The sequence below is a fragment of the Paralichthys olivaceus genome, chromosome 4, assembly GCF_024713975.1.
Source record: "Paralichthys olivaceus isolate ysfri-2021 chromosome 4, ASM2471397v2, whole genome shotgun sequence".
In the NCBI taxonomy this organism is placed as follows: domain Eukaryota; kingdom Metazoa; phylum Chordata; class Actinopteri; order Pleuronectiformes; family Paralichthyidae; genus Paralichthys; species Paralichthys olivaceus.
The window spans coordinates 18,974,280-19,093,946 of NC_091096.1; the positions used below are offsets into that span (position 1 = coordinate 18,974,280).

The following is a 119,667-nucleotide window of genomic DNA, read 5'->3' on the forward strand; positions in this document are numbered from 1 at the left end:
GTGTCACACAAACCTCATCCAGCTGTGTCTATGACCACACTTCTAAAACCTTTCTCTAACTATAATTCTTGACATCATGACACATCTATATATCCAGATTTAACTTGTGTTCAACAATGTGCCAACAGTGAAGCTGACGAAACACCTGGAGGTGAGGCTGGCTCCTGTTGGATTATTGTAAGTATCACACACATTAATGCAAACAAACCTCTGATCCTGTGTTTGTATCTGTCTTCTAATATGTCTGATTGTGTTTATGTAGCCAAGGAAAGGTGATTTACGGGGCTCCAGGAGACAGAGTTCCTTCTCCCTGTCCAGACACAGGAGGCTCTGGAAAAGATTGCAGCTGACACTGTCGCTGCAGTCGAGACACAGGGGGCTCAGGAGAAGATGGCAATGGAATTGAATGCTCCAAGAAACAGCTCTCTGTCAGCTCTCCTGCTTTCTTCTACGGATTATCCAATGCATCTAGTTGAGGACAATTTTCTTCTCCAAAATTCAGTTAAAATAAAAAATTATATATAAAAATGGTAATTCAAGCTCCTAAAGTTTGTTACATTCTCCTATTTGTTTTAACCATAATTTGATTCCATCTCCATCTGATCAGGCCGGAAGGACTATTTACTGGAAGGACAGGGGACTGTCTACTATTGCAGACTCATTTTGCATCCTATATAGAGCTAAAAGACACCTTCTCCCTACTTCATGCTCACTTTTTCCGTTACTTCGTTCTAAGTAAGACATTCTGTTATTAATAACATATATAATATATGGTCTGGCTATGTCAGACCATAGCCCAATTCCCCTGTCTCTAACTCTGGAAATGAAAGTAAGGAAAAGGCTATGGAAATTAAATTCAAACATACCTAATGACCCTAAAATAAGTGAGACACTGAATGGGGACATCAACAATTATCTAGTCTTAAATGATACAGGGGTCTTGCTGGTCATTCTTTGGGACACATTGAAAGCAGTAATGAGAGGGAAATTATGGCCCTGACAGAGGTATGTGCTTTACTGAGGTTAGTATTTTATTTGTAAAATCTTTTATTTTTTCTTAAAATATTCAAATTAAAACATAAAACAGAGCTTTATAGAATCTATCAGTTATTTGTGCATGATCCAGCACAACTTCTAAGAGAATCCCACCCCCTGTGCATACATTATCAATTACTTGAAACATTGAACGTTGACCTACGAAATTGAACACTAAATAAAAAGGATGAGGGTGAGGTATCCAGAGTGTCATTGAGCCACCCAAGACCATTATGTTGCTCTTGCAGCCTCTCATATGTCGACTGCAGCAGCCTCGCATCTTCTTGATCCGGACCCTTCTTCCAAACACTACGAACGATTCTCCTCTCCTCACCCCATGAGCGCCCCCTGTGAGGACGACTGTGGTAGGAGTGTGGACCAGTGGGTCTTTTAAGTGATCGCTGCCGATGACGGGCTCTCCATCTCCTCTTTAGTCGCATCCATTTTTTTCGCCTAAATATGGATTTATCCTCCTCAGATGTTCGCTGAATGAGCGGCTGTAGATGAGGACATCTTCCAAATACACTAGGCAGGTTTTCCATGGGAGGCCACGAAGTACCATTTCCATCAAGCGTTGGCTTGTGGCTGGAGCGTTGGTAAGACCCATTGGCATAACATTGAAGTGATAAAGTCCACTGCCTGTTGTGAATGCTGTTTTTTCACGATCTTTCTCATCCAGCTCAACTTGCCAATAACCATGTTGCAGGTCCATTGTGGAGAACCAGGCAGAGCCTGACAAAGCATCCAGTGCGTCGTCGACTCTTGGAAGAGGGTGGAAATCTTTGTCACCACATTGAGTTTTCTGTAGTCCAGACAGAAACGCCATATGCCATTTTTCTTGCGCACCAAAACAACTGGTGCAGCCCAGGGACTATAGCTTTCTTCAATGACATCTGCCTTTAACAGTTTTTCAACTTCAGTCTGTATTTCAGCTCTCTGTTCTGGTGTCACTCTGTAGGCTCTCTGTTTAATTGGAGTGGCATCACCAGTGTGGATTCGATGCTTGATGATGCTTGTGCGACCTCTGTCCTCTGAGTGTTTGGTGAATACTGCTGAGTATTTCTGAAGCAGTGATTTCAGAGACTGAACTTAGGAAGGTGACAGGTTACTTTAATTTATCTGTACAGGTGGAGCTATATCATGTACAGGTGAGGCTGCACAACATGTCTCTTCAGCTGATATGATGTCAACAGATGAAGCAGAATGAAACTCACCAAGGTGTTGTCCAGAATGCAGCTCAATGTCATCTCTGGAGGGATTTAAGACTCTAATAATAGTTGTGCCATTTTGAACCTCACTGAGAGAATATGCCACAACAATGTCACAGGATGGGTTGGGCATGAGAACACCACAGTAGTCAGTTGGCATGGGGGAAGCAGGTGTAGCTGCTGACACACAGGCTGTGATGAGGGTTTCACTCATAGCTGGAATCTTAGTGGGCGCTAGTACAGACACATTACAGCAGGCGGCCACTTCATGTCCTTTGGGCAAGAGAGGAATTTTTTGTGTCCCAAAGTTGCAACACTTTGTTTTTGATGTCAAGGAGGGCATGGTGTTTCTGCAGAAAATCAAAACCAAGAATGACTGGCTGGTAAGCACCTCTGAGAACTTCAACGTCCTGTTGCCATACCTGCTTTCCAAGTCTGATTCCAATCATTAACTTGCCTAAGATGTCCAGGCCCACCATTGATTGAGCGAGCTGGCAGAGAGGAGGGTGTCATGGGGCGCTTCTTTAACGCTGGGTGAGAATTTCGAAAATCTTCGCTTACAATGGAGACAAAAGAACCAGAGTCAATTCAAGTGCACACTTCAATGCCTTCAACAATAGCTAAGATGGTAGAAGAAACAGAGTCATCAAGTTGTGAGTCATTATCAGGCATTAACTTTGGGGAATCATTCGGGGGTTGTGAAACAGTAGGTGATGTTTGCCCCTCAACAGGAGCTAATGGAAGTTTCCCTGTTGGTTGGAACCAGAGTGTGGATGTCTTTCAGGAGACTGGAAGCAAACACTGCCTCTAGTGTGTGGACTTCCATCGTTGTTTTTCTGTAGAGCAGGACTAGGACTGCGTCGGTATCTGTTTCTGTCATCATCCTCATGGCGACCATAACTGAAGTACTGATTGGATTGGCGTGATGGAGAGTAGTGCCGGTCACGTTTGTCATTGTCGTGCCACTCACAGTTTCTCTGATGAACAGGGGAAGGAGGACGACGTTCATAGCAGGAATCTGGATCACGACCATAATACTGCTCAGGTGAGTAATAGTCTCTGCACTGTCTGTTATGGTAGGGTTGTGGAGAGACACTGCATGCACTGTATCGAGCCTCGTTGGAGGAAAATATGTCAGGCCTGGAGTTCACACGCTGAGCTGGGTAACCGCATTTCTCTCGTAATTGCTGTACTTCACTCTTTAAGCTGTCGACGGTAAGAGTCAGCTGCTCAACTGCATGTAGAAGCTTGTCATCAGGAGGTCTAGGACGAACCATAGCTACGTGTTCTGAAGGTTGAGTGTGTGGCGACATGCTCTCTCACAGCGGCTGGCGATATGCACGACATCTACCAGATCCTCAGCACCCATCTCATGGATTTTTGACTGTAAGTTCAGGTCTAAGCCAGCAACAAGCAGCGACATTTGTCAGCCTCTAGTGCATTGTGGTCGTAGTTGGGAAAAGCTTCAAGTACAAGACGTATGATGTCTGCACTGTACACATCCAAACTCTCACCTGGTTTACGAGGTCGAGCATTCACATGAGTCTGGAAGAATGATAGGGAGTACTTTGGTCCAAAACCATCTCTGAGTTTCTCCTTCCCTGAATCATAGTCCCTCTGGGTTGAAGCAGGAAGACTGTCTCAATACAGAAACGCAGCATCTGCTAGGCGAGTAGGGAGGACGGAGGCCATCACTGGAGACAAATCTGCATCAGTTGAACTCATAGCCTGCACTGCCACTTAAAAGCATTGAGACCAACTTGTGAAAGATTCAGTCCCATCACCTTTAAAAGCAGGTGGAAGATCAATTTTCAGGGAACTGGAGACAGAATGTGTGGCTAGAGAGGCAGCACCTGGCCTTATAGCATCCAGTCGGCGTTGAGAGGGAGAAGACTGCAGCCCAGCTTTACTTTCATCATCCGACATGGTGACAAAATGTCCAGTTCAAAAATCACGGAAAGTAGATAATTTTTTTTACTGCAAAAGTCCTCAGTATCTCCAAACTAGTTTTCAGTTAATCCGCTGCCCACCATGAGTGTAAAAAAATCCAGATGGCACAAAAGTGACTACATCCACAGTTTAGGGGAATAAAACTTACCAAATGCGCGAAAACCACCAAAATAACACCACGCTGCCATCAAATGTAATGTGAGGGTTCGGTGTGTGGTGGTTGGATCACTCTGTATAAGAAGAAGCGGCAGGATGGAGACGGATAACTTTCTCAAGCAGCACTTTACTCTATTCCAGACTTCACGACATTCTTCACTTCCTGGTTCGCACTACTCACGTGACTGACCTAACCAATCAGAATCTAGGACTTCAATTAAGGTAAACTTGAGGGAATCAGAAATGCAGATTCAACAGACTATCTTAACTGTCTGCAGATGCACTTGTAAATATTTAAACATGTAAATATATAATATAATAAATGTGTAACATAAATATGTAAATAGTTAACTGATGTAAATTATAACATTATAAATGCATTTTTAGTAAATTAATATAATATAAATTATATCAACTTCTGAGCCTTACAGCTGTCAAATATAAATACACTTAACCTTACAAAGACACCAGTTCAGCATTGATATATGCATTAGGATATATACCAAATAGATAATAGAAATATATAAAAACAAATAATTTACCAAAATAAAATTTAAATCGCATTTATAAAAATACTAAATATATATATACATACAGATAAACATGCATTTATACTTCTGACCAAATATATTTATTCAAATATTTTAATGTCCTACTTTACTTATTGGCGAGTAGGTTTTAATAATGTGACTTTACTTTTACTTTGGTTAATATAAAGTACTCTGTTACATTTCATTACTGGGTGAATAAGGAGTATTTCAATGGGCAGAGAAGAGACGGGGACTTTGATACTGATTATAAAGGCTCAGCATAGTGTCTGACTTGCTTATGGATGAGGCAGTGATACGATCCTGGATGAAAACTATTATAACTAACAGGTTGTGGTTCTAACTCTCTGACACCAAGGGGACAGATGACACAGAGGATGCAGTTTGTCTTATCTCTAATTTTGTGTCTGTTCTTGTCTCCAGTTCAACAATGTGCCAGCAGTGACGAAACACCTGGAGGTGAGGCTGGCTCCTATTGGATTATTGTAAGTATCACACACATTAATGTAAACACACACAAACACACCTCTGAGCCTCTGTTTGCATCTGTCTTCTAATGTGTCTGATTGTGTTTATGTAGCCATGGAAAGGTGATTTACGGCGCTCCAGGAGACAGAGTTCCTTCTCCTATGAACCATTGCCACTCACAGTAAGTCTGTCTGACTAGTTCACAGTCACCTTGTCTGTCATGAATTTATATTTATTTGATTGAGATGCTTTCATGTTCTTTTCTTTCCTCACAGTTTTACACATTGGTAATTCATGCTTTCTGTGTCTTTCATGTTTTTCCACAGAAAGAGAAAACGTGAGAGCCAGCAGGAGGATGAGATGCCTTATTCCAAGCTCTCAAAGAAGGAACAGGCACTCAACGCTGTTTCTGAGCTTGAAACTCCTGACTGTGGAGGGGCATTTTTTGGGCCTAAATATGGATTTATCCTCACCCAAAAGGCAGAGCATATTCTCCAGTCCCTGCAAAGGCTTTGTTTTCACACGTGAACCGGTCCATGCACCCCTCCCGCCAGCCACGTCAGATGAAGATTCAGAGAGACTGCATGGAGAGGACACTGTAATGGGGCTGGGGCTGTGACGTGGCCACCATTTGTGTTTTCCTCCTGTGGACGACTGCTATTCATGGTAGGACAGTGTCTCTTCCTGGAGTCTTTGGAGCTTTTATATATTGATTGTTGGACAGAGCTGGAATTAGTGAGACTGTGGCTTAATTGTTAATTCCTTCTTTGTTCCACAGGTACAGCAGCAGTGCAGCATGGCTGATCTCCAATTGGGACATAATGTTGCAACCTTACTCATACTATTTCCAATAATGTGACGGACCATCCAGAGATGAATAAGCAGTTGGTCACACATAGCACATTATATTTTAATTTTGGCTGATGTGTTACTTTTTTAATCCATTTAAAACAACCTGTTTATAACCAATTTTCATTGTCAATGTTCAAATGCTAACCTTATGAGTGAATAACCAACGTGGACAACTCATGATGCCAGATACTACAGAGAAAGCCTCACTTATATGATACATCAGAAAAAGAGGTTTAGAATGGTTGGTTTATTTCTCCATCCAATATCTATATTGCTAATCCTTGAGGGTTGCCATTCCCAGTTGACATTAGAGGCAGGGTACATCTTGAACAGTTTGCCAGCAGGGTAACAAACAATAAGTGTCTCCAATTAACCTCTACTCTCCATGTCTCCCACACAGACATCAGGAGGACATGTTGCCTCCACACAGAATGGCCAAGGCCAAACTGGGATTAGAACTAGGAACATTTCTGCTGTCACAGTGCTAACCGCTGCTTGACCGTGCTGCCCGCTGAGTTACATATGTAAAGACAAATATATTGCTGTTCTACTGAATGTGATAAGGGATTGTAAAAATGCTCTGGTGCTCAGTCAAATGGAGAAGAGTCAAAATACACAACCGTCTCCAAATGTATTGTATTTGTTAAATAAAAAATAAAAATAACTGTGGATAAACTCATGTCCTGGTATTGTCTTGCTTCAAAAACAATTATTGAAAAAAACAGTTTTTGTTTGCTTTCCAAAAGTCATAAAAGTGAAGAAAGACACAGATTGAAGTTTTTATGTGTTTTATACGTGATGCAGCAGCTGTGCTTGAGCGACACAAAATGTTCCCATCATCATTTGTTTGGGTTGATAATCTCTCCAACAAAGAGGGTGTCTATGTGCTACCTGTGGTCAGGTGATTGCAGTTATTACAATTAGCCTCTATAATAAAACCATATGGATAAAATAACAATTATCCAACCAAACTCTGTGCAGTTTATAAAAGTTATCTGGAGCAATCCAACATTTACACTGTAATAATATATAATAAGTAGTATTTAAAACTATCTTAAAGGACTTAACCAGAAAAAAACAAATATTAGATTTTCGAGTCTCCTGAAGTCAAATTCAAAGCTTAGAGAGAGGATGTAAAGGAGAATATATTTAATATATTGAATGCGGCAAGAAAGCTTAAACATGAACAGTAAATACTGTTGTTTATGTTCAACAAGTTTAATTGCAGAATATTACTAATATTATATCTAATAATATTACTCCATATTATATCATAATTCATAGATGTAGATGAGAAAAATGTTATGCCAAAACATATTTACTATTCATATTTATATTTATATCAAAGTCCAAGGCTTTTTTTGTAATTCTTTCAATAAAGTTGCTGTATGTTTGCATTTTCTCAGTAGATTTTGTGCAGTGTTTTTTTCCCAGTAAAATGAACAAAATGAGTAGGAGCAGAGAGCAGAATTCACTACGCCTAATTATTGCAACTAAACATAGGTTTACTTTGTAGTTTAGAGGATAGGTTGGTTTGTGTTTGAGAACAATCTTTTTCAATTTTGTGTTAAGATTATTGTTGCTTTTGAAGTTTTATTTATTATAATACCAACACAATAATTCACAGGATTATTGTCATGTGCAAAAATCATAGACACATTATTAGCAGTTTTGAAAGTTTTTACTTCCTGTGTGTGAGGGAATACATAAATTGATACATACGTAAGTCAGAGATGTGCTACTATATTTACTTATTTGTTTAAAAGTGTTTTGTAAATAAATAATTATAATAAGTGCCCTTTTGCTCACTTGAGTCCCTTCCTCCCAAAATGTCTGCGCACGTCCCTGCTCTCCATCCAAACAAGCAGTCTTGTGTCCTGCCTCTCACCTTTCACAAGAATGAGCTGTGAGTGAACTGTAAACTCCACCAGAGAGCGCTGTTGTGACCAGGAATTTATGACTCGAAACCTTGCCTTGTATTTTTTCAAATGGTTTGAACAAAGATATAAAACCACATTTAAACTAACTAGATCAGTTTTTTTTATCGTGCACCAAATTCCACACACTCATAAATATTGGTCTTAATATGTCGGGTTTTTCTCATGTACATCTATGTATTATTCTCTGAGGAATCAACGAAGCTCACAATGTTGAAGAAAAAAAACTCTGGATATGCCCCCTGATCTGCACCAAAATTCAGGTTCTTTTCTTGGTAATATGTTTTTGCTTACAAACAAACAAACCAACCAATAAACATACATATGTGAAATATTCAATATTTTTCATTTTTAGTTTTAGCTTTCCTTTCCTTCTTTTTGGGAATTGTATGTTACACCACCTCAAGACTAATGTGATTATGATATTCTCTGATGCTATTTAGAAATAATGTTTATAATAATAGGGATACTTTTTAAAACTTGAGATGCGATTCTTTGAAAAGACACGCCAAACAGATATCTCCACAATTCAGATTTTTGTAAATGCTGCTTCAAAACATTTATTTTTAATTGATGACACGGTCGTTGCATTTTATACCGACGTACACAATAACAGAAAAAGATCTGAGACCTCAATGTGCAAGTACAGAATACAATACTATTCCGAATAAGAAAAGAACTGGATTATTTGTAATTGTGCTACCTGGCACAAAAAAAGACAAAAGAAAGAGGTGAGAGAACGTTCAGCTAAAAAAAGCACCACAGTATTCATGTTTTCCACCAGCTCCAACATCAAAAGCATAACTGTGACACAAATTTACCAGGAAATGGTGTGCAAAATTTTACAAAATTCCTTTTGTAACTATGCCAAAATGTCTCCTACTGTACATCTGTGTCCATGTTTGTGTTTTGTTTTAATAATTAGAAAGTGTGAAGTCCTGTATAAGAGTTTGTATGCAACAGACAAATAAATATCACAGACTACTTTAGCTTTGGAAGCCTTTCTGCATTGATTACAACATGTTTAAGGCCATTGGTTTCTTATGTAACACATGCAAATACAAACTGAAATGAAAACAAAACAGGAGAAACAGAAAAAAGATTCATGATTTTGATTTAAAAAATAATGCCCTGTGTTCATTTATTGACAGTGTGTAGGCTGTGGGAATGTTATTGGTGTAAAATGAAAGTGTTCTCACATGTGTGTCTTTCTCTGATCTGGGTCAAGTTGCAGACTGGCGACAGGGACTGCTGCAAATCTGCTGGGATTACAGGGGCCCATCTCAGATCTAATATAACCAGTGTCTGCCAATAATTGTACCCTGTGTGTGTGAAGAGTCCCAATCAGTAGGCATGTGCTTGACTCACATATCCAATAATCTAACTATCTCAGGAAATCAATCACATAGCATATAATAAAATATAACACTATAATAAACTCTGTAATCGATGTGCTTTGATATATCATAATCTCATGCCAACAGGGAGAGAGGGAGAAGGATTGCTGTCTAAAGGTGTGTGAGAAAAACCTTCACAAAATCAGTGACACAAGAAGGAACAGGGTCATGGGATGAGATTTAGATTAAGTGAAGCACTAAAATGTTGCTCAGCCAATTAAAGGGTGAACACATTACTTATAGAGACTAAACATGGTATGCAAAAAATATGTAGGGCTTATCCATGTAGCACAGACACAAAACTAATGAGATCTGTATGAGAGCAAAACAACTGATAGTAATTATAGAAAAGTAAAAACGTAGAATATATTCAGATATTGGATTAAATAATATGTCAGAAACCACTAAAGGTAGGGCAGTCGATAAACAGAGCCTCAAGTTTCTCTTGGGGCTTCGAGGAGAAGTAAGAGTTTGAGAAAAAGGCATAAATCCACAAAAGTCTGCATTCCTCTGCTTGACTTAAAAAAACATGCAACAAATGGATCCTTAGGATACTCGAGAGGGTTTCCTCAAAACTGCAAAGGTGTGTCTTCTTAACGAGTTATATTTTGAGCGAATGTTGATTTTCCAGCTCCAGATTCATTTTAGAATAAAAAAATATTCACTGGGTACCTAAAAGAACAGTTTGTCACAAGGAAAGCTTAATATATAACCTGGAGCAAGCACATGGAGGCCGACAAACTGGCAAAGTTGAGAGTAAAGAGCTGGACTAAGAGGACGTAACATAAATTTGATGCAAGAAGTTCACGGGACCGTAATAAAGCTCTCTACTGTACATTCAAATGTTACAAGGTATATAAATTACGCTTAGCAACCAGAACCAGACAGAGAACGTGCGTCCTATCCCGTGGTGTGCTTACATTTGCAGAGCAACGGGTACAGACTGTGGCGGGCCAGTCATAGACTAAAGGAAATGAGATACAGAAATTACACTAGTAATAGTACAGCGTTTGAGTGGGAGACATCATATAATACCAGGCAGTTGTCACGACGACTATATTTGGTCACACATCATCTCTTGTCTGCGTACTCCTCTGCGGTCGAGGCGGCGTTGATGTGGTGCGCCGGGGTGTCCACCTGACCTTCAGGCTGGACAGGTTGCACGGTTTCCACCAGGCTGCCGCTGGGGAGCACCACGTAGCGGGCGGCCATGTCTTTGGGCTGCAGCTCCCGCCTGCCCTCCTTACTGTGCCAGATCCCATAGCCGAAATACACTAAGAGACCTGGGAACAGAGACACATGTAACTGTGATGACTCAAACACAAGAGCACCTCAGAGGGAGTTTGATCTTGTGTTATTCCAGTTGAGGGAATCACTGTTTACATATTTTATTTTTTTAATTGGCAAACTATATGTATTGTTTTCATCTATACAACTTTTTTTCCTTTCCCAATAGATCCTGAACTTTGCTCACTGGGCAATCTCTCAAATGGGACATTTTCAACTAGTTCCCAAGTTAAATTCACAGACACCGCTTTATATGCTTAACTAATTTGATTCCCCTCTCCTCATTGATGGATGATGTTTTTTTTAAATTAGCATTTGTCTTGCCTTGCAGTGCAGTGCAGTGCCTTGACAAGATTATGTATAGTCTCAGGAAACAATATCACAAGCCTTGCCTTGAGTTTAAAAACGTCTCAGGTTAGCAACTCAGCCTATTTAAATTATATAAAACTGTGTTAGCGCAGTCTAATGCTGTGTGTTTTAATATATCCACCCAATTTTATCATCGAATTCAATTCAATTTGACTTTTGTTGCTGTTTTTATTGATAAGGATTTTGTTTCACCCCAAATTGAGTTTATAAGGAAAGGGTAGGGGTTTGAGAATAATGCTCAGTGTTCTGTATAGTTGTTGAATAAAATAGAATAGATAATTTTTTTAAAACATCAAGTGAACTTCTGACATATCTGAGATAACTAAACATCTAAACCAGTTTACAGCCATGCACTGGTGTAATATTTATTATGCTTTCGATTGAGGGACTCCCATGCTTTTTTTCTGCAATGGCCACTATGGAAAGGTTAGTGTGAAAGATTGTAATATAGTTCAAATGTAATATTCCCCATGAGGTTGCATCTTGTTAACCTGCTGCAGTCTGACAGTTGGTTTTAAATGGTTTACTGGTTCAGCGAAGCCTTAAGCTAATGTAGCTAATCAGGCGTCCCCAGTGATTTCCTCTCTCTGACAGGGCTTTAAAGCTGTTCAACCACCATCTGCATTCTCAGAGGTTTGCTGACAAATGGGTTTATGTACTTAGGAACATGTTGACTTGCATGATGTCACACATGTGCATTGCATTCACAAGCAACAGGAGGCAGGTGCTTTCTAACAATATATTCACACTACTTACGGACATAACAAGCCACACATCACATGTGCATGATTGATTTGTCTTTACATAACCACAATTACCCTCACAACATGCTGTTTAGTGGTTGCATATACATTTTTAATACCTGATGTCTGCAGTTAACCATTTATTTGGTTTTTTAAATCAAACTATTAATGTTTGTGGTAAAGCTGGGTTAGGTTTTTGGTCCATTGTGTTTTCTGCATAAATCCAGTTCCTGCTTACCTATGGCAATCCACACAGTGAAGCGAACCCATGTTAGGGGGCTGAGCTTCATCATGAGGAACACATTGATGAGGATACTGGCACCTGGGGTCAATGGAACCAGAGGTACCTACACAACAATAAAACGGCAGTCATTCTCCAATCATACAAATGACTTAAAATAAATGACATTAACTGTTGTTTCATTTAACTGTTGCTGCCATGGGTAGTGTAATGGGCAGTGACAGACTCAACCATCATATTACACTTTATCTAAAACACTAAAATCCATAAAGAGGCTCACCTGGAATGTTTTGCTGTTGGTCTGTGGTTCATGAATCCATATAAGCGCCAGGCTGAGGACGTAAGCAATGCTAAAAATCACCAGCAGCGTTGCGAAGCTCCAGACAGGAAGGTGCAGCTGCTTGGTACCAAACTCAAGCACAGAGCAGAGGGATACTGAGCTCACTATCAGAGTCAGCACACAAAAGGCCACCACCTCGCCCGGCTCAGAGTCCCCTAGCAGCCTGCCTAGGTATGGCTCCCAGCAGGCCTTCAGCTGTCCCACCCCTCGCCGCTCTCTTGTCTTCTGCCTTTCCACCAGCTGGAGTTTATCAGAGAAGGACTCGTACTGCTTCAGCTCCCCGCTGTCCTCCGTTATGGTCTGGGACTCTGAAGGGGCAGGGGAAGGCTCGGCATTGGGGTTGGGAGATGTGGAAGCGGTCCCCTTGGAGCTGCTTTTCTCAGGCTGGAAACGTAGCACAATGACGCTCGCTGCCACAAAGGTGTACGCCAGCAGTGTGCCGATGGAAAGGAACTGAACCAGGGCCTCCAGGTCAAAGATGAGAGCCATGATGGCCATGAGGATTCCAAACACCAATATAGCATTGACAGGGACTTTGGTGATGGGATTGACACGCGCAAAAATGGAAAAGAACAATCCATCCTCTGCCATGGCATACACGATCCGAGGGAGGGAGAAGAGATTACAGAGCAGCACAGTGTTCATGGCTAGAAATGGAAACAGAGACTCCTGATTAGAACATAACACAAAATATAACACAGTGCAGATAAACAACATTTACAAACAGCCATTCAAAGCAACACTATGTGTTCTTTTTAACCTAAAAATAGAAGCTTGAAACTGAGTTTGATGATACACTATCTTGAAATAGGGAGAATGGTGCTGCTTTCATTCCCATTCCTCAGAGCCTGTTCTTGCTCCATGTTACTTTGGTGAGCAGGAAGTGTGGAACTGACTGATTGTTGTAGCAGTGCCACAATCAGAGTCAGGGCACGGTCACAAATGCGTGAATAGAGCAGTAGTTAACCTTTGCCGAGGGGGAATAAAACTTTTGCTTCCAGTTGCAAGACTGCATTGCAGCTGAGTTTCACGTAGAGTTCAACTGCATTAAACTTTGACCCGTGATACTCGCTTTACATATGTTTATGTGTGACTGTGTCGTAATACCAGACTGTAGATCAGGTAAAAAGACTTTAGGATCCATCTCTAATATCCAGTGAGGTAACATAGTTCAAAGCGTTCAAAACAGAGTTTGGCAAATTTGTTACAGCAGCAGCTTTTGTGGTTCAGGAAGCTGGGGATCATGGGTAATATTTACCCCTCAGTTTAAGTCTACATGAAAATCACTCAATCACTTGTACATGGAGCCCAACAGAATAAATCACCACATGTGGCTGCAGGGGCTGCTGTTGTTGCTCATTAAAAGTTGCATAGTGTTGCTTTAAATTGCACTTCTCAGTTAATGGTCTACACTCACCACAGATAGAACCTATTGCCACAATTACTCCAGCCCAACTGTAACCACGGCGGAAGAAAGCATCGGCCAGAGCAGAGTTGGGGTCCAGCGTATGCCAGGGTACCATTAGTGTGAGCACTGTGGAAACCAGGATGTAGGCCGTCGCTGCCAGTGCAAGGGAGATGGCAGTGGCAATGGGAACAGCTTTCTGTGGATTCTTTGCCTCTTCACTTGAGGATGCAATTACATCAAATCCCACAAATGCATAGAAGCACGTGGCTGAGCCTGCAAGTATTCCAGACAACCCGAAAGGTGCGAAGCCTCCTTCTTTCTGGCTCCAGTTGGCTGGTTCAGCCAGAACAAAACCGAACACCAGTATGAAAATGATGACAGCCATACTAATGGTGGAGAAGATGTGATTGAGGTAAGAGGACACTTGAACTCCAAAGGAAATGAAGAATGAGGCAACGACTAGGATCCCTGCTGCGAGTAGGTCAGGGTAATGGGCAAGGATGGGCACGTTCCACTGCATAATGTGTGTCTCTGTGAAGTTCTGGATGGCATGATTAAAAATGGAGTCCAGATAGCCACTCCAGGCACGTGCCACAGCAGCACCACCAATCATGTTCTCCAGAATCACATTCCAACCAATGAGAAAGGCCCAGATCTCTCCCACGGAAACGTAGGTAAACATGTAGGCGGATCCTGTTTTGGGAATGCGTGCTCCAAACTCTGCATAACAAAAGGCAGCCAATAAAGAAGCAAAACCTGCAAAAATGAAGGATATGATGACAGCAGGTCCGACCATGTCTTTAGCCACTGTCCCTGTCAGGACATAAAGGCCAGAGCCCACCATGCCACCAACACCCAGCAGAGTCAGGTCCAGGGTGGAGAGGCAGCGTTTCAGCGACGTGGCCATCATGTCATCATCCAGTGTCTTGAGTCGGTTCAGTCTCTGACAGAGGCGCACCGCTGGTGCACAGCCTGTTGGACAAGTTGCCATAGCTACAGAGTGAGACAGGCCAGCAGGGCAGTATGGTGTTATACCAGTGAAACTGGATCCATTACCCGTCTATAAGGATGACCTGGAAGACACAGCACAAGCATATTTGTAATCAGAACAGGACAAGCCACTGCAGAATTATGTGGTCTGACTTTTTTGGATGATGGTTCAGCTTAAGGCTTTAGCTGTATAGCTTGACATGTTGTTGTAAGTCTGCAGGACTCAAAACATTATATTCAGATCTGCTAATGGACACGTACTGTAGGCCTAAGTGAAGAGCTGTCCCACGCCACTTTGCCGACAGAACTCTTTTCCAAGCTCAGCAACTATATTTATGGAAAGTACTGATCAATAAATGTACAATGACAACAATATACAACAGTCTTATTAATAATAACAGCAGCAATGAGGGCAGCTCGGATTAATAATGGTAATAACAATCATAATCATAACAGTTTACTTTACAATTACAATACTTTCTTTTGTGTCTGAGTTTAGAATAGGAATATATAGGTGGTTAATTATTAATAACAATATTAATAATTCAATAATAATTTCATATTAATCAGGCTACAAGACTACTGTGCTGGACAATATATCTATGCTAGCCGTGGATGAGGTGATGACTTTTTTCTATTATGGTTCTAATATTATTTGTAAGGAAGTTCATGAAGTCATTACTTCAGAGTTGAGGGAATAGAAAGCTCAATACGCTCTATAAATAAATGATTTGTTTCATTTGAAACAGAAATATTACATTTCCGGTTGTAATAGGGTTATAACAGTAACACCTGCTTTCCAATGAGTTATAGAAACAGGGTCTTTACAAGCAGAATGTCCGATTAAATAAAAGTAAAGTAAAGTAAATATCAAACCAACGTGTCAGTCTTTTTCTGATGTGGTATATTTGACAGTTTTCGAATTTGCGTTTCTGTTTTATCTAACGAGGCCTGAGTGTGTGCCGCATGGAAGCTTAACATCACAGTGAAGGGACAGACCACGTCATCTAAAAGGCATCGCTGGTGTGTAACGTGAGATCTTGTAATGTAGCAACGATAGATCATGGAGATACATGCCCTTATTTATTAGATTTGTTTAACTTCACACAACATGTTTAGTCTTTTCATCAGAAATATCCTCCTGGTTCGGGTGGAGCTACATCAGATCCCAGCCCTCGGTAGATAGACAGACGGGCATATGGCGACAGCAGGATGCCTCCGTTTTAATTACGTAAGGCTTTATTTCCCTTTAGAAATAAACCCGGTGCCTCAAAACACACGACTCGTAGACACTGAAACATCGACGTCCACTACACATGTCCACACATGTAACCGCGGGGAGACCAACACTGCAGCAAGCGTCGTTTAATGGAAAATGAATATTTTATAAGAAGTGAGGATCATTAGACTTCCTCTCTCCTGCGTGTAGCCTGCCAGGGAGCGACGTCGCACTTTACGATCGTGAGGGGAGTGGGATTATTTGACGGGATCCGCGATATATTCACACACAAAGAGAGAGAGAGGGATGAGAGATCAGCAGTAACATGGGAGATATGAAGAGGGTTTTACCTCAGTGGTTCAGGATCATCTGCTGCAGGTCCGCTGCTGCCGCTGCTGCTGCTGCTGCTGGAAGTTGCTGGGGCGCATCGTCTGGTGATGATGGAGCAGAAGGTGCGCGAGAATAAAGCCAGCACGCTTCTTAAAGGCGCAGTCACCTCTGTGCCACTGACGGGGCTTCCCCACTGCAGCCCACCCATAGACTGAGTAATAGATCCCACCCTTTTTACACAGGGAGGGATTATCCACAGCAGATGGGCCCACTGGAGGTCCTCGGGCCTCACTGTGCATAAAATATATTTAATGTAAAAGTGAAAACGTTTGAGAATCAGAATTATATAAGAGAATTAAGCACCTTAAAGGGATAGTTCACCCATAGTTAAAAAATGAAAATCCACTCATTATCTAGTCACCACTATGCAGATGAAGTGGTGGGTGAAGTGTTTGAGTCCATAAAACATTTCAGGAGTTTCAGGGGAAAAGAGTGTTGCAGCCAAATCCAATACAATTCAAGTAAATGGTGACCACAAAAAAAGCCTCCTGTGATGTCACCCAAGTGTCCAGGAGCCCGACATTCAAATTCAACTCGAATCAAGGTCATTTGCACCATGTTTTTGGCCTAAATGTCAGTGATCCACACATAAATGCAGCTCCAGAGGATGATAACAGCGGACGTTTAGGCCAAGAACATTACAGACACTAGGATGACACCACAGGAGCAGTATGGGGGCATTTAATGTTCTTTGTTTCTGGGGTCTTTTTTACGTTTGAAGATTAGGTCACTATTTACTTCAATTGTATTGGTTTTGGTTTCAATGCGGTTTACCCCTGAAACTCCTAAATTGTTTTGTGAACTCAAACACTTGACCCACCCCTCCATTGTCACAGTGGTGAGTATATAGATCAGTGGATTTTCATTTTTGGGTGAACTATCCCTTAAATATGAAAGCAACATGTTTGAGAATCATAATTTTATAACATATGCAAGAAGCTTAAGTGAGAAACATTACTGTATATTTAAACAGTTCACATGACCAGTTGCTGTCATAAGAACAAAATCAAACAGTGCTAACTCAACACAGAGCAGGTTCAAGTGCCAACAGGAAAACAAATGTCATTATGTGTGCATGAGAAAAAGAGCAATCATCCTCCATCACCTGCAGTTTATGCACCAGGGGGCAGATATTAAAACCCTGTCAGCTGAGGCAGAGTAAATCACACTGTGGTCAGGTGTCTGGTCATGGGGCTTTATATGTGATCAAAAATTAACTTACAGTTTGCAAAGAAGATGGATGTGATCGCAGAAGTGCTGTTGGACCTGGTCAGAGGACTACCGGTAGCAGTTTGGACCACTAACAGTACTTCCCAAATAAGTCATGAAAAAGATCAGTGTCAACAGAACTCAATTCAATGAAAATGATTCAAATATTCTGATGTTTCAAGAAACTACAAAAACATTTGTTTATTAAAGCTGACATTTGTGTAATAGAAAATCAGTAGACATATTCTAAATATCAATGCAGTTATATAGAGGATAGCTCAACACCTGACGTGAACCCATATCTGTCTGTTCGGAGCAGAGACAGAACACTGGAACAGAAACATGTCCCCCTATTTCTATTTTAGATATTTGAGTTGAACATTGAGGTGAGGTGAGTCACAGCTGGTCCACTTTTCAAATGTACAGCAGCTGATTTAAATAAACATCAGGTTTTCACACAACCTGCCAAAACGACTTTAGGAATCGCAAAAACGCAATAAAAAATTTGAGCAGGTACAAATTTCGGCTTCATATTTAATGTTCGTACACACTTGCTGCTCAAAATTAGATCTCTGTTCACACCAAAAGGAATTAAACTTTCCTTTTCACCTCAAACATCACTGACTGCTCCAAAGGCACCAAGAGGCACTTAAAAAATAATCTTATTTCAGGAAGGTCACAGCCTTATTTCCACTTACAGCCATGTCTGGTCCTCTCTTCATGTCCTTTAATGTGTCTTTAAAGGATTTGAAGCAAAACAAATCCATTAAACATCTTACTTGAACACTTTAGAATCAGCCTTCTCCAACCGGCTTATGATGGTGATGACAATAACACTCGGGAAAACATGTGTTCAACATTCTCTGAACTTGCTGCTTCTTAAAAACAGCAATGTAAGTAACATGTTGACTGAGACACGGTGAATCTCACAGTAAATGGATTGTGAGTATATGCCGTTGGTTTTTATGCTACAATGAGGATTCTTTGTAATCTTCCTCATATTAATCCAGATTGTGACTCCTTCTGTTGAAGCTTGAGGATCAGTTCAAGTAGGTTCATCTGCATTGTCAGCTCCTGAAACACACAAGAGCAGGAGGTGAGGACATACATCGCCATGTGCTGGACATTTATCTGTATGAAAAAGTGCATGTTTGTATCCCACCCCACTATTCATGGCATAACTATGGATTTCAACTTCAGTAAGTGGACAGTCAAAGATGGTAACCTGAGGATTAGTGGTGATGTAAAACCCAGGGACTCCCGCCTTCTCCAGGGTGTTCTGCTGGTCTATCACTTTCTGATCCATTTCAGCTACAATCTTCTTATCCATCATTTTTTGTTCCTCTCGCACACGTATGTCCAGAGCCTGATGATAAATGATGTTAGTAGACTAATCAACATGTAGACATATGACAATAACCAGCCCTTTTTGCAAACATTGACATAGGGATTTCACTGCCTCACCTCTACTTCTGATTGTTGGTTTGATTTGAGAAGCCCAAGGTTATGAGACTTGCAGGACTGCAGAGCGTCTTTGTGTTTTCGTAAAAGCTCTTGTTTGAGTGCTGCACACACAAAAAATAACCAGTCAAGCATCACAATAACATCTGCAGTTACCAACCTCAACAAAAAGGGCCCGTTCTATGAAGCAGGTTTGCTACTCTGCATAGTGTTTTTCAGAGGAACTCCTGATTTTACTCATGTATTACCCAGGTAACAGGCCCATAACAGGCTTCCCCTTGTGAACAGACCAGATCAGTCACTGCATGTTCTCTGTGACGCACTGACCTTGGTGTTCCCCGTGCAGCTTCTGCCTCTGGTTGTACAGATTCTTCTCAGTCAGATGCTGAATATCCAGGAGCCCCTGCACGATCTCATACACCGTCCCATCTATGAGCGCCAGAGCCAGGTCACTCAGCGTGTTGTAGGACAGGCGCTGCTGGAAGGAGCTAACAAAGGAGAATAACAACAATGGCCAGTCAATAAATCATTCACACAGATAAACCTGAGACGCTGTGATCACTTCTCTGAGGGGAAGGCAGCATTACCTGGGTAAATCTTTCACTAAGGTTTGCAGCTCTGACAACAGGTAGTAATGTCTTTCCTGTTGCTTGGTTGAATCCCCACCAGTGACCCCGGGATAACCATCCATCTCCTTCACTGGAAGAATGAGAGCAAAACAAGAGGCTGCTGTTCAACACATCCAGCTAGCTAACCAAGCTAACAGCAGTTTGGGCTAATTTCACTGCTTTCACAGTGTAAAGGTCCCGGAAACAAGACAATGTGATGTCTTTAGGAGACTAGCCTGCATATAATGATGTCCGCCTGCTATGAAAAGTTAAGATAGGTTCCATAAAGAACACGAGAGGTGGAAAAAAGCTTGATTTAGCTGTGCTGTTCTGACGTTTTGTTTATCAGCTAACATGCACTTCAGTGAGGACCCCGGGGAGGTGGCTGCCAAGATGCCTGTATGTAAATGCACCTGCAGTAGCTCAATATGCTCACTGGGTGGCGCGTTTAGACAAAGAAGGGGCGCTCCTGAATGTAATTGTCAGGTGTGACCCAGCATACTTACGACTGTCACAAATTCTGTGGAAGACGCACTGACGTCAGGTAGAAACAGATGGTGAACGGTGTCAGGTTTTAAAACAGAGGGCAGTTTATTCATGTTGACATTTACTTGTATGATGGTCCATTCAATCAAAGCGCAGTGTGTGTGTGTCTGTGTGTGTGTGTGCTCCACAGTATCCCACCTGCTCCTGTGACTGGGCTGGATCCGGTTCTGGATCAGGTTCTGGATCTGGATCTGATCTGGATCTGATCTGCATCTGATCTGGATCAGGATCTGGATGTGGACGCGCGCCTGTGCTGCGCGCTGCTGGAGAGAGAGCCGTGCGCCGTCACGCGCTGAAGGTGCCATGAAGCGAAGGAAACTGAGTTGCAGCGGAGGAGGAGAGCGCTGCTTCTAAGAGCCCGCACATGGGAACATCGGAGGAACATCGGATTATTACCGCACTCGACTCTAAAATGGCCCAAAACACATCTCTTTATTTCCGTATTGTCGAGGGCAGGAACCTCCCCGCCAAAGACGTGTAAGTATTACTCTGAGAGGCATGTGGCTCTGTGCTCAAGTCTCAACTCGCAGGATGGAGACTACACAGCCACAACATTGTTCAGAAGCTTCTTGTCAGATTACATGGGGGAAAAAAGTCCTATTTACATCTAAAAGGTTTTTTCCTGCTGTGCTACCCTGTCTCGTGTAATTATCTTGAAGAAATGTGATAGTCAAGTGTTTAAATTTAAGAGGAGGTTCATTTTACCATCAGACAAACTGCTTATTATGGTATGTCTCATGATGTCCCTTGTTTTTCCTGTCATCTTCAGCTCTGGAACCAGTGATCCATACTGTATTGTAAAAGTTGACAATGAAGTAGTAGCCAGGTGAGTCCTGTTGTGTTCTAAATGAAGATCTGCACATATTTGTTCATGAAAGTATATTGTTTTATGTGGAGCTGCATCTGCAGGGTCTAATCTAAACACTCAGAACTGAATATTCATCATCACAGTTTATATTTGCATTAGCTCAGTTTTTCTGGCTGTGCTTGCGCTATACTCTGTAATCCAGGGTGGAGGGTATGTGACCATGTTGGTGGTGCCCACAGCGTGGCCTCTCCAATGCAGAGAACCTGATACTGGTCTGGCCTTTAAAACTCCCTCAGGTAACCATGGAGAGGGTGCATCTATTATTGCAGGGTGCTCCCTGTGTATAGGCAAAGAGAATGCTGCAGAATACACCAGTTCAGATGAGTTCTCCATATGAGAGCAAAAGTTCAGATGATGTCATTCTCCTCCTCTCCATTCACTCTCCAAATAACACATATTTTCAGGGGCATCACAGCATTCCAGATTTAACTATGGAGGAAATGTGTAGTTGTTTTTAACACAAACAGAGAAAACTCAGTGGCAATTGTTCCATCTACGCTGAGGGAAAACCACACAATGATTTACCACAGAGAGTCACACTATTATCTTGTACTTGTGGTGTCACTGGACATCTGACTCTTCGAGTGTGATGTTCACGGATGATGTGGCTGATTGTGGAGGGAGATAACGGACACAATCATAGGGCTCTACAGTGCTGCAGTGTCCTTGGACATTACAATACATGAGTGCTATTAATAAGCAACTAAAACATAACTGTAGCAATGCCTTAAAGGAAAAACATACTTGTTCCTGTATATAATGCGTAGATGTTTTCTTTTAGCCACAAAACTAGTAAGAGTTAAATCCGGAACTAATGAATAAGTACCTTTTTTAATATTTGTTACAATTAAAAAGGTATCGAGGTTCAACACTGTCTTCATATAATTCTTCCTGGCTTTAACAGAACCTTTAAGAATTTGTATAAACTGAAAAATGTAGGAAATTTACCATTACCTCATATCGTGAAGGAATAATAATTCTAAAAAGACACTAAATCAACATTGTTCATTAAAAAGTCTGACTGCTTCAGGTACAAAAGATGCTCTGAACTTCTCAGTGGAACATGTTAGTAACATGTTGTCATGCTTGATTATTCATTATATCATTGTGTACAGCAGTATGTCACTATGATGTGAGCTGATCCATACATGAGGAATTGTTCAATTTTAAAAGAGCTTAGAGAAAAGTTTTTATAAAAAATAGTATTATCATATGTAGCAGATCTATGTTTTCTCCTTCTTTTCTATTCCATCAAACATCTTATGATGCCTTGGAGGGACCCTGGATCCTAGTTGTTTTAAAAGCATGTGATCTGTCCACCCTCGGGTATGTGAGCTTGTACCGCTGCCACTTTTACAGTGACTCCTGCCTGTTCTGGTTTCTGTGGGTGCATACATTCATGTAATGTCTTCCGGTATAAGGTCTGTTAAGCACGTATAACCCCCCCCCCCTCTTTCAGGACGGCCACAGTGTGGAAGAACCTTAATCCTTTCTGGGGTGAAGAGTATACACTGCACCTCCCGATGGGTTTCCATTCACTTTCCTTCCATGTCATGGATGAGGACACCATTGGGTAACTGTCATTTAAAGCTATTCCATATTCAGCCTCTTTACTGACGGAGCCTCTCAGTGGATTTATAGTCCTCTAAACCACTGTTTTCTTAACTCGCCCCAGGAACTAATATGACCTCACAAACAGTTTAAATGTTCTGAGAACGTAACTGCAAACTTTGAATAAACAAACATCATCAGACAGATGGTCGCCTCCATTGAGTGATTAAAGGTTCTTTTTTTTTCTCGTGTTGTCTGGTGACCACCGGTTCTCTAATCAGTCCGTCCTCAAATTCACCTCATTTAAGTGTTGCAGCAACTGCAGCATCAATAGCTCCTCTCTGATAATCTCCTCTTTTATCTCTCTCTACAGGCACGATGATGTTATTGGAAAGATTACACTGAATAAAGACGCCATCAGGTCTCAAGCTAAAGGTATAACTAAACAAATCTGGGTGCACGACCGCAGCTCAGAGGTTAAACTCACATGGATTTCCACGCCTGAGTCATAGTTCCAAGTGATTGAGGAGACATGCCCTCTTGTTTTTAGATGGGGACTCTGGGAATGTCCCCTGATGTAGTCTCACACATTTAATTTGATTAGCGCACATTTATCAGGCACTTAAGAGTTTGTTTCGGTCGTGCAGACTCTAACTTGGAGGCGGTGAAGTCAGCGTTCCCACTGATACGTTTGTTATTAGAATGGCTCTCCTGGTACTCGTCTGTATAGACGCTGGTATTTTTCATTGCGCATCATAAACCATTTGTTTGTGTGGAACATCACTGTGCTGTAAAATGATTATAACAACCAAATCATTTTAAATGACCTGGAGCCTTTTTAATCTTTTACAGGACCTTTCACATTTTAGAAACTCAGTGTTCATGTCAGCACGATCTCCAGCCCTTCCTGCATTGTCTCGCTTAGACAGAACATTTAAAATATGGTGTGGTCTAATGCTGTTGTGTAGTTTTATTAAATTGCTCAATGTGTTCATCAGGGTGTGTTTGCTGCATACTGATGCCTCTGTAGAAAGCCACCTGGCATGGCCTCGTGTGATTAATGGCCACAGGGTGGAACTGAGTCAGTTACTCCCTCGCACCAATCTTCTCGCAGTCTGGCCTTGATGTACCCTTGCACAGAGCGCAACAGAGAATGTGGATGTGACATGACTGAAATATAAACATTATCAGATGGGGACTGAGCATGTTTCATCTTGTCTTGTACTTTATAGATTTTAAAGCATTTTATACCTTTATGCACAAAATTTGCCATTTAGAAAATGTTTACTGATTGATTTTGACCATAACAAGTTAGAAAGCAGCTTTTCTAGTCTCGATGACCACTCAAAGTACTTTACAGTGCCTTTCAGCCATTCACACACACATTCGTACAGTGCATCTATGTGCAACTCTTCCTCTATCACACATCACTCACTCACTGCCCACGCAGCCGTCAGGGGTTCAGTATCTTGCCCAAGGATCGGTCCACCGACCTTCTTGTTAGAGGACAACTCGCTCTACTCCCTAGCCACCCAATAGTAAAAAAAAAGCATTTACCTTTTATCAGCACAAATCCTAAAAATGTTAAGTTTAATATTGAATAAAACAAAGGCATGCAAATCCTCACAACTGAGAAGATGGGACTAGGGAGTTTTTAATTTAATATAAAACAATGAATCTGAATGGATGCAGATTATTCTTAATTTACCAGGAGATTAACTAAATACTTTGACATTATTAATGAGAAGGTCAATTCATCAGTTTCTCTATTGACTCAAAACATCTGCTTTTAGTATTTATTGAGCATTGCTGTTTAAACGACTGGTATCTTTCCGTGTGGTCTGGTCAGGGCTGGATAACTGGCTGAACCTGACGAGGGTCGACCCTGATGAAGAAGTCCAGGGAGAGATCCATCTGAGTGTGGAGCTGCTGAAAGATACAGAGAAGATCAGCCTGCGGTGTCAAATCATTGAAGCCAGGTAAAATAACTGTTTCAAATCCTGACAGCTGAGAAAATGAGAGCACAGTGAGCAGCCAGCATGTGACCATCTTATTATCATGATCTTATTATCCTCTTTATATGTAGATTGAATATGATGAAAGCCGACATAAGTTAAGTTTCTGTAGCTTAGTCCTTCCTGGGCTGTCACTATTTCTGAGCTGAAATCTTTACACCATCACCCTGCAGGCCTCCACACTCTGCCCCTGAGTCACGTCGCCATATCACACCACTCACTGTCCCATCTGTGCGTCCCAGGCTACAATCTCTCGCTCCCAGGCAGGGCACTAATGAGCATGTCACTCAGAACTTGACACTGAGTTATTCAAACATGACCTGACAAATGTGGATTGAGTTTGAAAGAATAAGGTTGAGTTTGTCCTCGCTGACAGTTTGAAGAGTTTGTTGAGTGTTTTCAGTGAGTAGATCGGTTCTGTTTTCATTCTGTGTCGTGATAACCATAGAGACTTGGCTCCAAGAGACATCACCGGGACCTCTGATCCATTCGCAAGAGTTATTTTCAACAACCACAGCGCAGAGACCTCGGTGAGCACCATGTTATCATATTGCCATATGCATAAGTGAGCTGAGCTCAATTGGTAATCAATCAAATTGAATTTCTATGGCCCATATGCACAATTAACAATAACACTTAACAAGGTGCAACATCTTCTATGGTGCCTTTAACCTTGGACAATAGTGGGGTGACAAAGGTTTGTTTTTTAGATTATCAAGAAAACTCGTTTCCCTCACTGGGGAGAGACACTGGAGCTGCAGGTGGATCCCGAGGAGCTGAGTGTGGAAGGAAACGTCACTGTGGAGGTCTGGGACTGGGACATGGTGGGCAAGAATGACTTTCTTGGAAAGGTGAGGATGCTGTAGTTAAAATAATAATGCTGTTTTTCTATTGATTTAAATACATGGTTGGTTAAAAATGTTTTGTCTATGTGTAGAGAATTTTTCAACACTAAATTCCTTAATAAGTGATTGTTCCTGCCTGATATCATATCCTTGTTTGCTCTTTGTGTCCGCAGGTGGAAATTCCTTTTCCTTGTTTGCACAAGGCACCTCTGTTAGATGGCTGGTTCCGTTTACTACCCTTGGGAAACAATGAGGTTGATGCAGGGTGAGGATTATGGGTGTGTCTATTTGGATAATGTAGTGAGTAGTAGTTTGTATGCTTGTATGTTATAACTGAGGAAGGCATTTTGCTGTTGGAAACCTCTCAAGACTCAAAGTGAGCAGCAATTACTGGGTCTTTTTAAATGCAGCCAAGGAAACTATTGTTCCCCCTGCATGCGTTTGCAGGTGCATAGCCAGGTCTCTGACAGCGTCTGTTCCTTGAGATAATTTTAGACCAAACAAAGCTGAGTGAACTGCGAAACGGATGACATAAAAGTAAAGTGAATCTCGGAGACTCACAGTTAAAGGGGTTGCACACCGCTGAGTAGAAATTGGTAACTACCCAAGTAATTACAAAACCTATTTGCTCTGGAACTATATGTTACAACTCATTGGTTTGGGGAAGCAGTGTGAACGTTTGATGCACCATAAGGAGACACTATCACTGTGTTTAGAGATGTTAGAAAAAGGCTTTTAAATGTATCATATCAGCACCTTGCTTTTTTATTTACAGATTTCCGCAAATAACTAATTTTGCACAAAACCATGTACGACAAAGCCAGTAGCTTGTGTTTTTTCAAAAAGTCCCTAAAGCTTTTCACATCGTTCCCAGGATTCCTTTAATGGAGGTTCATCATGATCATGTCTCCCTCTGTTCTCTCTGAGATTCTTTTTCCTTTTCTTTTCCTTTGTCACAGTGGTAAGCTGGGAGCACTGCGTCTGAAGGTGCGTCTGGTGGAGGATCGGATTCTGCCATCTGTGTACTACCAGCCTCTCATTGACCTCCTGGTTGAGTCAGTCATCTCGCCCACAGAGGTGAGCATCACGACTCCTCCTCAGCACTGATACTCATGTGCTCAGCTGCTCACACTACAAGATTAGAAAATAATGGCATATCAAACACTGTGGGATGTTGTTGATATTATTGCTCCAGGGACAGCGACGCACCACCTCACATCTCTCGTGTGACCTCATGGTGAAGCAGATAAACAAAATGGAGGGTGGTGTGGAGCGACAACTTGCTCTTATGTCAATAAACAAAAGCAAAAGGTTAAATTAGTCTGGATGAGAAAATGGTTGCAGTAAAATCTTCATCAGACATTCTGGGCTGAACATCGCTACAGACCAAGGTTCCAGATCAAATTTCTCATCCAATTCTCGAGGGGGGCAGAATCAGAATTAAATTGGCCCAAATTCCTGTAGTCTGAGCCCAGTTTTCATTTCAATCCATCTGCCTCATTTATCCTCTCGTGTCCTTCCAATGCCGTTCACATTCTCTGCCCATAACCTGAGTCGTCCTCTCACCAGGTGGAGGATAGCAGCGCTCTGACCATGCTGGAGGATGTAACCACGGTTGAGAGCCGTCAAGATGTGGCAATGACCCTGGTGAAGATCTACCTGGGCCAGGGCCTTGTGGTGCCTTTCCTGGATTACCTGAACACTCGGGAGGTCAACCACACCAGTAAGATTAGAGACAGCATGTCGTCAATAACAGATACTCATAATTTCAAGGCTGTATTGTGTTTATTAAGTGCAATGTTCAGATAGAGATATAAGATAATCCTTTATTTGTCCCACAGTGGGGACATTTTTACAGCAGCAAGAGGACAATCAAAATCAAAGTGGAATAAAAACAAATATATTAAATTGTAAATTAAATATATGTACCATGTGGACATATGTCCAGGGGGTTGGACTGTTTGTCCATCAGAGAAGACAGCTTCGCCAGCATCCTCCTCTGTCCCACCACCTCCACTGGGTCAAGTGGGTATCACAGGACCGAGCTAGACCCTTCTAATCAGTCTATCCACTCTCTTCCTGTCAGCAGTTGCAATCTGCTGCCCCAGCATACTATTCCAAAGAAAACTACCAAGTAGCGCCCCCTGCACTCCAAAAGACCTAAATCTCCTGAACAGATAGAGTCTGCCCTTCTCATAGAGTGCACTGGCATGATCAGTCCAGTCCAGTTTGTTGTTCAGGTGAACACATAAGTACTTATAAGAAGTCAGTTGTAGAGGAGGTCCCCGTACTACAGACAGTTGTGTCCAACACACAATCCCAGGTCCTCACATACTGGGGTCTGTGGGTCAGGTAGTCCAATATCCAGAATGTGAGGGGAAGGTCCACTCCAGCAAACTCCAGTTTGTCTCTCAGAAGAATTTTTGTTTAATTTTTGGACCATTGTGATCACACAATACACAGTGTGCATCAGCTCTACATTTATCACTATTTGTCACTATTTGCATTAATGGAGCGAACCCTGCGAGCTAGTTCAGGCAGCCAACTCGAGCTGTGCTGCTCCCATCATGTGACACACATCATGTGACATACCTCATTCTCCACAATCATCTATTGTATGCACCCACCTTATTAGGCAGCCTATTTAAGCAGAGAGAAATTTCCCTTAAACCCCTCTGCTCGCACTGCTGCTGCAGTATTGCTACCAGTTGCTTCAGCCCCTCCACCACCCCAACATCCACCTGTAAGCTCCGGGGGGGGTTACAAGTATTTGCTCGTCACTCCCATCATATCTATGTAATCATATCGGGGGAGTGATTGAGTCGGAGCCTAGACGCCAAACACAAACTATGTTCTACTACCGCAATAAATGGTTGAAGGTGAGTTGTCTGACTGAAGTCAGATTTTGGGACCTGCCATTTTCCTGCAATTGCTTCTCACTCCAGAGACCCTCTGAGAGCTGCTGCTATTTATCTCTGAACTGACATTGAGTTCTCTGAGCACTACAGTCATGGTGCGTGTACGTGGGCGTTTAAAACCTACCCGCACCATATTTGCCTCAACAATGCCAATTACTTACTCAGCCCACAGCCTTTTTTCATGGCTCCTCTGTGGTCTGGATTAGTCATGTTATTGCCTCCGCACCACATTCCAACGATAATTCACACAGAGTTGTGCTCTGGTCTTTGGGTTGTGTTGGTGTAGTTTGAGATAATAAGCATAGTGCCTAAGTTTCCATAGCAACTCCACATGATCCTGAGAGTAAGTGCTTGATCAAGAATAGATGCCGTTGGCAGCCAGACATTAAAGTTGGGCACAGGGGTAAAGGAAAGGAAACTGCTCTCCCAGGTTCTCATGTATGTCACCGAAAATATTTCACCCAATAACCTCAGTCCCTGTCATTATGAATATTTCAGTGTGGCCACCTTGAAGGATTTAAATGTTGTGTCAGCAAGGTCACTCTGTCCTCATTTGTCACACTGAGAGTTCTGCGCTTCTAAAGCAGATCTGCTCTCAGTTGATAAACATGTCACACATGCCAGAAGCCTGAAGTGACATCAGAAACACACAAAGGATCCACACTTCTTATTAATAGCTGCCAATGAATTTAATGAATGCATCTATCTAAGAGATTTTCATCGAGCTTGATTATATTTCTGTTGAGAGCGTCTGTGAAAGCGGCTTCATTACATTCGCTGGAGGATATTAATGAGGGAGGAAATGATCAGATCCATGCTTCTCTAAAAGCTTAGCTGCTGCCTCTCTGTCATAATTTAATGTAAATAAATGTATTTCAGGTTAAATTGTGTTGTTATTTACTATAAAATGAATCAGTCTCTTTTCTCTTTTGCTCTTACAGCTGATCCAAACACTTTGTTTCGCTCCAACTCACTCTCCTCCAAGGCTATGGAGCAGTTCATGAAGGTGCGATGATGTAACTGTTGCTTTATGTTGTGAGGAACTATAAGAATTAGATTTTTTTAGAACTTTTTTCACATAACATAAATGCAAAATACATACATGAAGGGTTACAATTATGTGTGGTACAAAACCTAAATATAACAAAAAAATGAATACAAAATATACAAAGTACAGGTTATATATTAGTATAAAAGGGAAAATTGGACACATCACTAGTAAGATATATATCTGGTAATATATGATATAACAGATTATTTATTTTCCATAAATACAGATCAATAAAATTATCTAAAAGAGCTCTTTTTTTGCAAATCAAATGTTTAAACAGCAAAGCATTTCTAATTGTCTCCATGGACAATGAGACAGAGTCATGAGACATGAGTTAGCAGCTACAATTTAAAAAAAGTTGTGCACAAGTGAAACGTGACATTTTCATTGTTGCTGTTGTATTACTTTGTCTTTATCTTCCTGTACATTCTCTATTGTTGTTAAATGTACACTGTCTCATGCACCCTTGCTGCTTCACACTGTACCTTGTTTATTCTTACGCAGGTTCACACATTTAGAAAATGTATGCAAATGTGATGTTCTCAGCGTATGGTATTGTTTTGCTGTCAGGCTGTTGGCATGCTGTATCTGCACGAGGTGCTGAAGCCCATCATTAATCGCATCTTCGATGAGAAGAAATACATCGAGCTGGACCCGTGTAAGATCGACCTGAACCGCACGAGGTAAAAACCTAAAACACATCTTCCTGCCGCTCACAACACCCTGATCAGTCATATCCTGAACTAAAATAGTCCCTCTTTGCTTCACACCCGCTTGTCTAAAGACACAAACTGGGATTGTGGGTCGTAGGCTCATCTGTGTAGTTCACAATCTCTGCGTTGAAATGGTCAAATGGATACACGGTCACAGGTGGCCGCCCACTTCATTTACACCTCGCCCCTGAGAGGAAGACTGTGAGAAAATGAAAAAAAAAGGAATGCGAAAAAGGGGGGGAGGCTGTTGCTTGGCAACTGCCATGAGCCCCCTGAGATGTCTATCTCTGACATGGAGGGAGATCCAGGAGCGAACGTCCTCTACATCTGCAGTAGATCAGTCTGTCTTCAATGTATCAGCTGTCCCGTGTCTTCATAGCTCTCAGGACATCGTCAGTTCAACTCTCAAAATCTGTATTCAGCTGTCCAATCTATGAAATTACTCTGACCATAGACTGTATATAAAAAGGCTCTTACATGCAATTACATCGTCAGTTATATTGTTATATGTAAATGTCCGTATATTTCATCAGTATGCTTAATTGAGTATGGTCCTTTTTACGATTCAACAAAATCTCTATACAAATGGTACTTTGTCTACTTCTGACAGAGGGACAATAAATCCTCTCATCTTTCTGTGTCTCCAAAGACGGATTTCATTTAAGGGGGCAGTGTCGGAGGCAGAGGTGCGGGACAGCAGTGTGGAGATGCTGCAGAGTTACTTAACCAGCATCATTGAATCTATTGTGGGCTCAGTCGATCAGTGTCCTCCGGTCATGAGAGTGGCCTTCAAACAACTGCACAAGAGAGTAGAGGAGCAATTTGCTGAACCTGAGAACGAGGTCAGTCTGGAGCAAAATATTTTGAGAATAAAAGCTGGAAACACCTTTAAAGCCTGTCATTGTATTTTTGATATATTTTACACTCCCTTCACATGTTTCATATTCAGCTACCACTCTATACTCTGCACTCTTATACTGAGTGACAGTGCTCAGGTTTTTAAACTTCTCCCATCAAATTCACTTGACTTTTACAGGACGTGAAGTATCTGGCCATCAGTGGATTCTTCTTCCTGCGTTTTTTTGCTCCTGCCATCCTCACGCCTAAACTGTTCCAGCTGAGAGACCAGCACGCGGACACGCGCACGAGCAGAACCCTGTTACTACTCGCCAAGGTACGATGCACAACACAGACGTGCGCACAGACGCCGCTTTGAATAATTAATTCATGTCCAGACATCACACTTAAGTGCAGAAGAAACAAACAGCGAAAGAGGTGGATGCGCAGGAGGCGAGGCGAGTAATTTCTAACAACAGGAAGCAGAAAGACAAAACAAGCATTTAAACAATGCGTAAAGACAAAAGCAAATTATAACTATTGAATATCACATGCAGCACACTTTACAGTGGATAACTTTAACCTTTGAACGATACCTTCACATGTAATTCGCTCGAACATCCTGTCTCAACTGGAAATAGATCAAACAGGCAGGCACAGAAAAAATAATTGTCGCACTGGTAATAAAAGCCTCGTTTCTAACTAAGCTCACTATACTGTTGAATGGTCGTGATCACCAACACTCATACATAAACAACATAAACACCCTCAATAGCATTAGAAACAGAGAGGTCACGTATTAAAAGTGAAACGTCGCTTGCTGCTGTCCGTGGTGCTGAAGTGCTGTTGCCATGGGTCCTCCACGGAGAAAGGGAACAAGCTATTTTTACCTTTGTGCACGCTGCGACCAGACTGCGGTTCAAAGCCCGAGCATCAGAGAGGGGCTGCAGAGTGGGACTTCCTCCTCACCCTAGGCCAGGTGTGGGCCGGACAAAGGGCCTCACAGCATGCTTGGCCACAGGAACCCTTTTGATCTCTGACTTTGAGATGTGCAGTCACTCACAGCGAGCACTGTAAGTTCATGTGCTGAAGATGTGGGCATTGAGTGGATGTTTATGTGTGTCTGTGCTCACCAGGCGTTGCAAAGTGTCGGGAACCTGGGCCTTCAGCTGGGTCATGGAAAGGAGCAGTGGATGGCTCCTCTTCATCCCATCATCCTTCGCAGCGTGGCGTCTGTGAAAGACTTCCTCGACAAGTTAATCGACATAGACCATGACATTGGTAAGACTGTGAGCTGTGAGCTGGAAGGGAAAGTTCAGAAGTCACGCTGTCAATTAATTAAATGTTGTTAATCAGCCACGGGCCGGCTGCCAGCAACCCCGAGCCGTAATATAAGGATTCAGTGAAACAATACCGTGGCCCCTTGGTGAAATATTCATAAGTTGTTGGAAGTGTAGAAAAGAGATGTGATGGTTAATGAGTTGGTGGGGAGCTGGAGCGAGAGGCCTCAGGCACCTTTACACGCCACACTGGTTACCCAACATGTCTGGGCTGCTTTCTCACCGTCATGTGTCAGTGAGGCTCTTGTTGTGAAACATCTTCCCCCTCTGACATATCGTGTTTCGCCTCCTTCTGTACATCACACCCACTCTTTTCTCTTAAAGGCCAGTTTGACATTTACTGCTCTTCTGGAGGATTTGGAGGACAGGAGTGGGTGCTTGTTCTTTCAATCCTTCATGTGCTGATGGACAGAGGTGTCGTCAATCACAAAGCGCTGTTAATTACGAGTGTACTGAAGTTTAACAATTGAATGTAGCCTGTATGTTTATTGTCACAGCACCACCTTGTGTCTGTGTGGATGAACATTCCATTATATATGCATCACAAACTCTCTCCTTCTACCTGTAGTGTCGGAGGTGCCTCAGAGGGCCGTGTTCATGCCTTCTGTCACAGTCAAAGAGGGATTCCTCCACAAACACAAGACAGAGGGGCCCCAGCTGTTGTCCCGCTTTGCCTTCAAGAAACGCTACTTCTGGTTGACCAGTGAGACGCTGTCCTATGCCAAGACCCCTGAGTGGCAGGTTGGTACTAGTATAATAAGCCAGAACCGACACAAAATGTTTACCGCCTTTAGAAAATGATTTCAATGAATGAAAACAAAATGAATTAAAGGTAGGGTTGGTCATTTGTTTCTGAAACACGTCTTTAATCGTATTTGTTGAAATCCTCTTCACGCCCCAATAGCCATCCATAAAATGACAAATAGAGGAGATAAAAAGCCAGTGTCTGTGGCCCTCGCAGGATTGTATTAAACACAACCAATCATTTCATTCAGACCAAATGATTGACCGACCCGACCACCTGCCTGAACCCTGCCCCTGCTCTCACTGTAAAGGGCTGGAGTCTTCAGCCGGAGAGACAAACACTGAAGATCAAGTTCAAGTTTCAGGTTTATTTGTCATAAATAAGTTACCACGGGGTCAACAGTACAATCAAAAGTGAGCTCAGCAATGCAATAAGAGCAATGTTATAGAGAATATAAGGGAGAAAAAGTTGCTTTAAATAAAGTAAAAGAGCTCAATACAAGAATACATTACGTTAGGTGTATAGCATATATATGTATTTATAGGTTATTGCACATTTTTCAGAGGTAAATAAACAAGAGGCAAATAGGCAGAGGATTATTGGACATGAATTGAATCCGAAGCAGATGACAGCAAGAAGTTAACGTGTGAGCCACAGAAAAAAGGTTTCTAGCTGTTGTCCCTCAGTTCACCTTCACGTGTTTTGGGGGCGTAGCTTTGGCAAGAGGGCTAATGGGAGGGGGTGGGGGCGTCGGTTGCATTTTTTCAAGTGCAGCCCACCCGTTTTTTTCCAGGATTACCAAAACAACATTTTATTGATTTGTCCAAATTAAACTAGTTATATTAGCACAAATGATACATTTAACTTGAATAAACTTAATTTATTTGAGTGTTAAAAATTGTTTTGTGTGTATATCTTGTGAATATATGATAATGTGTTGTTTCGTCTACTTAATTAGCCATTTTAACAGCCAGCAACAGTATTTATTTTTTAATTATATGGCAGATACATGTTTATTTATTTGTCTTTCTCCCATATACAGGCCAAAAATAGAGAAGTAATCTTTAATCAAGGTCGCGTGAAAGTGACTCATCCATTATTAGAAGCTGATCGGCCTTGTGACGATGAATCAGTCACTGGCCTTTGAAGGACGTTCATCAACTTGGCTCATAAAAAAGAGGAAACATTTTAGTCATCCCCAGCTCGCTTTAATGTATTTGTGTTGATCTCCTTGTGAGAACATCATTAGTGTTATTACCATGTGGTGCTGAGCCTTGTGATAATGATCTCCTCTTATTCACCATCCAGAGAGAGAGAGGGAGACGTAGAGGGGAGCAGGCTCTCTCTATACCTCAGTAAAAAGCTCTCTCTTTGAGCGACTGGAATGAAAGCGAGCGTTAATTGAAGGCTGTGGATATTCATGCTAACATTGCAAATCAGATTGCAGACAATGTCCTGACCCTTTTCCTCCATGTTGACGAAACGAGCTCCCATTGGAAGTGGCTGATTTACACTTTAAAGCGGCCTCTGCTGCCGTGCCGATCTCATCTTCACTTCCCTCTGGCCTCACACTGAGCCTCCGGCCCTAATGTGTGCAAACTATTTCAGCATCAGACACTAATTTGCTCTGTGATCAAACCATACACCACTTTTATTTCACTCAGTCCTCCGGCTAAACTGCTCGAGGCACAATCCGTCATTACCAGCCTGTTCATCCTTGAGTTTAATTGGTGCTGTGGTCTGTGACTCAATCGTTGCAGGTGCGCTCCTCCATCCCCGTGCAGTGCGTGTGTGCCGTGGAGAGGGTGGATGAAAATGCCTTTCAGCAGCAGAATGTAATGCAGGTCATCACCCAGGACAACGACGGACAGATGCACACCATGTATATCCAGTGCAAGGTGCATTGGTACTGACAACAGCCAGTCACCAAACAAGCCCCTGACATTTTTCTGATTGCCACAAAAATTTTGTATTTAAGCACAGAAAAAGCATTTATTGCTTCACCCATTATTTTGGTGACAATTTGTGATCTCCGATTATATATATGATTAAATGAAAAAGCTAAATAATTAATTGAGATATTTCCTCCTGCTTCACCTCCTTAACCAAGGAGATTTTAGTCTGTGTGTTATTTTAAAAATATCTTTGTTTGTTAGATTGTCAGCAGGATTACACAAAAACTACATGAATGATTTACATAAAATCTTGTGGAGGGGCATGAGCCAAGTAAGAACGCATATAATTTTGGTGCGGATCCGGATCAAGGGGCAGATCCAGGAATTTCTTTTCACTTAGCATTGTGAGATTGTTCTTGATTGCTCAGAGAGGAATTCATTGATCTTGATGAAAAAAAGCAGGCAGATATTTACGACTCTTTGCAGTGTGTGGCAGCTCCAAGGGGACTGTTTGGTCTTGGCAGAGAATTGCAGTGTACTGAGTTTAAGGCAGTTATAAACTCCTTGGTAATACTGTTTTGTTTTACCTGAATAGAACGTGAATGAGCTGAACCAGTGGCTGTCAGCGATCAGGAAAGTCAGCATCTACAATGAGCGCATGCTGCCCTCTTTCCACCCAGGGGCTCATCGCGGTGGCAAGTGGACGTGCTGTCTGCAGGCAGAACGTGCAGGTAATCCAGTTCTTATCACTCCTGATGATGCACTATCCTACTGTAACGAGTCAATGTGCTATGTAAATATATCAACTCTTTAAGAGTATTTGTTAAAATAGCTCAGATTACAATCACAAATATGCTGAATTACACCAAAGATGCCTCCAGAAAGATTATCCCAGAGTCTAAACTGTATTGTGCATCAGCATGTGCTCTTACTTTAGTCCTGGTCAAACTTGTAGCTGTCGTCAAATAAAGCACAAGTTCCTGGTGATTCATATTTAGTGACTAAACATTCAGGTTGTTGCTGTCTTTGTTGCTTTGGTGGAGAAGGAGCTCTGAGAATCATAATGTGATTTTCTCTGACCAATTACATTCAGTTACTGTTTGAAAGCTGCATTTGATGAACCTTCTTAAAATTATACAGTTGATTGTTGTGGGAACTGTTGGGTTTATCCGTAATTTTTAAATTTTTGACCTTACTATTGTATTATGATTCTATTCTCTTATTCTATAAAATGATTTGGAGCGATGCAAATAATCTAAATGTCTTTTTTCACAGTCTAATCTTCACATTTTCAGAATTTTAAAAATGGTGTTTAATTTGTGGTTGAATTGCCACTTGGGCTATTCACACTCAAAGTGTTCAAACTGTGAGACTTCCATCAGTGATATTTGTGTGACCCTCATATGTTCAGTCACAGGCTGCAGTAGAACCCACTCGGCTGTCACTCTGGGGGACTGGAGCGACCCGCTGGATCCAGACGTTGAGACTCAGACCATATACAAGCAGCTTCTCCTGGGCAGAGAGAAACTGAGGTCAGCAGAGGGAACAGCCCCTGTCTGGGTGCAGTGTATTTACTGGACACTAGAGGTCAATGTTGCAACATAGGAATACGCTGCTCTTCTGTTTCAGCTGGTGCTTATTGACTTTGTAATCAAACGTTGAGCTGCAAGTGTCTAAAGGTTTGAGAGAAGGAATGGTTCGTGATCATGTGATTAATTTCTGTGACTGACACTGCAGGAAAAAATATGTGGAGATGCCGGATGCTGATCAGGCGTTGAGCAATAAAGAAAAGATCAGCCCTGACGTTGTCCCAGGTGAGGCTGCAGCTGCTATATCTAAACCACAAGGATGCTGTTTGTGTTATCTGCATGATTACATATTTTAGTTTTTAACTGCTTAGTTCTCTCTTTCTCATAGATGGTGCAGAATGCAACGTTCAGCTCCTGAAGCCAGGTCAGAGCATGGTCGCCCGGCTGCTGGCGGTTCTAGAGGATCTGGAGCAGGCTCACGCCACCTTCCAGCACAGAGAGAAGCAGGACGCCACCAGTGTCATTCTGAATCCCTAGACTCCATCATCACATCAGGATCCACTGATGGAGAGAGGCAGGGGGCGGGGCTGCATCCTGAACCAACACATTTGAGCATCTCCCTCTTGATTGTCAGGGAGAGAGAGTGGCCACAGGATGTGCCCTCCTTCATCCTTTCAGTTCACGCCTCACTGTGAAGAGCACAAGAAACTCTCCCACTTTGAATCTTTTTGTATTCTCTGAGTGCCACTGGCTTCAACAGCGCCACAGAGAGAGATTATAATACTTGACGATAGAGGGGGGGGGCCGAGGGACTTTGACGCTGATATTTTCTAATGTTGATAACAAGCAATCTGTCGCATGGCCTGCATCCTCTTGTTGTTGAAATGTGACGAGGAGCTTTTATATTTTTGAGAAACTGTACAGGACCTCAGTTGCACGTTTTTATGCAAATGGCTTGTTGTAGTGTAATCTACATTAACTGAATGTAAGTTGTTTTCACATTGCTTTTATCAACGTTTCATATCTTATTGAGGCAATTTTTTGGCACATTGCGGCCACATTAACATTATAGGTCATACCACCATGAGATTATGAAATGCTTGTGCTCATGCCACAGTAAGACGCTGCCTGTTTGATAAGAAACATGATCATTTTAATTGTTGCTTTGGTCCCTTTAGACAAAACAATGTGCTTTTGTTTGGTGCTATGGCCAGTCCACCTACATGTTTGGTTCTCATATTATTTGCATATTTAAGAAACACTTGATGTAGCCGTTCCCTAAAGTCATATGGGTAACATTTACCTTTCAATATAATATATTCAATCAATATAATGTCCATCCACATCCAGTTACCTGAGATTCTCCCATTTGATATACATTTACATTTCCTTGAGATTTAGGTGCCACTACATTTGGCTTGGATGTGTCTTATATGCCAAATTTCTTTATAGACAATGAAATAAAAAAAAAATCACAATCAGTTTTCTATATATGTGAGACGCACAAAACACAAGCGTATCGTAAAAGCCATTTCCTGCACAGAGAGTGGCGTTCAGTGTCTTTCCTTGAAATGGAGGTCACTGAATGTCGGAGAGATCAGTCCAGTGATCTCTCATTGAGTCTCAGTATGAATTTTATTGTGGTAAACATCATTTCTGTTAGATGTAAACCTAAAACACACATGCCAGACACAGCCATAGGTTCCAATGATATTTTTTATATTTCCTAAAGGTTTTGGTTTATGCTGCCTTGCTCCAAAATGTTGTTTTATTGATTTGCGACTTCAATCTTTTCAAAACTAAACTGTGGTTTGTGAACTTTATATTCCCTGAATAAGGGCTTTTATTTTGAAAAGAAAAACACACTGCCTGTACTTTATTTTGCAAATTCACCATAATGGTTTGTTCCAAGTGAATTGTTACTGTGAACTAAAAACAATTGTATTATTCAGTAAAATCTTATTTCAGCTAACAAGTCTATTGTCAAATTTGTGCCCTGAAAACCAAAAATGCCCCATTCACAGTAAATGAACTAAGTCCTTTTCCCCCCATTCTAGTTAAACTTTGAAGAATAAAGTGGAGAAATCATTACCTTCACCAAGGAGGTTATGTTCTCACCCGTCTGATTGTTTGTTTGTCAGTCAGTTAGCAAGATTACACAAAAAGTACTGGACTGATTACCACGATGGTGGTGGAAGAATGTGGGGTGGGTCAGAGAAGAACCCATTACATGTTGGTGTGGATCCAGGAACTTTTCTTCAACATTGCGATTCGCGATAACGTTTTCACTATCTTCACAGGGAATAAGCCATGGCTCCTGATGAAAAAAATCTGTCATATTTAAGGAACTGATATATAAGAGTGTAAAATTTGTTGCAGCTTGACTGAATTAAAGGGAACTGCTGGCTCAGTGGAGGCATATGCTCTTCTGAGAGATCTTCTAGTGAATACTTAGCATCTATCTGTCTTTTATGTTTTCTTCTCATGGTTGGTTTCAATGTGAAAGGCCTGAGTGAGTGCAGGCGGTGACATTCATTCATTCATGATCTTACAGGAAATGACATTACATGTCTCACAGTGTCATGGTTACCACACCATTATTCAACTGAATGATTTAATCTAACCCCCCTGACCACGGACGTTACAATCCAACAGGACTCAGAAGCTAATGTTAAATTATGCCTCACAAACAGTGTTTGCAGCTGTTCCTCCTCCCGGCCTTATTTAAATGATAATGAGAGTGATGGGGGGGGGGACAGGGAAACTGTGATCCCCCCCCCCCCTCATTAGGCATGAGAGGTGAGTGCTGAGAGGAGGCAGGGCAGGAGGGAGGGGATGGTTAGGAGGGAAGACTCGGAGGAGACTGACCCCACGTGTCGGTGCTTTGAGGAAGAGAGGTGCGTGTCGAGGGCAGGATGATCTCCCACAGATCTTGGCGAACAGCCTGTTTGAGTATGCACCAACCACAGCTCTTCACCGCAGCACCAACATGCAGACACCAGTGAGCATAAAGCAGATTTAGTGTTAGTGAGAATGGTCACGGCTGCAACTCCACCGATTGAGGTACGGAGCACAGGGAGGAAAGTGCTGCGGGTAAATCAAGGACATGCCACCGAGTGGGAGGGGGGGGGGAACAGAGAGAGCCAAAGTGACAAAAGGTCAAACAAACTACCCCTGTGAAGGGCACATTTATTTTTCCACAAGAAACACACAAACATGCAACAAGGTCATCACAATTCAATAAAGACTGATAGATTAAGAAGCCCTTTATAGTTTAATAAATGTCTCTCTATATCTTACTTTTAGTGGATCTGTTTCTCTTTGTGAACCATTTTCAACAGCAACATGTCGACACCGCTGACGAGAAAAATCAAACCACAAAACATCATGATTTGACAATGTCAGTTTAAAATGGGCACTTAAAATGCAAAACATTCAGATGTTTTACAAGTCGTCAAAAAGAGCGAGGAGAGCGGCCAAACGCTGCCTCGTCCCCGTCCTGAATAAATCAAATCTGATCGAGGAAAATAAACGAGTCAGATGTAAAACCACAGTGCTAAATCACCAGGAGAGCCTGGTGACGTTTCTAAAGAAGCTGGGATGTCTTCATACACAAAAAGCGAAGCACTGAAAATACACTGACACACAGTTTGGGTAACATGCACCTCTAAGAGAACATTACTGTATCTTTAAAGGACATGAACCTATGCATTCACACAGTCACACAGGCGGATGGATACATACACACAGCATATCCACACAAAAATTTTAAGGTATAATTTAGAGAAAGAAGTACAGCTTACAGTGGATAGTACGAGAGAGTACTACTGCACATATCCTTCATGTGTTGGGTTAAATCCTTTATCTGATCACAAGCAAAATATAATGGAATGAGTCTTAATAAGAGTAATACAGCAATGTCATGTAATAGTTCTTTTAGAGACAATCATCATTCAAAAAAAGACATCAAAAATATTTTTCTAATACGTAGCATGTGAACATCCTCAGACTCTGTCTATAAAGCAGGAGGTAGGCTCCCGTCGTCTCAACCACAACTCAGCCTCCTTGCTACACATAAATCATGTATTAGATCTTAAAAATAGTAAATTGCATAAACACCATCTCTCTCTTCCTTAATCAGACAAATACCAAACCATGTTTTATTCATCTGTACACACCTGAAGAGTCTAAAGGGCCCGCATCGCTCTCACTGCAGGGACCGACTCGAGGAAAGGAAAAAAGCCAAAGGAGCAAAAGTTTGGATTTCTCTTAGTTAATGAAACTTCAGTCAACATGGAAAAAAGTTCCCTGATAGATTTGAAGTATTCACTCACGCTGTCCCATTTTAATAAAGGGTGCCAAAAAAAAAAACTTGAAATGGAACAGGGCAATCACAGCTGGGTCAAAATCACACTTACAAAATGACTTTCAGCTTTCACTTTTGTTACAGCTTCTCTAGAATTTGGAATTTGAGATAGAAATCACTGGATGGAAAAAAAATATATAAAAAAGTGGTTTAAGCCTCTGAAAATGTAATAATTTAATTTAAGTAATAAAATGTATTATTATAAACTTGAATAATTAAAACTAGCCACTTGGGGGCAGTGAAAACACACCGTGAGCACAACACTGCACACATATTGAGCTGTTGGGACTTGTAACCCAAACAAAGAGTTGCCTATTAAGACATCCAGCCAATCTTTACCTGCCTTACCCCAACCTTTACTCTTACCTCAACTTAAACTTAACCTTAAATGAACCTTAAACCATGTCTTCACCTGAAAATGTAATGATTTACCTATTGGGGACTTGCTTTTCGTCCCCCTTAAGACATGTCCCCACAATGTGACTGTGTAAAGAGATTTAGGCTCCCATAACATGAGTAATACCTGGAACACACACATTTGGCAGGGTTTGGTCCTGAAGAGGTCCACTAACACACACACATGAATTGTTTTAACATAATTTTAAATGTTAAATACTGTGTTAATGTTGAAATAAAAAAATGATTCAGGGCTTTTGAAGAACATGATTCAGTTCCCTTGTTGCTGACTGACTGAACTGAATCGCATCAGTCTTTTGCTTTAGTTTGTTAAAACAAACTCTATTTGCAGCTGATATTTAACCCAGGTTGTTTTCGTCTTCAGACTCAACAAAAACCACACGGACAGAATCCATTCCCATGTTCTGGATAAGGAGAAATAAAGAAATGGCCTATTTGTGGGGGCGGCCATCCTCATGCTGCTAAAGCTCCCCTACCAATAATAAAAGACACATTTACTGTATTTATTGGAATTCCACAGGGGACCAACTACACAGATTCTACATTAAGGTAACGACAGCAGCATACGCTAAGACTACTTGTAATATAAGACGTCTATAACATGTCATACATATTACAACAGTCCCTGACATCCTGACAAAACTTTGCCAGATTTTATGTATTCATGTTAATATGTGCCTGTGTATAGATAACTGGGCCAGTCTTTATATGTTCTATATAGAAGAGTATAAAAATAAATTAAACTTACACCATCGACTCAAAATGAGCTTGAATTTAAAGGTATATCACATCTGCAAAAGTAATTATATATATATATATTTCAAAGCATTGCAAGCCAGTTTATAAACATCAACTTAAAAAAAGATTTCGTTGCAATTCAAGACATTTTTCCTAAAAATCAAACCACCAACTAAATGAAACTGTTGCATCAAAGTGCTATGGAAGACTATGATTCACTCCAAAATTAAGCCCACAGCTGGGTGTCCACGCAATAAACCTTACATAAACACTCCCTGCTCATTAAAATTGATCAGATTAATTTATGGAGAATTATGCAGCGCTGGCTTATCTTTTATCTCGGAGTACAGAAACATCACAAGATCTCCACCAAAGACCTTCAAAAAGTCTTCTAGCTTACGGGCAAAAAAAATAATCGGAGAGGGAGAAAAAAATTGTTCCCAGCAAGGAATTACTTACTGGACTAACGTTTGCATGGTTCCTCGTATGACGCGCTCCGCTGCTATGGAGGAGGGAGGGTTGAGGCTAGGCCAGAGATCAGGATCGGCTCAAACTACTCTTGAGTGAGCTCATGCAGGGAGTGAGATGTTTCACTGCTCGCTGTACAAGCAACGGAGCTCGGCTCACTCACTATAGCAAACAAGCCCACAAGAGACTAGTAGATTGCAGGCGAGCAGGACCGCTGCCCAAGATGGATCTCCAAAGGAAAACTGTTGGGTGCTTGTAACGGGGGGGGGGGGGGGCATCCATCTGCAGGAAGCTTTTCTCCTCGGGGACCAAGACAGCGTGTTAATGCCTCATAGCACGCGATCACACACTCACCCCCTTACAGCATAATTGATCGAGCTAACGCCTGGGTTTGCTCCAACAGGGAGAGAGAGAAATAATGCGGGCGCCATATTCACGGAGGTCAGCGTCATCAGCGTGTGAACAGAACAAATGAGTTTAACCTTGGATCAGAGTAAATCCCTCAGCTTCAACAACAGCTCGTAACAAGCATCAAACTGACCGGTAAGACGCTTGTTTTCATCCGTTTCATGTCTCCTCCCGCAGACCACCACAAGGTTAACCATACAACAGACATTTATTACCAAACACCAATATTCCAAAGCTCTCTGGAATCCACTTCATGCACTACATCCGTTTCACAGAGCAACTGATCTGTGGTGTCGGAGCTTGAAAAGGTCAGATACAGGAAGCTCAGCGCACCTTCAATGACATCACCAGAGTCGAGAGATCCTCTGCTTCAAATCACAAAACCATCACAGGTCAATAATTGATTATTAGAGTAATAAGTAAAAAGAAGAGCAGGTAATCCATTAATTTGTATTCATTTGTAATAGCTAAAATTCTCTTGAATGTATCGTCGCAATTAAAGCCACAGCTGATCCTGTTACGACCTCCCCCTACCGGATACTTGCACATTCAGTATGCAGTGTTAGTCTGGGCCATGCATTCTGGAGTTCAGCATTTACACATATGCCTTCATATAGTTTTGGCCCTTTGTCATTTACTCCAAGTGCAGAGAAACAGCTTTAGTTTGAATCTAAAGGGGCTTAAATATCATTTACCTGCAGCCGACATCAGAGAACACAGAAAATTCACCATATCTCTAAATTCCTCGAACCTCTGAGAAAATCTGGCACAAATCCACAGGGGAAATCTTAACATTGATCATAACCATATCATTTATTCTGCCTCCATTGCTCTTGAGCGGCCACTTCTGCAGGGTATTTTTGTTTGCGGGGAGTAAAGAGTCGTCAGCTGCATGTTGGCCCATCATACACTGTCCCCGTTCTCTGGGAGATGGGTGGGCTGTGTTCTTGTGCACCAGCTCAGCCGGCCGTCAGTCCTTGAGGTTGTCCTCGCCAACGCCCTGGGCCGACAGCTCCGTCAGGACGTTGTCGAGATAGTTGGGGTCGGGGTAGCCGTGGCCGGTCAGGTTGGAGCCAAATTCTGTCTTGTGGTGAATCTCGTTCCACACCACTGTGTCCGACTCGCCCGTGGTGCTGGACGTGCCAATGGTGAAGATGAGGCGTCGGTCCCAGGCCATGATAAGCAGCTTCAGGACCTCGGGACACACAGAGGAGAGGAAGTAAACTTAGGACAACCCCTCTTCAGGAAATAGGACAGAAACAAACCACATGCAGGACCAGTGGACATGGAGCACATCTGGTGTGTAACATCTATAGTAATTTACAATAATGTGAAATATGTGCACATCAGACTAAAGTAGAGTCATCCAGTTTATTAATGTCAGATATACTAAATATGACAATTCGGTTCATCACCATCATTGTTGTTGAAGGTAAACAAAGCTATGAAAGCTCATTTTGTGAAGCAAATTAAGTAAGTAACTAATTGTAATATAATGATACACTAACACTAACAATAACTCATTTCTCCCGGAAATGTTACTTTTAATGAATGTAAGTCCCTGATTTCCTATGACACCAACAACAGTGACAAAATAGAGAGAGCGGAATATCGAAATGCTTTTTTAGCTTATGTCGTTTACTGGGAAACGTGTCCGATTTTACCTTCCTGCCTTTCTCGTTGTCAGGGAGGTAGCAGTGTCGAGGGAACCCTCTCGCACTAAATTTCTTCCCTGGGCTGGGGTGCTCATTGGTCTGGAGAAAATGTAGAGGACAAAAACAAATGTTACAACTTCTTCTCTTCCAATTAAGGCTTAATTGTGTATGAAATGTCAACAGCGACCACAGGGCGAGCTTTATTGTTCTCATTATTTTCAATGGCCTCTGTTTAAATCATCGGGGAGATATACCATTGGAAATATCCAATCATCTCATCATATCACAGGTAGGTAGCTTTAAAAACTCCTTTCTATTCTTTCTAGTGAAGTTTATAATGTGTTGCAAAGAAGAAGCTGCTATATGAAGCCTTTTCTCTATCATTCTGCTTCTAATCATTTCAATGCATGGGCAGATTGTGTCTCCCAGTTTATTACATGAGAAGCCCAATGAGAGAAATGGAAGCATCAATGCAGCTTCCAAAAACAGTTGTTGTCCTGCACTTATACGCCTCCACCAACCAGTGTAGTTTCAGTCTAAATACTTTTCCCCCTCAGACTCATATAAGGTCTAATCAGGTCATCTTTGAGTCTAAATGAATGCCTGTACATGATATAATGAAATTCCCTATTGGTGTTCCTGATTTATGACATTCACAAGAACATGAGGTCACAGCGAACCTCTACCACAAAATCCAATCGGTTATTATTTGAGTGACCATTTAAAGAGAGTTGAAATCTTTGAAAACTTTCAAATTTGAAATAATTCTGCCAGAGGTGTCAGGACATTTGTAACAAAATTGAAAACATTATCTCGAGGAGTTCTTGAGGTATCGTGTTCACGAGAATGTGACGGACAGACGACCTGAAAACATTAGAACTTTAGTTTTATTTATCATTCATTAGTTACTGCAACCAAATATATTATCCAATGTTATTTTGTTGTTCATCGAGTCCACTACAACTACTACAACTACTACAACAATCACTACTACTACTACTACTACAACTATTGTCAGGATGTATAGAGCATAGTATAGATTGTGGACTGACGAGTGAGTGGAGAACTGGAGGCAGGAGACCTACAGTAACGCTCCCTGGTAGTAGTGTTGCTGAGCTAACCTTAACAGTCACGTGACCCCCCCCCCCCTCTCTCCTGGTATAGCCTCTCCCCTGAGAGACTGCTGCTCGGGCCTAAAAAGGTCACTTCATTGACTCTATTAAAAGTCGTCTCTGCAGTCAGAATAAAATATGCAGCCATCTCCACCAACCAACCGACTCAAACCTCGGCTGAAGAACATCCTCTCCACTGCATACGTGATGGAATTTGAAATGACCTTAATTAGATTAGGCTCAGTTTTATTTATGTGTATATATATATATATATATATATATATATATATATTACTTAAGTAAATCTGTAATAAATTATGAAAATAGCCTCTTTTTAACCATCATGTATTTTAGATTTTGGATAGTTTGTCTTCGCCCAGCCTCTTGTCTGCAATATCAACTAGGATTGACTCCAGCTGCACCCCTCAAAGGATAAGCGCTGTCGATAAAGGATAGATGGGTGTCTTTGCACAGAACCAGGGTGTCATCCCTATGAATCCCTGTTTCCTCAGTGACTCACACAGCCCCAACCCCTCACCTTCCTGCACTAATAAGCTTCTGTCAAATTTAAGCGGATAAGCAGCAGTTGCAAGGAGAGCACAGATTTAGAGAGCAGAGACGGTGGATCGGGCCACAAGAGCAGCGTGGCAGATTAAGTGGAGGGAGATTCCTCTGACCTGGATCCCTGCAGGAATGTCGTAGACGATGCGGATGGTTTTGGAGTCGGGGTAGCCGGGTAGGCAGTGGGGGATGACGTGGTACTCCATCTTCCCAGGAGGCTGGGTGCCTGTTTTCTCCCCATAGATGGTTTTGCATGTTGGGCACTGAAGACTGCCATCCTGGTTTGTCAGAAAGAATAAACAGAATTTCATAGCATTAATGACATGCAAGATGCAATAAGCTTATAAATACTCTGATGATTTTACATTGCTTTAAGGGATTAGTGTACCCAAAATACAAACAATATTTCAATCAAACATTTGCCCTAGCCTCGGTAGCTAAGCAGCCATAAAGACAGTTTTTATTTGAGATGTCTGTCTTTGACATTTCTACCTTTATTCCAATTTACGGTCATGACTGACATTTACTGTACAATCTTGAATTGATGCACCAAACTGTAATTTTTGTATTTAATATATATAATACAAACGCAAAGGGAATTTTCACCTGAGCCTGCGGCCCCTAACCTCTACCATACACAGCTTTACAGACAATGTCAGCTTATTGTTTAGCTATCTTTTCTGGGACTTAACCGTTTTGGTTCAGGCTCATTGCTCTCACTGTTGTTTTAGGTTTACAGCACGTAACTGTCAGGACGACGTGTTTCCATATCCTCCCGCTATCCAGAAATGAAACCAAAATATTCTGGATACAAACGCTGCCCCCAGACAACAGTAAAAAAAAAGTGTGTATACTGGACTTACATTTGTCAGGCATAGAAAACACTTTTAAAGTTTAAAAGTAAAAAAATCTATGCAGCAGAAGTAGAGGATTTTTTGTTATGCATTCTTCTTCCCTGTCTCCTGCATTACCCACAATGCCAGTGATTCAGGTACGCAGTGCTAGGCTTACGTAGCCTCGATCTAAGAGCCACAATCAGTGATAAAGAGCTGGTTCTTGAGGTCTGGTAAGTTCACTTCTTTCTCACTCTTCACCACCAAATCTTTTTCATTTTCAAACTTCAGACGCTGACAGAGGCAATTCATCAGATTTCACACAGTTCTCCCTGGAGCCACAACAGGCTTTATTTTTTTCACAAATACAGTAGCACTCCCCAAGACCTGTAAACAGACACTGACGTATAAACTCGATGGGGCTTCCATTTCACAGGGGATAATGTGTCAGTGTAGTAATATGTCCTGTTTCCACTGCTTCTAAGATCTGTTGCTAGAGCTTTAAAAAAATAACATCCTGGTTACTCTGAAGAATAGTTCACAGTAAACTGCTAATACTGTTTCTGTTGATCTGTGGATAAAGGAATGATGATCTATGGTACAAGGATAGATAATTCAATACAATGCAACACAATCTATTAATCCTGAGAGAAATGCACTGACAAACATCTATCAAACACAATAAATATAAAGATCACACCAAATGCAAGTAAGAACATTTCTTTTTTGAGTGAACTGGCCTTTTAATAGCAATTGAAATGTTGATTAGGTATAATTATACAAGCTTAAATATGTACTCACATCTTCTGCATTAACACGTATTACATTTGTGCTGAATGCAAGTGAACAGCGAATTCATGATGGTTTTTCTTACAAAGTATTGTGCTGGTAAGTCTGACTATAAGACCTCCCTCTGTGTGCAACAATATTGAGGCCTGTTCTTTTCTCCAGAGCCGTGCGACGCAGTCAAGCTGCAAGACATCGCAAGTTTATCATTTGAGCTGAGAGTGACATCATAACAATGTCTGGCTCAGAAGCTTTTACCCACCTTATTGCCATTGTTGTACATGGCCACCAGGCACAGCAGATGGTACATGTGCCCACACTTGCCAAGTTTGCCTACCAGCTCTGGCTTGATGCCTTTGTGCTGCAGGACGCCTTCATAGCCCGACGACATGACCAGCCTCTCCATGCAGATGGTACAATCCTGGAATAGCCAAACACAATATTTGAGCTGCCATTACACCCGACTGTGTATTCATGAGATTTTCACACCTCATATCGAATGGTGACAGAGAGCATCTCTTGGTATAGAGGCACTAAACTTTGAAGTTTGCATTTTCTTGTGTCATTTTCTTACCTCGTCTGGCACCACTTTAATCCTCTCTGTGTATCTTCGCACGACATCCTCTGGGTTTTTCCCTTGTCAGAAAATAAAACATAAGGGAGATGAAATGACCCTCAAAGAAAAGGCAAACTCGTCGACGCCTACACACAATAAATAAAAAGACAAGATGGACCGCTGGATGGCTTTTGCTTGTCATGTGAACACAAGAGAATCTTGATGGATGAAAAACTTTCACCACTTTCAGCAGCCACTCAGGCCTGGTCGCCATTTTATGATAAATGAGTTTGAGTGTGTATATGAGTGACACACATACATATATATATACATATATATATATGTATATGTATATGTATGTGTGTGTGTGTGTCCATGATGTTAGAGAGGAGGTCACCTTCAAACTGCCACGTAACAACCAGCCATCCCCACACTCTCTGATAATCCCTGAGTGCAAGCATGGCTGAGAGCACACCCACAGCTTACACCCCTAATACGCTTAGAGGCAACCTCTTTTCCCCTGGAGCCTTTGTTTGTTCATTTGAGGGATAGCCAGTGAACAGAACAGAGGGAGAGAACGTCTGCCTGACTGGCAAGACTACCTAATCAAAAAAATAAAGTTACGGTATCTGGCGTAGGAAAGACAGACGAGGCAGAGAGCTGTGAAGTAAGGGAGGAGAGAAAACAGAAGGAAGGAGGAGAAACATTCATGCTTTTTTTACACTTTTTCTATTTGATGGCTTTATTAGCCGCATCAAAATCCTCTCTGACCTTTTTTCTGCACAGAAAGCAGAGCAGAATAAATCTCCCTGCATGAGTAAAACCACATCTCCATCCCCCTCACAGTCCTCCACTATGTTTCAGTTCAGGCTCTCTCTGCAGACTGCACCAACAATTGTGTCGTCGGTTACTTGTTTTAAATACCCACATTATCTTAATCTTGTCCAGTGTTTTATCTAAAACAACCGAGGACCATGTTGATAATTAGAGGGGAAAAGAGACAAACTAATTTTCAGCAACATGCTAGCAAAGGCTTTTATGATGGCAGTTGGTCTGCTACCTCGGTCCAGATATGAAATATTTGGTGATCTCCTGAAACCTTCTCCATCACCACCATGATGATCACATTTGTATATTGTATATGAATGTTGAATATTATCATGAAGTTTGCAGATATCCAATGGTTCCTTAGGGGTAAAGTCTAATACTTTGGGTGTTTGCAAAGCCAAGAATTGAACATTCTGTGCCAATTAGCAAATGTCAGGTTGCTAAATGCAGCCAGATGGATTTGTTCTTTAAATACCATCCAAAACAAAGCATTAAAATATACTTCACTATAGACAGTAGTAAAATGGAACTAAATTCAATTGGCTTGCAGACAAAAAAAATACAAACAAAAAAGGCTTTACCACACAACACAATGCATTTACTGGAGACACGTTTATCTGAGAATGGATGAACATGAGAAAAGTGCACATCATAGGGATTGTGCAGGTTGTGTTATCTCCACTTGTGTTGAATTATATTTAATTAAAGATTTTACACTTATTTAGCTTACTTTTGTATTTTTATTATATAGTGGCCTATTTTCTACACCTTTATATCCCCATTTGCAAATCTTTAATACAAGCTCATGTGATTTGACGATGACACCTTACTCAATTTTGTTGTGCTAGCACAATAATAATAAAGTTTTTGAATTGTGACGATTATCTACAGCAGAGTAGAGGACATGAGATGCCTGGAAATCTGAGCCTCTTCACTGCACCGTCTGTGCTTTGGAAACAACCAAGACGCTGCCAACTTGATATCTATTGCTTAGCATATACATATTTATGTTATAAATAGCCTGATTTTGCAGAGTATGTTGTTGCCAGAGCAGGATTCTGTTCCCAGTGCGACTCTAGCACTTCCTACACAGCCTCTATAGAGCTGGTATAGTTAGTCTTGTTCGGATTCAGTCAGCTGTCTTCACAAGTTAATGATTTTCAGAATAAGTGTCATGAGAGAACTGCTTGCAAACGACATTCTCCACATGCAGTTTGTTGAATTGTATGACAAGCTCTTACAATTATCATATAATATGAATTTAGTTCCCAGGATACTATAGGAAAGGGCTGACTGAGAGGACGAGTACAGTGCAGGGATGGAGATCCAGCAGCCTCACTGATCAATTAGGACAAAGACTCCCTTGGGAAGCCGGCGGTTTCCACGGTTTCCATCGACCGGCACTTATTTAAGCTGAGAACGATCCAACCGAACACCAGATCTCCTCTGAAACCACCTCAGTACAACAGTCCCTTGTTAATTACTTTCCTTACAACTGCCTCTGTCAATCTGCATATGTTCCAACATCTATTTCACTGCATTTAGTATTTAATGTGAAACCAGTGATCATCGTTACATTTTAGTGGAGCCGTTTGAAAAGGTACAGGAATGCTACAAATTATCAGCAGCACTGGGTGAGGTGGATTTATTGTAACACCCATATGGCGCTTAAATGGGAGGTATTTAAATAGCAATAAGAGACTGTTGATCACAACAAAAAGAGCTTTGGTTTTGTTTGCACACTAAACAACAGACAGCTGAAGTGAAAGCATCCTGCGAATCTTGGCAGGAACGAGAACATCTGCTGCATGTCAGTGATTGGTTTGTTTCCATTTGCTCTTTGTATGATTTCCTCCTCCCCTCCCTTCCCTCCATCTTACCTCTTCTCAGGTGCTTCTTCTTGGTTTTGCGGCGCATGCCGTTGATCCCCGGCACAGGCTTCATGTCGCTCTTGTTAATAGGTGGTGGGTGCAGTATTGGCTTGGGAGCCCGCGTCAGGCAAACCGGCAGACCTGCAGCGCACATCAGGATACCTGTCATACCTGACGCATATGTACAGCACACGCACACAGACACACACACAAACCCATACACACACACACAAGAGTGGAAAAGAACACTAATTGTGAATGTCTAGATAAATATGAGTAGACATATTGAGCAAAAAAAGCACTGAACTTATAAAATAATACTTTTAGCTGATTTCCAAACAGATTCTAGAGATCAGATTTTGTCTGTACCTGCTAGTGCTGGGTGTACTGGTCCCGATCCAGTCAGGTTCTTTACTGGTAGGGCAGGGACACTAGCAGAGGAAAGAAACAAAGAGTTAAATACAGTAGTACTAAAGAAATAAAGGACCTAACTACCATATAAGGGACCTGCTGACATCATAGATTCATTCTAGTGGCTGTAGGGAGAAAGGTCAACAGAAAACCAATTATTTAGAAACAGTCATCTCCTCTATGTGTTGGGGATTATTATATATTTTTTCTCTTTTTTATAAAACTTAATATATATTTATAATTCTATATTTTGAATTGACCTCCTGACCTCTAAAATGGACAATAAGTAGTCCACTGCCCATTACGCCACAGCTGAGAAAACAGAGAACAGGAGCAAGTTATGCTCTGCATTGCCAAAAAAACCTCTCAAGTTAAAATGTCACATGCGCTTCACCAAAGAGACACAGACAACTGCGATGGGACGAGACAGCTTGACTCATGTACAAAGCAGCGCAGCAGAGCCTGATTCAGGATGACATTTGGAGCGGCTGCAGTTCATGACAAACACGGATGACAAAGACAGTTGACTTGTGCACGCCTCAAGATCTGTGGAGCAGAGCGGACAAAAGCACTCGGGGAATTAATATGAGCGCACGAGTCAGTGACTCTCAACCAGCAGCCTGCAGCAGGGGCCACAGAATGACTGATTACAGGAGCACTCCTTTCCTCAGGTTTAACACTGACAAGTCACAGGCAAAGCTGGAAGATCAATCAACGTTAAAACATTGGATGGAAATGTTAGATTCTTTGATTAGAAATAAATCTTTTTAAAACATAATACAATTTGGTAAAGAAGCAACACATAAACTGCAGCAGACGTGGTTACCAGCACCAGATGTGAGACACCTGGTCAACCATGACATCAAATCATTTCATGCAGCATCAAGATTTAAGTTACCATGAGTGTTATTTCTTATGACAGCATCTGAAACTCTCTGTACAATTCCTGCCCAGCTAACAGAGACAGAGACAATTGGCTGCTTTAGAACCACAGATTTTTTCTGATCAGTTGATAACAGACAAAATTAACTAAACAACACACCTCCACATAATGTTGCTCTATGTCAGCCACATGAGTGAACAGGTAACTATTATAATATGCTAACATGTCAGTGATATCAACTTAGCAATGTGTTAAGATTTCACTGTTGCTCTTGAAAGTTTCTGCTACTGCCCACAAGTGACATTAAATGTGCACAAAAAACTCCATTAATAAAGATTGACATTGTGTCTCCACTATACTGTACAGAAATGAAGCCAAAATAGCCTGGATACGGATACCGCCATCTTTTGCCTCTCGACCAATAGTGAGTCAGTCTCCACTGTCAATCATGTTCCCCCATTTTTATAGCATTAAATAACTATAACCAAACTTACCAAAATCACTTGAACATATTTCAAAGCAATAACAACTACCTAAAATGAAATTATCTTGGAGAACATTTTATTTTACATTTCCTTGTACCTGCCCCTTCCCCCTTCCACTAAGAGCTAGGATTTATGACCTATGTCCTAAGCAGCCTCCAGGTGGCGCTCCAGATGCTTAGGCTTCATATCTGGGGAGCTGACATGTTGTCTGCAGCTGCAGTCTGCGCTCATAACGAAAACACAGCAGTCGATACTTCACGGTACACAGCCGCCCATCACTCAGTGGAAACACTGGTTTGAGTCAGGAGGTAGGCAGGCTACTGTGTCTATCTGGAAACTGAAGTCAGTGTTTGATTTTCACTGAGGAAAACGTGGGAGGAGGAGGATACCAAAAGAGAAAAACCTGAATTTATTGCTCAATAAAAACGAATTCCTGAGTTCCTCCTTTGTTTATACAGCAATTAGGTCTGAATCAAATCAAAACACAATGTGGACAAAAAGATGGCCACCTTTATGAGTGCATGTATAATTTGGGATGTTCCCAGAGAGTGGGACAACACAACACGAGAGCCCTTAACCCTGCCTCATTGTGCACGGTCTGCACATTGTGCATGTTCTGCTCATTGTGCACATAATACACACTTGTATAAACAATTAATACAGAAGATCTGTTAAGGATGTGTAACATAACATTAAATAAGAATGCTTCTTATCTTTATTACTTCCAATTCAAGCAAAGATCTCACTGTGTTCACTGTGGTATTGCATAATAAATATGCTAATGTAACAGTAAAACACAAATCATTATCTGCTACTGACTGAAAGACACAACCCAACACTGTAATCTACAGTTTATTTTCATAAGAACAGATAGACCCACGTCTTGCAAGCAATGTCCCTATTGTGCTGCATCACATTCTTTTTTATAGAGCCTGTGAGGACCTGTCTGTGCACTGCAGCTTCCATACAAGGCTGTGCCCTCCACCAGCAGCCCCGTGTGCAGCTGCCATCCTCCATCTCATTATGCACGAAGCTAAGCTCTTCTCTTTTTTAGAAATGTGCACCTCTGGAGGCACTGACCCCGTCTGTCCCGGCTGCGCCTCGAGCTTTGGGGTTTAAGACACATGTCACCTTCCTTACACTCTGCTGACAATCCCTAATGCTGCATGACTTCCAGGGTTTAACTCAGGCTTTTACTCTTTCCTCTTCCTCCCTTCTCTGTGGCGTTAATTTGAAGAAAACATCATTGCAAATCTAGCAGCGCATCCCAGTCCTTTATAATGACTAATCTCTGATCTCAATGCTAAGAAATTGAATCCAGTTCCCATCCTTAATGACATGCTCTCTTGTCTCATTCTCAGATCTTATGACCGGTTATTCCTTTTTCATCACTATAAAGAGACGTTTTGCATCTCTGCTGCAACACTGCAGGTCCAGCACTTCAGTTTTTATGAAGCACTTTCAAAAAAAAACTCTGACTGAACCTTGTCACCTCTGCATTTCTTTCGCCCTGCCAACTCTAATTTTTCACTTCCCTGCTCCCTTCTGTCCATCTTCTCTTCATGGAAAACTAGACTTACTGTCCCGCGGTTGTATGCGTCCTAATTGAGTGCTGTTTAAGTCTACATACTGTATTTCCAGACTGATGTGAGGTCACCATGATCTTTGACCACTGGAATATAATAATTTGAAAGGATTCCCTGGAGGTGTTACTGACATATCGCGTTCAAAAAGCAAAATATTTGATTTATGAGGTTACACTGACATTGACCTTCAACATTTCACCAGTTCATCCATGAGTCAAACTGAATATTTGTGTCAAAGTTTTAGAAATTCACTCAAGGCACTCTTTAGATATTGTGCTCAAGTATGGGACGGATGGATGAAAGCATTATGCCTCTTGCCTCTGGCTGTTGCCGGCAGAGGCATAAAAAGGTGATGTCTGGCTACACCCGAATCTTTGATTTAAGACACTCAGGTCAAAAGAATCTCATATGGCACAATTTTTCACATCTTAAGTTGTAACTTCTGACCTAAAACCAGTGGAGTTAAGTGACAAATCCAGCCACTTGATTAGCTAACTATTTAACAGCACATTCATCACGGCCCTCATCGGGTCAGGTCACAGCACGAGGGTCGCTGTCCCTCCTCTGACTCCTGCTCAGCATCATCCTTCCTCTCCTGAGGGAACCTCCTGCCTGCCTGGAGGACTTAATCAGACTGAGAGCAATGTGATTCCCCAAATAGAGAGAGAGCACATTAGGCCTAGTTAGGAAAGTGCTGACGGTGGACTAATATCTCCTCATCTGTTTATTATGCACCACAAAGATAGTGAGAGGGGGGTCGGAGCGAGGGAGCGGCAAGAGTACTTAATTGCATATTGATGTGGGGAGTGGAGGTAGAGGCAAACCCTATCCCCCTGCTACAACTGTGTGTGTGTGTGTGTGTGTGTGTGTGTGTGTGTGTGTGTGTGTGTGTGTGTGTGAGATACAACGTGGGGGTAATACACTTTACAATGCACCTGAAACGCCTTGAGAATAAGCAATAATGACACCAACAATTTCCAAATTGCATCAGTTTGGTCCGGATGAGCTCTTCATGATTTATTCATTAATTTCAATATTAATTTTTGTCTTATGGGGGAGAGCCACAGCTGAGCGCTGAGGCAGCCCACTGAAGAGTAATGATCTCTGCACTCCACTCACAGCCCTCCAGTCAAAACTCAAAAACGAGCAGTCGGAACACGAGCAGCTCGTAAACACAGCCAGCAGCGGCACGCGCATGTAAACACACTCTGCTCCGAAGCTTTTATCTCCTTCTGTCTGAAGAACACTGGACTTCTTCTTCTTCCCTTTAATCCTTCCCCTGTCTCCACACCGTTAAGGCTTTTTACAGAGAGAAATGAAAAAGGAGCGTAGATCTTAACAGAGACAAGAGGATGTGGTTTGACTGACAGAACAGAACAGAACTGAAAACAAAAAAATTCCCCTGTAGATCATCTTCTGCTTTTGGTCCCACTACATACAGTGTCTGTTTATCTTTCTTAAATGGAAATATAACTGTAATTCATCACTTCTCACTTCAGGACAAGGAATCTCATACTGAGAAACTGTGGTTTACATATTATGTATATTAGAAGAAGAAATGACGAGTTAGACTACAGTATTCCACCCTGTAAGAAAGTAGATTTACCTACAGATCTTTGCCTCTGAGAAAAGGTTGTGGTTTTAAACTCTTCTTCATGAGTGGAGAATGACAAACATATGATAAACAGCAGAACATTTTACAAATCTAAGTTTGAACAATCGTGTGTTATACCTCCTCAATTATTGCTATTGTTTTATTGTCCAGCCCTGTAAATGAGGAAAATATCCATCATAGTAATCTCTCCTGACACGCATCAGTGTAAAAAAGCTGCGTGACCTTAATGATACAAATCATTCAAGATAAATGTCTGTCATCACCACACACAACCTTGTTTCACTAACCACGGGTCCTCAGTTTACAGCAGGCAACACGTAAAGGCAGGTGGTGATGTAGTGGGCTGTGTCGCCCTGGTAATAAGATCAACTGATGTGTTGACACGAGCCAGCAGATGGTGCCAATTCTAATATTTGTGCTGGCAAGACAGATGCATGTACCCCCCCCCACACAAATAAAACAATCAATATCTGAACTGCAGCCTCATCAATGATACACAGGTCATAAAAAACACACACACACCGTGCTGTGTTGGTTTATGCAAATATGAACTCAATCATATGCAGGATTATATTTCATTTTAATCATAATGACTTTTTATATTAATCTGGTAAGAACAGACCTGTAATCATGGATGTAACTTGTGTAAACAAGCTGCACTGTGAAAAATACCTTCCTTGCACGCAGCACCAGTTATATTAGGGTGTGGGTGTGTGAAAAAACAGATCTGATGTTTAACATTTGTGTGTGGGTTCCTCTGCTATCTGTCTGTAGCACACTTGTGGCTTAGTGCGAAGGAGTTCACATTTTCGTGTGTGTTTGTGATCTCACATGTCCTACTGTTTGCATGGCAACCACACTCTTCCTGTGTGTCGAGCCACTCGCCTGGGAACCGGCGTAGTCTGCCTTACCCTCACCCCCCCGTCTCTTCCTCTCTCTCACACTTTCGCTCTCTCCATCTCCCTTATAAAGCCCTTTGTGGTGCGAGGTGAAAAAGTCACCGAACTGTTTACAACACAGAGGATAACGTCCCTGAGTGGGTCCATCCCATCCTGGCTTTCTCCGTCGTGCAGACCTTTTGCACGGATCACTCCAGCAGATGAAACATGGCCTGCTATGAAGAGCAATACGTTTCCCTGTGCAGAATTAGGCCACAGAGAGCAAAAGCGTGTGTGCCTGGGTGAAGGACAGTATTATTCAAACATGCAGTAAGTGTGCCTCTCCCCATGAGCGGAGAGAGCAAAATGGAATCAAATTAGATCAGGAGAGGGGTTATTTTAGTAAAAGAAAGCAGGATAGGGGACTGAAGTATCAGTTACAACAGTAGACACACTTCTTCTCCTCGGCTCCTTTCGCTGAATCGCTCTGAGGTCAGAGCGCTCTGCTGAAGCTCCGATTTTTCCTTGATCCATTATTCATCCTTCCCCAGTGGAGCTCTGCCTCCATGGCAAATAGGTTTCCAAAGCTACACCAGAACCCCCGCTTCACACACACCCGCGCCATACAACAAAGACAGTCACACACACACACACATCCAGAACTACCACATAAACGATGTCAGACTCTTTCACATCCCTGTGACACAACAACCACAGCAGTGTGATAGTAACAAATTAGTTCAAAGCAGAAGCGACACAATGATCCCGAGGAGCTGCAGGATTTTGCGCCTGTTGGTGCCGACATAAGCTCATTACAGAGCAGAAACCATAGCAGGCACACATATGGGCAGGGTTCTTCCTCCTTAGTTTTAGGAGAATCAGCTGGACCCAAGGTTTTCTTTTCTGCAGATCTGATCAGCACGTTATTAATCAGCAGGGAGAGAAATGACTGAGAACAAAACACCAGACACATGCAGGCTGAAGCTTTGTGAAGCAGACAGGCAGAGAGGGAGGCTGTCTCTCCGCTAAGCTGAACTGTAAATTCAACTTAATTACCCTGGTGGGATGGCTCCTCTGGCAGTGCCCATGGAAATGCGCTGGGTGCCAGGCCGGTTCAGGTTGTTCTGTCCGTTGATGGTGAGAGCGTGGTGGCCGTGGGCGGATGAAAGAGATGGCATCACAGGGGAACAGGGGAAGTTGGCAGCGTACAGTGGCAACTGCACCTGTTCAGCTTTGGCTTGCCCACCTCCCACACTTATGTTATTATTGTTGGTGCCGGAGGAGGCAGATGTCGGAGACCAGAGGGAGGTCCCGGCGAAAGTATTGCTCTGCCGCACTACAGTGAGGGTTCCTGTAGCGCCTGTGTTGCCCGCCATCACTCCGTATAGCTTACGTCGCTGAGAAGCCAGAATAGCATTGGAGGCGGCTCTCGTACTGTTGACCAGGATGCACTGCTGGCAGGAGCAGGGCTGGCCAGAGCTGGCTCCGACAGGCCAGGACTGCGATTTGGGGATGGAGCCCATGATGAGCGGGTAGGCCAGGTCCATGCGTCTCCGCAGGCGTCGCTTGCGCTGACTCTGCCTGTTGGTCTGAGACATGCTGTTGAAGTCGATGAGGTAGCAGAAGCCCAGAGAGGTCAGGTCCAGCCAGGGGTGCTGCTTTTCATAGGCGTTCTGGATGGTCACACAGATCTCCATGTCGTAGGGCGTCCATGAGCCGTTGTCGTTCTCCCACTCCCACACCACTCCTTTACCCGGGGCTGACGAGGGCTCGTAGAAGTTCCTCTGCACTGGTCTCATGGTTCCTGAAAGCAAAGGACAAAGGAGAGAGGGAACATGAGGAGAGTCACTGTTTCTGTGTCTGTGACAGCATGTACATGACTAACTCCACCTGTGAGTCTTAAGTTGGATCACTAATGATCAATGTGCAGAGGATTAGACCAATGATAAACTACTGCAAAGCCTTTTTAGTGCAGATTGTCTACATCACAGATCACAGTTTCAAGTTAAATAAGTGATTTGTCCACAGAAAATGGTCCTGACTTAGGCAGCTGTTTAAATGTTGCAGTCCTTTACCTGTACTGTCACAATTTACTATGTGACTAGAGACAAACCAGTGTGAAAACGTTCTATCGTGACGTTAGTGACCAAAATTATAATGGTTATCAGTATTATCATGGTATTTTTAAAATGTTCAAAAAGTACTGATACACAAACTGAAGTAATTTCACCAAATTGTATATTAAAATAATATATTCATTAGGAATAATAACAAATGTGAACATTGCTGTGAAGAAGAGAAGTTTTAGCTTCCTAAAAATGAAATCTTCCTGTTATGCAAGTTTCAATGAAACCTTAAATAAATAAATCAAATATTCATATATAAACAACAAATCCAATGATATGTAAAATAACACAAAACAAACAACTTGTCACATTACAGCAGAACAATCATCAAGAAATGTCTGAGAGTCAGGAAAAAATATTGTCTCCTGTTGTTTCAACCAAACAAGAGGGTAATTTGGGTAATTACAGAGGGAAACATTATATGTAACCAAAAGGAACTTTACCATGTTACACCATGAGACCCAGTAACTGCTTCATCCCTTATGTGACTTCCATAAGTTTGGGGAACTTGCTATCGACAGATTAAAAAATATCTGATGTAAATATTCCCATTACTTTGTTTTAATTAACTGATTGTCCATAGACAGAAAATGAATTTACTCTAATAAAATGAGTAAAAATACCACTACAAATGTACACAAATACAGAACACTCTCTTCATTATTTCATTACATTAAAACTTCATTTGACCATTAACAAAGTGAAGAAATAATCATGTAAACAATAAACAAAGAGAAGGCAACATCGGATGAATCACTGGTGACACCAGCCTGGGGTGGTTTAAAAGTTGCTTCAGTTGCAAGCTCATCAAGTCAGCTAACAAGTGTTGAGACAGCAACTTGAGCAACTGATGGAGATGAGGTGTGACACTTCACTACCTGCCCCAGGGAACATGGTTGCAAACTGTAGCATTAAAACAGTGGCTCACGATTACTACAAACATAAATCGCAACGAGCTGCGGTGCACCGGCTTGAAACATCTCCTCAACCCCAGAGTCTCTCCGTGTGTCTTAAACTGCAAGGAACTCAGATATCATACCCACAATCCCCTGCTGTATCACACAGCACTCTGCTCTGTTTGGTGACAGGAAGGAGTCAGACGTGGAGACGGCAGCTCTGGACCTCTGTCCCTCTGCTGATGGCCACTCAGCTCCCACCTCCATTATACCACAATTACTGTAGTCACGTGGGAAATCAGGACACCTTAGCCAATCCATCTCCCTGCTGCACGTCAACAAGGGTATACAGGCACTCAGCCCCACCATCACAACCCCTCCCACCCCACCCCCACCTAATTTAACGGGTAAATGCACACTCTCCTGCCAGGGAGGACCACGGTGATAATGGAGGGACGTGAGAGCGCGCAAGGAATGAATGGATGCGGGAATGAGTAGAAGGGTTGGTCGGCAGCAGTAACCCCTCACCCAGCTGCCTGGTGTTGGCTCCAGAGAATAAAATGCATCAGCAGAATCAGCAAGTCTGACCTTGAGTCACTGCTGCAGACGGCTGCTAAAGGACTCAGCTTGATGGCTAATTTCATTTAGAGCTGCTGAGAAGCACGCACACACACACACACACACACACTGATGCCTGCTCAGTGAGCCAGATGCCCGTGTCTCTTCCGGCAGTCAGCCATGCACAACTTTCTTTGCCAGTTGCATCCATACCTGCTCAAACATTTATGATCTGATTTGATATAAGATAATAATGAAAATAATGATTTCCCTAAAAGACCTCAAAATAAAACTGTCATTGATTTCCTGGAAGTCATCGATTTTCTCTACTTTTATTGTGGTAGGCTCTTTGATGGTGTGATGTCTTAACCTTTTATTGCTGTGTCTCCTGAGGGATGTGTTAGGTTTGACACTTTCATGCATGTTTCTGTCCACGATCAATAGTAACAGCTCCTCCCGAACTAGATCGTCTACCCATCTGGATGCAGAAAAAGATTGACAGGCAAATTAACTGAACCTCTCGCATATTGGGTTTCATATGATAAACAACTCTGGACAAAGCATTTCTATTTTGGAAGAGGACATTGTGGCAAAGGATATTTGGGTTGAGCCTGTCTTAGTGAAATCTGCAACATGGTGAGGTCACTGATGCATTCAGTTTATTAATCAGTCCACAAAAAAAAAAAAACATTTGTATTTTGTGTCTCAAGTTACTTGCTAAACAAAAGTTGCAAGAAAAACAAAAACCTGCTGCACCTGACTTTATGTTAAGGCACAAACTGCAGTTTGTGTTTCACTATACAACGTGTTGTAACATGACTGAGCTTTAGTCAACATTTAAATGTTTTTGTTTTCTCCATTTGACTTCTTTTTAGCCGTCACACATCTCAGCTGTGAGCTTTACATGTACAATATTATTGTTAGAATAGAAATGATGAGAAAATATATATAAATTATAAAAATAAGCACCAAGCTCTAACAAATCAGAGTTACTGCAGGGGTTGTCTGGGTTTCCAACCAGAGGCCACAACAACAGCCTTGAGTCCTGTAGCCAATTGCAGGAAGTTTTATTCAAAATATAATGCCTCCAATTCTACTCTGGCTGAAGCTTCCGGCCATGTGCAGGGTGGGTGCACCCAGGCAGGTTGGTTTGTGACAGATAGGTACGCCAGCCAATCATTTCATTCCGTCCAAAGGAAATGATTGGTTGTGTTTATTACAGTGAGGGACACAGACACTGGCCTTTGTACTTGTTTGTCTCCAGATGACTTTATTTATTGATGGCTATAAATAAGATAAAGAAACAAATGAACACACTTTTTACAGCGTGTAAACACACACACACACACACACACACACACACACACACACACACACACACACACACACACACACACACACACACACACACACACACACACACACACACACACACACACACACCTAAAGTCTGTCCTGAGTTGTTGATGTTCTCCTCGTGACCCTTTAAGCTTTTCCTTACAGGAAACTGTAAGTGAGAGTGGCCACTTCCTGTCAGAACCCGTGTGCCTTTGTGAGCCATCTATCCCGCCCTCCGCTCTCATCCCTCGTCCTCCCTCCCACACTGTCCTCCAGCTGCCCTTGCCCGACACCAGTGTGGTTCCCCTAGGGTTAGCTGTAGCATGTGATGTATTGCCACATCAGGCCTCGCAGTGGGACACTAACCCCACTGTCATGTGGGGGCAAGGTGCGTTCAGGGACACATGGAGTGTCCATCTTTAAGATTTTGGTTTTCCTTGAAGTGGAGGAGGCCTGAATCCCTTTTTTTAATTTGAAGGACATGCAACATTAAATTGCACCATCCTTGACTGCCCTCAGAGGCCTGCAGCAGGGACAGATAGCAGATGGGACACTGATGCTTCCTCGTTCAATTTAGTTGATGTTTTTATCTAAACTGTTAACAAAAGCAATGAATGCACATTTTGTATCTTCAAAGCTACAGTGAGATAGATTTAAATAGAAAGATATATTTAAAGTTCAGAGCAGAACTCCAGCCACCCTTAATAAAAACAAATACAGTTTTTCACATTTACATTTTTTAATATTATGCACTAAAAAGATTGTTACCATCTACTCTCATACGAATGATAAAAAACTGATGAGAAAAAGAAGGAATGAAATGGTGGCTTTGACACTGAGACACAAAATCCACTCTCACTCTGAGTAAAAGTGCATCACTCTGCACAGTGAGCAGTCGATTCTATCTTAATCTGTCATGAGGTTATTGATGTGTGTGTGTTCCTTCCACACCAACACCTCCGTGGTCAGCCAGGAAAGTGTGATGAAAACCAATAATGGAAACTGTCGGGGACAAACACCAGTTGTGTTACCAACAGGTAATATCTGAACAGCTGCTGGAAAATGCAAGGGGCTCAAGGTTTGTTGTCACAGAAACACTAAGGACTGGGTTTGTTGTCATGGAAGCCATCCCTGCAGGCTGAGAGGAGAAGGACTAGAGGGGGAGGGTTGCCCATATGTGAACGTTCCTACTACTCCTTTCCCTGAGCGCACAGCGCCAACAGAGTCGACTCATCTCATCTGCTGCTGACGCCAGCTTTCCCCCTCTCTCTCCAACGTCTCTCCTGGCTCCTCACCAAGGCCGTCGCGCTGAGCTGTTCTTCACATTTTCCATTCTGTCACTCACTGGACCCTGTCCTCCCCTCACACCATCGCTTGACTCTTGGACAGAGAGCAGAAATCTGTGTCACTGAATCAGGGCCCTCATCACCTCGTAGTTAATGATCTTCCTTTTGCCGCTGCAGTGGGAGGATTGGTAGATGAGAGGCGGCCGGATCAAGCGCTATAATATATCCTTATAATTGACAAGCCTTTCCAATTTCCCCAGGGCTCCGGTGAGCCTATTAAAACATAGTGCTGCATTTTTCCTTTTAACTACAGAGGGAGAGAGGCCAGCTACAGGTCCAGCATCATACTGAGGTATTTAAAGATAACCAATCTATGCTGGAAAACAGGCCGGCCTACTCATACACTGATATTGGTGTTTGAAGAGTGGAGAAAAATCCTTTAAACCAGAGCTCCATTAAAAAGTAATATTCTATCACATATATTATGATTTTTTTCCCCAGATAATCGTGTCTGTGAAGATTCAGTCGTTCAGGTGTTTTATTTCTATAGTCAACAGTGAAGCGGAAGACAGAAAATATGGGAAGAGAGAGAGGAGTATGTTATGTAATGTCCATCTGCAGAGTTGAACCATAATACTGTGATTATAGAGCTCACCAATGTGGTTCCTGAAGTAAAAACTCCATTCGTTTTCTGAATAGAGATTTTCATTATCAGCCATGGTGTTATAACCATCCAAGCTAGACTAAGCACGAGCTACGAGATTGTGAAACTAGGTCCTGTAGAAGCCACAAGTCTGTATGATATCAACTGCGTTTAAGAAAAACATTTTGTTTGCGATGTCAAGGAGGACTACTACACCGCCCACAATCTCAGGTGTAATAGCAGCATCTCTCCTTGGTGGGGCTCACTGTTACCATGGAAATGTTTAAGACAACTGTAATAATCATGCTGGTCAGATAGTTCAGTGTTACATTATGTTTACACACAGACCACAGTTTTTAAGAGAAGAGTCCAAGGGGGTGAAAATGAATGCAACAAGGTTAAAGTCAAGAAGAAGCACTGGAAGTCATTGGAAAAGGATCATTCACAATGGTTTATGGGAGGCGGAGTTGCTCCACTCTTAAAATAATTGTATACATTCTTGTACCTTCGACTTTTTTTATTTTTTCCAATAATCTTTTTTCTCCAAAATTAATGTTTGATGGTCATGAATCATCTTTTTGCCGCTTGCCCTGGTTCTAGGCTATAAACTTTTTATAATGATTTTCTGTAACAATGGAGAATTGAAAATTTACTTCGTGAACCAGACCTATTCTAAAAATGGGTAAAACGGTGAAACACTGAAAAATCCTCACTGCATCAGTGCATAGCAGTTATTCAGTAATCCAAATGGCTGCTGATTAACTTTCAGCCAATCAAGTACCTGGTTTAAGAAGCAGTCCATAAATGTTTCATCAAGTACGGAGAGTCAGATTTAGCTAATGGGTGTTATACAAAAGACAATTAGATTTGGACCATTGTCACTGTAGATGAAATGTAAAGACATGACCCAAATTCACAAAGTAAAACTACATAAGTGTGTTTTTTTTTCACAAAAAAATTCTATATTGTGAAATGTATCATTATCTGGAAATGAAATAAGATATATTGCTTATATGAGGTTGGTCATGTCTCACAGCCGTATTTTGTGGTGTGCATTTCTCACAGACACTTGGGTAAAATAGGGAACGTGTCCCAGATACCTGCAATACATACTCAGAATGTAACAACACGCACCATCTCTATTAAACTTCTTTCTACACTCACAAGTTTGTACAATCTGTACGATCAATAATGCCAAAAGTTCCATGATTTGTGACACTTACTATTATCAGTTGTATCTGAATAATGAAATATGGATCACGTCCATATTAACACATCTCTTTCCAGCCAATCATGCTTGTGATGAAGGATGTGACCTGACTTGCAAGCACATTGACAGCACGCGCAGCCAAGCATCACTTAGCCATGGTCACACCACATGACCGTTTTGAACTACACTCCGACACAGCTTTGAAACATCTTTCCCATCCCTACTGCGTGAGATACTTTTTCTCAAAATACGATCATCTTAAGCTTCCGGTACGACACATCAACATTTCCCATCTGGCAACGCTGGCCGACACAGGAGTGTTAATTTCTTCTTGAGCTCAAGCCGCAGAGATGCAGCCACAGCTTTTCACTCATGTGAAACACAAAGTAAAGTACACCACAACATTGATCTCATTCTAGAAGTAGAAATAAGATCTCACACACACACACACACACACACACACACACACACACACACACACACACACACACACACACACACACACACACACACACACACACACACACACAAAGCATGATTAGGCCTACAAGTTCCTTTTTTCAGTCTGTGGATTTTGTTTCTACATTTTACTGTTAATCAACTTTTGTTCACACTAAATGTGTACAGAGCTGTAAGCAGCACAACATCGGTGCAGGCACAGAGCATGAAATAACATCATACAGCCTTCATAACATCCTACAAGTGAATAGTGAGCAAATGATGAATATGCTAATAAAGTCTACTGTATGGGGGGAATAAAATAATTGAAGTGTGTTTGATGTTTTCACATAAACCCCAGAGCACAGCTTGAAAAAAATTTGAAAATCAGGACTTTCATCTTTCAAAAAAGGCCTTCACAAACAATAAACCCAAGCTGGCTATTAGAGTTGATGAAGAAACAGAATAATGCTGCAGAGCAGTTAAAAATTCATCACAAGCTGAAAGAAAACATCTGGCTGGAATCTGAGAAAGTAGGAATATCACGGGATATGAAGTTTTCATTTAAACCTGCGTAGCTCCGAGGCTTTAGATGTAAGAACTCTACTGCTCAAAAGGTTTTGTCATACCTGTACATCAAAGTGGGAGAGATCTGTAAGAGCATTATCTGCTCATTAACCAATACCCAGAGATCACAGACCATAATAATGAGGATGACAGTCTGGCATTAAGCTGGTTTAACAGCATTATATGTTGCAATATCGCAGCTCTCATGCTTAATCACACGCTAAAGCTCATTTTCTATACCTAGAAGACACTTTCATTTTCCCACAATGCACTTCTTTATAATAAGGCTACAGTATAGAGAATAGTGACTTGGATTCCCTTAAGCGTCCTTGTCTCTTTGTAGGTAAATGTGATGGATGAACAAAAGCGGAGGAGCTGCCACTGGTTGAGAGGCAGGGGGGAAACTGATGGAGGAGAGGGGAAAGGAAGGAGAAGGCAGAAAAGGAAGGAAGAAAGAAAAGAAAGAGGGGGATTGAAAAGGATGACAGAAGGCAGATGCGTAAAAAGGAAAAAAAGGAGGGGAAGACAAAGAGGAAGAGGAAGGGAGGGAGAATGGCAGGGACTGAGGAAAGGTGGGAGGAGAGAGAAGAGAATGAAGATGGAGGGGGTAGACTGAGGGGATGGAGAAGGGCCAGAGAGGAGGAGGAGGAAGAGAAGAACAGGAAACGCTATGTGAGCATGTAAGGAGGGAGAGAGGAGATTCTGAAGGTGATGAGTGAGGTTTAATGCCAAACAACGATAAAAAAAAGAGGATGTCTCACTCCTGCCCGAGCACACAAAGTGTACACTGCAGTAAAAACGGTCCCGCTAATACAGTTTTGTTGCCAGCAAGACAAAGTGGTAAGGAAAAGTGGCTGAACTCCCACTGCAGCCACCCTCATCCTCAGCCCCTTCAACTCTCCAAACTCTCCCACACCCCAGCACGGGGAGCCGGCCAGTTACCGTGCACTTGTGCAGAGTTTGCACTTATACTGTGGTAAAGAAAAAAGACAGAGTGGATAAAAAAGATTCTATGAAACTGCCAGCGCCTGTACTGCAGTGAAGCTAAAGACCCTGAAACAACCTTCTGACTCCGTGACTGTCGTGACTGTCTCTGCCAAGGAAGCTCTCTGACTCACTTTGTGTGAGTACCATCACCATCACTTCTAGCACACGCGAGTGTAGAGCGTGTACGCCCGTGTACGTGTCAACGCACTTGAAGAGGTGAATGTGTGCGTACAGTGTTTCAGCGCACAATTGCTTCCACTTCACACCACTTCAGCCTCACCGCGTCCAGCAGGATGCTCGTTAGCGTGTCAGCGACATGCAGCGCCGACATTAGGGCAAAAAGTGTAGGAGGTAATACACACACACTGAAACACACACAAATGTGCTGCCCTGGCTTCACGTGAAGCAGGTCAGCCCTGCCAAGGACCAGTGTCAGGGTCACAGTAAAAGAGGTTTCTCATTAGAAGACAGGAGACACTTTCACACATGGAAGATAAAAAAAAAACTGTTATATTAACTTCTCCAGTGAAGACAGCAGATTTGGCTCAAAGGTCGACAAAACTAGAAACAGAGACGGCTTATATGGTGGATGGAGCTCTCAGCAACATTTCAATGTTTCTTTCTTTCTGAGGTGTGACACTGCTTATCCCTCCGTGTACTTCAGAGGCTTATTATTTTATCACAACATTTCTTCCCACCTCTGACAGCTGCCAACGGATGAATTCTTATCCCCGCGAGCTACGCAGTTCTTTTATTTTGGCATCATCCCAATTTCAGCACAGTAATGCTAAGGAATACACAACATATTAAAATACTAAATAAAAATAATAATCTGCAATGTGATATCTGAACTATGCAGCTAAAGGGCTAATATTAAAAATGACATGCTGTATTTTCAAACTGTATTAGCATCATCACATATAGTATAGAAAGCGAATGGGTAAAGTTGGGTGGTTGTGTGAACCTCGCTATTCTTTACAGTAAACAGAATTCTGTTCATACAAGTCGTATGAAGCCATGATGTGACGATTTGTATGTAGAACAACGTGGTCAGAATGTGGTCTTATGAAAGCTGCTCATCAATGCAGCTCCTCCAATTTAGCTGCAATCACCTTTTTCATCACTGTCACCACGTCCCTGCAAACTTGGCACAGAGTCTTGTCTTTTTACTTCAGCAAAAAAAATGTGTTTATCCATTTCTCTTGGAAAACACTTGAAGTGTTCTGATACCAGCATCGGAAATATAATACCACGTCTTTAAAGTATATTAACTTCACCCAGATAATATTGTAATTTCATTTTCCTGGAAAGCTCTTCTTATTCACTGCTGTGCTGCCACTGACAAAGTCGCAAAGGCCATATATGGTCCAGAGTCTCTTAAATCCTGCATGAATCAAACAGAAGTTAAACATTTCACAGTCTTTGTATATTTTGTTTTGTCACTTTTAATCAAATTTATTTTATTTGGTTTGATTTCTTCTGTTATCATATCATGATGATATTATCTTTGTTCCAATGTCCAATGATTCTGAGTAAGCTGGAATTAAAACACAGATCTTTTTGACCATCTATGTTAATATTGCATATATATATATATGTTTATCAATACTAATATATCAATGTTTGTGAACGGTTCCAAACATAACTTAGCCGAACAGCTGACCTTGCATCACAACAAACTGCATTGCTCCTCCCTCCACTCAGCAGGAGAATCAGCACACACAAACATGCGCGCACATACACACACGATTCAACATGGTGCAGTATTTATCTGTGACAACACAATATGTCATGTCAGCCGTCACACCGCTACGACAGACTGTAGATCAGTGGAACCATTTCACATGCTCAGCACAAACCTGATTGATGGCCGTACCACGTCAAAGTGGACTTTTAGGAATAGCTCACATGGTTCTCAGTCAGGTGACCTTTGCCACTATGTACATGCAACGCTAACCGCGACATGAATGCATCAAGAATTAATCACATCAATGCACGCTGCATGGGAACTGCAATTAATCTGAAGTTACCAAACGAAGGCAGCATAAGGTCACAGTCAAGGAAGAGGAGGTTTTACGCGATGACCACTACATCTCTTATTGTGCCGTTCAAGGCCGTTGTCGAGAGGGGAAAAAGTGCTCAGAATATTACATCTGACAAATAAAGGGAGTCTGACTCATTGAGATGAACAGCATGCAATAAATGAGTTTGCTGAGACAGGCTTTTATAACCCACTTCATGGCTGTCTGATGCAGTCAGGTCTTATCAGAGGAAACGTCTGGTTGCATTACAGCCGACTGTCACTGTGCCAGACTACACTGGTCACCTCTGATCAGCACTAAAATGGACATGTGTGAGAGAGGTCACAGGGCGTCAGGCCACCCTACGGGCAGATGAATGTTTCATCCACCACACGTTGTCATGGACTTACCAAACTAAACTTCACCTTTAATATGGACTACTTTCCCAGAGTTTTTTTTTATCATTGAGCCCAGACCTTTTCCCTGCTGAATCACAAGTGTAATCACAACTCCTCTTCCTTCATTCCTCAGAATTAATACAGAAACTTAGATTTTTGTAGTAATAATAGCTTGATTATTTTTGTGGCCATGTTTGCATGATGTACACTTTTCTTAAAGGCTACTTTATGCTCAATGCTAAGATACTGTACTTCTACAGAAATGGACGGAGCCTTCTGGCCGTACTCTGCGAGAATTTCGTTTGTGAAAGTCTTCTGAAAGCTTACGGATAAATACAAAACAAATGAAACTGAGCAGTATCACCAGAAATTGTTGATGGCAGTGTAGCAAATATTTGAAGAGAGACGATCATAGGACATGAGAAGGAAATTTGGTTGAGTTGGGTAATAAAACGAGAAAATGTCTATATGATGTTAGCTTCATCCGATCAAAGGAACAAGCAGGCGCTTTTGCCTCTTTCTTAAAAAGTACATTATCACCCCCTTCACTGTCGCCATGTTTATATTGTGAGAAACTCTTGACTCTGCGCTGCCCTCAAGTGGAAGTACTTCTTTACAACCATGCCAACGTAACGACGCATTTATGTGGGCAGTGATGGTTACATCGATGTAAATGGACATATCTCTCTTTGCACATAAAGGCAACATCAATGACCCTTACGTCTATTAATTGGAACAGGGGATATTCAGGGAACCAGCTCATGCTTGTCCAGGCTAAATGTCAGACGTTTGTAAAAAATCAAGGTCGTGTCCTCCTTGCGAAGTTGGACCCCTTAAAGTTTTTTATCTAGCTTAAAGCCAGAACACGGGTCAGATGGGCTTTATCAAAGCGTAGAGGTGTATTACAGAGGTGATACAGTTGTACGTCGACCTCGGGGATGAAGATAAACTTATTTGGCAATTCCACTTTTCAGAAGTCCTCAGTTTGCTGAGGAAGGAGGAACAGGAATCAGCTAATGTTGTCTTGGGAAATCGTGTATTGTACGTTGACCCCTGCTGTCGACTGAATGATTTCACATCACAATGTTTACAGCAGATGATTTTATGCTCTCCAGGTTTTAATAGCTGCAAGACGCTTACATAATTCATAAAGAACTGTGATGAATAAATCATTTAGGATTTTCTGGAAAGGCTTAACTCAACAACAGATGAGGGTCAACTTTAAAATTCAGTTTGTATTGCACTCATACGGGCTGGGATGGGATTATGAGTCTTTAAGTGATACACATTACCCAGAATCTGCTGCTTTTCGGTTTCGTTACAACCTGATTCAAAGGTCCAAAACTCTGAGGCACAGCCAGACTCCATGCATTCAGCAGCACTTTGTCAAAAAGGATGACTGTTTGGATCAAACTGATCATACATCTGGACAGCAGAGAAAATGATGCTGTAATCGTAGTTTGAGAAGTCCCAGTTCATGCTTTGATTCTTAGAATATACAATCACTGGCATTTATTCAAGCTAACCACACAAAATAACAAACCAAAATATCCACATTTTAAGCCAGTGTTTGTTACTTGAAAGCGTGTAAATCCCTTCAAAATTCCCCCTACACTCACAAATGTGTTTCATATATTGTTGCTTCACTTGGATGTTGAAGTTTCACTGTGCAGAACAATGGATCAGCAGAGTTCGACACTGAAAAGCTGTTTTGACATTATTCTGCTGAAAGAGGAATGTTTGTCTGGTTTCACCTTAAATCTGAATTCAACAGATATGAAAAGAAATCATCTTACGTGTACTTTAGTTTGGTCTATGTCCTATCTGCTAACATGGAGGAGGTAGTGTTTATGAGCGATACTACAGCCAGCCACCTGGGGGAGATCAAGAGATGATTTGACTTAACTTTAAGGGAGTGCTCACGTTGACCATTTTTATCCATTATCATCCCTTCCCTTGGAGACAAGCCACTGGAGCGTGCCATCAGCAGGCATACCAGACCTTTGTTGTCATAGTAACAATAATAAATACAAAGTTAACACTGGCAATGGATAAAAAAAAAACAGGATCACAAGGCAAACAAACGGACTGTGTGAAAGTCAGGCGTTTGTCGTCTGCAGCTGATCTGACCTGCGTCCAGACTCCTGCACTGTCTCTCAAATGACAACTGCTAAACTATGACAATAAAACCGACAACAAACACAGACTGTTGCGGAGATTCAAACAGTTCTTCTTGCTGTCTTTGTTTGCCTGCTACTTAGCCCCATTAGCTGACAAGCTTTCAGTCAGGTGCTGTCAGCTGGAAACTTTGATCTAAGTGCATTTGAAGCATCTAAGGTTTTTAATGTGCGTAAATAATCACAGTAATTATTTAAAACATTCTTTTTTCATCGCAATTTGAAGGAGATAAAAAGAAAGGTGATACAGAGCACCACATCTATTAGATTCAACTGAATTTTTTGACACTTGTCCTTCACCGTGTAGTTTATGTTGACACGTCTTTTTATATTCTCCTTTTCTTATTACCCATTTCTAGGATTATAAATCTGGTGCAGTTTATCATGTTCCCTGATTCAAGAAGAAAAAAATTCACTTGTTTTGCTCACGGCCTCAGACCTGTGTGTGAAGTCGTAACTTCATCATTTGAACCTGAAAGACATTGTTGTAGTAACTTTATTCCCTTTCACACTGACAAATGTCCTTCTGACTGAATGCATCCATGCAAAGGGCAGAACAGGGTGGAAGCAATCGCCATTGAAGTCTGAGAAAGATTCACCTCGAAGCACCAGTGATATAAATCCTTAGAATGTTTGTAAGCTTTCATTAATACTGAATAGCGATGGTGTGTGAGCGGCTCCTGTGTGTAACAACACAGGATGATGGAGGGGTCTCTGCCAGAAGCACCTGGCAAACATTTTTCATCTCGTAGGCCACTGCAGGATCTTCCTCCCGTTGACCAATCCCACGACTTGGTCTGTCACCTGGAGTAACGATTTAGACGAGCGCACACAGAGAACCCAGCAGCAGGGGACTCACATTAATATTCTGCAGAGCACTCACCTACAGATAATCAAAATAAGTGATTGGTTTTTCATGGGTGAAAAATAGGAAATTGAGGGAATGTGAACTTTTGACATGCATGTGATCATCTGATGGCTGAGCAGTAATTCATCCTCTTGTTTTCATCAGTCAGAACAACATGTGGGCACAACTTCTGCAGCCCAAGAATCTCAGGGGGTCCACAAGATTCCGGTTTACATAATTTTATTAGCCACAAATTTGTCAGCTGTTTTCCTCTTTGCACAATCTCACTATGATGGGTTGTCTTTGAGAACCTAGTTACCTTTGCCAAGGACGTTTTTGTCTGCATTTTTCTGTCTGTCTGTGAGTTTGCTGGATTACACAAAAAACACTGAACGAAACTTGTATGAGTCAAGAAAGAGGGTTTTTTTTTTACTTTCATCATCTCTCTGGAAATAATAATGGTTTCATAAGGAGAATGTTGGGCCTTGGCAGAGGCACAGACATTCTAGGTTTTTGTTTAGGTGTATTCTAGGTATTGCTGATTACATCCATCAAGGTTTACATTAACGTAGTCTATTTGTGGGTTTGTTAGCAGGATTATGCAAAAACTACAGAACCAAGAAGGAACCATGGACCATTATATATTATATGCTCTGCTGGGCGCCCTTCTAGTTGTGTTTTGTTTCAGACCTTACTGAACATGCAGTCCATCGCTATGCTGACGACTCTTTGAGCACATGGGCACAGCAGGGCATTGGGCTTAATGCTAATGTCAATATGCTAACATGTGCCCAATTACAGAGTAAGCATGCGGATGCTATAATCTTTATCACCATGTTAGTGTAGCCCTCATAGCTGCTAACATTAACTCATCCCTACTAAACACAAAGGACAATTAAAACAAAATGAGTGTACTCCCGCAATAACCGTGCCTGTCTCATTTAGTGTTTATGTTGATTTTAATTGACCCTGTGGAATTATTGAGGTTGTATTGCAGATGACAGAGTATTTTCTGTAGAAGCCCAAAAGTCAAATGTAAGGATATTAAACTGAATTGTAGTAAGTAACTGAGTTTTTGAGTAAAGGGCTCATTGTGCACATGACTCCTGCTCATGTGTTTAGACTTAAGGACGATCTTATTTTTTAACATTACAGTGGCTTCAAGTTTCAGCTTTAGCAATCCGTCATGCCTTTGCAGCACTAAAGGGGGGTAAGAGTGCGTTTGTCTGTTAAAACAAGTGAAACTGCTGAGGCCAGAACTGAGAGTCCTGCACTGCGTTTCTATGAGTTCACTGAGACTGATCAAGGGGAGCTCTGAGCCTGGCTCGCTGCAACCGCAGGCAGCGCGAGTTGCGTCAGTGCAGCTCTGGTCTCTATCAAGATCTTTTCAGTAAATGTTAGACCGCACACTCCTGCAGATCAAAGCAAGCCCCATTTGCTACAACAGAAACACTTTGTCCTTTCGCAACATGACGGCTGACTAACATCTGGTTTGTATGCTGAAGAACCAGCGAGCTATGAAGCTCTGCAGCTTTTTGTAACACAATAGATTCATAAAAGCTCACTTTATTCATCATATTGTATTTATCACAGTTTATCATAGCTTGTAACAGCTCAATGGAATTGAGTGACAGTGACGTCATCACGGATGAAAACATTTTGGGACAGAAAAACTCCTTGCAAAAGCAAACAAAAACGAGTGTGAGGATACTGAGGCTAAGCAGTCTGGAGAGTGACACAGATTTCAATAGGGGACCTGTCAGTAAATGTAAACTGGCGATAGTTTATTCAAACAGTGCTCTGTTGAAGCCTTATTCCCATTCCAGTAGTGGCAGGCAGTTCAGCCAAGGCAGATGTTTTGAGCGACTGGCCTGGTTAGAAAGCGGCACAGAGAGCAGAGCTTTTCAAGTTGCTTCCTAGATGAAGGCATGAGATATCCACTTTGGAAATTAAAAGTGGTGACTCGCTGGATTAGAAGTTAAAAGGAGATGTGGAGAGTCGCTTCTGCTCCCAACGCCAGAGGCTGCCAGAAGCTGCACAGGCTGCTCTTCGCTGCTGCAACGTAATCAGGATTAGGACAGAGCAGACCGAGGCACGACGATGCTGTAAAACAAGGTCACTCGAAGAGAGAACAACGGCATCAGAGATTATTTTAATGTTAGCAACAAACATGCTAATATACAGTATGGGAATAATCTAGTTTATAGTTTCTTGTGTCGACAGTCACTATAGAAATGACTCTTGAATAGATGGCAACACCAATCTGCGTTAAATTCTATAAACAAGATATTTAGTCAAAAAAATTGACAAAAAAATACCTTATTATATTAACACCGTGTCACACCTTGAGGCCCTGAATGGAAGCCTGCACTGTCGTGAGGCTGTGTGAGAGAGAAGGAGCGGGGGAGTGTGCACAGCAGAGGGTCTTTCCAGAGTTATTATCCCTCCCTCCCTCCAGCCTGACTGTCACTTTCCATCAGGAAAACGCTCCACCTCTCCTTCTGTTCCTCTTCTCTCCTCACCTCCATCAGCCCCCGCCCTCTTCCTCCCCTGTCCACAGCTCCACGATCCCTTTCCTGCAGAGTGGAATCCAGCCAGCTGGTCGGGGCAATGGCGGACCCCTGAGTGCAATGACACCTCAGCATGGCCCTGGCAAAGCACCATTTTGACTGTGCTAAAGACCTTCACTGACTGATTACCAAAAAACTTAAGGTGGAAAAAGAATTTGTCATATCTGTTTATCTTTAGACTGAGGATGTGGTCAAGAAGATACCTGTTGAGTATCTGCAGAGGCTGCGTACAGCCCTTTCACATGATGTTTCAACAAACAACAGTCCTGTCAGTGCCTGAGCTGTTAAAAAAACCAACACCTACATCACAGCATGTATTGAGACGTATTCAAATATGAAAGCACACACACGAGAGCACCGGAATGTTCCTGGTTGTGTCATCTTTCTATTTCTCTCACTCATTCTGCTTTCTTCTGACGCAAGTGGGATTTCACAGTCAGAGCTGATGCATACAGGACATGACCTTTAGCATGTACTTAGCAGAAATCCTTTTTACAGGTTCCTCCCACAGACCACCAAAACAGTTCCCACACGCACTTACTACACGCTATACTCCACTAAGAAAAAAAAAAAACTCTAAAGCCTTGCACTCTTCAACAACCTCCAGCATAGCATACACACAGCAAGTGTACAGGCACATATCCAAACCACAACCACAGTGACTGCCGCTTGTCAGCTTTAACACAAAACAGACATGAGAACATCAACCATCTTCTTTTTCGGTTCCTGGTGTTATGTTTTTTTCTTTTTCCACTGTAATTAGTCTAAGGGGCAGTTAGCTGAGGGAAACAGGCCAGAGGAGAGGAGGTTCTCACGCCTGTGGAACCAAAACAAACAAAGCCCCGCTCTGGCAACGCAGCAGCCAACAGCCGCTGATAGGGGTTATCTCTGCAGTCACACATGGGCCATCTCACAACAGGGAGCATTGTAATGGTCCTCACAACTCCTCAAACACATGTGGCACACATGCAGTCCTTAATCGCACACAACACGCTGCCTCTTTTAAGCTGAACAGAAATCTTTTGTTTTTGTATCCTGTGTAAAGAAGTATAAATTATAATGGCAGTGAAGAATGAGAATCACACATTGTCAGGGACATTTGGCAGTGCTTGACTGATATTTGCCACTGATCGGAGCATACTGTAGTCTTGTGTCGATGTTCACAGGGTTTATCTCCCTTTTCAACAAGCAATGACAATCATCCATTATTCAAATTTCTTGTACATACATACTTTTTAATCTTTATTTCATGCTTTATCCTTTACTTTGCAGTCTTCACTGCATTTTCCAGAGTTCTGAAAACGGCTTACGTTTGTTCTACCTCACAAATTGAAGCTACTCAGCTGTGCAGAGTAAAAACCATTTCCAGTTTTAGCAGTGATAAATAAAATAACAATTAATTTACAGACTCCCAAAGAAATGGAGGTAGCACTGAAATCAATGATGGGACAAAGCAATGGCAAACATTTTAGGACCCCATGCTGGTTTACTGTGTGTGTGATAGTAGGAACGGTTAAGGGAAGGTGGTGGGAGGAGCTGTTACAATAAAACCCATTTCTTATTTTTGAAACAACAAAACAGTATACGAGTGCAAATCATAGACTGTATACAAAGATGGACGACAGATCTCCACTTCCTCACACTATCAGGAGCTGAAGCCAAAATATCCTGGATACAAATGATGCCATCTTGCACCAAAGACATCGTTTGGAGCCAGAGTTTGCACAGTAGTGTTCGGGGGATGGAGCCATGCTAGTGAGGTCCTGCCAATATACGCATTCAACCAATTGTGAGTAAGTCTTAGCTGTCAATCATGAAGTTTCATCCCATCTTTATATACAGTCTATGGTACAAACACACGTATGCACCGATTTCTTTGAAATATGGATCTTGATTTAATTTCAGCTTTAAAGTGAAATGTTTACATCAACGTATTTACTGTGACTGAAGATTCTGTTGATTAAACATACTGTATGTGTAATGTAATATGTTATATTGACCTTTTTACTGAGCTCAATAAATTATTGCTAGAGTACATTTCACTTGTAGTAGTATGACACAACAATAACCCACAGCACCCGTCTATTTTTAAATGTTGCTGATGTAACGTCTATGATTTAGCAATCATCTGTGGTTTAGTTATCTTTCATTAAACTGGTCTGTCTGTTTTGTGCCACCTCTCCATCATAACAGATAATACACAGCATGAAAATGCTTTAAAGGCTGGTGGCATCAGCAATCGCTGCAGTGTGGAATCCATCAGACACGTCACAAGTGTTGGTATATGATGGAGATGACAGATAAGCCCACGTGTTGTGCTGTGTGAGTAGGTGTAGTGAAAGGGGATCAGTCCACAGCAGTGTTTAGAGGTTCAAACGCCTCTCTGGGGAGAGATCAGATCGATTCTCCTTGGCTACGAGCCAATCCTCTCCCTGGTTTCAGCCAGATATTTATCCACACTATATATAAGCTTCTAAGCCTTCACTTATACTATATATGTACAAAAGCACAGGGTTCAGGATTTTCACTAGAGACCGGTGTTCTTCAGCAGCAGCAGCAGCTGTATTAAGATGAACTCTGTGCACTGTGCTTTTCAATGCCAACTACACACAGATGTGTTTGGGCCTCTCTCCACAGAGAGGGGCCCTGCCGCATCGCCTGTGGTTCTTGTGTTGTCGTCATGACACTCTGATTAGAGGGAGCGTTGGAGATAAACTGTAGCCACCATCTCATTAGTCCGAGTTACTCTGCCTGTTCCCACCCACAGGAGCTCCTCCCAAAACCCACAGGAGATCGGGGCACCCCTACACAGCCTGAAGGGTCAGGACACAAAAACCACCGCTGCCACAGCTGGTGAAGCGCTCCATCACAGACACGTCAGCAAACTCTCACTTTCTCACACACACACACACACACACACAGAGACACACACACAGAGAGAGAGGACGACATCACTGGCTTCACAACAAAACAGGGTTTCCCCACAGGGACAATCCAGAGCCAATGGCTGTGGGTGACCTGCCGAGCTACAAATATAAAAAAAAAACCTCTGATGTGAAACAGATGCATTGCAGCCTGCATTAAAACAAACCTACGCTTTGGTTGCAACAATATAACTACAGCCTGGAAGCTAGTTGGTGCCTCCTGGGAGCTCGGATCGATGGCAGTGGCCGAGTCTGCGCATGTTTGGGGGACAGGAGCAGAGGGTGCAGAGGACGAGGAGAGACAAGGGAGGAAGGGAGGGGGAGAAGCAGGTGTCTGGGCTGCTGTCTGTCAGGCCCTGCAGTGACAGGTTTATCCCAGCCGAGAGGGAAGGTAACATGCCGAATGGCGCAATGAGGAGCGATAAACGTCAGGCCTTGCCCCAGCGCCATGGTAATGGCTGACAAATGGTCCAGTGGCTCATCTCGCAGCCAGTCAGCCCCGGACACATGTGCTGCTCTGTGTTACGTTCTATTAGAGGGGAAAACACCAGCAAGAAGAGATCCAAGCAGATGGTTCCTCGTACTAAAAACCACAGTCAGAAACCTAATTTTCCTCATAAGCCTTCAAAAGCAACCACGCCTGCTTTGCTTCATGCTGCCCTCATATAAATAAAACTAAATAAACCATATAGCATTAGATTGGGAGCAAATTATAGAAAAAAACTTGTATGGTGATGGTGTTTACACTAACAGCTGCATTACAGCATCAGCGTTACATCATATTTGATGTCAGAGCAGGATAGTGATATGTTATTTTGGCTTTTTTTAATCTTCATATTTATTTTTAAAGTATGAGCACACCACTTTGAGCAGAGCCACGTACCACAGTAACTTGCAGCCTAGTTTGCAAGACCCATCATCTGCAGGCGAGCTTTCATAAAAACATGGATCTGAACAAGAGAGCACACATACAACTACATTTTTATTACATTTTCTTTCCACAAATGAATGAAAGGAGACATGATGCAGATCCATGCCCAGCAGGGTCACCTTAGATCCCAGTCACCTCTCCCTTGTTATGTGGCGACATTAAGTGTGTGTTTCCCTCTTCATGCTTCACCTCTTCAGAGACTTTGCTAAATGTTTTTCACTCGACACGTGATGTGTCCCTACAGCTCCTAACACAGTCACAATCAATAGCTTTTGATGTAACACTGGCTCCAACTCAGTGATATGTGGCTGAATCAGACGCTGGTTGTAACAGATGTTTAAAACCTCCTCCATATCTCCGCTTCAAACACCGGGGGCAGCAGAGGAAGCTGTATCCACACACACACACACACACACACACACACACACACACACACACACACACACACACACACACACACACACACACACACAGTGTGTTGAGCCTCAGCGGAGTGCAGCGAGAACATGTGGTAGCAGTCATCAGAAAGAATTACAGTCGACCAAACAAACGGCCGTCACTCAGTGGATTTAAAGCAGAAATAACAAGTACTATGCGGTGGGGTGTTCTCACAAGAACATTTAGGGTTAGCCTGTGATAATTCACTTCCTTAATCATGGTAATGTTACTGTTCTCTACAACAGAACTCAGATAAACTTTTTATTAACCATCATTTATTAAATGTATAATATATATAGCCTGGTTTTTCCAGATACTGTGTATTCTTTCCATCTTGTTGAGTGAAATGACATAAATTGCAGGAACTAGAAGCACTTTCTCTTAAGACAGTAATCGTGTACAGTAGCTAAATCACCAGCCACTACTGTGATTGTCATTCTCACAACAGAGCGACAACACGATGAAACACAACGAGCCGAGAAGAGTGAAGGAGCGTGGCTCTGAGCTGCAGCACTCATCTGCCTGATGGATGCACGGCCCACCTCCTCGAACACGGTGACCTTTGGCAAGGTCACGGCATTCCAGCAGCTGCACAAAGACACTTGTGAACAAATAAATCATTGCCACACTTTAGTCATCCGGGTGGTTTGTGTCTTGACGTTGCTCTCAGCTCAACCTGTGGCTCATGTACTGTGAGTCCCAAATCAAACACTACATTCAGGAGACTCACTTGTTCCCACTGGAAGTTACATAAGAAAAGTGAAGCGGCCACGTGAAGGTTGGCTCTGTTTTAATCAGTCCCTGAGGGATCATCTGTGGTGATGACAACTAAACAGGTTTTATTTATTCTCATATTAAGACATGAGAAATTCAGGGTAATGTTCCACATAATGTACTGATGAATTGCTGTGTACATCAGCATTGTGTGTTCTTTCTCTGTATCTGTGTCATCTGCCTACACAGACAGGAAACCACTCTTACCTGTGTCTTGTCGAAACTGGTGCATGGACTGCAGGTCGATGATGTAAGGAGAGAGCTGGGCATCCACCTGCCCCAGCACGACAGAACCCCGGGCGTCCCCCTTCAGCACGTTCTCAATGTGGTGGCAAACCGCCGCGCTGTAGGGCCTCCAGCGCCCGTGTTCGTTCAACCACTCCCAGACCACCACTCTGGCCAGGTTCTGAGGTGGGTACCCCAGCCCGTTGACGGGCACCAGCAACCCTGATCCCGGACGGGCCATCTCCTGCGTGGTGTCTGCACCTCAGCTGCTGGCTGCCTCCCAGGCTAGAACACCACTGCGTCCCTGTCAGTCAACTGACACACTGGAACATTTCCATCAGCTCCAAACAGAAAAAAAAAACTTGATCAGCAATGAGTTGGTTAGTTCCTCAATTAGCTCATGCTGCTTTCAGGCGAGCAGCTCTGCTGGAGTCATCATCTACAGGTACTTTCTGACTGCTGCCGTTCTGATGAGACAAAAAGCAGCCTCCTTCCTCTGGCGTGTGTTTGAAGTGGCAGATGATGTTGATGCTGATGATGATGATGATTAGATCTGCAGATAAAGCAGTCTCAGCGCTCCACAGCCGACCACAGAAGATCAGCAGCAGGTAGACAGGAGACGCACTGAACAGAGGACAAGAGCAGAAACACACTGGTAAACAAATGCAGTGATTTGTCTCATCAGTCAGGTGCTGTTTCAGCAGAGATTACATAAAGCTAACCAGTCCTCTGTGCTACACTCCCATTAGTGGCCTGTGCCTCCTGGCAATTTCTGTTTACCCAAAGTGTAGCAACAAAAATAAATTGCATAATAGCCTTGTGTGTGAGCAGCAACATAACTGTGATCAGATGTGTGTAGAGTGGACCGAGCAGACAAATGCTAGGATAATCCCAGCAGAGAGAAAACCACACACACTGAGCTGTTCACATGCACTTAAAATGCAGGAGGGAACACTGTCTGTGGTTTTTATTTTTTATTTTGTTGATGTGTGAAATCCTGAGGCTGATAGTGAATGTCTCTGTGTGTGATCGTGGTGACACAGACCTGTAGGTTGCAGCTGTGGTGCCACACATCTGTCAGGTAGAGGCTGCATCTCTCAGGCTCCGGCCGAACATCAGATTGTCAAAGAAAACAACACGAGGTGAAAAGCAGTTGTCTCTTCACATCTGCGCCTCACACGTTTCCTCCATCGACCTGAGATCCTCCCTCACAGCCTCCTCCTGCAGCTCCTCCGCTGTTATTGCAGAGAACCGAGGCGTCCCTGTGTTCCCGGGGATCTGCTCCACGCCACAGCAGCTTGTTGGTGCGCGCTGTCTGACTGAACGCGTGCCATCCCGCCGTACACGCGCATTTCTATCTCTCGCCAAACATCACGCATTCACACGGCGGACACACGCGATTCTCGCTGCACGCAAATCACGCACAGATGTGCAGGCGCACCTGTATGTGTGGTCAGCTGCTGAATATCATCCAAAGTATCAATTACACCAAAACAAAAGTGTACAACTTCCGGTGTCTGGTTTCAAAATAAAACCCCGTGTTGACACGTGATAACACTGGATAGTGTTTATGTTACACAAACACACACACACACACACACACACACACACACACACACGTAGGCGTGCTGTGTATAAATATATACATGTGATATATGAATGTGTGTGTAAACATACATACACAAACACATCATCAAATGTCTGCATGCAATCTACATGTATATGCAAGTATTTAAACATATATATTTATATATAATGTATTTGTGTATATATTTATTATGTTACACAACAACACACACACACACACACACACACACACACACATACACACACACACACACACACACACATATATATATACTGCATATTGCTGTCCTGGGTCAAAAGCCTGAAGAACAGTCTCTCCCTGGGAATCAGGTCAGCCAGCTCTCTGGGTGTTTCAGGTCTCAGCTGAAAACAGTGTTTCTGTTCTTGTTCTTTTGATTAACTGCTGTTATGTTACAGTGATGTTGTTTGCAATGTTATGAATGTCTTACTTCTTTAATCTCTTATCATTGTAAATCACTTTGTAACCTAAGTTTTGAAAGCTGCTATATGAATAAAAATGTCCACAGCTTCAGAGAGACATCTGACATCCTTGTGATACTGTAGCTGTACAAGTAGCAGCATGAACCTCTCAGATGACGCAAGCAGAGACATAACTTTGAGCACATGATTATTGTCAGTATCCAGCTCATGTACCTCTGCCATGCCTCTTTTGAGCAACTCATTAAAAAATAACTGTTAAAGCATTAACTTAGAAATATATGGCTTTCTCAGTAGCAGACAATCCAGATTGGATAGACTAGTAGTGTAGGTTTTTTCATGTATGTATGTATAACTGGACCTTTGGATGTTTGTAGTTTGCCCATTTGATTTTGTTCCCGTGTAGTGGTGGTCTGTGTCATATATATAGAGTAGGGATGCACTTCAATGACTCTGACCATTTACAGAGGTTTTTAATGGAAGCAAGGACAAATGTCTGAGTGAACATGTCATAGATGATTTCTTTGATGAGGGATGTGGTTGCTTATGCTAACCTGGTTGGTGGAAACATCAAGGTTTGCCTTTGTTTACCTCAGGTTAATATCTATATCAACGCTCCATAAGAAAAAAGCAAAATAATACACCTGCAATGAAAATATTTTGGAAATCCTGAGGATAAAGAAACTCCCATGTGAGAATAAATCTGCCTCATTGTCCTTCCACTTGAATTTCTCAAGATTATATATATCTCCCAATAACTACACCTGAAAATCACAGAGTTTCTCTCAGTTGAAAGTAAGAGCGTCACGCCTCCATCCCGAGTGGGTCTTTAATTACACTAACAGCTCCTGTTAGGATTAGTCTTTTATGTAATTTCAACTGTCAAATTATTGTTGTCAACTGGCAGGATATTGTTTATTGCCAGATCTGGATCTTCATTATTCTTTTATTTCCTTTTCATTCATCCTTCATCATGTTATCTTCATCTTTTTCTCATCTTTTTTAGTATTTTATTATTTTTATCTTCATCATTTTGTCTTTCTTTGTTTACCTGTCTTTGGTGTCATGGAAAAAAGGATTGATGAAAGAAATGTATGAACCTGTAAATAATATTGTAGGAAAGTAATCATCAATAGGAGCAAACTTGAAAAGTGGTAAATAACAACAGAGGCAGTGATGGGGCACATTCACTTCCAACTCAGTGACAACAGTTTCCTGCAGAACACCGCCATCATGTGTCTTTTTAGGGTTCTTACAGCTAAGCTCCTCTCAAATGTGAGTTTGTGTTCATCTTTGAGGATGTTACTGTGGGACCCAGCTCTCCAGAGAGAGAGGTTACTGCAGTGCAGGGACATGACCTAATCAAATTGATCAATATGAATTGAACCTACTTAATATTTAACTAATTGGCAATACTGGTTACATTTAAAATCAAACAGTTTACAGTTTAACTGTTACTTTTGGGTTGTCTCATCATTAGCATGTGATAATATTTCATGCATTTATCATAGGTTTGATAAGTAAAATCTTAATCTGATCAGCAAGTAAAGCAGATAAGTGTGGTGGACTAATTCAGGATGAGAAATCTGACGGAATCAAGAGAACTGGAAAGATGTGGGAAGCAATGTCTTCATGGAGGCCATGAAAGACCATAGTAAGGCACATGACTAATAAAATCATATTTTCTTTCAATAGTTCCATGGAGATAAGACATTTTAGATGCATTTATATAATGGTCAATGTTTAAAGAGTAAAGGACACTGAAATCTCTTCAAATCAAACAGCTCCTTGTTTTATTATGGCATATATAGATCATAACTGTCAGTTGAATTATTAGATTTTTAATACATATCGTTTTATACAAATGTACAAAGGGATACACAGTATGAAAGACTTTGAATAGTGTTATTTTATCCTGCAACATTCACAAGATAATCTCAATGGCTTGACCTTCAAATGACCATGAATGATAAAACATACATCTCTGACTGAGACCAGATGGAACCTTTCCAGTTGTACGGTTTCATCCAGCTCGGCTCTGTCAGCTGACGTGACAGTGAGAGAACTCACAGGATAACATATGTGAAGAGAGCCATGATGGCAGCGCTGATCAAGCCCGAGATAGGAACTGTGACAAACCAGGCGATGAAGATGTTCCTGAACAGACGCCAGTCCACGGACTTCCTGGAGCGCAGCCATCCCACGGCCACCACAGATCCCACCTGTGTTTAACACATGTACAATTTATACTCTAATAAATATACTGAACCCTCTTCTGACTGTGACATGTCTCTGTCGGGTTGAAGTCTCAGATGTTTACCTTGCAATGCGTTGTGCTGACAGGAAGACCAATATTGGAGGCCACAACGACTGTGATCGCTGAAGATAGTTCGATGCTGAAACCACTACATTGGAAGAAAAAGATATTCACGTCTTATCTATCATGTGTATCAAATGTTTGGGCTCTTATAGGATATATGCATGTGGCATACCTGGAGGGAGTAATAGGGGTAAGGTCTTTGCCCATGGTCTGGATCACCCTGCGGCCCCACACCCACAGACCAGTGCAGATGCCCACTCCTCCGTACAGAAGCAGCCAGATGGGTGTGGGAGTGTTGGACACCACAGAGCCACTCTCATACAGCAGCCACAGAGCCACCAATGGGCCGATTGCATTGCTAGAGATGAAAATGTCTCAATGTGAATCTTCTGAATGAACATCACTAACATAAAAAAAAAAAAAAAACCTGGCACCTACCTGACATCATTCCCTCCGTGAGCAAAAGAGCCAAAGCACGCAGTGAGGATCTGCAGGAACTGGAATAGCAGTGAGACAGCTGGTTGGTCGACCTCCAGCTCATCCTCCTCCTCAGCGGGGACCACGCCAGTCTCCTGGTTTACACTCCCCTCCTGGACTGTGCTCCCACAAGTCACTGCTGAGCTGTAGCTGCTGTAACTGTCCACCCTCGGTCTTCTCTGAAGCCCACTGTCAAGGTCCTTGTATTTAGGATCTCCTTGGATGCCGTAAATGGCCATTGTGTAAGAGGTGTAGCTGTTGTTCCTCCTGATGGGCCGCTCCTCTGTGTCACTGTCACCAATGCAGTCACCCACTTTGGCCACGTGGAGCTTGTGGAGCAGATCTTTGTACAGGCCAGAGTCCTTGTGGATGGTGTGAGAGCGTCCGCTGTGAGGATCAGTGATCACCATGGGGCCAACGTTGCCATTCAGACCTTGGAAAATCATATGTTTACAATTCATTTAGAATTATTTGTGATTATACTTCCATGACTATAACCACCCAGGTCAACTATTTTATTTCAAGTCATTTATATCTCACCACCACTGAGATCCAGGTCTTTGGTTTCCATGTCATTGTTGTCCAAATCAGCCTCCTCTGAACCTCCAAGTCTGAACGCCACCATTTGACTGTCTGCTGGGGGGGTCTGGGGTTGGGGCTCATGAGGGATTGACGGCTGCGCTGCTTGTGCAGGTTTGCAGGAGTTCTTCTCCATTAGTGGAGTTTCACATGGAGCAGGAGCGGTTTCTCCTGATATACATTATAATAACAGTGTTCAGCTGAGAGCGAGTATGTCACATGGTAAACGAGGCTTATACTGACTGGTTTGTGGAAGTTAAACTCCAAAAAAATGCTATTCGCCACAAAAATGCTAAGCTACACAGAATTCTGGTCTCCAAAATAAGTCATGTTATATTTGTTAATCTCCATAAGGATAAGATTTACTCACTTTTGATTTTCTTCTTCAGGCGTGGACAGACGACAAACCAAACGACCAAAGCTGTGATGCAGGCACAGCCCAGTGAAATGCATAGTGTTCCCCACCATGGCACTTTGTCAAAACCCAGCACTGTGCACACAAGACAGTGACATGAGACAGAACTGTGTCTTAGATAAGGACAAACAGAAACTGAACTGCTTCTTTCATTTATTGATCAGAGTATCCATCTTGTCCTTCCCCAGTGGGAGAGAAAATGTCATGACTAATACATTCATTTTATGCTTTAGCTTAGTTTAGAAGCATAGCAATAACTAATATGTATCATTTTATAATCCCAAATAACAAAATTAAATACGATAACTTTTCTATATCTTTACCATTTCCAAACCACAGTGTCTGGATCCTGTGTCTCAATATGTTCATACAGACAACAGTATTCCAGAGAAAGAGCAACAACTCCACCAATCAGATAACAGACCAGTCCTGCAGCACAAAGATAAAATATTTCCAGTACACTGTGTTCAGTACGTGTCTAATATTTCACTTTTCTTTTATTGCTTCACAGAATGGCTAAAGTGCTGTAACTGCCAGAATTAACTCAGGTTACTACGACAGTATTAAATTGCTGCCTTGCAGACACAGCTATCCTGATTGGTCTTGTGGACAAACAGTAGAATCTGTGTCTTTCTTCAACAGCTATGCCACAAACATTAATAACTGCATCCAATGTGTGTAGTAGGCAGAAAATCCCATTATAGAAATGAAGAAAATATATATTTTTTTCTCTCTTATTAAGAAATAAAATGCTTGGGACTGGAACACTGTGCAGTATCGGTGTGAACAGCGAACTCTGGGCTATGCTGTTAAGGTGCGTTATATCCGTTGACTCACACACACCGGCCTGCAGCCTTCAGTGAAGGGCCCAGGCCAGTTGATTTCTCGATTAAATCCTGCAAATGAAAACAAAAGGGATGGAAATTGTCCATTTAATTCTGTAGTTGTAGGGTGCTCATGTTCTTATTCAGCTTTTATTCCTGCTGTGTTTGCTTTAATCTTGTGTTTAAATTATTGTTACTTTTGTCCTAAGACTTCTTCATCAACTCTCATCTGTGACTCCAGTGATACTTTTATTCAGACCTCATGTTGCTCCAGGGATTTCAGCAGCTGCTGTGTAGTGCAGTAAGCGAGAGTCAAAATAAGATTGGGGGTGTGGAGCTGATACTCACTTGGTGCTCCTGTGAACATGATGGAGAACAGGTTGATGCCCATGGTGATGGCGTAGAAGATGGGGAGAGCTCTGAGGCCGTTGGGTACAGGGTCGGCCTGGAGAAATCCGTTTTGATCCAATCAATAGATCATTTTCAACAATTGCCCAAAGAAATTAAGATTTGCAATAGTTCACATAAAGCAAAGAATATACAAAAGTCCAAAACAATTAATAGAAATCTGAATAGTAGATTGTTTTGTTTTATTTATTTCCGATAAGTAATTTCACAACCGTCCAGATTCATCTTCTGACCCATGAGGGTTTGGAGTTTGAAGTTATTAATCACTGGACTGCCATTACATACAGCAGCAAAATGTGACTTAAGCACGGATCCAGCATTATTAAAATAAAATAAAATAACGTATATAATAAGTGTTTTTCCTTTGATTCATCAAATACCATTTGATAATAGTATTTCTTTACTTTTAAAGTATCATTTTTAGTGAATGACCTCAACTTGTAATGTACTGTTATACTTTGGTTGGCTACTGGATCTGAATACATCTTCTTCTGTAACTTCAAACCACTGTTCACTTATTAACCATGTAAACTGGATAGAAATATCTTACCTTGTTCAGAATGAATCTGCGAATAAAGTAGAAGAGAATTCCCGACATGATGCCTGACAGCACAGGTGACAGGAACCAGGACGACACTTTGGATATAGCAAAAGACATTTATTAGATTTTAGCTTCACTCATATTTCAGATTCAACACAAACATTTTTTCAAATGAAAAGGACAACAAGTATATTCACCAATACGCAGTAACTCCATCCATTTGACCCCTTGGTGACCCCTGGCCACCATGGAGAAGCCAATTGTAGCTCCAACAATACAGTGGGTTCCAGAAATGGGGAGCTTCAGGAACGAAGCAGTCAGCTGCCACACAGCAGAGCCTGTGGTAAAAAAGACATGATGGAGGCCTGAGCTCACAATCTGAAAATGCACTGGTCGAATATGTCTTACATAAAGCTTACCAAACATTGCACTTATAGATCCTGCCATCAGGACATGCTCTGAGCCGTTGTACATCTGCACATCAATGATGCCCTTTCGGATGGTCTCGCTGACTTTGGCCCCCAGCAGCACAGAGCCCACCGTCTCAAAGATAGTGGCCAGGATGCAGGCCTGCCGGAGGGTGACCACCCCAGAGCCCACTGCCGTACCAAAGGAGTTGGCAACGTCATTTGCCCCCACGGAGAAAGCCAGGATGAAGGCGATGATGAAGCCCACCACCAACAGCCACAGGTAGCCTGACATGTCCGTCTGCGAGGCCACAGCCACGGTGGCGGTAGCAGCCAGGGTTGCTAGTGTAGTTGTATCCATCATTTATAGTTTAATTTGATTAAACCGATTTAAAATTAATGGGTGACTTTTGAGGTTGTAATTAAATTTTGACCAAAAAAAAGATTAAAGAGCCCCTTAGTTCACGTCTCAAAGAGCTTATGGGAGGAAATTAAAATCTATTGCTAGCTAGGTATACAGGGTCTGTCTGCAGGCTTTGTCATAAAATTAAAAATCATAGAGATAAGGGAGGGATCCATTGCGATAGTGAGCCTCTGAGGATACACACTGTAAAAACAAAATGAGTTACTGGTTAATATTCCTCATACACTGGTCCACAAAAAGGGCAAAGTTCAGTCACACAACAAGCACAAAACTAACAGACAGGACCGAACAGCTGATGATTTATTGAGCAGTGGCAGAGGGAAGTTGAGATGATGAAGTGTTTTATATCAGATTTACGTCATTACTGGTGTGAGCTACATTCAAGTCTGGCATAGAATTGCTGTAGTTGTGGAGTTATCCGTCTTAACAAGAGGCTGTGGAGTTACTCATGAACTAATGAGCTGTAGTATTCTTCTCTTTGGTCCAATCATTAAATTCGTTCTTACAACAAAAAACAGGAAGAAGATTCTCTATACTTTCCATCACTTGTTTACAGGTGTTATAAATGTCAATATGCCCCAAATAAGAAATACAATCTAAGAGTTAAATGTGCAGTTATAATGTTCTCATATTGATTTAAGATGGAGACTTCACTACACTTTTAAGTGCTTAATCTCCTGGAGTATTTTATGAGGATTTTCTAAGATTTTACACCAGCGATAGGTAATACTTAAATAATTAAAATAATAAAATAAAATCTACCACTTGATTCTTAAGTCTTAAAGTCTTCACTTACACTTTCACTTGACATTCATCAGGAGCACATAGAGAGTTACACAATAATAAAAAGCCTCTAAACTTCCCAAACATGATGAAAATCACAAATTAATCCACGTAGTACTTCAAAAAGGCGCTTTAGAGCTGTGAATAAGAGGTCTATTAAGGACAGTCAGCAGTTAAGTCAGTGTGGGCTAATTCAGCATCAGTATAGAAAATAACGGCATGTTAATCTGCTTAACTGATCTTGCATAATTCCGATGGAGGAGTGACAACACAACAAAAGGAACAAAGGAGAAAGAAAGACAGAGAAAATATACTCACATGTGAGACCAGAGGGAGAGTGTGTGTGTCCTCCTGTCAGACTGGGAACCAGAAGCAGCAGCACAGCAGTCAGGTGTGTGTGTGTGTGTGTGTGTGTGTGTGTGTGTGTGTGTGTGTGTGTGTGTGTGTGTCTGTGTGTGTGTGTGTGTGTGTGTGTGTTTGTGTGTGTTTGTGTGTGTGTGTGTGTGTGTGAGAGAGAGAGAGAGAGGATGATACCAGCAGCTGTCAGTCAGAGGAGACTGTGAGAGTCCAGCAGCCTGCAGCGTGTGGAGTCCAGCTTCAGTGCTGGCTGCTTTATATAATGAGCCGGATGAGACCACGCCTCTGCAGACCAGTCATGAGACCACCGCTGCCTTAAGCTAATGTTTAGCCCATGTGTTGACAGAGGGGGAAAATAATTACAGTTGTCTGGGATTATGTTGCTTTACCATATATGAACCCCAAATCCTCAAATGATGTTTCTTTGTCACCATGGAGAAACACAAATGTCTATTATTTAGTCAAAATATAACTTTTCTTTCTAGTTACTGAAGAGACATAAGACATATTTCAGGCCTCCGTGTGTTTATTGTAATCAAGGTTTATTGTTGTTATATAATCAGTGTAATATTGCTGGTTACTATGTATAGCTTGACTATGGATATTTAAAAACAAGAAAAACAATGATCAACATCTATTACTGAGGAGCTCTGTGTTAAACAAAGTCCTGTCAATGATATTTTTATTTGAACATAAATAAGCCCTTTACTCTAGTGTCATCTAGTGGCCAGACGCAATATTTCATGCATCCCAATGCAAAGAGAAGAGTGTAATATCCAATATAACCTGAATGACAATAGTCTTATGTCTTATGTTGGTTGGTCTCATTATTGATTTAAATATATTAATGTTAAATCGTTTCTGCCACAAATAGATGAATAAATAAATAAAATTTCTTCTGAAACAATATGCTCACACTGCACTAAAGCTGAAACTATGGCGGGTCACCGATAGTGTGTAGCTCATTAGGCAAGTGTGGCCGAGCAGAAAGTGAACAGTCTCATAACCTGTTACTGATCAACGTGTTATTCCCCATGTATAGTCACTTTCCAGAGAAACTCCACTGGAGTGTCATGCAGCCTTCAACGTCAGCAGAACTGAGTTGTCTCTGAAATGCTACAGTGCCTCCAGATCTGCTGATAAGTTCCTCTTCATTACTCATTTATTTGGAAACTGCTGGATGATGATGTCGTTGGTTCTGTGACACCTGCACAAGCGCCACCCATGTGGAATATTTTGACCTCTCCAAAAACATGTGACAGGTTCAAATGAAACGTGAAGGGAGGAGGAAGCAGCCAGCATCAAATCAGAGGATCAAAAAATCTGCCTCGTACTGTGTGGATGTGTGCCAGGCCCATGCAGACACATACATGCAACCACAGCAGTGTGATCCAACACAAGTCAGATCATGTCAAGTGAGTCACATACTTCTAAGGCTCGTTAAGGAAGGGCTACACACATATTTACATACAAAAAAATGTATATACACACCTCTACTACTACAACAAATCAGAAACACCTTCAACTTGAATGATGGTAGAGTTTCTTTACTTTACTTAATGAACTGATGTCACATGCTTGAGAGATGAGTTGCTTTTGGCCATCAAAGGTCCACACCAAGGACCCTGTAAGACACGTTTCTGGCCTCTTGAATACAACATCTCAGGAAAAGCTTGAGGGATTCCCTGCAGTTTTGGCAGAAATGTTCATACAAAGATGAACTGATCTGATTATAGAGGTCAAAGGTCATGATGACCTCACATTTTGTGATCGTGGTATATCAGTAACGTCTTGTTGAAATTTCAGTACATTGTATTACTATTACTTCAGTGGATAGAGGTCAGTGTGACCTCACAAAACTGTTTTTTTGGCCATAACTCAAGAATTCATACACTTAATAGACTTAAAAATTCACTAAATAAGACATTTTATAAATATCCTGAAAAGCCTATGTTTTATATATTATATATGACCAGACAGTCATGGGTGTGAACTGCAGCTTGACTGGTTGGCGGAAGCTCATGACTTTGAGCTGTTAGTTCTAGTTGAAGAAATGTTGCAGTGCTACTGTGGAACATTTTTCTTTGAACACAGATGGTGACACTGATATCTTTTACATAAGGGATCATTTCTGTTTGAATTTTACTCTGTATGTTTTCCACATGTCATCTTTAGTATGAATGTTTATCTTTTTCTGGCAGAATACATTTATTAAAGAAATTTGATACTATTTCTTCAATACAACACGATATGAAACAATGCAATATGATGCAATAGAAATTGTTTCCTTTTTTTGATTTAGATTTTTACATTGAATGTTCATGAATTATAACAGTTATAATTCAATACGTTTTTGGGGCATCTTGGTAAGAAGTTGTATTTTGCTTGCTGTGCTGAATAAAACCAAGTTGATCATCTTGATCGACTAAAATGCCCAAATCCTTCTCATCATTAGTCAGGAGTCTTCCCCAGCATTACAATAAGGAGCCTTTTATTCGAACTAGTCAAAGTGAACTTGATTGTAATTTAGACCATACAACCAGAAGTGCACAGCAGAACAAAACTGCCTTCCTCCCAGCTCCATAGGCAAATATGAAAGGCAAGTAATTTAACACAACAAAAACTAGAGAGAATGGAGAAGACCTGAAGACAAACTACTGTACTACTACTGGAACAGCAATGTAAACTTGACACTGGTGAAATACTCATATTTCTGTAAAATGTTAGAAATAGAAAAGCTTTTGATAGACAGGTATACAAGGAACGGACATGTGGTTCCAGGAGGACGCAACTGAAAATAATAGTCTATTTGTGGTGATTATATTTTTCCAGCTGACGTAAAGTACACATTCTTGTTCACTCTGCCCCATATACCTGTGAGCCAATTCTTGAGAAACCTGAAAACCTGCCTGATAGACAGTCGGTAGCGTAGCAGTCCAGGTAACTTGAGCCTTACAGGAGAACTTGTGACCAAACCAATAGAAGCTGGGCCTTGCTGACCTGTGGCCCATGGGCTTGTGAACACACACAGACTTGCGTTAGATTTCGGAGCTCGTCACAACCAGTCAACACAGTCATTCCATTCATGAGATTAGAACTGTACTTTTGATTATTTACAAAATGCCACTTCATGTGTTGATAGTGATTTTGCTTTAGACAGAAGAGACAAAGTGCATCACTTTCCCAGAGGGCTCGGCCAATCCTGTGCTTTGTGATGCAAAACTTAATTACTAGTGCTACAGTAAAGCTGAGTTAAATGTTGTTTTGTGTTGTATTTGAGGTATTCAGGAATTGTAATTAACTGTTGTCTCAAACGACAGTGAGCACTTGTTTTTCAGCAGCATGAGAAGTTTTCCTCTTCACATTCTCATGGTCATGTTGTGTACCGCATATTCCAACTGGTATTTACAACTTCGCTGTTCTGAACAACTATGCACATGTTTTATTATCCTAAACAGTACACATTATATGTCAAATACAATGTGTATAGATAAACACCTTCTACTTTTATCTGGTGCAAAATAATAACAAATATAGACTCCTCATATAATTATATCATAAAATATTTTGTTGAGCTACAACATACAACTTTGAACATAAAAATATAAGTGGAATTCAAAGCTTGTGAATGAACCTGTCGTCTCCTTCTGGTATTTTCACTCCCTTTTTCTCTCTCTGTTTTTCTCTTTCTGTCTCCCTTGAGTTTTGTGGTTTCTCAGTCAAAATACACACACACACACACACACACACACACACACATATATATATAAATATATTGATATTTACCAAGTTTACCTGCAGACCTGTGCTTTTAGTTGTTGTGCTTTATTTGAGAGCCTTAATCAGTAACGGCCTCTAGGTGGCACTACTGTCCCTATTCAGGTTACACATTAAATACACTCCATGTGGAAATACCTGTTTAATCAGGAAAACATTCATAATCATTAGTTTGATCCCTATTTGCTTTTATAAATATGGATTTGCTGCAACATGCATTTGATATGAACTTCATGTTTCTTTACAGTGGAATTTGGGAGGTGTACTGAACTCAAACCATTCACAGCAATAGTTTATCATTTTTAATGCTTTACCTCGATTATTTTTAATGTAAAAACATATTTATTCGCCTAATTCTCAGCCTCGATGTCTTCACGATTGTCTTCCAAATATGTCGAGCTTGTCAGAACAGTCAGGCCATGAACCACTCCGTAGTTTCAAAGTTTTGAAATCCCCCAAATATTCTGCACATAATATTTTTGAGTTAGACAAGACAGAACTTGTAAATAAGTAACTGAAAAGCATGGCTGGTTCTCATGCTCGCTAGTACGGTGGCCCAACCCTTCCTTCCCCACCCCCCTCCCTCTCCTATCCCTTGCCAAACTGGATCTGTAGGATCTTACAGAGTCATATTCTCAGGAGACAGGAATGTCAGAGCACAAGGGCTGGTGCCTGCTGGAACATGCAGCCTCATTCCCTCACACATATACGGGAAAAAGTCCCAAACGTGTTACTCATGCATCCATTTAATTTTCCCTTAACAACTCTGTGTAAAATGCAAAGTCTGCGCCGGACGTGTTGTAGACACACATTGACTCACTGCTCGAATTTTGTCTGGTGCACCACAAGCCTAGTTTTTAACAAAGTGTTTGTATGTATGTAAGTTTTCGCTCATTATACAATGTTTCTTTTCGACAGTTTTGTCAGACGACACTGTACAAATATGCTTTTATGAATTTCAAACACATAAAAGGATTTTTGAGATTTTTATTTTTTAAGGTCTTTTAAAAAGTCTTTGCTTTATGTACAGCTTACAATCATAATATTATACAGCAGATTAAATCATTAGTCATTCAGACTATAAGGAGCCCACGTGTATCAGAACATAAATATAATACAATGAAACTGTGGCATTTAAAGAACGACACAAAATCAAAGAAATGTAAAGGATTATTTGGCTGATTTCTCAATCACCCCACATCACCATCTACGGTATCTCAGGTACTGAGACGCTATTGACAAGCAGAGGATCAAAATGTAACAAAAAAAAGGTTTCATGCTACATTTGTCTGTGTCAGTGTGTCATAAGCTTCTGGACACACACAGGCCCAAGCTTGCACTAGAGCCCCTGCATCTGTTAGCCTGCCCTTTCTACACTAGCACGGGCTTTTCCATTGCTCAACAAGCAGAGCTGCACGCAGTGAAATGTTAAAAGTCCACTTTCCTCCCAATATCAGAGGTCATTTCCTCTAATTGACAGACCAGCGGCTGGAAGTTGGCGACGAGCTGCTGGCGGACTCTTTGTGGGACTGATTCGGGCTGTGGCTGTGGGCTGGGGAGTGGGTGACACTTGGACTGCTGGGGGGGGTAGAGGAACAGGAGGAAGACTTGGATTTGATTTGCAGCCACTTGTCTCCCAAAGCCTTGGCGAAGTGGTCGTCAACGGACACGCTGATGGAGAGCTGCTGGGAGCGGGCCTTCTGGTAGTTCATGCCGAGGCTCCTCTGGAAATGCTCCTCGACCACGTGATCGTAGTTGCTCTTGGAAACAACTGGAGAAGAGAGAGTGAACGACATAGCGTCAAACACACGCCTCAATGAGTCAATGGAAGTGAGTGGATGTGTGTGATGATGAGGGAGTGACTGTCTGGAGAAGGAGCTCTTTCGAAAGAGTGTGAGACTGACCTGATGTGTGGCTCCTGTGGACCTCAGACCTGCCGGAGGGGTTTCTTAATGAGGACACACAAGTGATCACAGAGGGACGCATCTGATAAAACAAAAGAAAAGAGATGGGGTATTAATCAGATTATTACCTAATCACAGGAAAACAATAACCTTTCTTTGATTTCCTCTTCATCATACAAACTTTGCTTGCTTAACCTGACTGTGCACGTACAAGAAAAACAATGCACCAAGTTCAGTTAGAAAATGAATGTGAAATGATTTTGAAAACCAATTCAACTGGTTGGATTTGGCCATGAGACTCAGATCACTCCCAGTGTGGCATCATAAACAGGTCAAAGGAGAGCAGTCTGTTTGGTCTTGTTGATGACATTCCTCCCTCCATTGCTCACATTTTCTCCCCGAATCCGGCTGGATTGCATAGCTCGGACAAGCTGAGGCCTGCGTGCACTCCACTTGGAAGTTGAATGACTGGAGTTATGGATTGACTGACTACAGATTGGGGAGATGTACCACTCCTGCTGGTAGCCTGCAGCTACACAAAGGGTCATACAGTATACAACCCACTCTTCACAGGCCCTGACCGACCAAACAGCCTTTATCCCTGAGAAATATCAGTTTGATGTTTTAAGGACACAAGCAGACACTGATTTACCGATTAAATTACCTGGATTTGAGTGGTGGCGCTGCTCTGGGACTTCTCCGTTGTATTTTCAGGGTCTTTTCTTGGTTTCTTGATGAGGGCGAGAGGTTCGTCCATGATGGGGGCGTAGTACATGTGGGCGGGCAGCGGGCTGGTGGGGCTGGGCGTGGGACTCCAGGTGGATGTGGGGCTCTGTGGGCTGTTAAACATGGCCGGTGCTGGTGCTGTTCTCTGGGCCACTTTGCCACTGTTTCTGCTGAGCACTCGCTCCCGTCTGGAACAGAAGATCATGAGAAAAGGTCACATCTCATTGACAGAAATTGTGTTTGATCAGTATTATTTTCAGTATTGGAATATTATCCAAAAGAAGCCACATTCACCAACCTTTCCTCCAGTGTGAGACCTCTGTCATGGCTGCGCTTGCGTTTGACTGGATACACTGTTGGGCCTCGGACCCGGTCATTTGTGATGTGTCTGTACCTGTCTTCACTTCTGAGGTGGGGCTGACCTAATAAAAAAAAGAAAAGTGCAGGATTAGAATAAAATGCTTAAAAACACAATCATACCACAGACAGACAAAATCTGTCATTTACGGGCAGTGATGGTTTTACTATATTGATGACGATGTGTGTCACTCAGTGATGAGTAACTGCTTGTTTTGATCCAGGATGTCAACTTGCATGACTGCTATCCATGGGAAAATATTTTTTTGTCACCGTTAATTGTAAACTCCGTTAAGCTGTAGAACTTGATTTACCTGATCAGTGAAGGTTACAAAGCAGCACAGCTGATTCACTGGTAACGGTAAACATTGTTTTTCTGCATAATGTTGGCATACAGCCCTATCACATGGACGAATGGGCACAGTTCACACGTATTGTTATCATGAGATGCATCACATCTGATGGCTTTATGCTCACAGATGACTCTGATTTGGGCGGCTCCTGTCCGAGACACACTGCGGATTTTTCCAATAAAACAAGTTGAAACACATCAAAAAGTAGCTGGTGATGTCGGTGATGGGCTGAATGAGTGATGCCTGTGTTACATCTGGGCCGGAAAGTTTGTCTCACAATCAGTGCACTTAGAAATGTTGGTCTTTCACTTTCTATGCACAACAGTAGACATAAACCAAACCAGTTGGGGCCTTTGCCTCTCATCAACACACACAAGTTCAAAACAGTCATGCATACAGTCAAAACACAGAGCACTGTCTGCAGATTTAATGGCAGCAGCATTGTTTGACTGTATGCTCAGTTCACACTTGGGAATCCACATTGATTCGACGACAGGGGTCCTTCAAATTCAAATTGGCCATTCGATGCTGGAGATCAACCTCCTCACACCGACACCCCGCGCTTTAGTGAGCTGAAACAGTGGGTGATTAACTGTGATTTGCAAAACACAGAAAAAAGTTGTCTACTGTGTCTTTAACTGCTCGCTCTAATACACATTTCCTTATGGGTGAACACAGCAGTACAATAGCTGTGTGCTGCTCCTTCACACAGGGTGCCACTGTGGAGGAGGAGGGGGGTGTTAAAACCACACCTATGCTGATTTTCTAATGCCTCAGGCATAGATATTTCTTCCTTATTAGCAAAGCGAATACGCTGCGTGACCTTCTGCTTTGCTGCGTTTAATCTTATTTCACAAGACATGGAACAGAAACACAGCATAGTCAGAAGACACAACACAATTCATAGAACTGTAATTTAGTCTTGAGCACATTGAAAGCCATGAGTATGACTAGAGACGCCTTAATACTGAGTTAATGTCTTCATATATACTTATCTGGTCTTTTTGACAAAGCTGGACATATTTATCATATTATTATATATTTTAAAGGTTGAACATTGTTATCAAAGTATATCTTCTATTACTGCCACATGATTCTTTATATCTCAAAGTGTATTATCATAGAAAAAAAGAAACGTCACTAAAATGAACACATATAACCAATAGTATAATCAGAATCAGAATTGGCAAAGTGTGTGCACACATTCAAGGAATTATACTCCACTTTTACCTTCCTCTGAGTATACTCATTACAATATCCATAAAAAATATATATATATATATGATTTTCATATATATATCACTAACTGATCTACAGAACAAGCACAAGTATCCACAGTCATTAAGCAACATGAACAATAAAAGAAAAGTAAATTCTGCACTTACCCTCTAAAATGTAGACCTTAAAGCCACTGCTCATCCGGGTGATGTAGTGGAAATTAGCCACGGCCATGATTCCTGGTCTTTGTCTTGAGTCTTGGGACACACACATACACACCTTAGCTGCTGCTGGGACACAATGCACCTCAGTAATGGATTGTATTGGAAAGATAATGAGAGGCTGGCTCTGAGCTCAGCCAGGTAAAGTCTCAGGTGAGTGCAGATTGGTGCAGTGGTTTCCCTGTGACCACTTCCCTGCACTCAGATTGGCTTCCATGGGAGCCAATCAAAACTCCCAGAATTCCCCCGTGTTGTTGTTGTCCTGCAAACTGGAATGTGCTCAGGTACAGGTAGGCCTGTGTGTGTGTGTCAAATGGAAAGTGGGGTCAGAGAATTCACAGTGTGGTTGTGGAAGCTTTTGCTTTCATCAATATATTATTCTGTAGTAGATATGATTTAAAAAAACACACAGGTGTAATTTAAAGTGAATTTTTATTTTTTTGGAGTGTTTTAAAGTGTTCCTTTTGTTTCCCTCCATGCTCCCAGCACCTATCCCCCTCCCCTCCCCTCCTCTCCCTCCTGATCATGCAATCTCACCAAACTGCATTTTTTCGAGCTGCTTAGCCCACCGGAGCTCCAGTCATTCCTCTGACCTGCCCGTACACGCACGCAGCTGCACTGTGCAGACTGCCTTGCCAGTAATCCAAGGGCTTTTGTTGATGGCCAGACAAAGACTCCTAAGTCCTGAAAAACGCTGCTGCCATGAGAACAATCTCTCCTGAGCATACCGAGGAGTCTGTCCTCAGAGGCCGCAGATTCAGGTCCTCTGTGACACTGGCACTGCTGAACATGTCATGGAGAGTTTTCAGATACATTGGTACAGTGGAAATCAAGAGAAATGATCCCCTGTGCTGCTCTAATGTCATCAAACATTAAAACCCCGTCTTAAAACGTTACTTTTTATGAAAGCTTTCAGTAATTATTGGCATAGGATCTTATTTACTCGAACTATTTCTTTATTTTTATAATTCCATTCCATTTTATTGTTGTATTTTCTATGATTATGTTCCATTGTTTCTTTGTCATTGTTTTTTCATTGTAAATTGTTAAGAATAGTGTAGTATGACTTAATCAGTTTAGATAATTTTAACTTCATATATAATATACTTTAGTAGCTTTCAGAGATGTTAAGTTTAGTGATAAGTACATTTTGCTCGATACAACATGTGAGTTGTACTTGACTTGTTGATATTACAGCAGTAACATTTACATAAAAAGTACATGTCCAAATTGTTATCATCAAGTGAATCAGACAGGTTATTTATTTCAGTGTAACAGAAGACACCTTTATTTTGTATACTGTTACGGTATATAATGGGTGTATACTGGGTATTTTAATGTTATTTATTTGACTGTTTTTGGCTGTTTAATACTGACTGACCAACACTCGTGCTTATTGTCTTGACGGGGAAGAATTCTGGCTCATAAATTATGAGTGCTGTGCTTAATTTAAGCTCAACACTGCCTCCCTAAGCCCTTCACTGTAATAGCAAAGCTATTACATATGCTACTGTATATGGATAAATGGTTTTGTATTTGTATAGTGCTTTTCTAGTCTTGATGACCACTCAAAGCACTCAACACTACAGTTTGCCATTCACACACATTCATACAGTGCATCTATTAGCAGCACTTTTTTTGTTCTATGGGGAAATTCGGCATGCAGATGGGAAGACTGGGGATCGAACTGCTGGAGGACGCCCACTCTACCCCTCAGCTACTTCTCTTAAGAAACATGTTTTCTCAATGACAGTTTCCATTCATTGTCAACATTTTAAAATGTGAAGAATCTGGTCGTAAAATGAATGGAATCCGTGAATGTGTCCGACCAAGATTTTCTAGTTTTGTAGCATTTTACTGTCCACAATTTGCCTGAACGTCAAACAAGGATGTGATTTTGTCTGGTTACTTTGTTAACTATTACGTTGCTAAAAAAAACAAATTACATTTTCAACTCACTTTAAAAAGACAGATGATTGTGATTACACTGAAACACATTTTACTTTGAATAGCCATAATTGTATAATTTCATATTTGCATATTTTCATATTTCTATACAACTGGTACAGTTGTTTTCAACACACAGTGACTAGTACTATTCTCTAAACCAAATCCACAACTGACTGGCTTTACTCCCATTTTATATAAGAAAGTGTATGTTGGTAGTTGTCTCTGTAGTAGAAGACGTGTATGAACTGCCACCATGAATAAGTCAGCAGCTCAAACTGAACATTGATATTCAGCTACAAACATTTACAAAAAGAAAACCCAGTGAATGTAACCCTGATTAATGTAACCGTGGCAGTAACTATCCTGCATTATTAATTAGATACCAGCAGCTGGTCAATCATAAATCATATTTTATTTTCTCAGGCAGAAAAAGGTCATGCAATATATTAATTGTGTCATAAAGAAGTATTCAGTGTATTCATGTATTTGTCCATGTAATTGTTTGATTGTACATATATGTATGTGTGTGTTTGTGTCATTCCTCCTCTGCTCTGATTATGTTCTTGTCTGTAAACCTAACATCCTCTCTGTCCTTTTATTGACTCTGTTAATCTCAGTTTCTGTATTTTACTTTTAAAATTAATTATAGGCCTCATATATCCTCCATTTATGTATTTTACTCTGTCTCTTCATCCCTCACTCTTTCAGTTAATCTCTCCATCTCTAAGCTTATTAATTATTATGTTACTGGCTTATTGAGCAATGTTGGACACCTCAGCTCCAGTCTGTTTATTACCTGTTCTCACAGTTTCGCATGAACATCATGTGACTGGAATTACATGACTTCATGGGGGTGATGTCACAGAAAGGGGCGGGCAAGTGTAGTGTGATTCTGATTGTTATGAATTTATGTTTGTGATGTATTCAAGCAACAATATATGCACTGAGTTGTTTAAAATGTGTTTTTTAGTTTTCCCAATTTATCAAACATGATTGATAATCTGTTATTGAATTGTTGTTGATTTAAAAGAAAAAGTGCTACACCTTTAATAGAAAGTTTTAAATGGATATTATACTTTCTTTATTTATCATGTAAAAATGCTTTTACATGATGATATGACTTTATGACATTTCTATAAATAATATACATTTCTTAGTTATTTTTTCACAATGCTTTTATAGAAATGTATAATATTGAGCGTGCATAAAGCATAAAGCGAGGTGATTTAGGCTTTTTGAAAACCTAATACAAGTGTCCCACATTACAAAGTGACCTGTCCCAGATTGTCAAATTCAGGCAGAATGTTCTTTTTTGGCACAAAGAACACTGAAAGCTGATTATGATATCTCTATTCTTTCTTGGTGTGGTTAGACAACACCTGAAGGAGTACAGAGAGATATAATATGTTAATCTACTGTATAAACATATTATAAGTCGTAGAAGTCAATATTTACTTCAGAATATTAACCAATTCCTCTTTATTCACCTCCAGGCTGTGATTCTGAGTGTTCTGTATCAATGCTGATCCGTTTCCCACATCAGGTCTTTTGGTGTTTTTCCAAAAATATTATGCACAGCAGTGTTGATAACTTTTTTCCTATTAAAGATTTTAAAATGAGGCCAATGGAAGACACTGTATGCATCTTAATAAATCCAGCAATCTCATTTCACTGATAAATTCATTTTAAAAAGGAAAGAAAAAAGAAAAAAACATCTTACAAAGAAGGATGTGTGTGTGTGTGTGTGTGTGTGTGTGTGTGTGTGTGTGTGTGTGTGTGTGTGTGTGTGTGTGTGTGTGTGTGTGTGTGTGTGTCCATAATGAAAACAGCTCAGTTACTGTCAGTGGTGTTTCCAGGGGGAGCCGGAGCCCCCCAGGGGGTCCATGTTGATCTGTGTCTCTGCAGGGTCGTACATCACCAGCAGATGGCGCAGGCCACACAGTCTGTCTTGCTGGAGGGTATCACTGCTGAGAGACAAACAGGATTATTGGACACAACAGGGTGCAGCATCACATCAACACTCATGAGCAGACCTGAGGAGTCCACAGCAGGCTGATGTCTGACAGAGAGCACCGCCTCTGTCCCCCTGCTCTCATCAGCACCACCCTCATATCCTCACATCCCAACACGGAGCTGCGTCAAGCCACAGACACACACTGGGCAGCACAGGAAGTCAGCCGCGTGTCCTCAGATGGCCTGCATCACAATAAAAGTGGCAGACTATCGGAGGTCTTTGAGATTCTTTGATTCAGTGCTGGAGCTTATTTTCATTTCAGGTGATCAGTTTATTGTTTTGTTTTTATAAATATATATAATTAAAGGAGTAGAATAACGTAAAAATGTTGATAAGAAGAAAAAGAAATGCTAACATTAATCACCATTACCAAGATTACAGATGTAAAAATTTTGCCAAACATGTACAAACCTGAGTATTCAATTTGAAATGGTTATGAAAGAGACACAAACCACAAATATGCACATTTTAGAAACTGGGTCCAGCAATTTGGAAATGATACTTTACATCTGATTTGAAAACACATCATCGAGGATAGAATATAAAGGGGATACAGATTCAAGTGCTCTGTGCTAATAATGGTGACAATAATAATAATATGGATATTGCATGGATAATAATATGAACTTTATGTATATAGCACCCTTTATAACAGTGTTAGACTGAAGGAATAATAAGAATAAACAATGGAACATGATCAGACAAAATAGAAGAATAAAATGGAATTACATTATGAATAGATACATATGATTAGTTGGTGTAAATGAGAAACAAACCAACACTATTACTAATGCTATTGAACCAAACCACTAATGTTACTACTACTAATAATGATAATAACAGTAAGAATAACAACAATAGCAATAAGAACACACAGACTCCCTCATCCTAATGAAGGTGTGTTTATTTTGAAAGCACCGTGGGGAAGTGCTGCCTCACTCCTCTGTCTTCAGTGCGGTGTGATGCGGGCTGCGCTCCCTCAGGATGACTGGGAGTGACGCAGGGCGGACGGAAAAAACCGGGGCTTGAGGGGGAAGGACAGGGCGGTGATGCAGGAGGGAGTGTAGCGTTGATTTCACAGGTTCAAGCCCGATGCACGAGGACATGACACCCACCCGTACACAGGCTGCCCTGTGACTGACAGACTGTAACAATCATAGTGATACTGAGGAGACATCAGCTCATCCTTGGGGAGGATCGGTGTGGATACACTCCCAGGTAGGCTCCAGCATCATGACCACATTCTGCATGTCAGGGTTGTGTTGCAGGTGGGTTCACAGCTCAATGTGTAAATGGATGATCTCATTCAGGTTAGTGAAGTGGAGTCAATCTTCAGGGTGGCTTCCTGTGCGTCCTCATGTTCTTTAATCTATACGGGCTATGAGCAGTCACGATTTCTTCCTCCAGTGATCTGATCCCACATCTGCTGCAGGTTGATCACTGTGTTTCTCTGCAGGTGACGTTGCTCCCGGTTTCTGTTCATGGCCAAGTAGCCTCGTCATCCCATTTTCTCCCCGAACACCCAAGTTGCAAGACTCATTCAGTGGGAGCATATTTCGGACCCATCCCTCCGTCATTTTAACGAGCCTCCATCATCATGAACTACCTACGCCGTCGACTCTCGGACAGCAATTTCATGTCCAACCTGCCCAATGGCTACATGAGCGATCTCCAGCGGCCCGACCCGCCGCAGCAGAGCCCCGCAGTGTCGCCCGGGCCGTCGGAGAGGCGTCAGTCCACCACCGGCAGCCCGCAGCCTCAGCAGCAGTCTGCAGGTGGAGGCGCTGGCTTCTTCTCCTCCATATCCAACGCTGTCAAACAGACCACAGCTGCCGCGGCCGCCACCTTATCCGAGGCTGCGGACCGGGCAGGGGTCTCCAGCAGCGCCAAGATCCTCCTGGTCATCGATGACCAGCAGACCGACTGGTAAGAGCAACATGCAGGTGCCATCGTCTAGACAGAGATGTGTGCCAGTGGCCCTTACATGCAGAAGGTCATATGACTCACCCTTGTGCCGTGGGACACATCACGTGTAGCAGCTCCATGCCCACATCACAAACACCTTGCAGGCAGAGAGGTATCTGTGCGTCTTGTGCCATGGCTAAGGCGCAACACACAGTGAGGGCAGAGAAGCCATTTTCATTCGACGATCATCTTGTGACGAATTCCCTCCTGCACCCTGCCATTTATGCTTAAATTATGGCACCGCACTATACCACCATGATGATGATGCAGGTATTTTCAAATCAAGGGCTAATTCTGCAGGAGAACATGCATCTTAGTTGAGCCTCTCCACATCGTGCATGCTCATTGCAGCACAAGTAATAAAACACATCACTGCAGATATGTGCACCATCACATCAACTCTGTCACATCAGGCAGAAGAGGAGGGTATTGACTCTTCATAGGGTGCACTAAAGTGTAGGGGAAGGTCTATGTGTCCTTACATGTCTAGTTCATATCCTCATGCTCCATGCAGGTAGATGATAATAATGTCACATCTAGGGTTATTTTGGTGTTTTGCATTAGCAGCAGTTCAGTTAACAGAAGCAGAGAGCCACACACTGATACAGGAAAAGAGGATTTTGTTCCTCTGATGTCAGCTCATTTCATGTATTTGGCGTCACATCTGTATTGGCCAGGAATAGCTGCAAATAGTTTTTGAAAGCTTTGCAAATGCTGGAGGAAATGTCAGCTGTCAGTCACAGGAGGAGAAGTGTGCAAAGCTTTTATTTCTGGATAAAAAGAACAAGTGGATTCCTTGTTTCACATTCAGGGTGAAGATCTTCAGAGGAAGAAAGATCCACGGGGAATTCGACATCAAGGTGGAACAGGTGGGTTTCACATAAGGAACTTTTAGTTTTGTTCTGTATGGTTTTTCTTTACTCCCTATGCAGGCACACAGCCAGCCCTGTGAGCCTTGTGACTATACTGTGAACACCAGTTGGACCACTGTTACATCATTCTTTCATAAGAAATTAGTATTTCAGACTTTCTGGAAACTAAAACCATCATGGTGGATGGTTTATTCCCCTCTAGTCATTATTATCTCTAAAACCATTAGTGGCTATAAATTTTCAATGCAAAGCGTACCTCTGGCCACATTATTCATCCTCTCCTTCCCTTTTATCCTTTCACATCTTTATTTTCTGCAGCAGTGTCACTGCTAAGTCATTTGGAAAATCATTTTGTTTTAGACGCACTGATCAACTATTGGCTTGATACTAGTGTAAAATGATTCATGGTTTCTTCGATAGCCGGCACAATAAATCATCCAGTACAGTGGGAGCTGTTACTATGAGCCATCACAATGATAGATGTCCCAGTTCACTAATGTGTGAGTATTGACAGGAGAGTGGACTCTTGCAGTCTTTTCCACACTGACATGCTCCGTTTTGACATGTGATAAAGAAACAGATTTTGTCTGTCAGATGCCTCCACAGTCACTATGAGGGATTACATTTTTTAATCTTAGGTAAATGAGTTCATTGTGTAGCCAACTGTGATAATTGATGTACATTTGTGCATGGTGATGTCCTTATAAGAATATGTGTGTATCCACCCAGCAGCACCTTCAGAGCAGAGGAGACCATGGAATATAAAAAAACGTATTCTGTGTTTGTTCTTCTACATGTTGCTCTGCCTTGTCATGATTGACCCTGTAGCCTCTCTTCAGGATGAACACACTTCAGATATAGAAAAATATGGCGGCGTGCTCGGACGCAGCGAGTCTCTCAAATAGAGTCAAAAACTGTTATTTAACCTAAACTCTATAAACATGATATATTGACATATATACTAACATCATTTTCAAATGCAATATTCATATTGTGCAATTACTAATAGTTATCTACTGAAAAATATATAATTCTCAGATTTATTGGTTGTGTCATTTGTCGAACTTAAACTTAAACTGCTTTCTATTCTATTCTATTCAAGTCTGTAAGCAGTAATCTATTGCACTCCTGCTCTGATGGTGACCACAGTGGTTTTTATGCTGTTTGTTGTGGACTGACTTGATTCTTGTCCTTTCAGGCTGAATTCTCTGAAATCAGTCTGGTGGCGAATTCTACAGGCGGCTACAATGTGGACATCGATGCAATCAGGAACGGACATAAGGTTACTAAGTAAGTAACATGTGAAAAGAGTTTGATTATTTGCAGTTGCAGCTATAGGGAGATACAATTTGGACATGCACCTAATTACCAAACAGTTGTCTCTTACTGTGCGGTGTAATATTTGCTGATGGTCTCTGTCTCAGGTCCTTTAAGCCAGACTTCGTGCTGATCAGACAGCACGCCTTCAGCATGGACAAGAACGGAGATCACCGTAACATAGTGATCGGCCTGCAGTACGCTGGACTGCCTAGTGTTAACTCTTTGCACTCTGTCTACAATTTCTGTGACAAACCGTGGGTGGTAAGTCTCATTTAAAGTGTTAATTCATGAGAAACTTTATTGTTCACACAGACTTATAATGCTGAATCTTGAGCTTTTGTTTCCATTTCAGTTTGCTCAGATGTCTAGACTCTACAAGCAGCTAGGCCCAGAGGAGTTCCCACTGATTGAGCAGGTTTACTATCCAAACCACAAGGAAATGGTGAGTTGGTTGCCCCCCCCCCCCCCCCCCCCCCCCCCATCTCCTCCCTCTTCCCACTTGCCCTGATGGGTATGTCTTCATGGTAAACAACCCTTAAAGAGACATACACACTGACAGGTCATCCCTCTCCACCGGTCACATGTTTGGAGGGTAATTCACTTCCTTGTCAATATTCAATCTCATCCAGCAGCTGAGACCAATCTAATTTCCTGGGGAGTGTCTTGTTGTTGTCGTTCTGGGTAAAGGCAGAGTTTTTGATCATTTGAGTGCCAGATCAGTGTCAGTGCAATTATAGGGAGACTTGCAGTAGAGCAGTCGCCTCCTCCCCCTGCAGTCACAGGCTGGCAGCACTGGGCTGGCTTTCAAGCCATCAATATGAGTCAGGATTCCCTGCAGATACAGAGGATGGGTGCTACTGAATATTTAATTTCTCTTTAATTGAAATGGATTAAATATTGTCATTTTAATCATTAGAGAACCACCATAAATGTAATTTATGAGAAATCTGAATATGTGATAATGCTCCTGTTACAGATCACCTCCCCTCACTTCCCTGTAGTAGTAAAGATGGGCCATGCTCACTCAGGAATGGGAAAGGTAATGCTGAAAACCCAGAGTATTTACTCATTTCACTGTGAACGCCATGTTTTTGGGTCTAATGTGTGTCATCATGTTTATACCTTGACTCCAGGTGAAAGTGGACAATCAATATGATTTTCAAGATATTGCCAGTGTTGTGGCACTGACCAAGACTTATGCCACATCTGAGCCTTTTATTGATGCAAAGTATGACGTCCGCATTCAGAAGATTGGAAACAATTACAAGGCTTACATGTGAGTGAAATCAGGGTTCTGCTAAATTAACTCCACCAAATGTGATTGCAAAAACCTCCACAGCACACTAGTATATCGTATGAGATGTTAGAATATGTTAAGTAAGTGTTTATTCTTATCAACAGGAGAACATCTATTTCTGGCAACTGGAAAACCAACACTGGCTCATCTATGCTCGAGCAGGTGGCCATGTCTGACAAGTAAGAGCACATAAATGAAGATGAAATGAAATCATAAGTGATGTGTCTCTCTGTACTATTATAGCTGTTTGATAATTACAGGTACAGAATGTGGGTGGACTCTTGTGCCGACATCTTCGGAGGGTTGGATATCTGTGCTGTGGAGGCTCTACATGGCAAAGACGGCAAGGACTACATTATAGAGGTACCAGAAGGCAGTGTGATGATACCATGGGAATATGTGTCCTTGATCGTGAGGTAAACCCGTTAAGCCCATCGTGTGTTTTCTCTTTTTAAGGTTGATGACTGTTCCATGCCGCTGATTGGGGACCAACAGGATGAAGATCGTGTTCAGATTGCAGAACTGGTGGTCTCTCAGATGAACCAGACTGTTCCACGCACTTCCAGCTCTTCCACCGTCCGTGCCTCTGCAGGACAACCAGCACAGGTGCTCAGACACTCCTTTCTTGCTCCAGTGATCTTTCTAAATTTCCCCCACTTTTATCACTTTTATTTGCCAAATCAGGTCTGTTCTTATTCAGGGTGCACACTTTCATGCATAGTCTCGTGGCAGAGCAGTCCATTGCTGGAACCATTGCAAAACAAAAATTTGTGAAGAAATGTCACAAATGTGTCACACATTGCATTTCTGTTCAACACTATTTTACTGTCAGGTGCAGGGAGTGAGCTGACAAGTTTTATACTGATGTAGCAGACAAACAGATTCGAGGATAGATGTCAGGGTTAATAAATACATATAATCGAGTGTCATCAGCATGGAGACTTATTTCATACTTCAGGTAATACTATGGGTAATATAACCAGGAGACATAAAATATCATAAAACAGAACAGTCATTGGCCAAGCACTGATCCCTGGGGCTATCCAGGCTTAATACTAGAGAGCCCTGACATAGTCTGATATAATGTGACAATTGACCAGAGGGGCCAGAAGCAGTCAAACATCCTGTGCAGGAATTATTTAGCACTCCTGCAACGTTGTATAAACTAGAATATATTGTTAGGATTTCTAGACGTCGAGCATCTGCTGGCAGAGCTCACATTTCTCACCATATTAAGACAGTTAAGAGAAAAGATTTTCACATTCTATTTTCAGAATGTGATTTTTTTTTTAATTCTTTTTACTTTGATCACAATTTTTTTTTGTGGTGTCATTTGTAGAAAGCAGTGTCTCCTCAGCCTGTCTCTCAGCCAAGAGTACCACAGACTCAGCAGCGGCCCTCACCTCAGGGTAAGAAAAGATTTATTTTTGTTGAAAGATGAATTGTTTTTTATTTGCAGGTGTTTGTAATGATATTAGAAAAGTAATTGATTGTGATTGCTGCTCCTTTTGTACTGCTTAGGTGGTCCACAGCAAAGTCCCCCATCTCAGCAGCGCCCACAGCCTCAAGGTCAACCACCTGCACAGGCCCAGCAGTCTGCTACCAGCCCTGCTGCAGGTGAACCCGGTGCCCAGGGTAAGGCTCATCAAGGACCTGCAGCACAGCCAAGGCCACAAGGTCAGGGAGCTCCTCCAGGTCAGAGACCTTCCTCTGGTCAGGGCTCTCCTCAGCGAAGCCAGGGAGGTTCCCCTCAAACTCAGAGGCAACAGTCTGCCTCCCAGCAGAAACCACCTGCAGGAGCCCCTGGCCAGAAACCTCCAGGTGGCCAACCCCAACAGAGGCCTGCCCAGCCGCCTAGGCAGCAGTCACAGGGGGGGGCACAGAGGCCTCACGGTCAGCAAGGTCGCCCTGGAGCACCCACCACCCAGCAGCCTCGACCTGCTGCTCCAGGCCAGGGGGCCCCAGGAGGACGACCTCCACTGCAGCAAAAGCCTCAGCCTCCACAGAAACCCAGCCAGGACAACCAGGCAATGGGCGGCTCCCCACAACTAAAGTAAGTAAAGGTGTATGATAAATAACTTTAATCAGTTTTCTCTCATTTTTCATGAAGTGACCTGTACAGCTGACCTGGACAGAAGATCCCGTCTTACATTTTGCCTGCACTCAGATAGAGTTTGCATGCCACATGGGAAATCTATTCATTCTCTTTATTGACAGTTGATCCACCTGAATGTGCATGATGTATGGATTCTTACATTTTTCAATCCGTCAACAGCATTTTCACAAAACACAACATTTCAGATTGTCTGGAGAGACTGTGACAAGTTAGAACAACAAGAGGACTTGGTTTGTAGTTGCTCAGAAACATAATGATTCTATTACTTCTGTAGCAATTAACATTCTTTAACACAGATGTCCATATTCTATACATCTCTATATCAATTTTCTTATAGCAGGCATACACACACACACACTATATATATATATATATATATATGGAATTTTGTTTATATTTGCCTGATGAATAATGCAACTGCAACTGTACAGATCTATGTTGGACTGTATAAATAATTAAAATGATTGCTTCTATGTGAGTGGTCAATATTCCAGTTGATGGTCTTCATGAATAATTTACAGATAATCCTGATTTTGGATTAAATTGATGAAATGGCATTTTACACTCTCTTGAAATAGAGACTGAACATAATCATCAGTCGCTGATCAAAAAAACAAACATGCATCACTTTGCATCCAGAAAAGTCATTCACTATTCATATCATATCAAAGCTATGTTGAAATGATAAGGTGATACTGAATGACCGCAGAGGAGGAATGCGCTTTAAGCATCTTTTATCGATCCTTTCCTCTCCTGTCCCTCTCTCTGTATTGCCATGCACCAGTCTTTTCATTCCATGGGTTTGCTGCATGACTTTAATAGCCCTCTCCTCTATTGCCATTTTCCTCTCTTTATAGCAAGTCCCAGTCTCTTACCAATACCTTCAACATTCCAGAAACCCCAGCGCCACGAGCCAGCCTTAGCCAGGACGAGGTGAAGGCCGAAACCATACGCAACCTGCGCAAATCCTTTGCCAGTCTCTTCTCAGACTGAGACGGCATAAGCCCCCACCCCTCCACCCCTCTTCCTTCTGTCAGAAAGATGGACAGGCAAACTGAAGGACAGATACCTTCTCCCCCCCAAACCAACAAGGAGCAACAGGAAGTCGCCTCCGATTCATGTATATTGACCCTGATGTGAAAGTGTACACACACGACACTAACTGCCTAAAATAGTTCAGATATTTTAAAAGGAACACAAAGTAGAATACAGAGTCAATTTAGGCACTGACGTCACAAACATTCCTCGCTTCGCGTCACGCTTAATTAACTCATCGTTCTGTCAGACAAACTGTGTGTGCGCACACACACACACATACAGACACACACTCACACCACCACACATAAGCCTGTATATGCATGAGAACACGCACAAGAATAAAAATCAACACAATGCTGCTCCCTATTGCTTGTCAATGCTGTATAGTCATTGTGATCTTTACGTTCGAATTTTGGTCGGACTACTTAACAACCAAATCAATTTAAGGACTGTACAAAAGCTGTTGGGGTGGGGAGGTTTGCTAGATCTTGTAAACATGATAAAACTTTTTTTTCGAAAGAGCTGCTTAATAAACTGTAATTATAGCCACATAATAGAATGAGTGACAGCTCTGGGCTGAGGGGATTGTGCATCCCAGCCATGTCCTCTACATATAATTAGATCCACCTTCATCACACACGTGAAAAAAGCAAATTTCTGATGTAAAAATAGAATCTCCTTTTACTTTCCACACAAATCACACAATATAGAATATGTTCTAAATAAAAAAATACAAGCATGGAGTAAGAACAATAATAAATATAATGAATAAATAATTAAATAAATAAGTATTTATTTAAATATAATTAAATACTTTTCCTTTCACAAAAAATCTAAATTACAACCCCTGCTTTTCTGACCCCCTTGCCCCTAATAACTTTTGTACAGTCCCTACAGCTGCACTGTCCCGCATAGACTGTCCTGTGTTCGGTAATGCTTGATCTGTTAGAGCTGTTGGCTGCTCACGGTGATGTCTTAGCTGCATGTCAACAGCAATGGTTGCGTTTCCCCACCCCTTACACTGGCGCTTGTAACTGTGTCGTCACATGTAGTTGAATTGGTTAGTAAAGTAGCCTGTAGTACTTGTTGTGAGAGTGTTGTTGCTGCCACTCCTTCCTGTTTTGTTTCCCCCCAACTTTCAGCATGCCTTACATGGACAAGAACGTCAGATCAAATGGAGCTGTCTCAGGGATGTCCAATTGATTGTGACACTTCTGTGTGGGTGAGGGTCTTCCATTACAGTTTCATTGTGGCTGTTAACCCATAATGAAGGAAAAAGCATGCATCTTAATGAGGTCGAAAGTTTTTATTGTTTCAAATGTATTTGCACACAGAGTATACTGCAACATTATACTTGAATAGAGTGATGCAGACTGATGAGGTCTATAGATTCAGGTTTACTCATCTGCCACTTGACAAAGCAACAGCTCACTGTTTCCACACTGGGGTGCTGCTGTGTGTGTGACAGGTGTGGTACGGTAGGATACGCCATAGGCAGAGTTGGCAATGGTTCAGGTAGATTTAGTGATTTTAGTGAAGACTATTTACAGTTTAATTTCATATTCCCTTGAATTCAAAGCAATGTTACGAGAGAAACTAATGGCTGCACCCAGCTATTACATTTAAATGATGCACAGTAAGTTAGTGAGGTTGATGTCAGGGTTTAGCAGTCAGTCAGTGCATTGTGATTTTGCACTGAATTAACTCCAACTCTGAATATGTGTCATGCAGTGCAGCAGAGCTGCTGCCATACATGCCCCTCTGTCAGACCACAACCCAAAGTATATGCTAAGCCAAGGAATGTCACATGTTTTATTGCAGCTAATCTCTATACAATAACGAAAAAATGATGCAAACATAAAGGAATGTCAAGTGTGAGATGCACCTCTGCAGCACATTGAGCATTTCCTGTCACCCCTTCTTTGCACTGACAAGTCTTTCTTTGATCATTATTCTGAAAATCTGAGCTGAAATACGCCTCAGTTTCCAGGCACTGAAAATGTCTTCCACAAGAAGTTCTTTTCATGCAAATGTTGATGTAGTATGGCAATATCAAGCTTTATAGAGAAGACCCAATAGCCAAAAGAATAGAGAAGTCCTGGTTCCCCTGCAGATTCTCTGTGCTGCCTGTGTTCATCGTCAGGCTATCTGTGTAGCCACAGTGACCCCTTGTGCTCAATGGTGAATGTGTGAATGTTGTTCTGTAACTGGTGAAACCAAATCGATGTGTTGTACAGAGCTCAGAGTGATGCAGACTGTCTCCTCCATCCCCTGCTGCTACTCGTGCTTGTTGATATATGTGTCTCTAAACTTTCGTTTTCAAGATTTGTGCATTTTTGTTTCGATTATCTTGGACATGCTTCAATGAGGCAAGACTGTGGATTAAAGCAGAAGTAATTTAGGGATTCATTTTTGGAATTTTACGGAGACTAGGTGTCAGTACATGATTGTCAGAGCTCACCGCCAGGAGCAGCCTTGTGTAACTGTTAACACTGAGTGTGTTATTTATGAAAATGAGCCATCAGAATTAGCATGGATGGTTTACTTTGAAAAATGTCATGCTGTTACTCAGAGTGCTCTTGGCCATACTAAGAAGCAACTGCCTGAGATTGATGAACAGCGACTGAAATGCAAGAAGAATAGTTTATTGTATTTATGTTTTTGATATTCACAATTGTTTTCTTTCTAAATGTGTACATTATTCATGGTGGATATATTTGACTGTGAATGTAATCTTTTTTGTTACAGCTAGTTTTATTGTTTTCTAACTGCATATAATCATTGTGAAAAGATGAAATCCGTACAAATTTGAACTGATTGTCGATTGATGCCTGCCAGAGTTAAAAATTATAAATGTAAGTGCAAAAATCAAAAGGCTGAGGTTGTTGTGAATTAAAAAAAAAAAGCATAATGTAAATCATGGTGGATTATTGAATTAAGTGTAAAAGAATATTTGATGTTATATGCAATGTAGCTATATCAAGTGAAAATGAGTATGTTCTTAAAACATGCACATGTCTAATAAAGTCTATAAACAAGTTAATCCAATTAGTGTTGATTCAGTTTATAACAGTAACACAGAGCTCAAGTTTGACCTTATCATATCTAACCATTAATGTGTTTATCCTGGAAGAGACATTTCTCGTCAGCACAGTGGTACAGTCAGTGTTTAGCACTGCTGCCCCACAGCAAGAAGGTTCCTGGATCAGAGGGTTCTTTCTGTGTGCAGTTTGCATGTTCTTGTGTCTGTGTGGGTTTTCCCTGCCACAGTTCAAAGACATGCAGATTGAGGTTAGCTTAATTGGAGACTCTAAATTGGACATGGGTATGAATGTGAGAGTGAAAGGTTGTTTGTATATGTCGGGCCTGTGACACGCTGGCGATCTGTCCAGATGGGATTGGCTCTCACCTGATGGGATTGGCTCCGTCTCCCCATGACCCTCAAAGGGTAAGATATGTAAAATGGCAGGATGAATGGATTTTCCATGGTAATAATAATAATAATTTTATAATAATTTTTCAGTCTTAAACTACACATCTTAGACAGGTTGGCTGTTTTATAATTAGTTAGTTGTGTTATGATATTGCAAATTGTAGATAGATAGATTATTGAAATCGAAGGAAATTCAAGTTGTACTGAGGTATCGAACTATGTATCTAAAATATAAGGCCAGGATAGAGCTAAAAAAGTCAAAATGTGGAAGTGTCTTTCTATTTGTGTTTAAAGATTTTTTATGCAACATTATAAGATGTATTGAATGCATGGTGCAAACTGAGCACACTTGCTTTTTGCACTTTCGTTGCAGTAGCAGGCAAACGAATGTGACCACAAGGTGGTGTGGGCCTACAGTCTACTCCGGCCCCCATTAAACCACGGTTATATAATTCCTTTCACACAGTGAAATGAGCACAGCATTCTGTGTCACTGTGTTTGAACAGAACTATTCTAATACCCGACACTGTGTCACTGTGAGGGAGATGCATTTCTGCCAAGAAAATTAAAGAACTGCAATTTTTTTTTATAACAGATAAAAAAGTATGCTCAGTGCTTGAGATTTAAAATTTCTTTAATAAAACAGATGTAACGGTTATGTTGATAATGCTGCACTTTTGTTTCTTTTCTTCTACTGTGTTGTAAAAAGCAAAGAGGTTTAATTGTCCTTGTCTTACAAGTTACATTCACCATCACACAGAAAAAATACAAATACCAATGTGTGCAGAATCCCATTAACTAAACCATTTTGTGACATGTGAACAAATGGCTCCCTGAACACTTCTCATCATAGCCTATCTTAGAATAATGGCCTAATTCATGGTGAAAAAAGGAAGGGAAAACACATGTATTATGCTCTAGTATCTTTTGGTGTACATCTGAATACAGCAGCTGCAGTTGATAGAGACCAGTCCTGTTATTCAGCCCACACTAAGAATGATTGTATTTAATTGCCTTGTTTTGTACAATGTCTGCATCCAGAGTTTAGAGAAAAATATTAAAATCTACTCTCAACTAACTATCAAATGATGAGCCTTGTCTAAATATTTTGGCAGGCGGGTTTAATGCTGAGTCGGAGAAGGTTGAATTTGAACAGAAAGTGTATCAACTTATTTTTCCCTTGAACAATTACACTGCAGACAAAAGTGACTGGAGAGAAAAACCCAATTTGCAGGTAGGATGTTATATAGCGAGTCATGAAAGGTCAGTATATGGTTGGTCTGTCCGCTTGCTTGCACTTCCTATCTCACTGCCCATTGGGCCATGCTGTTCTCTTCTAATAAATCTGGTTTGGATAGTCGTTAACACCCTCTCTGATCAGGAAAGATTTCAAACACACATTAACACGTAACATTTTCAGGCTGCATTAGCAAAGGAAAGGCTTAAATCTTAATAGAAGACAACATGCTCTTATCAGTTTATCACGGTCACCATATATTGTGATCTTCTTCATCATACACCATAGAGATGTTGCGTAATCATCCTGATACAACTTTCATGACTTTGCAGGTCACATAGGAAGGATTCAAGGGTACTGCCAGCACTAGTCTCATTCTGTTAAAAAGGGGAGGGACGCTCACGGCTTCTTCTCCGAGCCTGGATATTTCTAGAGCTGACCCATTTACATAGCCCCAAGAATCTGCGAGCACAGGTGCATCTGGATGGCTGCATCAGAGACGTGTAATTTCATACATTAAGAAGCCATTAAATCACAAATTAAAGCAAGTGTCAAAACTGATTTGCATATGCAATTTGGTGAGAGGGGGTGTGTGCAAAGTACACAGGGTTTTAATGGGATAAATGCCAGGCATGGGGGGGGTTAGGGAGTGAGGGGGTCAAACCACTTTTGTGTCGTTGATTATAGAAAACATATAAGCAAGTGTTCCCAGTCATTCTTATCATTTTATGAAGGAAAAGTAAAAGCTAATGTCAGTTGTTTCATTCAGTGATCAGCTGGTTGTTTCTGAAAGGCAAACACTGGCTGTTACAGCTCGTATACATGCTGCCTTACAGCCCAGCACAATTAGTGCAACTCAGTACTGCTTTGCATTGTGCTGCAGCGGGATGGTGGCTGAACGATATCCATATTTAGAAGGCCCTCTTCTAAGCGAGGCACAAAAGATTTGTTGTCTCTCCAGACTTGAATACGGAGACCTTGATGACAGCCCTGCATTATAAAACCTCCTGCTGACTTCAATCAGCGCCTGGAAATCGGGAGCGGTTTGCTCAGAATGTGATATCACCACACTCTGTTGTTACATAACAATATAACGGTGACAATGCATAACCACGAATAACTCACCCTGTCGGGTGGCCCTGGGGATTAAGATGCACTGCACCGAGAGGCCTGCACTTTTTGGTTCTAAATGTGTTTCCCCTTTAATAAACCTGCACACATCACTGAGTGATTCTCAAGCCAAGATGGCAGATGATGAAGGATGAGAGCGGAGTATGTAGTAAAGATTTAATTAAGCTGCACCATGGGATGGCTTACTGCGACTCCAGAGACCAGGACAGAGGAGTTTGTGTTAGTTCAGTGCAGCTGTGAATAATATCTGCACTATTCTTACTTTGACCTACATGTAGTGAGAGGAGGCGCGGCCCACATAGGTGCAGGTCTTATTCTCACCGTGAGGCAGCCCCATGGGAGGGAGGGTGGGGGTCTCCTTCTGGTGAACCTTATGTTATCTTTAAATTGTCGATCTCTGCTGGAGATAATCTGGGACGTACGAGAGAGAGAGAGACATCTGTGCTGTGTGTTTGCACTAAACGTACGGTGGAAATGAGGCTGAACTGCTGATTTGCTCCCGTGATGCACTTTCACATTATTGTAGCCACACAAGGAATCTTTTCACCTGCCTTGGTTTCAGCCGGGTGACGTAAGTTTTTATGGTCTCCCATCAGCACTTTACTTCATTTCCTTTCAAATCAATTCGGTCTCTCTTGCTCCTACTCGCTGTGCGTCGCCATGGATACCTCACCCAAATAGTTTGGCATGCACATGAATTTGTTCATGGGTGTTACTCACAGTGGACTGGAATGTTCTTTTTCTGTGCAGCCAAAGAAATAAAATAATCTGCTAATCAAGCAAACCATTTTTTTTCAATTATTTTCTACTTGAAGATGCAGAGCAATGCATCTGACCTCTGATGCATATGCACAGTTTCTAACACGTATGACATTGATATGATAGTAATGATCTGCTATTCACTGTACATAATTGTTTATATAAATCCTGAATACTGTGTGGAAATGTTTAGTACATATACATCCCCTGTCTGCATATTTATACTCTCTTTATTGTTTGTTTAATTGCACCACCTTATTGCTTCTTTACTGCTTCTCTTTACATCACACAGAACCCTCTGAAGTGTGCACATAATCTCATGCTGTATACTTTTGTGGTGTTAGTCATCAAGGTTTCCAATATAGGCTATACTGCACATTCTCCTACTGTTGGTTGATTGTTCAGTTTTTTGTTGTACTCATCCGTATAGCTGTTTCTAGATAAGTGCACTGAGAGCAATATAAAACCAGTGTCAAACTTCTTGTATGTGAACAGATACTTGGCCAATAAAGCTGCTTCTGCGTCTGATTCTTTTCCCACTTGCACAGACAGTATCAGCTCCCTAAGGACAGCAACATGAACATGTCTAACTCTGGTTCACTTGAACGAGAACAAACAATCTGCTGAATAAAATCTAGTCTGATCCACCGGGGATCTAAACTATGCCAACGTAAATTCTTTGGTTCCCTGTCGAGCCAAAAGGACATCCACTTGACTTGGCTGCCTCTAAATCCTCACAAAAAGAGGTCTGAGGCGTGTGCGCCCTATATGGCCCGCCATGACTGTAAATTACGTCTGGGGCACGAACGTTTGAACGGAGAGGATTGAGTGGTTTAATTTTGCTGAGGACTTAATCAGGGTTGAGTTGGAATTAAGGAAAGACTGGATGCATCTCCTGCTGCGTTTTTTAGACTCACCAGCACTGCACTTCACCTCCTAGTGAATCCCAGTGACTGCATATTTCATAAAGGGCATAAAAAGTGTCTGTAGGATGTCAGAGAACCACCCACGTTCAGACATGTGTCTATCTGAGAGGTCTAATTCCTGCAGTGTGAAATATTAACCAGTGCAGGGACCACGCACAACATCCCTCACTTCCCCACGGGGTTTCCTATGATACATTCAGGCTCAAATGTTTTTGCCTTAACATCTCAATCTAATGTGTTTTCCTTGTTCCTCTGACACATGACTTCAGTCCAAATAACTTGCTTTGTATCGGGCCTGCCACGATAGCTATTTCTGGGCCTGGCGCCTCACTCACGAGCAGAGAAATCAGATTGAAACTTTGCAGATAGAGACTTAATCTTGCAGAGAGTTATTTGGAGACATCTGGATAACTGAGGGTTGTTTACTGTGCCAGTATGAGTGGGGAGCAGGAAGAAAGCAAAATAGCCAGATTCTTCCTTATGCCTCATTACGGCTGTGATGTCTGAGCAGTGTGAGCTCGTGTTGAAGGCAGATTGACGTAGTGTTCAGCTTTAATGTTGTTACTTTGTGGTGGAGTAAACCCGATCGATCCCTGTCAGAGGGGCTTCTAATCAACAGAGCCATTGATTTCCTCTCCGTGGAGCCTATGAGGTGACTGCGACACCTGCTAGCAGCCAGCTGACAGACACTTATGCCTGCTAACCCACAGCTGACACAAACTGATGCCAAAGCACTGTGCTGGAGAGGGTGAGTCACACATGCCCAGATAGATCCCACTCTCAGCTCAAGGATGCTGGAAGCCGCACAATGTGAGATCCACTGTACTGTCGTTCTGAATCATATCTAATGCACGTGGTATGTCACAGATGGAGTCTTGGCTGTGGTGATCTGTAACCAGGACACAGGCAGGAAAAAGTATAGATAGTCTTTGCTCGAGCAGTGTAAAAAGCTGACTTTCCTGCAGCAAAATGAGCTCTGTCAAAGCAAAGTATCATTGTGATCTTCAGCGTGA

At 41.8% G+C, this 119,667-nt stretch overlaps 7 protein-coding genes and 1 long non-coding RNA gene across 12 annotated transcripts; 3 read left to right on the plus strand and 5 right to left on the minus strand.

Annotated features, from left to right (window-relative positions):
• Positions 1–8,682: 8,682 nt before the first annotated feature.
• Positions 8,683–16,769, minus strand: slc7a4 (solute carrier family 7 member 4). Of its 2 annotated transcripts, XM_069524082.1 has the most exons (6): positions 16,499–16,575; positions 15,191–15,256; positions 13,949–15,012; positions 12,472–13,178; positions 12,189–12,297; positions 8,683–10,834 (listed from the first exon to the last, which is right to left on the minus strand). In XM_069524082.1, the coding sequence occupies exons 3-6, from the start codon at positions 14,928–14,930 to the stop codon at positions 10,623–10,625; spliced, it is 2,010 nt and encodes a 669-aa protein (XP_069380183.1). In that variant the 5' UTR covers positions 14,931–15,012; positions 15,191–15,256; positions 16,499–16,575; the 3' UTR covers positions 8,683–10,622. The 2 variants fall into 2 exon arrangements, with proteins under 2 accessions (XP_069380183.1, XP_019949122.1); XM_020093563.2 differs by lacking the exon at positions 15,191–15,256 and having other exon boundaries at positions 16,499–16,769.
• A 1,153-nt stretch (positions 16,770–17,922) lies between these two features.
• Positions 17,923–20,701, minus strand: dgcr6 (DiGeorge syndrome critical region gene 6). 2 transcript variants are annotated; one of them, XM_069524083.1, is made up of 6 exons: positions 20,501–20,701; positions 19,796–19,907; positions 19,536–19,696; positions 19,212–19,312; positions 18,973–19,113; positions 17,923–18,821 (listed from the first exon to the last, which is right to left on the minus strand). In XM_069524083.1, the coding sequence occupies exons 2-6, from the start codon at positions 19,897–19,899 to the stop codon at positions 18,744–18,746; spliced, it is 585 nt and encodes a 194-aa protein (XP_069380184.1). In that variant the 5' UTR covers positions 19,900–19,907; positions 20,501–20,701; the 3' UTR covers positions 17,923–18,743. The 2 variants fall into 2 exon arrangements, with proteins under 2 accessions (XP_069380184.1, XP_019949583.1); XM_020094024.2 differs by lacking the exon at positions 20,501–20,701 and having other exon boundaries at positions 19,796–20,194.
• A 3-nt stretch (positions 20,702–20,704) lies between these two features.
• LOC109633868 (rasGAP-activating-like protein 1) lies at positions 20,705–37,353 on the plus strand. The gene is made up of 21 exons (XM_020094023.2): positions 20,705–20,839; positions 21,132–21,188; positions 22,690–22,803; positions 23,155–23,216; positions 24,631–24,760; positions 25,245–25,326; positions 25,507–25,647; positions 25,815–25,906; positions 26,601–26,718; positions 27,211–27,364; positions 29,501–29,565; positions 30,181–30,293; positions 30,973–31,165; positions 31,360–31,497; positions 32,297–32,441; positions 33,069–33,241; positions 35,006–35,143; positions 35,736–35,871; positions 36,552–36,672; positions 36,878–36,954; positions 37,058–37,353. The coding sequence occupies exons 1-21, from the start codon at positions 20,727–20,729 to the stop codon at positions 37,204–37,206; spliced, it is 2,511 nt and encodes an 836-aa protein (XP_019949582.1). The 5' UTR covers positions 20,705–20,726; the 3' UTR covers positions 37,207–37,353.
• A 2,475-nt stretch (positions 37,354–39,828) lies between these two features.
• On the minus strand, positions 39,829–81,989 carry dtx1 (deltex 1, E3 ubiquitin ligase). 2 transcript variants are annotated; one of them, XM_020093996.2, is made up of 10 exons: positions 81,526–81,989; positions 80,463–81,104; positions 58,183–58,930; positions 51,638–51,699; positions 51,278–51,409; positions 48,588–48,649; positions 48,276–48,434; positions 46,511–46,672; positions 44,731–44,820; positions 39,829–44,261 (listed from the first exon to the last, which is right to left on the minus strand). In XM_020093996.2, exons 2-10 carry the CDS (start codon positions 80,719–80,721, stop codon positions 44,037–44,039), a joined length of 1,899 nt encoding a protein of 632 aa, XP_019949555.2. In that variant the 5' UTR covers positions 80,722–81,104; positions 81,526–81,989; the 3' UTR covers positions 39,829–44,036. The 2 variants fall into 2 exon arrangements, with proteins under 2 accessions (XP_019949555.2, XP_019949553.2); XM_020093994.2 differs by having other exon boundaries at positions 51,278–51,439.
• Positions 76,768–80,114, plus strand: LOC138407501 (uncharacterized). Its single transcript, XR_011240935.1, has 2 exons — positions 76,768–76,977; positions 79,930–80,114. It is a non-coding gene; the product is annotated as an uncharacterized lncRNA (long non-coding RNA).
• A 2,286-nt stretch (positions 81,990–84,275) lies between the features above and the next one.
• Positions 84,276–90,276, minus strand: slc20a1a (solute carrier family 20 member 1a). The gene is made up of 11 exons (XM_069524084.1): positions 90,002–90,276; positions 88,489–89,083; positions 88,267–88,407; positions 88,079–88,164; positions 87,469–87,565; positions 86,252–86,371; positions 85,843–86,052; positions 85,264–85,735; positions 84,998–85,183; positions 84,826–84,910; positions 84,276–84,727 (listed from the first exon to the last, which is right to left on the minus strand). The coding sequence occupies exons 2-11, from the start codon at positions 88,838–88,840 to the stop codon at positions 84,572–84,574; spliced, it is 1,905 nt and encodes a 634-aa protein (XP_069380185.1). The 5' UTR covers positions 88,841–89,083; positions 90,002–90,276; the 3' UTR covers positions 84,276–84,571.
• Positions 90,277–94,790: 4,514 nt separating this feature from the next.
• vgll4l (vestigial like 4 like) lies at positions 94,791–98,713 on the minus strand. Its single transcript, XM_069524085.1, has 5 exons — positions 98,543–98,713; positions 96,746–96,869; positions 96,386–96,635; positions 95,722–95,803; positions 94,791–95,588 (listed from the first exon to the last, which is right to left on the minus strand). The coding sequence occupies exons 1-5, from the start codon at positions 98,646–98,648 to the stop codon at positions 95,287–95,289; spliced, it is 864 nt and encodes a 287-aa protein (XP_069380186.1). The 5' UTR covers positions 98,649–98,713; the 3' UTR covers positions 94,791–95,286.
• A 4,799-nt stretch (positions 98,714–103,512) lies between these two features.
• Positions 103,513–114,211, plus strand: syn1 (synapsin I). Of its 2 annotated transcripts, none has more exons than XM_020094071.2 (14): positions 103,513–103,778; positions 104,017–104,486; positions 105,337–105,394; positions 106,596–106,687; positions 106,822–106,978; positions 107,070–107,159; positions 107,694–107,756; positions 107,851–107,993; positions 108,119–108,193; positions 108,275–108,377; positions 108,471–108,620; positions 109,354–109,423; positions 109,536–110,067; positions 110,988–114,211. In XM_020094071.2, the coding sequence occupies exons 2-14, from the start codon at positions 104,158–104,160 to the stop codon at positions 111,121–111,123; spliced, it is 1,998 nt and encodes a 665-aa protein (XP_019949630.1). In that variant the 5' UTR covers positions 103,513–103,778; positions 104,017–104,157; the 3' UTR covers positions 111,124–114,211. The 2 variants fall into 2 exon arrangements, with proteins under 2 accessions (XP_019949630.1, XP_019949631.2); XM_020094072.2 differs by having other exon boundaries at positions 103,514–103,778; positions 111,026–114,211.
• The last annotated feature ends 5,456 nt before the right edge of the window (positions 114,212–119,667 follow it).

What these genes read in the sequence shown, in the direction of transcription:
- slc7a4 (XM_020093563.2), bottom strand. Translation starts at nt 14,930, where the DNA reads ATGGCAACTTGTCCAACAGGCTGTGCACCAGCGGTGCGCCTCTGTCAG. An exon ending in GGCAATAGGTTCTATCTGTG is followed by an intron (nt 13,179 to 13,948) that starts GTGAGTGTAGAC and finishes TTCCATTTCTAG; the next exon opens with CCATGAACACTGTGCTGCTC. An exon ending in CCAACAGCAAAACATTCCAG is followed by an intron (nt 12,298 to 12,471) that starts GTGAGCCTCTTT and finishes ATTGTTGTGTAG; the next exon opens with GTACCTCTGGTTCCATTGAC.
- dgcr6 (XM_069524083.1), bottom strand. Translation starts at nt 19,899, where the DNA reads ATGGATGGTTATCCCGGGGTCACTGGTGGGGATTCAACCAAGCAACAG. An exon ending in GCTGCACGGGGAACACCAAG is followed by an intron (nt 19,313 to 19,535) that starts GTCAGTGCGTCA and finishes TTGTGTGTGCAG; the next exon opens with CACTCAAACAAGAGCTTTTA. An exon ending in ACCAACAATCAGAAGTAGAG is followed by an intron (nt 19,114 to 19,211) that starts GTGAGGCAGTGA and finishes ATTTATCATCAG; the next exon opens with GCTCTGGACATACGTGTGCG.
- LOC109633868 (XM_020094023.2), top strand. Translation starts at nt 20,727, where the DNA reads ATGGGAACATCGGAGGAACATCGGATTATTACCGCACTCGACTCTAAA. An exon ending in TCGGGAGGTCAACCACACCA is followed by an intron (nt 27,365 to 29,500) that starts GTAAGATTAGAG and finishes TTGCTCTTACAG; the next exon opens with CTGATCCAAACACTTTGTTT. An exon ending in CTATGGAGCAGTTCATGAAG is followed by an intron (nt 29,566 to 30,180) that starts GTGCGATGATGT and finishes TTTTGCTGTCAG; the next exon opens with GCTGTTGGCATGCTGTATCT.
- dtx1 (XM_020093994.2), bottom strand. Translation starts at nt 80,721, where the DNA reads ATGGCCCGTCCGGGATCAGGGTTGCTGGTGCCCGTCAACGGGCTGGGG. An exon ending in AGAGGAGCCATCCCACCAGG is followed by an intron (nt 51,700 to 58,182) that starts GTAATTAAGTTG and finishes TTCCTCTGCTAG; the next exon opens with TGTCCCTGCCCTACCAGTAA. An exon ending in ACATTCCTGCAGGGATCCAG is followed by an intron (nt 44,821 to 46,510) that starts GTCAGAGGAATC and finishes CATTTTCTCCAG; the next exon opens with ACCAATGAGCACCCCAGCCC.
- slc20a1a (XM_069524084.1), bottom strand. Translation starts at nt 88,840, where the DNA reads ATGATGGATACAACTACACTAGCAACCCTGGCTGCTACCGCCACCGTG. An exon ending in GCAGATTCATTCTGAACAAG is followed by an intron (nt 87,566 to 88,078) that starts GTAAGATATTTC and finishes GGATTTCTCCAG; the next exon opens with GCCGACCCTGTACCCAACGG. An exon ending in CCTGAAGAAGAAAATCAAAA is followed by an intron (nt 86,053 to 86,251) that starts GTGAGTAAATCT and finishes AATGTATATCAG; the next exon opens with GAGAAACCGCTCCTGCTCCA.
- vgll4l (XM_069524085.1), bottom strand. Translation starts at nt 98,648, where the DNA reads ATGTGTGTGTCCCAAGACTCAAGACAAAGACCAGGAATCATGGCCGTG. An exon ending in TAAGGTCTACATTTTAGAGG is followed by an intron (nt 96,870 to 98,542) that starts GTAAGTGCAGAA and finishes TTTTTTTATTAG; the next exon opens with GTCAGCCCCACCTCAGAAGT. An exon ending in GGTCTCACACTGGAGGAAAG is followed by an intron (nt 96,636 to 96,745) that starts GTTGGTGAATGT and finishes CTTCTGTTCCAG; the next exon opens with ACGGGAGCGAGTGCTCAGCA.
- syn1 (XM_020094071.2), top strand. Translation starts at nt 104,158, where the DNA reads ATGAACTACCTACGCCGTCGACTCTCGGACAGCAATTTCATGTCCAAC. An exon ending in TCGACATCAAGGTGGAACAG is followed by an intron (nt 105,395 to 106,595) that starts GTGGGTTTCACA and finishes TTGTCCTTTCAG; the next exon opens with GCTGAATTCTCTGAAATCAG. An exon ending in CTCACTCAGGAATGGGAAAG is followed by an intron (nt 107,757 to 107,850) that starts GTAATGCTGAAA and finishes CCTTGACTCCAG; the next exon opens with GTGAAAGTGGACAATCAATA.